The sequence below is a fragment of the Salvelinus fontinalis genome, chromosome 1 (assembly GCF_029448725.1).
Source record: "Salvelinus fontinalis isolate EN_2023a chromosome 1, ASM2944872v1, whole genome shotgun sequence".
NCBI lineage: Eukaryota > Metazoa > Chordata > Actinopteri > Salmoniformes > Salmonidae > Salvelinus > Salvelinus fontinalis.
Genome location: NC_074665.1, coordinates 29,804,921 through 29,949,099, shown reverse-complemented (window position 1 = coordinate 29,949,099; position 144,179 = coordinate 29,804,921). Strand labels below are relative to the sequence as shown.

The window sequence follows — 144,179 nt, the reverse complement described above, 5'->3', positions numbered from 1 at the left end:
GCAGATGGAAGCAGCAGCATTATGCACAAAATAACTTACAAACAATGCGAAAAAAACACATAAAAACGCCCATTTGGTTAGGAGCCTGAAAAATGGCAGCCATCCCCTCCGTTTTAAACTCCTCCACCCTCGTATCACAGCAATAATTATCAGGCCATTTACCTTAATTAATGGTTTTACGCAAGCTAATGTAGGCTGGGTTAATTCTCTCATCTACATATGCTTGATTGTGCCCAGGGCTGGCCCATCCACTCACATGAAAAGATACTACTGGATAACTACCAGGCTACACCGATGTTGTGCTTACTTTGTTATGGTACATAGGACTTACTAATGGCAAAGCACGTGGTTGCAGAGAGGTTGTGTGTTTTCACACAGGCAGCAGGTGTAACTAAACACAGCGCTACAACTGACTCCTACTGCTTTTCTCATTCCACGCCTCTCTGACTTGTGGAAATATTGTATTCTTTCCAGCCCCAAGCTCCAGTGGATTATGCTCTGTCAAGCCATTCTTAGAATGATGCACCTGGAGCCTATACGCAGACCACGCACTGCGCGTAGGGCCCGGCAGCTGCTAGGTTGCCCTGGGGACATAGCCTTTGAGTTATAAAAGTAGAGATTTGGTAGTGCCTCAGCAGTTTTCCACTTGTTATGTTAGTAACTGACAGTCACTCAATTAGCCCATGTCAGCAAACATTTTTAGAATGCTAGGTGAGGTAGTCTAGCCAGCTAATTAAACCTTAAATAGCCCTCACTAGCCGGCCTCCATCCAGTACCCTGCCTTGAACTTAATCACTGTCACTAGCCGGATACCACTCGGTTACTCAACTCTGCACCTTAGAGACTGCTGCCCTGTGTACATAGACATGGAATCGCTGGTCACTTTAGTAATGGAACACTGGTCACTTTAATAATGTTTACATACTGTTTTACTAATTTCATATGTATATACTGTTGTGAATTGCTAGATACTACTGCACTGTTGGAGCTAGGAACATAAGCATTTCGCTACACTCACAATAACATCTGCTAAATATGTGTATGCGACCAATAAAATTTGATTTGATAATAATGGCCAAAATACTGACCAGGCACGCAGGGCTAGAGGCCGTAAACTACAGCTCCGAACATCGCAGTTTCAATCTTAATGGAAGTCACACATTTATGACTAGTTTCAAGAAACTAGGTGTATGTCGCACGCAGGGGCGAAAATCTGATATCAACTTTGGAGTGGACAATTACATGACATTTTCTCAAGAGCAATTCCTGAGGGGGACACCAAAAGTAGTTCTGTAACACATAGCCTACGTTGTAATATGTTAAATGTATATTGAGGAAACATAATCACTACTACTGGATAATTGATAGGTACAGTAGTTAACTGAATGGTTGTCCCAACTTGTTCAAATGTTTAAATCATTATAATACTACTAATAATAACAGTTATAGAAGTGTTCCTTATCAGTCCAGTATGTATGCAGGTATTTGTATTTACAACCAGCAATACCAAGAAAGGCCAGTAGGTGACAATGGTACTGTACACTGTATGGGTGCAGTTTTCGTAAATAAAATGAACATGGTGTGATCTCGTCTAAAATAATCTCCATTGAGAACCATCACAAAGTTGCTCTCCGTATTGAATTGACCTTTTAATTTGACGTTTTCTGAGACATTAATATAGTCATGAAATATGTGCCACTGGCCTGAGTCTACTACAATAGCTTACAAGACCAAAAAGATACAAATAAGTACAGTTCTAAATGCAAAATAACTACTTCAATGAATAACCCAAATAAACCAACCAAAATATCCTTCAGTCAGTGTCTCAACTCTTCAAACAGCAGCTATGGACAAGTATGTCACACAAAGTATGCAATTTTAAATCAAATAACATTAAATAAATAATTAGTAAGTGTACTGTCATGTACTAAAAACTGAAAACTACTAAACAAAAGAACAAATATCATACTATACATCAGGGGTTCTCAAACAGGGGTCTATGGACCCCTAGAGGTCCCTGGTGTAATTGCAAGGGGTCCGTGAAATAAGAAAGTGTAATGAACGTATTCAGTAGCACAAGGTTTCTAGTAACGTTACATATAATATAGAGTGGGTGGAGGTCCCTGAGGACCGCTCAAAACCTTGCCTGCCTTGCCTCAAAATATGCAGGGGTTCCAGTACACCAAAAAAGGTTGAGAACAACTGCTATACACACTACTGAACAAAAGAACCGAACATATGTTTGCGGGTTTCAATGGATCCAACAAATTGCTGGCAGATATTTTCCCTCTTGAGACTGTCCAGCCTGTCTTTATGTACATTACAGACAACTACGCCGTTCAGTCTCTCTTGGCCCATGCTGGCCCGTAGCCAAGTCTTTAACCTGCGGAGTGCACTGAAACTCCTCTCAGCCTCACATGAAGACACTGGCACCACAAACAAAATTCTGATCAGCACCTCAACTTGGTCAAACAACCCCCGCACCTCCACTGGAAGCATCCTGAGGACCTCTGCTGCCTCTCCACTGCTGCTACAGGGGTATTTGTTGTGAAAGAGAGGGATCTACACTGAAAGAGAATCTATGTTCACCCCTGGGTACTGATCTAGAGACTCATCCTACTCCCCCGTGAGAAACGCTCTTTCCAACTTTTGCAGGACGTTTAGACTGTCCTGGTCAAAACAGTCGCCAAACTGACCTCCACATCATCCAACACTTAAAAAAATTCTGCCCTATAGTGATCCACTGCTTTGCCAGCAAATCATCTTGAGTGCGTCTCAATGGATTCAATAGAGTCAATCAATGTTGTTGCTTTCTCATACAGTCAAAGGTAGCTTTCGTCATTTCTCTTGCCCCTAAGAGATGACCGCACACACTCGACTGCAGCCTGCATACCAGAGGCAGTCTGAGTTTTCTTCTGCAGTGAAATGTTTAGACATTCAAGCTCTCCAAGAACAGCAGAGGCAAGTGTGAGGCCCAACACAATCTTCTTTTTGCTGAAGTGCTCGAATAAGCCACTGGCAGTTGAAGCTGTCTTGGATGCCGTTTTTTTTGCAGACTCGCACGTCACTACTTCACAGGAGAGGCATTTGAACGTAAACATGCATTTTTATTTAAAAAATTGTTTTTTATTGCAGTAATGCTTTCTGGAACATGTGAAATTTCATGTGCCTCAATAACACATTTGCATGCCATCTGTAAATTATAATACAATTGCTAAATTACGAGTCTAGTTGGTTTAGCCTCGGAAAGCTCAGAACCTTCCCGCTAGGCATGATTGGCTGAGACTATGGATGGGCTGGACAAGCTAAGAGATGAGTTCAGATTGGTCTGCAATGTAGTATGCTTCTGTTTATAACATGAGCTGCTCAGTATGTGTAGGTAATTATTTCTAACGCAACTTTTTTTTGAAAGATATCACAAAGAATTACAAAAGTGTTTTTAATGCTCTCCACTTTCTGGAGAACGATCCTGCCATGCTGACTCTCTCTGACTCTGAAAATGAATCAGACAATGAGGAAATCTCAGATTTAGGTAAAAACATTTTAATTGAATCAGACATTGTAGAGTCTTCTGGAATGACGATCAACAGTGTTGTAGTCACAGAAGTTGTTGACCGATTTTGAAATCAGTGGAATGCCTGGTGGAAGCAGAGTATGATAGTTAATGAGATGGTGAAAATTCTGAAGATTGAATGCAAATATGCAGAGGGAGTCGAAAAGAGAACTCACTGAAGGTTGTTGTATAAAACGCATGTCTCTGGATTCCATGTTCAAACTAAGAGCAACCATGACAGAGAAGGATGAGTGTTCCTCCATGTATAAGGGTAGAGAGTCTAGCTAGCTACATTTTCAGATATTATATGTTTATATTTTTCATTGCAAGTTAAAGCGTACTGTTAGCTAGCTAGCTAATGTTACGTGTATGATCTGTGTGGTAATATTATTCGTATCTCAGAAAGCTATTTGCATTACTAGTTAAAGCCTAATGTTAGCTAGCTAGCTAACATTGAACCTAGTCGGTTAGCTTTATGTACCTGCAGATTAATGCATTGTATTAACATTATGAGTTGGGATTATTGTTCATTGTTTATCTAGCTAGCTAGCTAGCTACATGTCTAAACAAATTATTCCACTATGCAAGTAACCATTTTAATACACTGTTTACACCTTCTGTATCCAGTGCATGTGGCAAATAAACTTTATTTTTATTTGATATAGTGTGTTAAATTAGGGTTGGACTGAAAACCCACAGGACGGTAGATCTCCAGGAAGAGGGTTAGGCAGCCCTGATATAGTGTGTGTTTACCAGAGACAGTAATGTAAAGAACAACATGACCTGCACCAAAGTCAAATTAGGATATATTGTTCGGCCAGTGATACAGTGTCCAAGTTCTAAAATTCTCCGGAAATGTCCTTGCTTTTAAACTAGAAACGAACCATAACATAGGTTAGAGAGGTGCTTTTAGTTACCTGGTTTGTTAGATTGATATACAGTACCAGTCAAAGTTTGGACACACCTACTCACTCAATGGTTTTTCTTTATTTTTTACTATTTTCTACATTGTAGAATAATAGAAGACATCAACACTATTAAATTATACATATGGAATCATGTTGAGCTTCTGGTCAGCGGGGTGGTGGCACCGGGATCCTCATCTCTCCCAAGTGGTCATTCTCTCTTTCTCCCCTTACCCATCTGTCTATCGCCTCCTTTGAATTCCATGCTGTCACAGTTACCAGCCCTTTCAAGCTTAACATCCTTATCATTTATCGCCCTCCAGGTTCCCTTGGAGAGTTCATCAATGAGCTTGATGCCTTGATAAGCTCCTTTCCTGAGGACGGCTCACCTCTCACAGTTCTGGGTGACTTTAACCTCCCCATGTCTACCTTTGACTCATTCCTCTCTGCCTCCTTCTTTCCACTCCTCTCCTCTTTTGACCTCACCCTCTCACCTTCCCCCCCTACTCACAAGGCAGGCAATACGCTTGACCTCATCTTTACTAGATGCTGTTCTTCCACTAACCTCATTGCAACTCCCCTCCAAGTCTCCGACCACTACCTTGTATCCTTTTCCCTCTCGCTCTCGTCCAACACTTCCCACACTGCCCCTACTCGGATGGTATCGCGCCGTCCCAACCTTCGCTCTCTCTCCCCCGCTACTCTCTCCTCTTCCATCCTATCATCTCTTCCCTCTGCCCAAACCTTCTCCAACCTATCTCCTGATTCTGCCTCCTCAACCCTCCTCTCCTCCCTTTCTGCATCCTTTGACTCTCTATGTCCCCTATCCTCCAGGCCGGCTCGGTCCTCCCCTCCCGCTCCGTGGCTCGACGACTCATTGCGAGCTCACAGAACAGGGCTCCGGGCAGCCGAGCGGAAATGGAGGAAAACTCGCCTCCCTGCGGACCTGGCATCCTTTCACTCCCTCCTCTCTACATTTTCCTCTTCTGTCTCTGCTGCTAAAGCCACTTTCTACCACTCTAAATTCCAAGCATCTGCCTCTAACCCTAGGAAGCTCTTTGCCACCTTCTCCTCCCTCCTGAATCCTCCTCCCCCTCCCCCCCCCCTCCTCCCTCTCTGCAGACGACTTCGTCAACCATTTTGAAAAGAAGGTCGACGACATCCGATCCTCGTTTGCTAAGTCAAACGACACCGCTGGTTCTGCTCACACTGCCCTACCCTGTGCTTTGACCTCTTTCTCTCCCCTCTCTCCAGATGAAATCTCGCGTCTTGTGACGGCCGGCCGCCCAACAACCTGCCCGCTTGACCCTATCCCCTCCTCTCTTCTCCAGACCATTTCCGGAGACCTTCTCCCTTACCTCACCTCGCTCATCAACTCATCCCTGACCGCTGGCTACGTCCCTTCCGTCTTCAAGAGAGCGAGAGTTGCACCCCTTCTGAAAAAACCTACACTCGATCCCTCCGATGTCAACAACTACAGACCAGTATCCCTTCTTTCTTTTCTCTCCAAAACTCTTGAACGTGCCGTCCTTGGCCAGCTCTCCTGCTATCTCTCTCAGAATGACCTTCTTGATCCAAATCAGTCAGGTTTCAAGACTAGTCACTCAACTGAGACTGCTCTTCTCTGTATCACGGAGGCGCTCCGCACTGCTAAAGCTAACTCTCTTTCCTCTGCTCTCATCCTTCTAGACCTATCGGCTGCCTTCGATACTGTGAACCATCAGATCCTCCTCTCCACCCTCTCCGAGTTGGGCATCTCCGGCGCGGCCCACGCTTGGATTGCGTCCTACCTGACAGGTCGCTCCTACCAGGTGGCGTGGCGAGAATCTGTCTCCTCACCACGCGCTCTCACCACTGGTGTCCCCCAGGGCTCTGTTCTAGGCCCTCTCCTATTCTCGCTATACACCAAGTCACTTGGCTCTGTCATAACCTCACATGGTCTCTCCTATCATTGCTATGCAGACGACACACAACTAATCTTCTCCTTTCCCCCTTCTGATGACCAGGTGGCGAATCGCATCTCTGCATGTCTGGCAGACATATCAGTGTGGATGACGGATCACCACCTCAAGCTGAACCTCGGCAAGACGGAGCTGCTCTTCCTCCCGGGGAAGGACTGCCCGTTCCATGATCTCGCCATCACGGTTGACAACTCCATTGTGTCCTCCTCCCAGAGCGCTAAGAACCTTGGCGTGATCCTGGACAACACCCTGTCGTTCTCAACTAACATCAAGGCGGTGGCCCGTTCCTGTAGGTTCATGCTCTACAACATCCGCAGAGTACGACCCTGCCTCACACAGGAAGCGGCGCAGGTCCTAATCCAGGCACTTGTCATCTCCCGTCTGGATTACTGCAACTCGCTGTTGGCTGGGCTCCCTGCCTGTGCCATCAAACCCCTACAACTCATCCAGAACGCCGCAGCCCGTCTGGTGTTCAACCTTCCCAAGTTCTCTCACGTCACCCCGCTCCTCCGCTCTCTCCACTGGCTTCCAGTTGAAGCTCGCATCCGCTACAAGACCATGGTGCTTGCCTACGGAGCTGTGAGGGGAACGGCACCTCAGTACCTTCAGGCTCTGATCAGGCCCTACACCCAAACAAGGGCACTGCGTTCATCCACCTCTGGCCTGCTCGCCTCCCTACCACTGAGGAAGTACAGTTCCCGCTCAGCCCAATCAAAACTGTTCGCTGCTCTGGCACCCCAATGGTGGAACAAACTCCCTCACGACGCCAGGACAGCGGAGTCAATCACCACCTTCCGGAGACACCTGAAACCCCACCTCTTCAAGGAATACCTAGGATAGGATAAAGCAATCCTTCTGCCCCCCCCCCCCCCCCTTAAAAGATGTAGATGCACTATTGTAAAGTGGCTGTTCCACTGGATGTCATTAGGTGAATGCACCAATTTGTAAGTCGCTCTGGATAAGAGCGTCTGCTAAATGACTTAAATGTAAATGTAATGTTGTAACCAAAAAAGTGTTAAGCAAATCTAAATATATTTCATATTTGAAATTCTTCCAAGTAGCCACACTTTGCCTTGTTGACAGCTTTGCACACTCTTGGCATTCTCTCAACCAGCTTCACCTGGAATTTCCCACATACACTGAGCACTTGTTGGCTGCTTTTCCTTCACTCTGCGGTCCAACTCATCCCAACCATCTCAATTGGGTTGAGGTCGGGTGATTGTGGCGGCCAGATAATCTGATGCAGCACTCCATCACTCTCCTTCTTGGTCAAATAGCCCTTACACAGCCTGGAAGTGTGTTGGGTCATTGTCCAGTTGAAAAACAAATGGTAGTCCCACTAAACGCAAAGCAGATGGGATGACGTATTGCTGCAGAAGGCTGTGGTAGCCATGTTGGTTAAGTGTGCCTTGAATTCTAGATAAATCACAGACAGTATCACCAGCAAAGCACCCCCACACCATCACACCTCCTCCTCCATGATTCATGGTGGGAACCACACATGCGGAGATCATCCGTTCACCTACTCTGTGTCTCACAAAGACAGGGCGGTTGGAACCAAAAATCTCAAATTTGGACTCATCAGACCAAAGGACAGATTTCCACCGGTCTAATGTCCATTGCTCGTGTTGGCCCAAGCAAGTCTCTTTTTATTATTGGTATCCTTTAGTAGTGGTTTCTTTGCAGCAATTTGACCATGAAGGCCTGATTCACGCGGTCTCCTCTGAACAGTTGATGTTGAGATGTTACTTGAACTTTGTGAAGCATTTATTTGGCCTGCAATTTCTGAGACTGGGAACTCTAATGAACTTATCCTCTGCAGCAGAGGTAACTCTGGGTCTTCATTTCCTGTGGCAGTCCTTATGAGAGCCAGTTTCATCATAGCGCTTGATGGTTTTTGCAACTGCACTTGCAACTGCACTTCAAAGTTCTTGAAATTTTCCAATTGACTGACCTCCATGTCTGAAAGTAATGATGGACTGTCTTTTACCAAATATTGCTGTCTTCTGTATGCCACCCCTACCTTGTCACAACACAAGTGATTGGCTCAAACACATTAAGAAGGAAATTAATTCCACAAAACTTTTAACAAGGTACACCTGTTAATTCACATGCATTCCAGGTCACTACCTCATGAAGGATGTTGAGAGAATGCCAAGAGTTTGCAAAGCAGTCATCAAAGCAAAGGGTGGCTACTTTGAAGAATCTCAAATATAAAGTATAGTTTTATTTGTTTAAGACTTTTTTGGTTAGAACGTTATTTCATATGTTTGATGTCTTCACTACTATTCTACAATGTAGAAAATAGTAAAAATAATGAAAAACCATTGAATGAGTAGGTGTTTCCAAACTTTTGACTGTTACTGTATGTGTGTAATTAAAGTAAAATGTCATCCACAGCCTGCACTTGAATAGCGAATGGAGCAAGTGCTTCCCTTGGTTAAGATGTTAAATATGTGCTTAATTTTAAGAATGTAACTAAATGTAATCGAAAATGTAATCTATGTAATCCCCAAAAGTAATAATTTATTAAACAATAACTAGTAATGCTGCATACTCCAAGAAAGGTTCAAATCTCACCTTTCTGGTAAAAAATGTGTATAAATTGATGATGTGTAGTCACTCAAGTACACAGTACAAATATGTTAAAAAATATGAAAATATGAAATTTTATATGATGTATTTCCTATAGAATGAATGAGGCTTGAAATTACTTGTATGTTTTCTAAATATATTATAGTGAAAATATAAAATGACTAACTATAAGATTTCACCTTCCTTATAGCTGTAAAACACATATTTGTATGTTTGGTGTTATCGAAAATGTGCATATTTTCTAAAGGTCTCTCTTGATCAAAAAATCTGCCCCAATCACTGTGAACATCTCACAGAGGTCCTGAACTCATTAGGAACTCGCCTTTCATCTCATATTAATGTTCTCATTCTATGACAAACAGAAACCGTTTTTTGTTTAAAAATCTATTAATTATTTTCGATGAATGGCTACACATCTATCTCTGAATGTGCTACAGTGATGAAACCACTCTCTCCTGCTGCGCTACTGTGTACGGATTGCAGGAATGTGCTTTCAGTGGCTGTGAAGTAGGGCTCAGCCAAGAGTTGATGGACTGAAGGAAGAGCGAATTAAATGGTTGGAGAGACATCCAAATCAAATCAAATGTTATTGGTCAAATACACATGGTTAGCAGACTTTAATGCGAGCGTAGCGAAATGCTTGTGCTTCTATTTCCGACAGTGCAGTAAAATCTAACAAGTAATCTAACAATTCCCCCACAACTACCTAATACACACAAATCTAAAGGGAAGAAGAAGAATATGTACATATAAATAGATGGAAGAGCGGCATCGGTATGGTGTAACAAATGGTATAAGGTAGAGTAGATTCATATGAGATGAGTAATGTAAGATATGTTAACATTATTAAAGTGGCATAATTTAAAGTGACTAGTGATCCATTTATTAAAGTGGCCAGTGATATGAGTCTATGTAGGCAGCAGCCTCTCTGAGTTAGTGATTGCTGTTTAGCAGTCTGATGGACTTGAGATAGAAGATGTTTTTCAGTCTCTCGGTCCCAGCTTTGATGCACTTGTACTGACCTCACTTTCTGGATGGTAGCGGGGTGAACAGGCAGTAAATCGGGTGGTTGTTGTCCTCGATGATCTTTTTGGCCTTCCTGTGACATCGGGTGCTGTAGGTGTCATGGAGGGCAGGTAGTTTGCCCATGGTGATGCATTGTGCAGACCGCACCACCCTCTGGAGAGCCTTGCAGTTTAGGGGGGTGCAGTTGTCATACCAGGCCGTGATACAGCCCGACAGGATGCTCTCGATTGTGCATCTGTAAAAGGTTGTCAGGGACTTAGGTGACAAACCAAATTTCTTCAACCTCCTGAGGTTGAGGCTCCTGAGGCTCCTCGCTGTTGCGCCTTCTTCACCACACTGTCTGTGTGGGTGGACCATTTCAGTTTGTCCGTGATGTGTATGCCGAGGAACTCCACCTTCTCCACTACTGTCCCTTTGATGTGGATAGAGGGGTGCTCCCTCTGCTGTTTCCTGAAGTCCACAATCATCTCCTTTGTTTTGTTGACACTGAGTGAGAGGTTGTTTTCCTGACACCACACTCTGAGTGCCTTCATCTCCTCCCTGTAGGCTGTCTTGTCGTTGACAGTAATCCAGCCCACTACTGTTGTGTCATCTGCAAACTTGATGAATGAGCTGGAGGCATGCATTGCCACGCAGTCAATGTGGGGCCCCAGTGTTGAGGGTCAGCAAAGTGGAGATGTTGTTTCCTAACTTCACCACCTGGGGTGGCCCATCAGAAAGCCCAGGACCTAATTGCACAGGGTGGGGTTGAGACCCAGGGCCTAAAGCTTAATGATGAGCTTGGAGGGTACTATGGTGTTGAATGCTGAGCTGTAGTCAATTAACAGCATTCTTACATACAGTTGAAGTCAGAAGTTAACATACACTTAGCTTGGAGTCATTAAAACTAATTTTTCAACCACTCCACAAATGTCTTGTTAACAAACAATAGTATTGGCAAGTTGGTTAGGACATCTACTTTGGAGGTGTACCTGTGGATGTGCGAAAAGTGCAAATCAATCCCAGAACAACAACAACTGCACATGTTTGCAACTGCACATGGGGACAAAGATTGTAGTTTTTGGAGATATGTCCTCTGGTTTGATGAAACAAAAATAGAACTGTTTGGTCATCATGACCATCGTTATGTTTGGAGGAAAAAGGGAGAGGCTTGCAAGCCGAAGAACACCCTTCCAACCGTGAAGCACAGGAGTAGCAGCATCATGTTGTGGGGTGCTTTGCTGCAGGAGGGACTGGTGCACTTCACAAAATAGATGGCATCATGAGGGAGGAAAATTATCTGGATATATTGGAGCAACATCTCAAGACATCTGAAGACATCCCCAGGATGTTCTTGGGATGTTGTGTCATTGTCCCCTGGAGGTTTTGTCTAGTTCCTGGTTTGTCCCAGGGATGTTTTTAGGACTTTCTTGGGATGTTGTGTCATGGTCCCCTTAATGTTCTTGGGAAGTTGTATCATTGTCTTCCAGAAGTTTTATTTCATTTTTCATTTTTTTGTTACTTTTACCACTTTCTCTCCCCAATTGGTAGTTGCAGTCTTGTCTCATCACTGCAACTCCCTTACGGACTCGGGAGAGGTGAAGGTCGAGAGCCGTGCGTCCTCTGAAACACAACAACCAAGCCGCACTGCTTCTTGACACAATGCCCACTTAACCCGGAAGCCAGCCGCACCAATGTGTCGGAGGAAACACCGTGCGCTGCACCCACCACAGTAGTCGCTAGTGCGTGATGGGACAAGGACATCCCTGCCGGTCAAATCCTCCCCTAACCCGGAGGATGCTGGGCCAAATGTGCGCTGCCCCATGTGTCTCCCGGTCGTGGCCGGCTGCAACAGAGCCTGGACTTGAACCCAGAATCTACATTTTGATTGGATCTTACATTTCAAGAACCTTCCCCCAACATGCCTGTAGAAGGGGTGCTGTGTGTTATGTTTGTCCTTGTCGAGGAAGGCGTCACCACGAACACAGTGTACAGTGGGGTCCGAAATTATTGACACCCTTAAATCAGTTAAAATCTTAAATTCCTGTTAATCTAACTGCACTGTCCGATTTACAATAGGCTTTACAGCGAAAGCATGACATGCCATTGTTTGAGGACGGCGCCCCACATCAAAATATTTTTCCACCAGCACAGGTTTCATAAATTCACAAATAGCGATTAAATATTCACTTACTTTTTGAAAATCTTCCTCTGATTTGTCATCCAAAGGGTCCCAGCTACAACATGTAGTGTCGTTTTGTTAGATAAATTCCTTCTTTTTAATCGCAAAAGTCCATTTAGTTGGCGCCATCGATTTGAGTAATCCACTCGTTCATAATTCTTCCTCGTTTGGGAAGAAACAAGCCTGAAACCTTGAACAAAGACTACTGACATCCAGTGGAAGCCATAGGAATTGCATACTGGGAGCTGGATTAAATTTTTTCCCTATACGTTCTAATGGACGAGCATGGGCTCTCAAAAAAAAAGAATCCGGTTGGTTTTTCATTGGATTTTCTCCTACCATATCTATTGTGTTATAGTCTCCTACATTATTTTAACATTTCTAGAAACTTCAGAGTGTTTCCTTTCCAAATGTACCAATTATATGCATATCCTGGCTTCAGGGCCTGAGCAACAGGCAGTTTACTTTGGCCATGTCAGTCAGGCGGAAATGGAGAGAAATAGACCATAGCCTGTATAAGATTTATAACATCTCTCTTCACTTATTCCCTCCCGCTCCCTCTCTCTTTTTCTGTCTCTATTTATCTCTCTTACATCCACGCTCTCCTCCTCTTCCTCACTCTTTCTCCATCTTGCTTTTCTCCTGACAGATTCTGAAGGTCCCTTGTACAAGTGTCCAATTGATAAATGGATGGCATAGTCTCATGTTTTCAAGCAGACACATTTATTAATGCATGTGCTAAAGATCCCATGACACATGTTGCTAGAAAAGGAGTGTAAGGAAGCCCAAGGCAGACCACAGTCCTACATACCTACAGGTTATGAAAAAGTTGCTCTTTGTGTATTTCTCCAGTAGGATTCCTCAAGGAGAAAGTCTCCACTTCTATGTCAAAGATAATATAAACAAAAACACAGTAGTAAAGTAAATACTACGGTAATCTCTGCAAAACCACTACAGTAAATACTACAGTCTATTACAATAAACAAATACACTACATTAATTAATATTGTATATGCTACAGTTTTATTTTAGTACAGCAATAGTTAACTGTAAATAATACAGTATACTACAGTAAATACTACAATATTGTCTGCAAAACACTAAAATTAATACTGTAGCTTTCATACCATAGTATACTACAGTATGTTTCATGTGGGAGATAATGGGATTCTGTACTATGCATATCAACTCATGCAGTCCAGAGTAAGTGTAAATCCCCTGAACTTCTTCTACTTTTTCTACCTCATTGTCACGGCTGTTGCATGAAGTAGACCAAGGTGCAGCTTATTTTATTTAAGTGAATACGCTGACAAAACAATAAACACTACAAAACAAACCGTGAAGCTAAAGGCTATGTGCCATAAACAAAGTCAACTTCCCACAAAGACAGGTGGGAAAAAGGGCTACCTAAGTATGGTTCTCAATCAGAGACAACGGTAGACAGCTGTCCCTGATTGAGAACCTTACCCGGTCAAAACATAGAAATACAAATAATAGAACAGAATACCCACCCCAAATCACACCCTGACCAAACCAAATAGAGACATAAAAAGAATCTCTAAGGTCAGGGCGTGACACTCATCTTCCAAATGGACAACTACAGTATTCCTGCTGTTAGGCAGCAGCTGTTTACCGCCAGTTCAATACAGAGGTTCAACAAGTACCAGTGTCAACCATTCTGAAACACTTCAAGGCCAAAATCAATCAATATAAAAAATAACAGAACTCAAGTTTATTATCCATGAATTTAATTACTTTAACCTGGGTTATACTCCCACAGAAGTCATGAAGCAGTGTTTTTGCAGACTGTAGTATAATAGTGGTTTATCTTAAGGGTTTCTCCTTGAGTAAACCTATTAGAGAAATACTAAAAGAGCAAATTCCCATTACATGTAGAACTGGAGTCTGAACAGAAACTGTAGTTCAGCACTCAGCTTTTTTCTATAACAGGAATGGAACATAATATGGTATATACTTGGCATGTAGGTTTCTAACTCATGGGTGGCACAAATTGGGATATGGGGGAGGGGAATAGGCAGGATATATGCAAATTGAATAGTGTAGTATTTACTATAGTGTTTTTTTGCAGATAATCATTAAGTATTTATTATAGTATTCTACAGCATTCTATAGTAGGTACTATTTTATTTTTTATTTAAACTTTACTTAACTAAGCAAGTCAGTTAGGAACAAATTCTTATTTACAATGACAGCCTACCCCAGCCAAACCCGGACGACGCTGGGCCAATTGTGCGCCGCCCTATGGGACTCCCAATCAAGGCCGGATGTGATACAGCCTGGAATAAACCAGGGACTGTAGTGACGCCTCTTGCACTCAGATGCAGTGTGTTAGACTGCTGCGCCACTCGGGAGTCCACACGTGATCGAGAGATACCACAGTGTGTAGTAAAATATTCTATAGTATACTACAGTTTACCACAGCATTCTATAATCATTGCTATAGTATTCTATAGTAACTATAGTATTTTTTCATGTGGGATATTTATTCTCTCTCTCTCTGTGTGTTTCTAGTTTTATGTAGTCTGGTGGTAAAAGCACCTAGCTGTATTCGTTTACTGTTGATGTTTGCAGATTTGTAATTGGGTGTTGGTGGCTAAGTACTGCTTGTTACGTCCAGTTACTGTCGGACCACGTTGTGGAGTTGAACAATATATCTAAAGTGAGAATTACAATTCAAATGGAATGTTTATTTATAGTGATCTTCAGTTTTGACGGTAACTATTATCATTGCTGTGATCATGACATTCATGGTGTATATTGTTTTCCTTATGTTAGAGGGGAGAACGTGATGTTGACCTGTCCAACGTGTGCATCTGTAGGAGCACATGGACAGTGTTGTAATCGTTAACCTGTTTAAAGACGAGATGTATTCTTTCACTTCATGCAAGAATGTCACTTTGACAAGGTTATTGTGAACTACTAACAAGGCTAACTTAGTTTGTGGTTTGTTTTGTTTTCTTGTTGTACAGAAATAGGCCTCTACCATTTTTTATGCACTTTGGCTAGATACACTTTGTTTAGTGATTGGATTCACGGATAAAGAAGAAGGTCCAGAGTTTATTCGACTCATTGCACTTTCGTTTCTGATAATTCAAACATATTCAGTAAGCAGGTTAGCTTAGACGTTAAAGTCATTCCTTATTATTGTAGTCTGTTTAAAACTGATTCAAATAACTTTCCAATGGATTCCGTTTCCATAACCAGGGACAGTTTTCAGAATAAACAACCCCAAAGATATTTCTGTGTCCTGTGCTGGGTTTACTTTTGCCAGGCTACACTTGTCACCATCATTTTGAGGGCTCTGTTTTTGGCTGGCATTAAGCAGGAGCTCAGCCTAAGGAAACGGCATATGAAAGGCGACAGTCTAGCGAATCCATCAGTTGTGGTTTCATCTCGCTGTGATATTCTCAGCCCGATTTCGAGATCTCAACATGAAAAAATAGGAAATGATTTCATAGAATTGAAACAAGACCATTGTTCTCTTGCTCACATATGGATGAAATCCCCGTGTGCTTAAAGCTGAAGTTGTAACGAGTCCGCAGACATTTGAATGGTGTCTTTGCGCCGCTCAGTGGATGTTTAGGAGAAAAGTATCGGTCGCAAGTTATATGAAATGGTGCCAATATTGTACTGTCGCTAAGTATGATCATATGTACTATACAGCCATGAGAAAGGTGAAATCTTATAGTTATAATTCGATTTGTACTATATTTAGAAATCATTTGTAATTTCAAGCTCTATTGCCCACTTTTTGAAATTGTCATAATATTTGTACATATGTACCTGAGCTTGTGTCCTCAAAAGTGAGTACACCCTGGCAATTTATAACTATTTTTTACCAGAAAGGTGAGTTCCAGACCTTTCGAGAACTTTCCCGCAGTATGTTTATGGCCATTTCATGAAAAATAATAACATTTTGGTTATGTCTATTTCGGCAGCAATCTAAATCATTCAAGTGGTTTTTAAAAATGTGTGCTAAAGCGTCAATAGAAAGCCTGCCTCTTTACACTAACGCCAGGAGCGCATCCAGCAGAACACAACATTTTGGAACGTTCAGATAGTAGAACAAACCTGCCTCTCCGACATGCGGAACAAGGAATCATGGCGGCTCTATTCATGGCGTTTCTATCGGCGACGTTTGACAACTGAACGCAACTGAACCCCTAGACCAACCCAGGCCACGGAGACGTACTTCTTATCGTGACAAACACCTGTTTCTTACTGCTACAGACACACTTTATTTGTCTGAAGCTTTCTAACTGTGTAACGTGGGAACTGATCCTTCTATGAACTCTACTGTATGTACTGTATCAAAACCAACAACTGATAGAGCAACAGCCATGCATCAAAGCATTACTCTTCGTTTCCAGTGGCCAGTTCTGCTCCACTTCATGGCTCTCAACCCTGGCAACTGTGGATGATACATAGCCCAGTCTTGGCTAATCTTAAAGCTTTTCAATAAAATATGACCTCATATTTCACTGTGAATTATTCATGGACGCTGTTCATAAGATCCGGGGGTTTGCGGTTCGGGCGTGAGCTGCTATTGAAATTCTCTCCATTGTTTTTCTCTCTTTTCCCCCAGACGTTGGAAAGGTCCATCTATTAGTGAGTGTCCTGCCCAGCCTCTCACCCATGGCCACAATTCATTTCAACATGTTAATAAACTTCCAGCTAGATTCACAGGCTGAGAAAGAAAACAAGCCTTTCACTTAATGCCAGTTCTATTACTGGGCTGCTGAGTGTATTAAATATTATACATTGGGCTAATATTCGATTGAAATGCTGGCTGTGCATGTCCACAGCACAGTGGCAAAGTGCCAGGGATCTGGGTCTGGATCCAAATGTATTATTATTATCAAACTATTCTTTATTGCTTTGTAAATGTGGGTTTTTTCTTGTGTGTGTGTGTGTTGGAATGGGTTCAGTATGATGGGAAAAGCACAGTGTACACAGCATTTGGTTGGTAGGTTTGCTTAGTGATGGATCGCTAGTGGGGATATCTGACAGAGGGGTTGTGTATCCGTTGGCCCTCGGAGATAAGTGGGTTCTAATGGTTGGTATGGCTGCAGTCCTTCAAAGAACAGGGTCAGGAACTGAGATCGGTAGCAGTCTAATTGTGTCGTGACACCTCAAACCCAGTGTCTCAGTGGAATCTTTTACAGTAATGTAGCCTGCATCCAATGAGAACATAAAGCACCAGCTTTATAATGTATTTACAATGTATTCATCCAGTCATTCATGTAGCCTCTCCCATCACCTAACATAAAGTACAAAGCATTCCAGAAGAACATATCGGACTCAGATTCTCATTATTGCTCCAGCAGTGAAAACTTATGAACAATAACATTAAACTCTGAAACCGAGGGGATTCAAAGCATCAACACAAACGTAATACATGTAATTGAAATGCATTGCTTTGAAGACAGCTGGTTGTGCCAATACATAACTGCAAATGAACTCAACTAAGCAGTTATGGTTTCAAACGTGAGTGGGGGACATGACATGAGCAACTCAGTAGATACCCCCAAACGGCATGTGTTAGCTTGTCAAGGGCAGACATGTGTCAATGATTCAGAGGAGAAACAGAGCAAACATTTGAAAGACCACGTACAGTAGCAGTTCTCCCCCTTAAACTCTCCACGAGTCCTCCCTCTTGGTGGTTTAGTACTGAGACTGCCCAGTGTGGCCAGGAGATCTATTCACTGTTCCCCATCTCTCCCACATGAGCAATGTTTCTGTCTCCTGCCTACCGTATGGAAGAAAGCTCCACTCCATCATTCTCCACTCCATTTTTCATCATTTTCCCCCAGACCCACACGTCAGCTAAAACACAGAGGCACACACTTTCACAACGGCATGTACACACACACACACACACACACACACACACACACACACACACACACACACACACACACACACACACACACACACACACACACACACACACACACACACACACACACACACACACACACACACACACACACACACACACACACACACACACACACACACACAGCGTTTGCTGGTTGTAGCTTAACTTTGTAGCAGTGCTGCTAACAGTGTATTTCAGATTGATTGTTTCTACGTTGACAGGTGTTGATTAATGAGCTGGAGCATATGGTGTGACGATATCAGGTGCTGGGACTACTGCAGTGGAGGCCATCACACAGTACACACCAGTATTAGGCTGTATCAGGTTGGGCTTTACATCACTCCTCAGTCAGTAGTGCTGACATCACGATATCAGAGAGAGCGAGCGAGAGAGATACACTCCCCTACGGATTGTTAGGTTCTAAACAAACAGAGTAAAAACTAAAATGGATGAATAGGAAAAAGTATGTTTATTCACCCACTGGGTCAAACAGGTGCAAAGACAAAGACATGTTTACACAAGCACATGTATTTATACCCTCCTACTAGGCGGAGTCAACTCCTTGCCCATCTAGACAGCCAATATGTCTCTGTTGCTAAGTCAGGAACTTAATTGGTTTCCTATTACTGGTGGTCATGGCCCTGCCTCAGGCTAGAACCTTCGTGGGTGTGGAAATGTGTGTGGGATAGAACTGTTCCTTCTCACTTCATCTGACCTGACCTCGGGCTGAATTCCTCGCTCCTCCCTAATCCACGGCTGCCCTACTTTATCAGTGACTGAAACCAGACTGTTGCCCTTTGCCTCCCTCCATAGGATCCATGAGATTTAACAGTAACAAATACTCCCTGCCTCCCCCCATTGTCTCACTCAGTTACTTTCCATACACATAGTTATTATCCACCCTCCATTGACACCAACATATACTTTCATTATACATGTAAAGTAAACAATACGTTCTAGTATGGCAACATGAATAAGTATATTTCAAGCTAGAATCCAACAGTATGTACGTGTGAGGTGACAGTACAGAAAGTCACTTTATTTGAGGGCATTTTCATACGGTACATATTTGATTTACCATTTAGAAATGAAAGCACTTTATACATCTAGTCCCCCCATTTGAAGATGTCATAATTATTTGGACAAATGTCACTTTTAGTGTATGAATAAAGTAGTCGAAGTAGTATTTGGTCCCATATTCCTGCAATGACAAGCGTGTGACTCTACAAACTCGCTGAATGCATTTGCAATTTGTTTTGGTTGTGTGTTGGGTTCCAACAGGAACTGAACGGTGAGTGATGACTGGAGTAATGGTCTTTCTACGTGAGTAGATAAGATGCTTCTGAACATTTCTAAATAAATCCAGATAATGCAATGGTTAAGACAAATCGCAAATGATTCATGAATAAGGATGAGTGAGAATGTTACAGAGGCTACAAAAAGGCCTGCTAACCTCTCACCACGACCAATAATGGGGGAGATTAGGGGGGCTGGGTGGGGGAAAGATCTTTGTCCGTCTGTAACTTTCTCACTCGTCATCAATTCATGATTCACTCATGATTATCATGGTAACATCCACATTCATGTAAAAGTGTTCACAAACATCTTCTATTCTTACAATTAAAAGTGAGTCCAAAACAACACATTATTCACCATTCACTTATTATTGGACAAAACATAATCTGAAACACAACCAAATCAAGCTGTAAATGCATCCAACACGTTTGTAGAGTCACACGATTGATGTAGTCATTGTGTGCAAGGAATATGGGACTTTTGACTACTTTAATACACTATAAGTGAAATGTGTCCAAAAACCTATGACATCTACAAATGGGGGGGGGGGGGGGGCTAGATATATAAAGCGTTAATTTCTAAACGGTAAATCATATACGTATGAAACTACCCTAAAATAAAAGTTTTATACTGTCACCTCATATGAACATTTTTATCTCAAATTCCAACACCTAGTCAGTCATTTCGTGTTTCACAAGTCCTCGCTCAGTCTCTCACTCAACGGGATGTGGGATTTATAGAAGACCTCCGTCCTATTGCAGCCACCTCCATCACTTATGATGAACCACAGGCTTCACTATATCAGGCCCCTTACAGAAGTGCAGCCTTGTTCACTACTGAGGGCTGTTATTAGGGAATAGTACTCCTGTGATGGGGAACGCAGAGAAAGAGAAGAGAACAAAGGAAAGAGAGGGAGAGTAGACGAGAGCGGGCGGGTAGGGGGGAATAATGAGGCCTTGAGCTGTGTCACATTGCAGAATTCACACTTAGTTGAGAGAGAGTTGCGTGATCTTTTTCAGACTTTAAACGAGGCCAGAACATACTCTGTGGTCTTAGACTCATCAATGTGTCGGTCTGATCGTCCACTGTATCAAGATATTGTCCGTTTAATGCCTACTCCATTCTCCTGTGTCCCAAAACAGGATTCTATAAGTATCTCAGTTGGAACTATTTATGCCAAATGATCTGAAGAGAAGTGATGAACCTCACCCTAATAGATCCCTAATACTACCAAAGAGGAACTTAAATGACCATTCCAGTGGTAGTGGAATCAACAGACACAGAGTTTGACGAACGCCTTCGTTTCTGGAGCAGTTGGGGAAAGAGAAATTACTCAAGGGTGGAATGGAACATTTGGGTATAATTAGGGATCAGTGGCAGAGAAGGGGAAATAAGAATTTTGGCTGAGATAAAGAAAAATGAGTAGTTGGAAGACGGACAGAGGACGAAAGAGCCTGTGATAGATTGCATCAGAAACGTTTAGGTATCCTATTTAAAAGAAATATGTGACTAGACACAGTATTTTGTAAAAAAGTTTATATGATTACATGCTCTCTTGTCTGCCTAGAGCTGTGCCCTAAAAAGTAGCATGGGATTTCATCTGCCAAATAATCAATATTAACTTAATAGCCTCTTAAATACAGGTAACTGCCAAAATAATGGAAACTTAAATGAGGGATACAAAGAATATTGAAAGCAGGTGCTTCCACACAAGTGTGGTCCCTGAGTTAATTAAGCAATTAACATCCCATCATGCTAAGGGTAATGTATAAAAATGTTGAGCAGGCCATTATTTTGGCTACCATGACTATGCCCCCCATAGGATGACAATGCCCCCATCCACAAGGCACGAGTGGTCACTGAGTAGTTTGATGAGGATGAAAACGATGTAAAACATACGCAATGGACCTCACAGTCACCCAATTGAACACTTATGGGAGAGTCTAGAGCGGTGCCTGAGACAGTGTTTTTCACCACCGTCAACAAAACACCAAATGATTGAATTTCTCATGGAAGAATGGTGTCGCATCCCTCCGATAGAGTTCCAGAAACTTGTAGAATCTGTTCTGGCTCGTGGTGGCCCAATGCCCTATTAAGACACTTTCTATTGGTGTTTCCTTTATTTTGGCAGTTACCTGTATGAGCCCCAGTCATCATCCCTTGTGATTGACTACAATACAGCAACCATGTAGCAGTCCTTTACCACCCCGGTTTGATAGCTTTCACAACTGAATGTCAGCTACACCAAGTTATATCTATTTAGATCTATTTATACTTTTTGAAGTAATGTTATGGCACCTTGGTATTGCTTGTACACTATGGACAATGTCAGTGTCAGTTGGTATCTCTGTGAGCCAACCCGTATGTTTTTTTTAATTTTTAATTTTTTTATTTTATTTCACCTTTATTTAACCAGGTAGGCTAGTTGAGAACAAGTTCTCATTTGCAACTGCGACCTGGCCAAGATAAAGCATAGCAGTGTGAACAGACAACAACACAGAGTTACACATGGAGTAAACAATAAACAAGTATGTAAAGAGTATGCAAGCATGACTGAAGTCGCTTTGGATAAAAGCGTCTGCTAAATGGCTTACAATGTATTACAGTGGAAGAAAATGATAAACGCAACATGAAAAGTGTTGGTCCCATGTTTCATGAGCTGAAATAAAAGATCCCAGAAATGCTCCATACGCACAAAAGGCATATTTCACTCAAACATTGTGCAGAAATGTGTTTACATCCCTGTAAGTGAGCATTTCTTCTTTGACAAGATAATCCATCCACCTGACAGGTGTGGCATATCAAGAAGCTAATTAAACAGTATGATCATTACACAGGTGCACCTTGTGTTGGGGACAATAAAAGGCCACATTAAAATGTGCAGTTTTGTCACACAACACAATGCCACAGATGTGTCAAGTTTTGAGGGAGCGTGCAATTGGCATGCTCACTGCAGGAATGTCCACCCGAGCTGTTGCCGGAAAATTGAACATCCATTTCTCTACGATAAACTGCCATTCTAGGCCCACCCATGGCTGCACCCCTGTCCAGTCATGTGAAATCCATAGATTAGGGCCTAATGAATTTATTTCAATTGACTGATTTCCTTATATGAACTGTAACTCTGTAAACATTTTGAAATTGTTGCATATCGTGTTTATATTTTTGCTCAGTATATGCAGTATATGTAATAGTCACCAGCTGAACATGTGAAGCTACTTTGAGCCTGACGCACCGTCAGGTGCTATGTAATGTTGGGTTGCAGTTCAGTTGGAGCTGGGTTGACGAAATTCTTTAACTGGTTCTTACTCTCAAAATTCATGTAACTTATAACCAATCACAACAGACCAGAATCACCTCTTAGAGTATGAGCTTTTTGAAGTTGATTTGACAATGTATCAGACTGGCAATTATGGCTGAGGCTGTTAGCACAAACATTTCAAATCAGTGCCAATCAGTAATTATTTTGACACGTCTCATAACGTAAGTCCTAAAACCTTATTTTCATCAAACGTTCCTGCAAAACTACATCTAAAACCGCAGTGTACTTTGTATCTTTTATATATGACAGCTTGGCTGTTTCTGTTGGGTTTTTGTTGTTGAAAGACTGATACAACAACATGTGCCAAAGGAATTACTTAATTGCTCTGTCCTGGAATGAACCAGATAAGCTGGATAAACTTTGATCACAGGTAGGGCCTTAATGGTATTTGATAGCATTATAAACCTAACTTCCCTGTAGTGGGTTGGTGAAAAGGAATAGAAAGGGATAAAGGACACGGTTGTAATGACACATGTACACATGTACAGTCGCTATTTCATACTGTATTCTGAAGAGAATGGCCTTTACCTAACTTCATCTGAGGAAGAGGATGACCCAGCAGGGACCTACAGCAGCTATGGAGGGTAAGCTCAGCTGTCCCATCTGCTTTGAGTTCTTCCAGGACCCAGTGAGTCTGAAATGTCAACACAGCTTCTGCCGCAGCTGCCTGGAAACACCAGCATGGATTCAACAAAAGGAGCGCGAGTGCCCAGTCTGCAGGGGAAGGAATTCCATAGACAATATCCAGCCCGCAATGTCTAATATGAAACTGAGGAACATAGTGGAGGCCTACCTGCAGAGAGAAGAGAAGAAGGGGAGTGGGGGGAGAGAAGTGGGTCTTGTGGTGTGCGCCAGACATAATAAGAAGCTCGGGTTCTTCTGTGAGGAATGTGAGGAACTTGTTTGTGATGTGTGTGTGGAGACCGAGCGGCATGCCAAGCATAAACACCAGCCAGTGAAGGAGGAAGCGCAATGGCGTAAGGTACTGTGCTATAGCTGGAAGACAGATCTACTTGCAGTCTTTTCCTCTTGCTAACCGAATTGCATTTGGTATTAGATAAAAGTAGCAGTACAGAATAGCTGAGAAACCACCAAATCTAAAGTATTTTTTACTTCGATCCATCCTTTTTCTACTGTTACCCCTCCCTACTTCTCCACCACTATCCCCACTCTTTTCCATGATCTACCCAGAGGGAAATCACTTCATTGCTCTACAATCTTCCTGAGAAACTGGAACTGGACATAAAGCAAGCGAGAGCCTCAAGAAAGCGTGCAGCACAATACATCAAGGTATGTTGCTAGCTAAATTACACAATATTACAAAGACATGCGTACTACAAAGATATTACATAGACATGTACCTATGTAATATCTGTCTTGCTGTACTGTTCCATCTTCCAGACTCAGGCCCAAACCACAGCAGGACAGATCAAGAGTGAGTTTGCGAACCTCCACCAGTTCCTGAGAGTTGAGGAGGAGGCCAGACTGGCAGCTTTGAAACAGGAGGAAGGGGTGAAGACAGGGTTACTGACCGAGAGGATCACCCGTCTTTCCAGCAACATGGCCTCACTCTCCGGGAGGATCTCAGACATACAGACCAAGATGAAGACAGATGACATCTCGTTTCTACAGGTCACACTTTATTTTGCATGTCACAACTGCTCAATGTACTGAGGCTTTCTCAATCAAAGATATTATTCTGCACTGAGGCGTTCTCAAACAAATGTACTATTCTGTACTGAGGTCCACACGTGTTCTTGTTTCAGATGTACAAGGACTTGAAAGACAGGTACGCAACATTACAATGATCATCAATAGTCAAGTATCTGATCAGTCACCAACACTATTATCATAAAATGTCTGTACTGTCTGTCATTTCAGGGCCAAGTATACATTGCAGGATCCAGAGCCTGTATCGGGGGCACTGATAGACGTGGCCCAACACTTGGGAAACCTGAGGTTCAATGTCTGGAAGAAGATGCAAGAGATGGTGCAATACAGTGAGTACAAAGTTTTATAAGCAACAACCCACGTATTTGAGGTCATTGACTTGCTTCAATGACGCAGCAAAATGATCAGTCACTAAACATTATAGTACAATATCCAGGCTCCAGTGTCAGTCATTCATGCTATGAATCACGACTGAAGTAACAATAAAATGAGCTAGTCTGATTACTGACAATAAAACTGATGAATGTTCTGATTCCTGAATGACAAACTACTGACTCACGTTCTGTTCATACAGCCAGAAATACAGTAAACTAACATCCATGTATCTGACCTGGTGTCCAACTAACCTGTCCACTCCCTCTGTCCCAGCCCCTGTGACCCTGGATGTGAATTCAGCCCACCCTGATCTACTGATCTCTAGGGTCCTCCTGGAGGTGAGTGACAGACGATCGTCCCAGCCTGTGCCTGATAACGCGGAGCGATTCGACAGCTCAGTGAGCGTGCTGGGCTCTGAAGGCTTCTACTCAGGCATTCACAGCTGGGAGGTGGAGGTGGGGCCTAAGAAGGCCTGGACCCTGGGAGTGGCCAAAGAGGGTGTGGCCAGGAAGGGAAATGTGATGGTCAGCCCAGAGGGTGGGATCTGGGCGATGGGGCTGTGGAATGGGGAGGAGTATAGCGCTGGAACCGCTCCCCTGGGTACCCCTTTGGTCCTGAGTAGGAAACCCCAGAACGTCAGGGTCAAGTTGGACTATGAGAAAGGAGAGCTGTCCTTCTATGACTCCAGTGACATGTCACTCATCTATATGTTCGAGCAGAGGTTCACAGAGAGACTGTTCCCCTACTTCTCTCCCTGTCTTAACTCCGATGGCACTAACCCTGGAGTCCTGAGTATCTGCCCTGAGAAGGTGTTTGTGACTGTGACACCTGCTTACTAAGGATATTATCTGGTGAGACTGCTTTACGATCACTCACCGAAGTGTCTGTCTTGGTAAAGTCTGTCACAGTGACTCTAGTGGTGACAGTGATGTCTGTGACACAAATGTGTATTCCGAAACTTTGTCTGGGGCACTTTCCTGTTAATTAATTTATTGAGAGAAAGTGTCATGAATTCTCTACTTTTTTTAGTGTTTTGTTCAATAAAATTACACTTAGAAAAAAAGAGTTCCAAAAGGGTTACCTTTTCGGTTCCATGTAGAACCTTCTGTGGAAAGGGTTCTAGATTAAATCTAAAAGGGTTGTACCTGGAACCAAAAGAGGTTATTCAAAGGGTTTTCCTATGGGGACAGCTGAAGAACCCTTTTTGGTTCTAGATAACACCTTTTTTCGAAGAATGTACACTCGTGGCCAAAAGTTTAGAGAATGACACAAATATACATTTCCACAAAGTTTGCTGCTTCAGTGTCTTTAAATATTTTTGTCAGATGTTACTATGGAATACTGAAGTATACTTACAAGCATTTCATAAGTGTCAAACATGAAGTTGATGCAAGGAGTCAATATTTGCAGTGTTGACCCTTCTTTTTCAAGACCTCTGCAATCCGCCCTGGCATGCTGTCAATTAACTTCTGGGCCACATCCTGACTGATGGCAGCACATTCTTGCATAATCAATGCTTGGAGTTTGTCAGAATTTGTGGGTTTTTGTTTGTCCACCCGCCTCTTGAGGATTGACCACAAGTTCTCAATGGGATTAAGGTCTGGGGAGTTTCCTGGCCATGGACCCAAAATATCGATGTTTTGTTCCCCGAGCCACTTAGTTATCACTTTTGCCTTATGGCAAGGTGCTCCATCATCCTGGAAAAGGCATTGTTCATCACCAAACTGTTCCTGGATGGTTGGGAGAAGTTGCTCTCGGAGGATATGTTGGTACCATTCTTTTTTCATGGCTGTGTTCTTAATTGCTAGCAGGGCAGAGATTTGACAAACTGAGTTGTTGGAAAGGTGGCATCCTATGACGGTGCCACATTGAAAGTCACTGAGATCTTCAGTAAGGCCATTCTACTGCCAATGTTTGTCTATGGAGATTGCATGCTCGATTTTATACAGCTGTCAGTAACGGGTGTGGCTGAAATAGACAAATTCACTAAGTTGAAGGGGTGTCCACATACTTTTGTATCTATATTGTATGTATCGTTTTTTGAACTGAAAACGTTTTGAAGTTAGAATAAAAGCAAAAAATAGAAAACTATAAACACATTTCCACAAAAGTTCAATTTCAAATGGGAGATATTTGGATATGCCAATGCTCTTGGACCGTTAGAGCTACAAACGCCAAACCAATGTTGACACACAAACTGACTCAACTTAGCTTGTAAAAAGATTGTTGATAGCGTTTGTACTTTTGGAACTCTAACCATTTTCAAAATAAGGAGTATGAACAAGAACGCGCTCAGTTTAAACGTGCAGTGAAGTTCTCTATAGCAACAGCAGCTGTCCATAATGCTGTGGATGGTCAAAAAACCGATTAGTCTGTTTTTAGGATCCATCCAACTACATCAATATCTGTCAGGTGTGTGTAACTATACAATCTTTCTGTTCAATCAGGAGTCCTTAAACAGTACACTCGCACAACTTGTTCGACAGGCCATGAACCCCGCCAGCAGAGCAGCTGTCTATACCGAGGCTCATGATAGCATCTGAAGATATACTTTATGGTATAGGGCATAGAGAAGACCCATCATAACGGCAAAGGCGTTGGGGACGTCCCGCAGCTCATGGAGGACGATGTGCTCTTCTAAGATCACCACAACGTAGATGATTTCCTTGAAGAACGCATCTTCTCCACCATTTTCAGTCACGATTAGTATTCTGAGGTTCACCCCCTTTGTGGTCTGCTCTTCTGGATCAGTGGGCTACAGGACAACACAAAACAACCAATTACTAATGTACACATAGCCCAGAGTAGATTAGTCACAACACTTAACGTGTTGTTAGAATACGCTAAATGACTTACCAATGTGGAGGAAGCTTATTCACTTATGAATTACCTTACGCATTGGACAGCTAGCAAGGAGTATGAGATTGCAAAATCAGGGCTGTGGATGCCCAAAGAGAAAACCAAGGACTTATAGAAGTTCCTCCCTCAGGAAGTGTGGGAGGCCAAGTAAAACAGCAGCTCTTCTATTCTGGTTGGAGTTCCGCAATAATGAGAGAGAGGGTGTTGGTGAGAGAATGGGTGTTAGTGAGAGAGGGTGTTAGTGGGAGAGACAGCATGAGAGAGAGAGAAAGTGTGTGTGTATTAGCGAGAGAGATAGAGTGTGCGAGAGAGAGAGAGGGGTTGGGGGTAGAGAGACACTTACGTTATGATCAAGAGAATGTATAAGACTATGATGTTCGGCCATTGTTGGAGCCCATGCTCTGCACAACCAGGAAATCTGGGCTTGTCCAGCGAGGAAGGATTTATTGAGGTCAGTGGAGACAAGGTGGTTGAATTCTGCATTGACATTTACAGAGCAAAATATGATGAAATGGTTATCATACTACATATGCAACAAACTGTAGAAATTGTTGGGAAGGGATTGTAACGCCACAGCCAGTTTGAAAAGGGGGACACTAGCCTACCTTTCTCTCTGTAAACAAAGCTGGCCATCTGGTTTTCACATCAGACACAAGTGGCTCATCCTGAATGATGTCCTTTCTCAGTAGGGCAAACGTTTTTCCCATCAGCAGTTCATCCGCTTTTTATTTTTCTCCTCTAGCAAACTGTTTCTCTCCTCTTTGTTTGTTGTTTTTGCTTGAGGAGTATCTGGCAAGAAATTCACCTCTGATTGCTTGTTTATTTTTTTAAACTTTCTTTTGTCTCTGCCATCAACCCTTGACCTCTTGTTACAATTCACCATAAGCTCAGGGCATCCTGTTATGTGCAACTTCTGACGATAGTTCCCATATTGAAAGTTCAAGCTGAATTTCCAGGCAGACCATCCGCATAATGGTCCTGGCTTTTTCAGGCATGGGTGTTTCTCCACCAGAGCTTTGGCAACACCTTCGACTTGTTTTTGTGATGGGTATGGCTTGACGTCAAACATAACACCTGCTACTTTTTCAAGAATTTCTGTCTTCATATTCTTGGAGACTGGCAAAAGGGGTCCATTCCATAATCCTAATTTCCATGTCTGAGCTTCAATTCAACGTCATAGTTAAAGGTGGGGAAGAGACATGGCTCAGGCCACTGCTGTGCACGGGAGGAAGGTGAGAGAGAGTCTGATATCAACTAAATACTGCCAGTGTCCAAAGTGCCGCTGTCTGAACGCTCAGAGTCAGGTGGTGTCTTAAGCATTACCTTCAGGGTTGCTAATTTTCAAATAATGGATCTTTGAATTGAAGTACGACGTCACCTTCCAAATCGAGCTTGCTCTTCAGTGTTGACTGCAGTTCTTCCACAGTCTCTGGCAGACTTTCAATGGTAACTCTCCTGATGCCATCAATCGCACGTTTGACTCGAAGCAACATGATTGACTTCAAAATATAATTAATTCGTGTAATCACATTATAACAGAAAGACACAGAAATGGAATGAAAGAGAGAGGGTTAGGGTTAGAGAGAGAGAGACTGGGAGTGTGATAGGGAGTGAGAGAAACAGATACAGATTACACACTTGACAGGTCATGAATAAATTGGATGGATCCTGCGCCAGGAAGTGTGGACGGCCGAGTGAAACAGCAGCTCTTCTATTCTGGTTAGAAGTGAGAAAGACGGAGAGAGAGAGAGAGCGAGGATGAGAGAGATAGTGTGTATTAGTGCGAGAGAGTGACTGTGTGAGAGAGTGTGTGTGTGTTTGAGGAGAGAGGGAAAGAGTGAGAGAAGCACTTACATTCTGATCAAAAGCGCATCTCCTCCACCATCTGCAACGATGAGAGAGAGCGAGAGATGGTCCAGCAAGAAAGGATTTCAGGAGGTCAGCGGAGACGAGACGGTTGAATTCTGCATTGGCCTTTATAGACCAGAGATAGATATGCCATTTTGTTCTATGTCTTCCGCATCTGTGGCGGAAGGTGGCCGAGCTATAGCGGTGTTTGTCAGACCATGAGACATCCCGAAAACCTCTGTAGCGTCTGAACGGTGTGACCTAGAAACTAATATGACCGCTCTATGGAAATATGAGACTCTCACGAACACGATGGTGTTCTCTACACAAGTGTCACGTGACTCATCTAAAGGTAACCCATACAAATGAATGGAAGTATGTAGGTAGTTTTGTGCCAACAAAAAAAGGGGGTAAATATGCACCGAAAGCTTTCTACTAGTCCTTGTGAATAAATGATATGTTTGTGTTATACCTGGCCTGTTTGTTCCCATGCCCCACTTTTAAAGAACCTGTGTGGGTTTTAGATTAGTCCCGAGGACCTCACCTCACGTATAAAAAAGGTGGCGCAGTATCGGCTATAGGAAAGGTTATTTATGTCCACGTTATAATTGCTCAAGGGCCAATTGTACAGGATCCAAAGCCTGTATTAGGGGCACTGATAGACGTGGCCCAACACCTGGGAAACCTGAGGTTCAAGATATGAGAGAAGCTGAAATACAGTGAGTACTAGACCAGAGCAAATTTATCGTTAACAGATCAGTAGACGTTTTCGAGTACCACACGTTAAAATGTCAATTGTATAGCACACCTGTTTGTGTTTCCATCCAGCCCCTGTGACTCTGAGCCTCAACACTGCGTCCCCATGGCTCTCTCTCTCAAATGGGTTCTGGCTCCATGGCCCTGAGGGATGGGGGCCAGTACAGCACCTGTACCATGCCCTGGACCCGCCTCACTCTGAATAGGACACCCAGGAGGGGGAGCGTGTGTCTGGACTATGACGTGGGAGAGGTGACCTTCTACGACCCCATCAAATCTATACATTCAGTGACATATTTAAAGAGCCATTGTTGCCCTATTTCTATCCCTGTGTGAGTGAGAGGTCACAATACTGAGCTGCTGAAGATATGCCCCACCAAAGGGTCAGTGGAAGGGAAAACCAAGTCAGTTGCACATCTGAATGGATTCAACTGAAATGTGTCTTCCGCATTTAATCCAACCCCTCTGAATCAGAGGTGCCCCGGGAGCAGGTGTTGTTGGGGGTTAACTGCCTTGCTCAAGGGCAGAGCGGGCAGATTTTTTCACCTTGCTGGCTCTGGGATTCGAACCAGCGACCTTTCGGTTACTGGCCGAACACTCTTAACCCGCTAGGCTACCTGCCTCCCCTTAGTCAATGCTGTGGGTGATGCATTTTCTATTTCAACATATTTGCTAATGTATTACTAATATCCATACAGTATGTACTACAATGTGTTATCAACATTTATAAATAGTTATATTCATGATCTATACGTAGTTAATGTTAGTTCATTAAAGTTATTAATAAAGTGTTGCTTGTCAACAATGAGCTAGGCCAACCAAAGGCGTGAAGTCTTATTATAGTGCTCCAAGAGCCTCCAACGGATAATGCAACAGTCATGTGATGAAATAAGATACCGTGTCCTTACATGGAACACATTTTAGACACCATTCTTTAATCCTGCAATCCACCCGCCTTATCCAACCCTTGACGTACAATGTGTGTACGCCGCATCTGTTTGAGTGCATGTGACCGCGTGGGTGCATGTGTTCCTGTCGGAGCACACGATACAGTATACAAGCAGAGGTGCTCTCAACCTGTCGTAGACTTTCAACCTCAGACTCCTCCATTGCTAAGAGAACTCCTCTGATGAGAGCAACAATGAGAGCCTACCTGGTCCTGCTTCTGCTGCTCCCTCTGTCCACAGGTAAGTCACACTTACTTCACGCTTTTAAGTTCCTTGCTGAACATAGGTCATTGCCGAACTGCTTCCTTCTGTCCTGTGCCAGTTGTTATTGTTGCCATATCAGTCGCTCAGTCCTTCATTTCTTGCTCTGTGAAGATGCAGGTGGAGATGAAAGTGGTCATGGGCCTTTCTCTCTTGCGTTTAACTTGTGGGCTAAAGGTAAGAGTCTAGTTTGGTGATGCACGTGATGCACGTTTCTTCTTAGTGTGACCTAACCAGTGTGGCCTAACCAGCACCACATCCTCCTCTTCGTTTGTGCTTCAATAGGTACTTGTTTTGGGATCTCCCACAGTCAGATGTTTCTGATGGTATATGTCCAATGACTTCCAAGTAAGCGTCTGAGACATCGGTTGTTGAGTGTTTGTACTTTTTAACAGAGCTGCTGGTGGTTCACCATGTCTTAGACCCGTCAAGGAAGATGGGCCTCACATTGGTTAGAAATCTCAGTCTTTGGTTTAGGTTTTATGCCGTTCTGGCTTTACCGATTCCTGCTTTCACATTCTTCATCGGTTGATGTTGATTTGAAGTCCGATCGAAGCTGATGTTGCTTGCAAGAGGCGAGACGTGTCCTGCATTTTTTGTGTGTTTGTGAGAGAGTGGAGCAAGGTCATCCGCAAAGTCCAGATCTTCCGGTTCACTGTGTGCCTGTTGTATTTTGGGTTTGCTTCTTGAATGATCCGGTAAGCATGCCTGTCGGACCTACAGTTCCTTCAGAAAGTATTCGTACCTTTTGAATTATTTCCCGTTTTGTTGTGTTACAGCCTGAATTCAAAATGGATTATATATATTTTTCACACATCTACACAATACCCCATAATGACAAAGTACTCAAAAATAATTTGGGGGCATATTTACTGAAAATGAAATACAGAAATGTCTCATTTACATACATTTTGACACCCCTGAGTCAATACATGTTAAAATGCCTTTGTCAGCGATTACAGCTGTGAGATCTGGATTGTACATTATTTGCATTATTCATTTAAAAATTCTTCAAACTCTGGTCAAGTTGGCTGTTGATCATTGCTAGACGGCCATTTTCAAGTCTTGCCATAGATTTTCAAGACGATTTAAGTTAAAACTGTAACTACGTCACTCAGAAACCTTTGGTCTCATGGTGAAATCCCTGAGCGGTTCCCTTCCTCTCCGGCAACTGAGTTAGGAAGGACTCCTGTATCTTTGTTGTGACTGAGTGTAATTAATAACTTATTTAAACCTTTTATTTCACACAATGCTCAAAGAGATATTCAATGTCTACTTTATTTTAGGTGCCCTTCTTTGCTAGGCATTGGAAAACCTCCCTGACCATTGTGGTTGAATCTGTGTTTCAAATTCACTGCTCGGCTGAGGGATCTTACAGACAATTGTATATGTGGGGTACAGAGAGAAGGTAGTCTTTCAAAAATCATGTTAAACTCTATTATTGCACACAGAGTGAGTCCATACAATTGTATTATGTGACTCGTTAAAGACATGTCTTACTCCTGAACTTATATAGGAGGATGTGATTGAACACTTTCCCTGGTGTTGACCAACATCCTGAGGTAGATTTTACACTCCCTTAGATCTCCTTTCTTGGGTATTTTGAGGTCAAACACATGACCCAAAAACTCACGTACACACAGCAGCTCACACACACACATGTAAGTACAGACATGCGCACGCACACTCACATGACTGAATTCCTGCTCTGTATCATTCATAACAATGCTGGCAGGAGATTGTAGTCATTTCTCAGATCAAATTCAAGTCCTTATGTAGGTTGTGAGGTAACCATGTCTCTTGTGATCTTTGAACCCGCCTAAACATACTGTATTCGCTAATGAGAACGAACTCTGAACCTCTCTCCCTTCCCATAGCCGACTACAACATTGAGTGCTACGGCGAGGACTTCCTGATGCTGAGGAACCAGCTCCTACAGTGCTCAAGCAAAACACAGCAGGCCTGCTACACCCGGAGTGAGTATCACCACCGTAGTCCTTCGTTTGGCCCCGCAATACCAGGGCCGTGTCTGAAAATGTTACTAGCTGTCAAACCTTCATCTTTGTTTGCTCAATTCCTCATCTCTCTCTCCCATAAGCTCATTGGAGTTTTTGAGAGGGAGGCAAGGAATTGAGGAAACAAGGACAGGGGAAACGAGGATTTGACAGCTAGTGACGTTTCAGAAACAGCCCAGGATTGAGCAATATTACTTGTTAGAGGCAAGGCTGGCTCTTTTGATCAATTGATGACAATAAGTAAGATATGCCCATCATGCCATTGGCCTGCATAATACAGAGTAAATACAACATTTTGACCTCCACCTGACCAAAATCACATAGAAATGTTCTTTGTGAGCTATTTATATGCTTCCCGTTCTTAAGTTTCGTTTTTGCGTCTTTTACTTACTTTCGGTTTTGTCCACTAGCTTCAAACAGCTGAAAGAAAATACTTTTTTTATTATGGAAAATATATTTCACAGCAGTTTGAATGGTACAATGATTATCTACACTATACTTGCTTGTTTTGTCACAAACTAAAATTAGGTTGAACTATTAGAATTTTAGCAACCAGGAAATGGGGGAGCGATTTCTGCATAGTGCACCTTTAACCTAGCATTAAGTCTTATTGAATCAAACTGTCTTTGTGATAATAAAGTCCTTGATCCTACTACATCTTCTGATTAAAAGGTCCAATTCTGTCACAGTCGTGTGTATAGGTGGCAGGGAAGTCAGGCACAGGAAAATCAAAACTTGGGGAAATGGAGTAGTTTAATAACTTAAAACACATAACTCCAAAAACCATGTAATAATATGAAACAAAATGGGTACGAGGACCCGTCGCGCACCAAATTCAAAAACACGTATACTGAACATAAAACAATCTCTGACAAAGACATGAGTGGAAACAGAGGGTTAAATACACAACAGGTAATGAAATTGGATTGAAACCAGGTGTGTAGGAAGACAAGACAAAACCAATGGAAAATGAAAAATGGATCAATGATTACTAGAAGACCGGTGACGTCGACCGCAGAGCACCGCCCGAACAAGGAGAGGCTTCGACTTCGGTAGAAGTCGTGACAAATGCAGCCGTTTTTATCTCAATGTCAAATTAGTTCTGGGTATCAATTAACTGATTTAAATTAAAATGGTCAAAAATAAACAAAAATAGCTTCTTACCAAAGAGCAATTTCTCAAGCAAGATTTTGCTAGTACTGTCTGGGAGAGAGAGAGATCTGAGTAGGGAGGGAGAAACTAAAAAATAACTTTTAATGGCAGGGAGGGTTTGGTCTATTAACTAATTTACTGCCTGATGATGACACCAGGCAAGCCAAAACGCCATCCAACCAAAACAGGCTGAAATTTCTGCCGGTCTTTTCAAACAGCTCTTACACTAAAAGGGCATTATCACAGTATTATTCCAACCTCAGTGTGGAAATATGCAGTATATAAAGCACAGGAGGAAAATCACATTTTTGACTGCACTGGGCCTTTAAGGCCATGATCCTGCTGCATATTCTGATAAAATCCTTGATCCTACTGCATCTTTTCATTTACTGTGTCTCCTCTACAGGTTCTGGGGAGAAGGGCTGTGCTAGGCTTGAGTTCTGCTCTCGACTGGGCTGGACGTGTTGCTATCAGGACCGCTGCAATGCCTAGAACTGACTCCAGGGGCCAATAACTCCACGGCAGGCAGAGGAAGGAGAGCAAGACAGACGGAGAAAGTATCTGTGAAATCAGCCAACAGTAACTTGAGGGCTTGTGGTCCGATCTGCTGTTTAGCATTTGGTGATTCATTGTGTTCGTAAAGTGCAATATACACAACTTCGATGATGTAAAGTCACATGAAATAAAGTCATAGGACAGTTTTTATCCATTAATCTTGGGTCTCAAATGCGGTTATGAAAGGAGTCATTTCATCAGTGTTATATTATGTAGGCACGCACAGTCACTTTATTCATGAGGTTTCATGCTAAGCCATTCTTGCAAATGTGTTGTTCTGAATCAAGATGCTAAAAATGGGACATCCTTCCCTCCACTGCGGTAGACACGCAGTCTTTGCTTCTCTGTGTGGGCTGCCTGGCAGTCTGTGGGTCTGTTTATCTGTCATCAAGAACCTCCTGACATGTTAAATCAGCATGGCTCTAGTCCTTGGTTTACCCACACAGTCTAATCCCACGGCCAGAGACCTCTGTTCACTGTACGGACCAAACTATAGACAGACACATCCAGAATCGACTAGGGAAGACAGTGAGATGAATAACCTCTTCACTATATAGACATAAACACACGGATACGCATGCATGTGCACACACACATACACCAGGATAGGTATCATAGGGTTCAGATTGATACAGAACACCAGACAAGCTCAGGGACGGAGAGATGTTTGAGGAAGGATTCAACTTGAACTTTGTCAAACTCAGATGAAAGTGACTAAATTTAACGAGTAAACTGGAATAATTTACTGTTAGTTACCCCTTTTATAACACAAAACATTCAGACCAAGATCAACATAGAAATCAGTGTAATTTGAGTGGAGAAAATACTCAAACATAAAAGATAAAAGCTTTTCTTTAAATGTTTATTTTCATTTTTTTTTTTTTTTTATCTTCAGTATTTTTCTGTCTATTGACAGGAATGCATGAGAGACAGATTGGCTCAAATATTGTCATGTGAAACATTTTTGTCAGTCACATCTTACCAACATATCATTTCAACATTGTCATCATCAGTATCACCATCTTCATGGATGGTGATGACCGTTTATTCTGAATATCACAAAAAGTTGCACCTGTCTTTGCCCTCCCCCCAACCCAAAGACTTGATAATCACAGAGTGGGCACACATATATGCCCACTCAATGCTCCCTTGGATTGTTGGCATGGGTGTGCCAGCCGTTTTCCAGGACACTTAGGCATACATTCACAGGGATGAGGCTTCAGACCAGTCAAGGAGTCTTGTGTTTAAACTCACTTCTCTGCTTCCCTTTGTGTGTTTTGGATACTAGCCCATCGAACTTGAAAACATGATTCTGTACAAGCCCTTCAGAAAAATTCCCCTCAAAAGATGGATGGTTGAATAGACATAAATGGACCGCTCTGTCTCTCAAAAATATCAGATCCTTGTCAGGGCCCAGTACATAGGATGCCCTGGTGTTCATATCTCCCACACCTTACTAACCCTCCCTACCTTAAAAGAAAATATTTCCCTCCCCTTAACCAACATAGGCAAAACCCACCTCACCCCCCAACCCCCTCATTATGGCAAGGCAATTCGTCAGAGCAACATTCAAAGGACATATCTGATGTAGGACTCTGATTGGCAGACCGCTACCGAGCCTAAATGGGGTGAGCTGAGTTGGCCATGAATATCCTGGAATAACAAGAGGAGCGACATCCCCAGATAGACTGCGGGCGGAGGCACTCTCAAAGCCAGTTCACTGTCCCACCATAACACCTGCCATGGGAAGAAGAACACATTTGGGACCATGGTTTATGAGGACTCAAAGAGCCATTATTCCACACCGTACTGCATGTATGTACATGCTTGGCCTATGGGTGAGCTGCAGTGCCTCCTAGTGTTGAAAGAAAGCACTGAGTAATGGTTCAGTGGATATGCAGGTAACTGCCAAAATAATGGAAACACTTGAGTAAATGAGGGATACAAAGTATATTGAAAGCAGGTACTTCCACACAGGTGTGTTTACTGAGTTAATTAAGCAATTAACATATACTTAGGGTAACGTATAAAAATGATGGTCAGGACATTATTTTGGCTACCATGGCTATGCCACCATAGGATGACAATGCCCCCATCCACAGGGCACGAGTGGTCACTGAATGGTTTGATGAGCATGAAAATGATGTAAACCATATACCATGGCTGTCTCAGTCACCAGATCTCAACCCAATTGAACACTGATGGGAGATTCTGGAGCGGCGCCTGAGACAGCTGTTTCCACCATGAACAAAACACCAAATGATGGCAATTCTCGTGGAAGAAGGGTGTCGCATCCCTCCAGTAGAGATCCAGACACTTGTAGAATGGATGCCAAAGTGCATAGAAGCGGTTCTGGCTCGTGGTGACCCAAAACCCTAATAAGACACTTTATGCTGGCGTTTCCTTTATTTTGGCAGTTACCTGTATATCTCAAGATGAATGAACCAGACACATACACACAGGCATACCACTATATACATAAAGTAGCCACACCTGCATGTACAAAATGGATGAGTATTGGGTGGGAAGATCTAGCAAGACCACATGGCGCCCTGAAAACAGGTGTGTTAGCGTTCTGGAGAGACTCCAGACATCCTTGGGCACGTGTCAAACTCCTTCCACTGAGAGCCGAGTGTGTGGGTTTTAGCTCCGCCCTTTTACTTGATTGGTGAATTAAGGTCAGATTACCTGGTTTCCTAGGTCATAGTTGAAAGGAAAAAACAGAAACCAGCAGACACTAGGCCCTCCATGGAATGAGTTATACACCCCTGTCCTAGGGTATGAGTTATACATTGACACCTGTCATTGTAGGAGACGTATTCTGAGGTCATGAGATATTGTACGGGGTTAACCAAGTGTGTTCACGTTCTATGCAGTCAAGAAGCAGAGCATTCCGGGAAGGCAATCCCATGTTCACTACAACTACAGAACCACAGGACAAAAAAACGACAGGACAAACTACGGACAAAATCTACCTACATTAAATCGACCTACATTAAAGCATTCCCAGTTGCACAAGCTGTTGATTTGCGAAAAACACAACAACCACAAAAAAACTGAAAATTATATTATAAAAAGAGGTTCTTTGTGGACCAAGTGGAAGTCTACATCTTTGAGGACAACGTTAGAAAACATTCGTATAACATTGATACAACCATGCCCTCATGCAGTCTTTCACTAGGATTACCAATGTCTTTAGCTCTTCCTTACAATCCCGTCAATTCCACCTACCAACCTTACCACACCGTCCCTGACATGCACTTTACTTACAGTCCCTCGCTAATCTCTCTCTCTGACAGAGAGGATATAAAACAAAAATATGAATCTACACCATGTGCCTTTTACACAGTCCTCGCTCTTCTTTCTGATAATAACAAACCTGGAAAAATACTTCCATCATTCAATCCTGTATAACTAGCTAAACTTTTACCTGTGCATTGCAACACATACAGTATGCCTTAGTACGTTAGTACATATCTCTTCCACCTTTCTTCAGTCGTCCTTGTCATAGAAAACCCTTGGACTCTCTCCCTAGTCATAGACAGGCATTTAAAAAAAAAAACATTCTCTCTCCTCCATTCCCAGCTGAAAAACAGAAGAGCCTTTCTCTCCCTCTCTCTCCCCTATGCCACCTCTGTGGAAATGTACCAGCGCATTCCCACTGAGGGGATAAAGATAAGACTGTGTAGAAGAGAAGAGTCTCTCTCGCTCTCTCTTTCTCTCTCTGCTGGCTGTGTATTCCTGTGAGCGGGATCCCGTCCTGAGTTGCTGCAGAATGGGGGGGGGGGGGGGGGGGGAAGCTGGGCACACCCTCCTCCGGAATGACACAATTTGTAAACGGCGGCTCGCACACACTTAAGACTTAAAAAAAAAATAATAATAATAATTTTTTCTTAAAAACATCTCAGTCCATAGAGCAGAGAAGGAACACTCCCCAGAATGAGTTTTTTAAAAGGTCTAAATCCTAAATGAAAATGAAAAGAAACGCAAAAAAAAAAATGGTAGCACGTTAAGGTAGGGCGAGCAGGCGAGAGAGTCACCTGGGTACGTGTGTCACTGGTGGTTCAGTGTGGTCGTAATGTCCATGGCCACAGGATATCCTATGGACCATTATTCATCAGAGTCCTTTTTTGCCTTTACAGCGAGGCTGGATGGATGAGCTTCCTGCAGGGACTCTACCAGAGAGAACAGCTTATTGCCCTGAAGCAGTCTGCAGGCGTGCGCACACACACACACACACCTGATTGAAAGTCCAGAGTGATGGAGTGTGTGTGCCTTTAGCTGCATGTGTAAAACTGGTTGTGTGTGGTCACACAGTACGCTATGGTGTGTTGTTGCATTATTGAGCTAGGATTAGGTTTAAGTTTCTATGGTAACATAGCCTAGAGACTATATGATGAGTATTGACAAAGGGCTGGAGTGGGGAGTGAGCATTAGCCAGGGGTACCTGCCTGGCATTAGCTAGGCTCAGGGAAGAGGCACTAGGCTCTTGTAGCATAATATACTTGTGTATAACGACATAAGTAATACATGGTATCAAGTACTATACGAGTATCTATGATAGCAACATTACCGTGATATTTGAACTGTGTAAATGATCCTGCATTTGTTTGTCTGATCAAGGAGTGATGTTGGAGTGTGATTTTGTGTGTCTTTGTGTATTGGTGCTAGTGTTTGCACGTCTGTGTGCTTGTGTGTCACTCTCTCACAGAGCTTTCATCTGCAGACTTGACTTAACCGTATGACCCAGAACAGCCACGACATTCTCTCCTCACACAAGGCGGAGCGACAGCGTAAAGAAAAAAAACATCAGCCACTAATATCACTGCTTGTCTCACTTACACCATCCATTCTTATCCAATTAACACAGACTTCAAAACAAAACAAAAAGAAGAGCATGAAAATAAACTAAAAAGAAAAACAAAGGAAACCTGAACAGCAAATATTGAACCCTGCTGCGCTTCTCCTGAGAGACGCAGTGACATCGAGGTGCCTCCAGGGGGGAGTGCTGAGCAGGAGAGCGCACTAGGCTGCATCACAAGTGACGCTCTTTACGAGGGTGGGGTGAAAGGGCGGCCCTCGTCGCTAGGAGTGGCCGTGTCATCGCTGGGGTCCAGGCTGTCCTTGGGGCTCAGCGTGCTGTGGGAGGGGGGTGGGGTAGAATCTGAGCGGGGTGGGGTCAGCCCGGGGGGGGGAGGTGTTTCAGGGGAGCTCTCCTGCCGTCCATTGGTCGTGGGCTCGGTGGGTGGTGTGACGATGGCCGTACCACCGCAGGGCACCGCTGGGTGGTCAGAGGTCAGGTCGAGAACGGAGGGCGGAGTTGGGGTTGCGATTGGCGTCACGGCTGGCTCGGTGGGGGTGGGCGTCAGGGGCACCGCTGGGATGGTGGCGCGGGGGTTGGAGTTATGCAGGAGCCCCTCCCCCAGAGAGAGGGAAGAGTCGCTGGGGACCAATGAGGGGGTCTTCTCCACCAGACGCCACTGCATGACACTGGTATCCTTCCCGCCCGTGGACACCAAGTGACTGTCGTTGTACATGAAGGTCACATTAGTCACGTGACTGCTGTGGGCGCTATATTTGTGGCTCGGTGCCTGCGGAGGAAGGAGACACATGTCAGCACATAATATTATGATTTGAAGCTAATATTACAGTATGTTATACTATATACATTCTACGCTTAGTACAGGGATCGTAGCACTGAGCAGTGTTCAGTAAGGGGCTGGTGCTCAGGGGCAGGGCTGGCTTACCTTGGGTCTGGCGCAGGGGTACTGGAAGAGGTGCACTTTGCAGAAGTCATCAGCCAGAGCGATCACCTTCCTGTTGTGGGATCTGATCAGGGCGTTGATGTCTGTGCCATCGGAACCCTCAGGCCACACTCCTGGAAGACACAAATACACACATATTGGTGGTTTTGCCCCACTATCACAAATTAAATATGGAGACTGAGCAGTGAACCTGTGTGTGCTTTCCATATGTGCGCGTACATGAAGTCATGTCAAAAGCATACCACCAGGGGGCAAACCAACACTATAAGAGAGACTTCATACACCTCTCTATGCACACTAACATGCTCAATACACTCCCTATCCTACTTTCCCTCTCTCACGGATCTGTACAAAAACATATGCATGCACATACAGAAATAGGGATCACTTCACACACATATGCAATCTCTATTCTCAGGGGTCCTATCAGTTACAGCCTGTGGCGTCAGTTCAGCTAAACCTAGGGTATGGCAAAGTGGGGTGTGTGGAAATACCCCACCCCCCAAAGCAGGTGGAGAGAAACGCTGTTCACACTTCCCAATCAAAAACCAAGATAAAAAGAAAGATGAAGGTAGAAAAAAATTGCTTACAATAACTTTGCAGACAATAATGACTTTATAGACATTAATTCATTATTATTGGACAAAAATAAGTGATAAATGTACAGTATACTCAAAATGTGTTGCAAGTAAGAAAAAGCTATAATTTATTAAACTAATGGGATATGTATGTGTGAGATATTCAGTAATTATACACTACCGGTCAAAAGTTTTGGAACACCTACTCCTTCAAGGGTTTTTCTTTATTTTTTACATTTTTTTTTAAAAAATTGTAGAATTATAGTGTAGACATATGGAATCATCCAGTAACCAAAAGTGTTAATCAATCAAAATATATTTTATATTTGAGATTCTTCAAATAGCCACTCTTTGCCATAATGACAGCTTTTCACACTCTTGGCATTCTCTCAACCAGCTTCATCTGCAATGTTTTCTAACAGTGTTGAAGGAGTTCCCACATATGCTGAGCACTTGTCTGATTTTCCTTCACTCTGCGGTCCGACTCATCCCAAAACATCGCAATTTGGTTGAGGTTGGGGGATTGTGCAGGCTAGGTCATCTGATGCAGCACTCCATCACTCTAATTCTTGGTAAAATAGCCATTACACAGCCTGGAGGTGTGTTGGGTCATTGTCCAGTTGAAAAACAAATGATAGTCCCACTAAGCTCAAACCAGATGGGATGGTGTATCACTGCAGAATGCTTCGGTAGCCATGCTGGTAAAGTGTGTCTTGATTTCTAAATAAATCACAGACAGTGTCATCAGCAAAGCACCCCCACACCACAACATCTCCTCCATGCTTTACAGTGGGAAATACACATGCAGAGATCATCCGTTCACCCACACCGCATTGACTGACCTTCATGTCACTGTCTTTTCTCTTTGCTTATTTGAGCTGTTCTTGCCATAATATGGACTTGTTTTTTTTAACCAAATAGGGCTATCTTCTGTATACCATCGCTACCTTGTCACAACACAACTGATTGGCTCAAATGCATTAAGGAAAGAAATTCCACAAATTAACTTTTAACAAGGCACACTTGTTAACTGAAATGCATTCCAGGTGACTACCTCATGAAGCTGGTTGAGAGAATGCCAAGAGTGTGCAAAGCTGTCATCAAGGCAAAGGGAGGCTATTTGAAGAATCTCAAATATTAAATATATTTGGATTTGTTTAACACTCTTTTTGGTTACTACATGATTCCATATGTGTTATTTAATTTCTACAATGTAGAAAATAGTCAAAAGAAAAACTCTTGAATGAGTAGGTGTTCTAAAACTTTTGACCGGTAGTGTATGTGGGGATTTTAATACGGTGACGGAACCTAATCATCGAGTATCAGACAATTTAAATATTAACTGGAACAGTCTCTTGAACAAAACTTTTTATGAAGTGATATCTGATTAATTATACGGTGGTGAACCTGACCCGTGCAGAAACGAAACACCTTATTAAAAAAAAATCTACTCTGTGCACAACTGTCAGAAAGAGTGCGTACTGTAGTAAAGTGGATTTTTTTTGTCAAAAGTAAAATGTGTCCTATGCCTAATTGTCATGAAGAGAGTTTAGAACCCCTTTCAGTGAAATACTACAGAACTAAAGAAATATCGGGATTGATGTCCTGTCTTCAGAAAGTATTCACACCCCTTTACTTTTTCCACTTGTGTTAAAGTGGGATGAAACATTTTTTTGTCAACGATCTACACAAAATACTTTGTAATGCCAAATTGGAAGAAAAATTTGAACATTTGTAAAAGTAAGTAAGTATATAAATAAAACACTAAAATATCTCGATTAGATAAGTATTCAACCCCCTGAGTCAATACATGTTAGAATGGCCTTTGGCAGCAATTACAGCTGTGAGTCTTTCTGGGTAAGTCTATGAGCTTTGCACACCTGGATAAAAAAATATTGGCACATTATTATTTTTTAAACTCATCAAGCGCTGTCAAGCTGGTTGTTGAGCATTGCTAAATATCCATTTCCAAGTTTTGCCATAGATGTAAGCCAATTTAAGTCAAATCTGTAAGTGGGCCACTCAGGAACATTCAATGTCGTTTTGGTAAGCAACTCCAGTGTAAATTTGGCCTTGTGTTTTAGGCTATTGTCCTGCTGAAAGGTGAATTTGTCTCCCAGTGTCTATTGGAATGCAGACTGAACTAGGTTTTCCTCTAGGATTTTACCTGTGCTTAGCTCTATTTTGCTAGTTTTTTTGTCCTAAAAAACTCCCTAGGTCTTGCAGATGAAAGCATACCCATAACATGATGCAGCCACCACCATGATTGAAAATATGAAGAGTGATACTCACTGATGTGCTGGATTTGCCACAAATGTAACACTTTGTATTCAGGACATAAAGGTTATATATTTGCCACATTCTTTGCAGTTGTATTTTAGTGCCTAACTGTAAACAGGATGCATGTTTTGGAATATTATTTTTTATTATGTACAGGCTTCTTTCTTTTCCACTCTGTCAATTAGGTTAGTATTGTGGAGTAAATGCAATGTTGTTGTATATCTTCTATCACAGCCATCAAACTGTTTTGAAGTCACCATTAACCCCATGGTGAAATTCCTGAGCAGTTTCCTTCCTTTCCGGCAACTGAGTTAGGAAGGAAGCCTGTATCCTTTCAGTGACTGGGTGTATTGATACACTATATAAAGTGTAATTAATAAATTCACAATGCTCAAAAGGGATATTCAATGTCTGCTTTAGTTTTTACCCATCTACCAATAGGTGCCCTTCTTTGCGGGGCATTGGAAAACCTCCCTGGTCTTTGCGGTTGAATCTGTGTTTCAAATTCACGCTCAACTCAACCTTACAGATAATTGTACACTATATATACACGTGTATGTGAACACTCTTTCAAATTAGTGTGTCAGCCCTATGTTACTGACAGGCTATTTCTGCCACATGTTGCTGACAGGTGTATAAAATTGAGCACACAGCCATGCAATTTCCAAAGACAAACAATGGCGGTAGAATGGTCTTACTGAAGAGCTCAGTAACTTTCAACGTGGCACCATTTAGGATGCCACCTTTCCAACATCTCCGTTCATCACATTTCTGCCCTGCTAGAGCTGCTCCGGGCAACTAAGTGCTGTTATTGTGAAGTGGAAACGTCTAGGAGCAACAACGGCTCAGCCGTGAAGTGGTAGGCCACACAAGCTCACAGAACGGGACCGCCAAGTGATGAAGCACATAGCACATAAAAATTGTCTGTCCTCGGTTGGAACACTCACTACCGTGTTCCAAACTGCCTCTTGACGAAACGTCAGCACAAGAACTGTCTGTCTGGAGCGTCATGAAATGGGTTTCCATGGCTGAGCAGCCACACACAAGCCTAAGATCACCATGAGCAATGTCATGCGTTAGTTGGAGTGGTGTAAAGCTTGCCATCACTGGACTCTGGGGCAGTGGAAACGCGTTCTCTGGAGTGAGGAATCACGCTTCACCATTTGACAGTCCAACGGAAGAATCTGGGTTTGGCCGATGCCAGGAGAACGCTACCTGCCCCAATGCATAGTGCCAACTGTAAAGTTTGGTGGATGAGGAATAATGTTCTGGGGCTGTTTTTCATGGTTCGGGCTAGGCACCTTAGTTCCAGTGAAGGGAAATCTTTACGCTACAGCATACAATTACATCCTAGACAATTCTGTGCTTCCAACTTTGTGGCAACAGTTTGGGGAAGACCCTTTCCTGTTTCAGCATAACAATGCCCCTATGCACAGAGCGAGGTCCATACAGAAATGGTTTGTCGAGATCGGTGTAGAACCCCATCAAAAACATATGGGATGAATTGGAATGCGAGCCAGGCCTGATAGCCCAACATCAGTGCCCGACCTCACTAACGCTTTTTGACTGAATGGAAGAAAGTCTCCGCAACAATGTTCCAACAATTTTTTTCTCCAGAGGACACTATTAAATCTGTAAATATTGGTTATGTAATTATGAACTCAAATGTATTGATGTGCAAGTTGATTTATATTCATGTAAATTATTTATAAAATTAAAAAATAATTAAATTCAATAAAGATTATAATATATATTTTTTAAAGCAAAGTGGGTTCTGAAGGAATACTCCCACCACCAACCCCCGTAATTTTAGTAAATTAAGCTAATAACTAAAAACTCTAAAATGCTATTTGGAGAACAAAAATTACCCCAGCCATTAATTATCACAGCAATATTTGGTTATAATGTCTGTGGGACGGCATGTATAATGTCAACCACAACTCAACCTCGTAAATGTAGTAATTTACTTGTGGAATATCCCATACAGTGCAACATGAAAACATATAAATAATACACGCCATCAGGTCACAACAAAGCCGACACCAATGTAAAAGTAACCGGAGCATAAAACAGCTGACCACGAATGCAAACTTTGCCAGATAAATCCTACATATGCATTGAAATAAAAAGGCATACATCAAAGGACTTACTTAGGATTACAATCGACAAGGACGCATGAAGACAAAAAAAAATGACCATAGAATGGACAGCGCCTCGATACAACACGTAGGCATAGCGGAGCACTGTGGCATGGTGCTGAATGGACAGCGCCTCGGTACAACACGTAGGCATAGTGGAGCACCATGGCATGGTGCTGAATGGACAGCGCCTCGGTACAACACGTAGGCATAGCGGAGCACCGTGGCATGGTGCTGAATGGACAGCGCCTCGATACAACACGTAGGCATAGTGGAGAACCGTGGCATGGTGCTGAATGGATAGCGCCTCTGTCTAGTAGCCAGCTAAAATGATTCCGTTTTTGGGCAGTTAGATATTTTTTGGGCACAGTTAGGAAGCCTACAATGCTTATATGAAGCTCATAACTGGCACTCAGATCTTTAGAAATGGAAGGAACAATTCTGTGCCATTTAAGATTAGGGAGAACAATTTTTTTTTTTCATGAACATGGCCTTATTTCTGTACAGAATATTGTATGACTGTCATTCATATTCCTTTCACCCAGCTCAATGTTACATCGATAGATTATAGCTATTACATGATACTCGACATTTCCCCTATACCCATCATGAAGTTGCTACAACCTAGCCTACAAATGAAAGTTTACAATGTAGGTGCACAGGTCCAGAGAAAAATGTTGTAATCAAGCTGACAAACAGTGAAGCATTCAATAGCGCCATTCAATATATTGACAGGTTTAGGCTACTACATGACATTCAAATTGTCCTTAAACCCATCATGATGAATAGCCTATGAATGAAAGTTTACAACGTAGGTGCACAGATCAAAATAAAACATTTTGTAATCAAGGTGACAGACATTGACAGATTCAATACCACCTTGCAAACTCTTGCCTGCATTTAGCTGATCTAGGGTGGAATCATTAGTCCAAACAGTTGCAAACAAGAGTTTCTATTGGACAAATTCAGATATGTTTGTTCCCGTTTAGTTTTGTTAGCATCCATTTAAAAAATGTTTTAACAGAATCGGCTGAATAACTACACCCTTGATCACCCCCAAACACCGTTAACTTACACAGCAACCACATACAAACAGCATGATCTCTTTGCTCGTTGTTAAATTCCTTCTCACATCTATGCTCTATTCAGTGACCAAGTAAAAAAAATCAATAATCCAAGCCAAACCTTCATATCATAACTGCTACATACAGCCTACATAGTTGTCACCATATTAGCTAACATCATTGTCAACATGGCTACCAGAACTAACGCGTTAGTAAACCCACTACAATCATGCAGTAGTGTACAGCAAGCAGTTTAGCATTTACACCGACGGGCCCCGGTGACAACAAATTAATAAAACCGAAAGCTTACCTTGACTTGGAAGTGTTCCAGTGTTGGATAGCCATAGCCAGCTAGCTAACATAGCATCCCTCTCTGTTTGAGCCGGGTGTTTGAGTAGGCTAAAATTGCTAGCAGCATTTGCTAGCTAGCTGCAATATGTAACTTTTTATGTGATATATATGTGAATTTGGTTATATGTTGTGTGTGCAAGTCTAAATTGAGGTAGATCTGTTCTATCTGCGCTATTTCTATGCTTCCTGTTCTTATGTTTATTTTTTTTGCGTCTATTACTTTCAGTTTTGTACACCGTCTTCAAACAGCTGAAAATGAAATATTTTTGGTTATGGAAAATATATTTCACAGCTGTTTAGATGGTACAATGACTACACTATACTGGCTTGTTTTGTCAAACTGAAATTAAGCAAACTATTCTAATTTTAGCAAGAAGGAAATGGCAGAGTGATTTCTACATAGTGCATCTAAGTGAACGTTCTTAAAAAATAAAATGAAATATAGCTAGCTCTCACTCCCTCTCTTGCTTCTCCTTCATTTAAGAAATTAATTTTCTCAAAACTGTTAAACTATTGTCTTTCTCTGAGTTAACTAATCACCAGATTTTATGCACTGCAGTGCTAGCTAGCTGTAGCTTATGTTTTCAGTACTAGATTCATTGTCTGATCCTTTGATTGGGTGGACAAGATGTCAGTTAATGCTGCAAGAGCTCTGATAGGTTGGAGGATGTCCTCCGGAAGTTGTCATAATTCCTGTGTTAGTCTACGAAAGGGGGTGAGAAACATAAGCCTCCTAGATTTTGTATTGAAGTCAATGTACCCAGACGAGGACGGAAACTAGCTGTCCTCCGGCTACAGCATGGTACTGCTAAGGCTACTGAAGACCTTCATTACAAAACAGTGTATTTTAATCAGTTATTTGGTGATATGAATATATCTAGTATAGTTTGATCTAAAAAGGATAACTATAATATTTTACTATTTATATGAAATTTATTGAGGAGAATGGTCCTCCCCTTCCTCTGAGGGGCCTCCAATGGATCAATTGTAAATTGGCACTCCGCATGAAAAAGGTTGCCGACCCCCTGCTATAGGCTATTTAAAGCCACCTTTGTTGAATGGCGCATACAGTGTATTATGAGTGTCATCGTCTCGTGCCCTTCCAACCCCCCTTGTCTCGTTGCGATGCATTCAGAGATGTTCCTCATAATGTGTGTGCCCAGCTCATTTTCGCATTTGCCTTTCTGCATTATTATTGCAACATAGTAGCCAGCTTGTCTCTGTCTGATTATTGTGTTACCTACGCAGCAGTTGCACCATTTGGGTGCCTGTTCATTATTATTTTTTTAAACATTAAAATTCACATTTGCTATAGCCTACAATTGTTATTGGCTTTGAAGCCAAAAACAGGACATGTAAAGAGCAAGTTGTTCAGTTGTGTTTATTTTCTTTTGGTTTCGAATGGTCAGCAAAAAGGAGGGCTCCCCACCTCCCAATTCAATTAACCCCTGGCTATCAGATTACAACAAGGCACGTTGCCTACTTTAATTTTGGGGCCTAATCATTACACCTCTGGTTGCAGCCTCAGACAATCTACTGGCTGAGAACTGTGAAATCTGAAAGTCAAGAGTTAACTATATTTCTAGCCTCATAAAGAACTGAAATATGTGGAATGGGGGGCTAATGTGGGGCTATTATTCTGGGCCTGAGTCCCTCCGATAGAAAGAAAAAACGGGAGGGGTTAGTGAGTGAGTGAGTCAGTGAGTCAGTGAGTGAGGGAGAGAGAGAGAGAGAACGAGATAGACAGTGAAAAAGTGATGGACAGAGGAGACAAAAAAAAGAGGGAGAGAAATAAAGAACGAGAGATCGAGAGAGATACCACATTACACACCATGCTGCAGTGGAACAAAGCCAGTAGTGAAAGCACCTCAGGGACAAGTCTGGTAGCAGAACCAGAGTTGGATTGGAAGGACATTAAATTCCTGTTATTCAAACTAGAGCTCTCGATTTCCTTTCACTGCTAAAAACTTGGGTAGGACATCTAAAACAAAATGGTGTAAGAAAGAGTAGAGAAAGAGAGGATGAATGAAGGAAGAGAAAATAAAACGGGGGCAATAGGCAGAACGTCTAAGAGTGCGTGCGACAAGTCGCTGATGTGCAAACTCCCAAACCCACACTCTGTTCAGTAGTAGGACTCATAGAAACACAAATTGCAGCCACACAAAACCACAGAAGCTTATAAACCCACATCAGTGAAAATAAAAAAAAACACAAACACAGACACAGAAATCTAGCATGGCACGGCCAAGAACAGTGACAACGTGTTTGAGGATGAATCACGCCGAAAAGAAGAACCAATCCCACCATATCCATATAACCCAGGTACTGACCGAAGACATGGTAGCCCAGCACACAGGTGTAGGTGGCCCAGTCAATGTCCTTACACTCAGAGCGGTTACGGATATACTTGCAGCCATTTGGAATGTCCCCTGCAAAGAGGATAGAACCAAGTCAGGGCATAGTTGAAGGGGATACTACACAACAAAAGTGTAATGCAAAAGGTATGACTTTCATGAGCTATACTGTACGTTGGTTAAGCCCGATTATTTTTGGGGGGATAAAAATTCCTTCATGGATCAGTAACATAGCATGAGGTTCCATCAACGAAGCTGTAGTCTCACTTAAGCATGACAAATCATTTGAAGGTGTGTCTACTCACAGTAGAGGATCTCATAGTCTCCTGAGTTGGACATGATGAACTTGTTGTCGGGGGACCAGTCAAGATGTGTGATGTAGCTGGAATGTCCCTGTTAACCACAGAGTGAGAAAGTTTGATAAATGATTTAGAGAGCTGAAACAGTTAAATGGTCTATTTACTGGTTGTTGTATTTTACCCCCTTTATCGCCCCAATTTCATGACATCCAATTGCGACCCAATTTCAAACTTGTCTCATCACTGCAACTCCCCAACAGGCTCGAGAGGCGAAGGTCGAGTCGCGCGTCCTCCAAAACATGACCCGCCTAACCGCGCTCCTTAACACCTGCCCGCTTAACCCGGAAGCCAGCCGCACCAATGTGTCGGAGGAAACACTGTTCAACTGACGACCGAAGTCAGCCCGCAGGCGCCCGGCCCACCACAAGGAGTCACTAGAGCACAATGAGTCAAGTCAACCCTCCCCTAACCTGGACGAAGCTGGGCCAATTATGCGCCGACCCTGTCACGGCCAGTTGTGACACAGCCTGGGATCGAACCCAGGTCTGTAGTGACGCCTCAAGCACAGCAATGTAGTGCCTTAGACCGCTGTGCCACTCGGGAGGCCCTAGTTAATGGTATTTTAATGGAGCTAGGGACATATACAGCATGTATAGTACAGCTAACTTAGTTTTGCACATCATTTCATGTGAGATTTTGTCCTTTAGAAAAGTTCACTATCTAGGGAGCTCTATCCACCTCAGCCCATAGGAGGAGCCACTTTGTGTGTGTGTGTGTGTGTGTGTGTGTGTGTGTGTGTGTGTACATGTCTGTCTGTCCTCCCCCTCACTCAGGGTCAGGGAGGGAATCTCTGTTAGCCTATCTTGGCACTTGGTTTGATTTCCTTCAAGTCTGCAGGCTTCCCTCCAACACAAAGACCCATACACACATGCAATCATACACATGCATGCAAACGCGCACACTTTTACACACAGGAATGTCACTGACATCCTGCCAAGCTAGACACTCCACAGCTGCTGACCTCACTTTCTCACACAAACATATACACATCTGAATTCCATACTGAACGGCACACACACAAAGTTGATGTATTTCTCGGTTTATGCATTTCCCTATTTATACGCAGAACCCTGTAGTTATTTATTTGAAGAACAGGACATACATATTTATGTGTCACTAAAAATCCCCATAAACAGTTATACACAGAAAGTACAAAACATTAGGACCAGGTGAATCGAGGTGAAAGCTATGATCCCTTATTGATGTCACTTGTTAAATCCACTTCAAATCAGTGTAGATGAAGGGGAGGAGGCAGGTTAAAGGAAGATTTTTAAGCCATCAGACAATTGAGACATGGATTGTGTATGTCTGCCATTCTGAGGGTGAATGGGCAAGACAAAATATTTAAGTGCCTTTGAACGGGGTATGGTAGTAGGTGCCGGGCACACCGTTTTGTGTCAAGAACTGCAACGCTGCTGGGTTTTCCCACACTAAACAGTTTCCCGTGTGTATCAGAATGGTCTACCACCCAAAGGACATCCAGCCAACTTGACATAACTGTGAGAAGCATTGGAGTCAACATGGGCCAGCATCGCTGTGGAACGCTTTTGACACCTTGTAGAGTCCATGACCCGACTAACTGAGGCTGTTCTGAAGGCGAAAACATTAGGAAGGTGGTCTTAATGTTTTGCACACTCAGTTTATATCAGTGTGTCTCGCTGCTTTACAGTGGAGCTGTGCTCACAGACAGGGGCCCAGTCATCTGCCAACGCCTATAAAACCTCAAACCAACCTTCCCACAATGTCTTTCTTCCCTCTGGAGCCAAGGGGTCTTTTTACATTTACCAACACGTCAAATGAGAACCTTGCTTTAATACTCTCTCATGCAATCCCAAGCTTATTATTCAGCAATCTAAAACGTGACAGCTATGCACTTAGTCTGTGATCTGGTATTGAAAAAACCCCACACAAAGCACTATACCACACGCACTGCTGTGGCTGCAAGGCTATGTACGGTAGGTTGCCTGGGGGCTTAACCTTTGACCAAGACCATAGTGGTCAAGCAGCAGAAGCAATGACCGTGACCACAACCCGAGCCGCATGGTCCTGACTATTGGCATCCATCACACAGACGACCAGTAGCCCACAGGAATGGAGGGTAGAGCGAGAGAAAGCGGGTGCGGTGTGTGAAAAGAGACGACATGAATGAGGGACACGAAAGAGAGGGAGAAGAGGGGAAAACAAGGGAGAAGGGAAAAGGGAGGACCAATGTGTGCGAGACAGAGCGACGTACATACGGAGTGAGAGAGTGAGAGAGAGAGAGAGAGTGAGAGGAGAGAGAACACGGGATATAAAAGAGAAATAGAGACAGCAGACTGAGCAGCAGCCAAGCGGAGGCCAGAGAAGGTTTAAAACAACAGTGGAGTGATTCACACTGGCCCTGTGCGGTTCTGACCACTGTAGCGTAGGCAGTATATACAGTATTTTATGATATACCGGTATTGATGCAGGGACCGGTTTGGGTTTTTACTTTACCTTCTATACCGGTATTTGAATGTTTGGTTTGTTAAATGTGATACGCCATGTGTAATGTCATTTTTTTTTAAATAATCGTTTACTTCGCTACTTGAGTCATCTCTCTCTCTGCTCTTTCTCTCTGTGCCACCTTCCACACAGACCTAGCACGCACCCTGTCACAACCATGAGACACTTGCGTTCAGTCTGCATGGTCAATGCAGCACATGCAACAGTGTTGCATGTTGCTTCTTAATATAAATCCACTAGCATTCTATATTAGTTTGTGTTTCCTACATCTGCAAACAGCTAGTTTGTCTTTTCTTAGAAAGTTGCCCTAAATCTTGTGACACTAATTGTTAGCCACTAATGCTATATCTAGCTAGCAAATACATTTACTGAGTAATAAATGTTGCAAAGCAAGAATATGTTAGCTACATGAAGTAGCTAGAGAAAAAACACAATGTAGTCAAATCTTATAGGGTCCCCTAGGAAACACTTATCACCACTTTGGTTCCTACCCTGTCACAATAACTCCTCCCTGGCATTTTAATTCGTTGTCATCTCAAACACTGTATTCAAAGTTCCCACTATTATATTCTAACTATAGAATTAGAAGAGTCATTATATTTCCATGATTCCAACAGTTTTGCTCTAATTCGCAAGTCAAATCGCAATTGCAACATTTGGTTAAAAATAAGTCCGAGATTATTTGCCCATATCGTGCAGCCCTACGTGGCAGTGTGGCAATTATCACAATTGAGCAGTGGTGTAAAGTACTTAAGTAAAAATACTTTCACGTACTACTTACGTCACTTTTTTTGGTATCAGTACTTTGCTATTTTTTGGGGGGGGCAACTTTTACTTCACCACATTCCTAAAGACAATACTGTACTTTTTACTCCATACATTTTCCCTGACACCTGCTGGTCATGATCTGTATACCTTCACCTCTACCCTGCTGGATTTAAACCCATCACTATACGTATATACAGGTAACTGCCAAAATAAAGGAAACACCAACATAAAGAGTCTTAGTAGGATGTTGGGCCATCACGAGCCAGAACAGCTTCAATGTACCTTGGCATAGATTCTACAAGTGTCTGGAACTCTATTGGAGGGATGAGACACCATTCTCCATGAGAAATTCTATAATTGTGGGTTTTGTTGATGGTGGTGGAAAACACTGTCTCAGGCGCCACTCCAGAATCTCCCATAAGTGTTTAAATGGGTTGAGATCTGGTGACTGAGACGGCCATGGCATATGGTTTACATCATTGTCATGCTCATCATACCACTCAGTGAACACTCTGGATGTGGATGGGGGGGTAGGGATTGTTGACCTATGGGGGCATTGCCATGGTAGCTAAAATAATGGCATGCCCAGCATTGTTATATGACTCTAAGCATGATGGGATGTTAATTGCTTAATTAACTCAGGAACCACACTTGTGTGGAAGCACCTGCGTTCAATATACTTTGTATCCCTCATTTACTCAAGTGTTTCCATTATTTTGGCAGTTACCCAACAGTCCCCATCTGAACTGATTTTCTCTCTCTCTCTCACGCTCGGTCTCCTGTTACTTCTTCTGTGATTACCATACAGTGAAAGCACTGATCCTTTCCATCTCTCCAGCTGCAGGGAGACGTCACTCCCTAGGGCCCCACACACACACACACACACACACACGCACACACACTAATCACTTCAAACACACGAACTAATGGTCATGTACTCACAATGCACTTCCCGTATCTGGCGTACTTGCGCCCTTTGTCCGACACGGTGTAGAGGTAAATGAAGTTGTCATGTGATCCCACTGCCAGCAGGGTGCCATCTGAAGGATGGAACAGGATTGTGGGTCAATTATCCACCATGTTTCATTCTCCTCCCTAACCGTTTATTGGTTTAACAATTCTCCCATCAAAATCCAAGTCTACGGATAGGATAGGGTGTAAGACCAGCTCCACCCACCTACGGAGAAGCGTATGACTGACAGCTGCTCATTGCCGTCTGTATGAATGGCCACCAGGTCTCTGGTCTCCGCATCCAGAGCGTACCACCTGGAACACGGGAGGGGGGGGGGGGGAGAACATCATCGAGAATTTAGAAGAATGGACTATTCCCATGCAGGCGTAAGCGATAAGAGATGGGATTAATAGCCACTGATGGGCTTCAGAGTTCGAGTTAGGGTTAAGCTCAACTTACTTTCCTGAGTGAGTACCAATGGCCACAACAGCACCACTAGGGTGGAAGTCTGCACAGTGGCCATGCTCCTGAGAGAAAGAAACAGCAAGAGGGAAGGGAGAGATGCAATTCAAACATACATAAGTCATTTTGTGTAAGGCCTGAATCCTAACTTAGGATGTGTTTGCATGCCTTGATCTCAATAAAGAAAACTTGCAGCAACATTTCAATTACGTCTGTGAATAAAAAAGAATTTAAAAAAAGGGCAGTGAATGAGCGTGTATTCTTAATCTGCAGTATAGAATAGTTCTGAAAGGGAGGTATTAGTTCTTACATCCAGCAGCCTGGTCCATTCCAAGCAATGGTCCACAGAGTTCCACAGGCACACTTGCCTGTCCTGGGCACAGGTGAGGAACAGGTCCTTGAAGGGGTGAGAGGCCAGCCCCCACAGCTCGTCTGTGTGACCCTAGGGGCGATAGGTCAGAGGTTGGAAAATAATGAGGATGTGTAGGCACTTTGTCCAACGTGGCTCCACACTTGAGCAGTTAACACGACTTGCAGAGTAGTTGACACATACTCTGTCTATTCTGTATGTCGCCCATGTTACTGTATGTGAGAATCAAAATCCACAGTATCATGTTCCAACCAACTAAGCCAATGGAAACACACCACCACTAACACTCTAATGCCCTCCTTCACACGGGAGTAGCGTGCCTCAAAGGAGGTGGCAGACGAGGGGAGAAGGGGGTGGGCTCAGTTGGGTGCCCTCAAAAGAGGGGATAAATATCTCTGCCAGCCTGTTTATACAGAGTTCAAATCACTGGAAAATGTATACCAAGTTTTACCACGCAGCTCTCTGGAAAATAGCAGCGTCTCCATCGCTCTGCTCTTCCTCACAGAGAAGAAACGATTGGGAAAGCAGCTAGTGAGGGGGCCGACACTGGCATCCCTACAACAGAGCTGCCGTAGCAGGGCCCTGCAGTCCTCTATTGGCTTTAGTTCTCACACCCTGGACGTTTTACACACCTGGAATATGTAGTGCTGGCAGTCAGCTAGTCAGCAGTGAGAGAGAGAGACAGAGAAATAGAAACCTCTCTCACCTGGACTTCCACCTGGAAGCCGTCATTAAACGTCCCCCTCAGGACGAAGTTACGCGAAGTGCCCACCAAAAGCTGCTCGCCCTTGCCCTCAGCCACAGCACGAATGGTTCCATATTGATCCGGGACCTGGAGCGGAAACAGATACACTGAGATGTAGTCATAGTCATCATATTGAACATGTGACATATGTTTGCGCATAAACCACGGCGCATTGGTGTGGAATGTGTCTGGGTTGTATTCCATATGGCTGAGACGGCACCTCTATGTCCCTCTCTGGGTTGAGGCCGTGGTCCCACAGGATGATCTTGTGGTCCTTGCCCCCTCCGGTCAGCAGGGTCCCATTCCTCATCTGACACAGAGTGAAAACACTGCCATCATGGGCCTTGATCTGACGACTGATCTGGTACGCACCTACGTGGGGGGGGGGGGGGGGGGGGGGGGGGGGGGGCGGACAGAGAGGGAGAAGTAAAATTGCCCAGAAGGAAAGAGGAGGGAGAGGAATGAGAGAGGCTTGTAAAACAGCTAGCAGCAGAGATTTCTGGGAATAGGATACCACAAATACTTGACATTCGTTAATGTGGTTTATACACCACGCTGCAGGCCAGCTCTTGTTGTTTTCTCAGGGGACCATTTGAGGGGGGAAGTGAATGAGAGGGTGTGCGTGTGCGTGTGCGCAGAAGATAGCTGTGGAAGGCAAGTTCGAATGAGTGCGAACATGCACGTCTGTGCGCGCGCACGGTCTAGGTTTGATGTGTCTGCATTCGCCACATTCTGATGATCACTCCTCCTGTTACAATACATTCTCTGCTGATAACACAGACAGATACACAGCGAGGCAGGCCCATTCCTCAAGGCTAGTTACACTGAACCTGAGGCAGGGGAATTCTCAATGGGGGTAATATTGAGTGGCAGAGGGAGGGTGTGTGAAGAATTAATGTGCATCAGATAGTGTTTCTGTCGGTTTCTGTATCGCTTCTGCTCCCCCTCATTGGCATGACCTTCATCCCTGCAGCACTCAGACAGATGTGGACCCACACGCGCAGTCAAGCGTTCCCAAACGCAACCTCAAGCATGTGCGCACACACACATACTGTACACGCATCACAGGAGGCTGCTGAGGGGAGAACGGCTCATAACAATGGCCGGAACAGAGCAGATGGAAAGGGATCAAACACCTGGAAACCATGCGTTTTGATCTATTTGATACCGTTCCACTGATTGCGCTCCAGCCGTTACCACGAGCCCGTCCTCCCCAATTAAGGTGCCACCAACCTCCTGTGAGACACATGCATTCCCACCGTCTAACCACAGGGACGCGCAGGTAAACAAAAAGAGATGAACAGTTTTTAATCCACGGCGCCTGCCCCTAGCCCTGCTCATCCAGTTCCTCTGTACGCCACAACCAAAACTATTACTGCTCAAATCCCCAACACCCTCCGTCCCCCGGGCACTCCTGGCCTGCCAACACTCCCCCCCCCCCCCCCTTCTCTTTTCCCTTCCATGTCTGTTCCAAGTGGCTGTTCCACTGGATGTCATAAGGTGAATGCACCAATTTGTAAGTCGCACTGGATAAGAGCGTCTGCTAAATGACTTAAATGTAAATGTAAATGTCTCTCCTTCAAAAGGCTGTTTTCTTTTCGTCAGTCTCAAACCACCTCTTCCAGTTGCTCTCCTCTGTGGCTGAGACTCTCGGTAGGTTACCTACTTGTGTTACTCATGTGGGCATGTGTGATAAATGGTCAGAGTTTTACCAAAGTGACTAAAGTTTAAAACAAATATTCAGTAAGCTTTACATGGCTTGCGAGGGAATCAAACCCGCAATGCTGGTGTTGCAAAGCACCATGCTCCAACCAACCGTGCCATCAGTACTGCAGCACTATACGGCTGCCTGCGAGGTTTAAAGTACAGTGTAAGGTATATGAGGTATCATGTGATAGTGTACCTTTGGGGCCTTTCCCTGGGGCCGGCTCCACTGTGCTCCGGCTCCAAATCAACATGACGCCTCCAGAGTCTCCAGTCAGGATGTCCCCGTTGTTGAGGAAGGCCAGACACTGAACAAACTTGGGCTTCTCGTATTTCTGAAAACGGGAAAGGGAGAGACGGGAGAATGAAATGTCTGTGTAATAATTGCTGTCTGTGTGTTTAGGGCAGACTAGAGAAAGAGACTGTATTCATGTATGGGTAAAAGTATACTATGAAAGGGATACATTACATTCTAGCATCGCATTATTATTTAAGTTTTTCACTTTTGGTGACACGTAGGGGTGAGGCGAGTACTCGGACAAAACAAGTATCATAGCGAATGGGGAATTTTCCCGAATACGATTATGATACGATTTTTTTGTTGTTGTAACTATCCGTGTTCTGAAAAAATTAATGGTCAGCTCCCAGCACAATTGTGTACAACTGCAGGCCACAATTCGAGGCGGTTCTGCGTGTGCTCATTCGGGCCCTGAATTGTGGGCTGCCGTTCCACCCTTTTCTCCCAGCACGCATCTCTGTCACAGTGTGAAGGGCTGTGCGCGCTAAATAACTAGATTGGCCAGTTCGGCTGTCTGTAAAGAAACGGGCAGGGCGTAGGTTGAACCTGCTGCCAGGATTGGATTATAACAAGCCCAGCTCCCCATCCTTCCCACCCTCCCTCCCACCTCCCACCCTCCGTTTTCACTCGTCTCATGGCCCAACTCCCCTTCTCTCTACAAACATATTGTGTGAATCAGAATCCGTAATTAGCTAGTCATGGTTGTTCTAGCTATCAATCTAGTTAGTTATATTTTCTGTCGACGCCGCTGAGGACATATCGTTGATTTTGCCTGTCTATGTGGCGTTGTAGTAGTCTCCTTTGTCTGTCCGTCAATATTCCATTGCTGGCGTCGTCTTTGTCGTTATGCTGTGAGCTAAGCACATGTGTTTGCTTGCTATTATTTTTATTCTCGCCCAGGCATTTTTACAGAGCGACAGATCAGCTTGGCTCAAGCGGATCTTTTTTAAGTCATTGAAGTCGTTTTTAAGAACTGGACAAGTGAAAAATGTCCTCACCCCGAAGATGCCCTGCTTGCGTGCCAGCGAGGTGCCAGCCCAGGTCCAAAAGAAGATGTGTGACTTGCCGCAGGTTACTATGGTGTTGGCATCAGTAGGGTGGAACTCCACCGCAAGCACCACCTCATTTGTAGACTGGAGGAGGTGAAAACAGTCAAAAATAAAACCTTTTGCAGAACCAATCATCAAATGCTTTACGTATTTTAGGCAGAATTGCACAGCATAAAAACACCCCAGGTTTCCCTGACCTTGATTTCAGCTATTTTGGATTTCTTCTGCCAGTCCCAGACAGTCAACATGTGGTCGTTACAATCGTCAATCACCGCCAGGTGTGTACCGGAGTCCTGTAGGAGGAAGACAGGGCATGTCATGTCAGCAAAGCTTGTATGAAACACAGATCCGATTGTCTGCGATTCAGTTAACATGGCATAACATAATAATACACTGCTCAAAAAAATAAAGGGAACACTTAAACAACACAATGTAACTCCAAGTCAATCACACTTCTGTGAAATCAAACTGTCCACTTAGGAAGCAACACTGATTGACAATAAATTTCACATACTGTGCAAATGGAATAGACAAAAGGTGGAAATTATAGGCAATTAGCAAGACACACCCAATAAAGGAGTGGTTCTGCAGGTGGTGACCACAGACCACTTCTCAGTTCCTATGCTTCCTGGCTGATGTTTTGGTCACTTTTGAATGCTGGCGGTGCTTTCACTCTAGCGGTAGCATGAGACGGAGTCTACAACCCACACAAGTGGCACAGGTAGTGCAGCTCATCCAGGATGGCACATCAATGCGAGCTGTGGCAAGAAGGTTTGCTGTGTCTGTCAGCGTAGTGTCCAGAGCATGGAGGCGCTACCAGGAGACAGGCCAGTACATCAGGAGACGTGGAGGAGGCCGTAGGAGGGCAACAACCCAGCAGCAGGACAGCTACCTCCGCCTTTGTGCAAGGAGGAGCAGGAGGAGCACTGCCAGAGCCCTGCAAAATGACCTCCAGCAGGCCACAAATGTGCATGTGTCTGCTCAAACGGTCAGAAACAGACTCCATGAGGGTGGTATGAGGGCCCGACGTCCACAGGTGGGGGTTGTGCTTACAGCCCAACACCGTGCAGGACGTTTGGCATTTGCCAGAGAACACCAAGATTGGCAAATTCGCCACTGGCGCCCTGTGCTCTTCACAGATGAAAGCAGGTTCACACTGAGCACATGTGACAGACGTGACAGAGTCTGGAGACGCCGTGGAGAACGTTCTGCTGCCTGCAACATCCTCCAGCAACATCCTCCAGCATGACCGGTTTGGCGGTGGGTCAGTCATGGTGTGGGGTGGCATTTCTTTGTGGGGCCGCACAGCCCTCCATGTGCTCGCCAGAGGTAGCCTGACTGCCATTAGGTACCGAGATGAGATCCTCAGACCCCTTGTGAGACCATATACTGGTGCGGTTGGCCCTGGGTTCCTCCTAATGCTAGACCTCATGTGGCTGGAGTGTGTCAGCAGTTCCTGCAAGAGGAAGGCATTGATGCTATGGACTGGCCCGCCCGTTCCCCAGACCTGAATCCAATTGAGCACATCTGGGACATCATGTCTCGCTCCATCCACCAACGCCACGTTGCATCACAGACTGTCCAGGAGTTGGAGGATGCTTTAGTCCAGGTCTGGGAGGAGATCCCTCAGGAGACCATCCGCCACATCAAGAGCATGCCCAGGTGTTGTAGGGAGGTCATACAGGCACGTGGAGGCCACACACACTACTGAGCCTCATTTTGACTTGTTTTAAGGACATTACATCAAAGTTGGATCAGCCTGTAGTATGGTTTTCCACTTTAATTTTGAGTGTGACTTCAAATCCAGACCTCCATGGGTTGATACATTTGATTTCCATTGATCATTTTTGTGTGATTTTGTTATCAGCACATTCAACTATGTAAAGAAAAAAGTATTTAATAAGAATATTTTATTCATTCAGATCTAGGATGTGTTATTTTAGTGTTCCCTTTATTTTTTGAGCAGTGTATAATTCCAGTTTAGGCCTACATATTCACAGATACATACTGTATGTAGGCGAGAGGGCACGGAAATCTAAAGAGGAATCCACATGTTGCAAAATGGCCATAAAGCAGGCAGGACTAAACAATACTCTTCTAAGTGGTTAGCCATTGAGTAGATTTGGCATAATGATATCAACAACAGCATAAGATAACCTTCTTTCAAGCTTTACCATTATTTGATAGGGAAAATCCACTGCTTAGTTAGACCTTTGATCACATAAGGGGATAATGAATCACTTAGAATGTGTGCTTGTGTGGGAGCGTATTTGTGTTTGTTCGTATGGAAAATGGGTCACGGTGTGTTTTTGTCGGTTTGCGTCTGAAGGGAGCCAGACATTAAAAGCTGTGTTCCGGAATGTGCTAACTGAGGACAGAGAGAGAAGAGGAACCTTAAACTACTACTGATTAGAGAACCTATGATGTATTCAAGACCGCAATAACACCAGTCTGACCCACTAGCAAAGGGCTCATTCCAGAAACACACAGCACCTAGAACCCCAGAACTGAGTAGAACCTCTCATCTAGATCCACTGGCTGTGATGTGAGTGTGATCTATCAGATACGTGTGATATGGACCCTTCCAGAATGGGGTTTCATTTAATGTACTCCACCAGTTCCCACAATTCTCATAATGACTAACACTTCCTGGATTATACCATTAGAGGTGCTACGGGTACCCACCGCCTTAGAGAAGGCCAGGGAGCCCACCCCTCTCTCAAAGGTGCCCAGGCCGATGACCTGCAGGGTGGACAGGCTCACCGAGTCCCACACCCTCACGTGGGGCTGCAGCGGCTAAAGAGGGAGAAGAGGAGATACACATGATTTAACAAGCCATCGCTGTAGCCAAACTCAGACACCACGGCTGCATTTGCAGTATACTTTTTCCACAGCATCCTTTCCTTGTTTCCTTCCCTTCACAATCACTGGTAGATGAGGAGGAGATGAGAACACAAACATCATTTTTTGTAGATAAAAGGACTGGACAGATTTCCACCTCAATTGCTTTTCATCTATCATATCCTCTAAGATCAGTGGTCATGAAGGAATGGGGGAAGGAGGTGAGGAAAGGAAGCCATTTTAAAGACTTGAGAAAGCCTTTATTAACAAGTAGTCAGTGAGTGAGTGGTGCAGGATCAGGCGGGCTGACAGGTAAGATACTCTTCCAAAGAGACGTTCCAGGAAGGTTTGAGTCAGTTTGGCATGTTTAGACCCAGAGAGCTTAAAATATAATTAGTTGCATGAGCGCACTGACTGTTGGTGTGGTTGAGTAAATATGGAGCACCTGTGTCTGGGTCTGCCTGTCAGGGACGTGAGGGAGCCTGATTGTGCAACGCGATCAGAAATACTATCACCGTACACAAGAAGAGACCTAGTGCAAACAAGGATTATGCTGTTAAACATAACCACAGGTGTCTCTCTGTATTCAGCGGAATGGAATAAGACTACTAAACTCACTTGGAAAAACCCATGGCGTTACATAGGTGACATTTGAGCCCTGTGACTTGCCCAGTGTGTGTGTGTGTGTGTGTGTGTGTGTGTGTGTGTGTGTGTGAATGATAGGCAAGAAAACAGCATCTGTGCTCCTAAATCCGGATGAACAAACATGAAAATGTACATGAACAAAGAAATATCACACATACGAACATATCATTAAAGGATTTAGCGAGCAGGAAGGCAGGGGGTTAGTAATGGGTGAGGTGGTGGGAGTGTGACTCACCCGGCCGTCCTTGTCCACTCCCGCAATCTGTCCCGTGGCAATGCGGATCTTATCGGGGTGAACGGCAAGGCTAGTGAGTTAAGCAGAGAGCGAGACAGAGAGCAAGAGAAAATCATAGACAGATAGAATGAGAGACAAAACATGGATAGATAAAAAATAAATAAAAATTATTGGTTTGACAATGTCGGAAACTACCTCCCTGTTGAAAACCATTACAGTCAGAAACAATCCGTCGTAATGAGAGGAGTATGTCAGGTCTAAAATTAAGTTGAGAGGGAGCTGCTAGACTGAGCTGACCCGTTTGCCTGTCTGGCCTACAGCCTGATGGGAGGAAGTGAGGCTTTTCATTTCAAACAAAGACAGTTTTGAGTCAGACTTCTGCCATCACAAGGACTAATTTGTCTCTTCCACTTCTCTACCACCCGGGCAGAAGACATTTATATCTCATTTGCTTAGTCTTTATCTTAAGAGGCCTCTGAGAGGATGGAACCTGGAGACAGTTAAGCTGAACCATTGCGTCTGTGACAACTATTTGCTTAATCCACATTAAAAGGTTTCGTAATGAAGTGTTTGTACATTACTCAGACCCTGAGGGACACGTTGTTGTATCATCTGAATCTAGTGTATCTACTGTATGCAGAATACACAGCCCATGATGGTGTGTAAGCTACTGCAGAAATCTATTACCTGATACTACACAACCAAGGCTGACCAATACTCCCAGACTGACAAAAAACAACAACATCAAATCGGAGAACAGGATACCAGCTCACCATTTGACACAGTCAGTGTGGCCAAGGTAGTGGCGCTGTGTTCTCTCCTCGTAGTTGAAGAGCACGACCACGGAGGCTATGAAGTATACACTCTCCCCTGTAGGGAGCAGGTACACGTTGGCTCTGCAGTCTCTCCCCCTGTAGCCATACCTGACATAAAAGGACTCAAGGAACCACGACACTATTCCCCTTTTCCATCATCTGCAACGTGAAAACAACTGGACAGGTGAAAGTGGAGACCTATAAAAGGCCTCCACCTTTTTGCTTTGACATCTGTCTGAGCCCAGAGACCCACAGACAGACGAGAGGGCGAGACCGAGGTCAGGGGGACACGCGGAGTAACAGAGTGTTTGGGACCAGGCACCGCTAAGAAGAAAGGATACACCCACTCAAGTTTGAGTTTCCACGGAGGCAGCTCTGTGCGCACGTCCTCATAGTTCTCCACGTCCGCCGGGATGAACATGGTGATGGGGCGACCTCGCATGAACATCTTGATGTAGTCTCCCTCTGCGAAGGAGACGGACAAAGTATATATTTTTTTAGCTAGCTATATCACGATCGCCATTTTGACTTGCTACACAGAGAGGAATTCTGGTAACACTAAACCCATGCTTTTGCAAACACATTCAACATACAGTATTAGCACAGGTATAAGTACTTTCAAATACTATTTGAAAGTATTCAGGCAGGCTAGAGCAAACACTCAAAGAAGCAGGCCTGAGTAGTGGCGGTTCATGTTTTACATTAACAGAAAACCCTGTTACGGTAAAGCATTAAAAATGACTGTGGGTCAGACAAATACCTCGTTTAATGAAGGTTAATAGAGAGTCATGAGTCAGATAGCGTAAGTGAGAGTGCATGACGTGACTTTAGTCCACGAACCCAAAGATATCTGCAGCGTGACTGCTCAACACTCTCCGCACCGTCACACACAACCACTTAGTGACAACATTTTTTTTTTTTTTTTTTTTTTACACGTAAAAACCTACAAAAAGCCTTGAAAACCCTAATGAGCTCAGTTAGTGTGCTGCACGTGCTTTCCACTCATCCAGGGATGAGATACTGCATAGACCGAGATAGATATACAGATAGACGGCCAGTCAGACAGAGAGAAGCGTCGGGTGCCGTGCAGTGGCGCAAAGCAGTGAGTCAGCAACCCCAAACTCAGCTGAAATAAGAAAACGTGATGGGGGGATAGAAAAAAGAAAAGATGGGGAAAAGAGAGCAAAAAAGAGGGGGGGGGGGGGTAGATGTGGTAGACGGGGATCAGTGGAATGTGTGTGTTTCTACTCTCCTAGTGAGAGAGGACGAAAGGGAGATGGGTTGGACGGAGGCCAAACTTCACCATTGCTCATGAGCGAGGGCTTTCTTCCAGCTTTCCCAGATTGAGGAGGAGCATACAGTAGACTCAAACTAAAGGGCCAGAATTCATCCCAGGACCTACCTAGTTATTACTAGTTTGAATGTACTGCTCCCACTAAAGGCCAACACACTGCCTTGGACACTGTAATACTTTTAGCCATTGTCTGCAGTATTCTTCCTAACTAATCCTTTCCCCCACTGCACAGTGCATTCGGAAAGTAATCAGACCCCTTCATTTTTTCCACGTTACAGCCTTACTCTAAAATGTATTAAATTGTCGTCCCCCCCCCCCCCCCCTCAATCTACACTCAATACCCCATAATGACAAAGAAAAAAAACAGGTTTTCAAGACCCTTTACTTTGTTGAAGCACCTTTGGCAGCGATTACAGCCTCGAGTCTACTTGGGTATGACGCTACCAGCTTGGCACACCTGTATTTAGGGAGTTTCTCCCATTCTTCGCTGCAAATCCTATCAAGCTCTGTCAGGTTGGATGGGGAGCGTCACTGATCAGCTATTTTCATGTGTCTCCAGAGATGTTCGATCGGTTTCAAGTCCGGGCTCTGGCTGGGCCACTCAAGGACATTCAGAGACTTGTCCCGAAGCCACACCTGCATTGCCACTACCGTCGCTCCAGTCTGAGGTCCTGAGCAGGTTTTCATCAATGATCTCTCTGTACTTTGCTCCGTTCATCTTTGCCACTGAAAAACATCCCCACAGAATGATGCTGCCACCACCATGTTTCACCATAGGGATGGTGCCAGGTTTCCTCCAGACGTGACACTTTGCATTCAGGCCAAAGAGTTCAATCTTGGTTTCATCAGATCAGAGAATCTTGTTTCTCATGGTCTGAGAGTCTTTAGGTGCCTTTTTGGCAAACTGCAAGCAGACTGTCGTGTGCTTTTTACTGAAGAGTGGTTTCCGTCTGGCCACTCTACCATAATGGCCTGATTTGTGGAGTGCTGCAAAGATGGTTGTCCTTCTGGAAGGTTCTCCCATCCCCACAGAGGAGCCCTGTCAGAGTGACCATCGGGTTCATGGTCACCTGCCTGACCAAGGCCTTTCTCTCCCGATTGCGCAGTTTGGCCGGGCTGCTAGCTCTAGGAAGAGTCTTGGGGGATTTAAACCTCTTCCATTTAAGAATGATGGCCACTGTGTTCTTGGGGACCTTCAATACTGCAGAAATATTTTGGTACCCTTCCCCAGATCTGTGCCCCAACACAGTCCTGTCTGGGAGCTCTACAGCCAATTCATTCGACCTCGTGTCTCGGTTTTTGATCTGACATGCACTGTCACCTGTGGACCCTTATATAGACAGGTGTGTGGCTTTCCAAATCATGTCCAATGAACTGAATTTACCACAGAAGGACTCCAATCAAGTTGTAGAAACGTCAAGGATGATGAATGGAAACAGGATGCACCTGAGCTCAATTTCAAGTCTCATAGCAAAGGGTCTGAATACTTGTGAAAATAAGATAAGAAAAAATGTAAAAACTGTTTTCAGCTTTGTCATTTTGGGGTATTGTGTGTAGAATGATGAGGAAAATGTTTATTTAATCAATTTCAGAATAAGGCTGTAACGTTACATAATGGGGGAATAAAAGGGGTCGAATTGCTCTCCGAATGTACTGTATCTGTGGCCAATAATGCCGGGAAAAGGCTGAATTCGTTGAATGAGCTGAATTCCAGTCCAAAGTGTGTCTGTGGAGGTAAATGAGCACCCCAGCCAGCAGACTCAGGACCAACCACCTTCCTCACATGACCAGAGGCAACCTGCCTGAGCCAAGAGTGGGACGCTTTTAACCAGACGACACTCCGCTAAGTGGCCAGGGCATACTGGCACATCTATGCCCTTTATTTAGGTCGGGCATCGGCCTGATGACAATAAATGGAGGAGGGTGAGAAAGTAGAGGGAGGGAGTGAGAGCGAGAGAGAGAAAGAGCGCAGAGGGAAACAAGAGATTCTGTCTGTGTTTGACATGATAAAGGGAATGTCAGAGATAGATAGACAAGCCAAAAAGCAGAGAGGGTGGGGCAAGCGCTCGTCCCAAGGCTGGCAGCTCTCCTCGCTATCTGACAACTTACCTGCTTGGCTGTTTTTCTCGCGGGTTGACATTTTGGCTGGTCATGAGACAGAAACAATGTCACTCACACAATGATAGTACACAGGGGAGAAGAGCTAGAATGACCTGAAGACAGCAACGATGACTTGTTGGGACTACACAATAGGATGAAGGACTATGTTGAAGGAAAGGAGACATGTTTGGAAGGAACAACAAGACGCTAGGCTTTGAAACACAGCTCTTCTCTTACCTAAAAAGGTACTCTCAAACCTACATAGCACAGCACAGCGTTTCATAAGCCCAACGAGAGCACACTTTAGGTTACATTGCATCCTATTGTACAGCTTCATTAATAAACGATCTGGTTGTAAACAGATGTGCCAATGGTGTCGGTATACCGCAGTACATCGCTCTAGCGGTTCCATTACGCGGTGGTGGATGACTAACTTAGAAGAGAGAGTATATTCACCTTGGCTGATCACTGGGTCTTTATGCCTGGAAGAGAATGGAGAAATAACAATAAGGTCAGACTGTGACTTGAGACTCCAAAACAAGTAAATGTTATCTGACAGCTGGGCCAATTTAACAGCGTTCTCTATTAGGGAGGGACTTTGGATGAACACAATATAGGGAATTAAGGGGCAATTCTTGGATGATAGTGTAAGATCTGAAAAAGGTACTCTCAAGCTAATGAATACCCCATAAACGAAAGCAGGCCAGTCTCACCTCTTAGTACAAAACATAGACCGGAATTCAATTATTGTGCATCACCGTATTTGCATTACACTTCCACACATATGTTTACATCAGATTTGTGACGCGTGTCCCATCAGCCACTCACTTGTCTGCGTTCTTCGCCACCTTGGCCAGCAGTTTGGAGGTGGAAGCAGCCTTCACCAGCTTGTTCCTGCTCTCCTCGCCACTCTCCCAGGTACTACTCTGTGAACGCTCCATTCCCGTGCCCCGCTTCGCACTGTGACCCCTACACACACACACACACACACACAGAGGGACGTACAGGGTGCACACAAAAAAAATAAACAGATCGTTTTATACCACAGACGGGTAGAGAGGGGAAGAGAGAAGGACAGTTGGCTAGACAGAAAGAAAGCTGGAGCATGGATGAGTGCCATGGTGATAATGAGGATTTGTTTGAATTTGTTCAATTAGTTGAACTGTAAAAAGTGCATTCAAGTGTGCAACTGTGAACTACATTATTTTTTGGCAGTTTTATGCCATATACATTAAAAGTACAGCCCAGAGCTTGAACCTGACCAGGCCACCAAGTGACCTGACAAGGGAAAAAAACCTCTGTACCTTTAATGCACTTAATTCAAATAGAATTATTTCACTCATGGTACGCCTCTTTTTAGGGTTAATCTGGACCTGAAACAGACGCGCACAAATGCAGAGATACAGTGCCTCAGAGGTACCCAGGTGAGTAGCAGGCAACCCTCAGGGGTAGAATCGATACCCGCTGCTGTAGCCGGGCACACAGGGGAAAGCCCACCCCAGTCACAGGTTAGTACACACGGGCTGGCTGAACAAGTCAACCCCCCCCCCCCCCCCAGGCTTCAGCAGACAGAGGAGGACAGTGAGTTTGGCTGTAAGAATCACACTGCTAGTAAAGTGAAGAATGGAAAGTTTGGAGAATGGCTAGAGCAGAGAGAGAACAGCGCGCGAGAGAGAGAGAGAGAGAGGGGATTGTGAGAGAAAGAGCACGAGCGTGAAGAACTCCACTCCTCATGCGAAGCTGCGAGAAGGACGGGGGTTTAAACTGCGAGACGTAATGTTTTTTTTGGGGGGGGGGGGATCACTTCTGCATGGTGTTTTTTTCTACCTCCAGGGGGCCATAGTGACACTGAGGGGGCAGATAGGACTGGGGCTGAATGTTGGGGGAGCGGTGGTGGCTCAACGACGTTACACTGCTACATTTACAGAGTCTGTACTCTCTCCTTATCTACTGTACGGTGAGGGAGACAGGGACAGGAAGGGAAAGACATCCAGACGTCCTCTGCTTATTCTAACTGCCTGCATGGAATTTGGCGGGAAAACAACAACCTAGCCCGAAAAGAATTTCTCCATAACCCTACTACACGCACGCACGCAGTACTGGTACAGTATCATTGCTCTACAGCAGATATATAACGTACACTGACTGTACAAAACATTAGGAACTCTTTCCATGACATAGACGGACCAGGTGAAAGCTATGATCTCTTATTGATGTCACTTGTTAAATCCACTTCAGATCAGTGTAGATGAAGGGCAGGGGACAGGTTCAAGAAAGATATTTAAGCCTTAAGACAATTGAGACATGGGTTGTGTACGTTCGTAAGTCTTACCCACAAACGGGGTATGATACCAGGAGCCAGGCACACCAGTTTGAGTGTGTGAAGATCTGCAATGCTGCTGGGTTTTTCCACACTCAACCGTTTCGCGCGTGTATCAAGAGGGGCTGCAACTCAATATTAGGAAAGGTGTTCTTAATGTTTTGCACATTCTGTGTCTGTTGGTTAAAAGCCCTGAATGGTACACTCACATCTTCAAAAATAGCAACAGAAGCCCACTTGATACTTCCAATCCAACCAGAGGATTGAATAGCATGGAAAAGGGCCATTTAAGAGGTAAAAGCCACCCTATAATACTCATCCCCAGAAAGAGCCCCGACTGTGCACTACGCTGCTTAGAAGCCTGGCCCATTTCAGATTGGGTGGACACACACACACACACACACACACACAATTGCCAGCGGATGAGTTTTCCGGGCTAACGTTCTTGGCACGGCAGCGGCGCTGACTAATAACCTGTCACTTGCCCAGTCTAATAGGCAGGGATGGGTTCCCGGGTGCTCTTTGTGAAACTTAATTGGTTCTCAATGTTCCTGAGAATAATTTATATTGATCTGTGTTATGGGTAATGAGTGCGAAGGCAGTGCTTTGATTAGTGAGAGCAGTCGGTCTGGGGCTGGAGCGCGTGTGTGTTGGCGTGTGTGTGGGAGTCTAGGGCTGGTGTGTGTGTGCATCCGAGTGTGTATCCTGAATGGTACGAAGCACAGCTAGTGCATGACAGATAGGGCCTCTCCTATTCCTAGTGGAGAGAGGGCTCAAACTGTTACAGATGAGTGCAGAAGGGTCATATGCAAACCATTCCTCTACTCTATTTTCCTCATCTCTGAATGAAAGGGCTTTGCTACAAGCGGGGCTACAACTAGTCTAAAAGATAAGTGATGGAGTTTGAGAAGCTAAGGTCTGCAGTGGCTGAGTCTACAGGGAACGATAGCTGAAAGTACAGGTGAGAGACAGAGAAGGGAGAGAACAGGTTAATAACCAAAATGGGTTCAAAAATGAAAGCGATCTAAAGAAGCATGCCAACCAGTCAAAGGTAAGAGCTAAAGTCATGAGCATTCAGAGTGTCGGAGGGCATTGCGTTGGTAAGGTGTGGGGGGGGGGGGGGGGGGGGGGGGGGCAATCGACAATCAAAGTGGGCATCTTAGGAACCTTTTGGCTGGGGAGGTGCCCTTGCTCTCCGGGGCCTGCCTTTGGGACTGAGGGGGGTGGGGTGAGGAGGGGTGGCTGGAGGCGGAGGGGGACGGAGAGGGCTGTACGGGGCTGGCAGGGGAGGGTTTATCGTTAGCCTGGTTGGGCTGGGAGGGCCCCTCCTCCTTCTCCTTGATGCCCTCCATCTGAGGCTTGTCCTTTTTCCTCTCCGCTGTCTGACCGCTGTGGAGACAACCAGGGGGTCAACCAGAGGATAACCAAACAGCGGAACACCACCAGTGGCGACATGGGTACAAGGGGACACAACCAGTGGCGACATGGGTACAAGGGGACACAACCAGTGGAGACATGGGTACAAGGGGACACAAACAGATGGAACATATATGACGACGACAAAAAAGTGACAAATAACAAAACACAGGGGTATACCAGGACACCGTTGATGGTAAAATGATCCTAGATCTGGGCAACTTCTACCCTCAGCCTTCACTACTGAGAGACCTGCAAAGCCTCAACTTCCTGCAAAGGCAGTGAATTGCTGAGGTCAGTATATTTGATTCATATCTAGTTAGTCATCGAGGACATGCTCAGCAATGCTTAGCCATAGGCTTAGCTACATGCTGTGACAGGTACTCCGTCACTACGTCATTGTCCTGAAAGAACCAGGGAAGTGTATAGGCTTTATTCTGCTGAATCACTGCAAGCTGCAAGGGAGAAAGTTAAACCCGTGATCAACACTCAACAGTTTCTTTTCTGGGAGGAATTAATGTGGCGTTTCAAGGCAAAAGAATATCAATACAGACTCTGCATCAATGGCTGCCCATCTGATACATGCAGGTCTAGAGTTGTGCAGTGACTGTTTTTGAATGGTGTGTGTGTGTGTGTGTGTGTGTGTGTGTGTGTGTGTGTGTGTGTGTGTGTGTGTGTGTGTGTGTGTGTGTGTGTGTGTGTGTGTAACTTTGTGTGTGTAGCGTATGTAACTTTGTGAGTGTGTGTGTGTGTGTGTGTAGCGTATGTAACTTTGTGTGTGTGTGTGTGTGTGTAGCGTATGCAACTTTATGTGTTTGTGTGTGTAGTACAGTACCTCTTGGCAGCTGAGGAGAAGGTATCCTTCCTGGTGACGGAAACTGTGGAGCTGTCTCGGTCTCTGTGGCTGGGCTTCCGGCTGCTGGAGCTGCCGTTGGCGATGCAGGACATAGAGTAGGCCTCGCGCAGGGGAGTCTGGCCTACAATGGGCAGGAGAGAGCATAGTAAGAGGCGACAGTAAAACCCACGCAGTATATACAAGTAACTGCCAAAACACTTGAGCAAATGAGGGACACAAAGTATATTGGAAGCAGGTGCTTCCACACAGGTGTGGTTCCTGAGATAATTAACCTTGCATCATGCTTAGGGTCATGTATAAAAATGCCCAGTTGCCGAATGTTTTGGCTACCGAGGCTAGAAGAGCTCTGTGACCTTGAAAGAGGGGTCTCAAAGGAGCATAGGGGGTTTAAATGGTGTGTGTGTGTGTGTGTGTGTGTGTGTGTGTGTGTGTGTGTGTGTGTGTGTGTGTGTGTGTGTGTGTGTGTGTGTGTGTGTGTGTGTGTGTGTGTGTGTGTGTGTGTGTGTGTGTCTCTCCCTCCTTCACCAGATCTCAACCCAATTGAAGACTTACGGGAGATACTGGATAGGCGCCCGAGACAGTGTTTTCCACCACCATCAACAAAACACCAAATTATGGAATTTCTTGTGGAAGAATGGTGTCACATCCCTCCAATAGAGTTCCAGACCCTTGTAGAATCTATGCCAAAGTGCGTTGGCCCAACGTCCTATTAAGACACCATGTTGGTGTTTCCTTTATTTTGGCTGTTACCTGTACATCAGGATAGAATGGGAGGAAAGTTTATGTATGTATGCGAGTGAGATGTGAGAGAACTGTGAGAGAACTGTGAAAGAGCTGTGAGAGAAAGAAGGAGACAATGTCTACTAAGGCTGACCCCAATTAGTCAACTGGTCGATAGGCTGTTGGTCGAACAAGATTTATTTTAGTCGAGCAGTAGCAAATATATATATTTTTTTTAATGGCACACGAGGCACCTGTCTGAGTCACACCCATGTCAGTGAACTAATCCATTGCAGAGGCTGAGACTAATCCATTGCGGAGCCGCGTGGATGGCACAGTCCAAGAAGAAGGGGAGTGTGGCTAAAATGCACAATGCACGTCTCTCTCCAGAACGTTCTCTCTCCCCCGCCAATTTGTGCACATTCATTGTTTCATAACTTCATTGTGTGAATTGTTTGCCTTGATTGTTAGTGTATATCAAGTCCCCATTACATACATCACCTGTAGTAGCCTACATTTACCGTTCATTCTTAGAATTTCTAATCTACAATGTTTGTTTGGTTATGGTCACTTCTGTTCATCCATTCACTATATTATTATTTCAGTATTTTTACCGTTCTCATTGGCAGAGTGGACATCGTTGTTTGCAGAATGCACAACCTATGCTAAATTTAGATTTATTTTCGTTCCATTTACGAGTTGTCAATTTAGTCAGTCTTCTGTTTGGAACACTACTGTCAATGTTGATGAAGGACATGCACCTGATTACGCATAGACATCGGCCTATAGGCTACCTGGCCTGCGCACAAATGTAGGCATATTATAGCCTAAACGTGCACATTTGGGGATCTGATAGTATTTCTAATTGGCTTAACGTACCACCACTAATGAGCTGTGGAGCTTCTCAAAGTAATGTTTTCTTCACCTCAAACAGTAAGCAAACAAAGTCTGTTTTTACAGCCGTTGAGAATGACAATAGTTCCTCAATTGTATTTGGAAAATATTTCTAGCCCTCTCCCTTTTCAATAACCACTCAGCGTGAAAGGGAAAAATGTCATGCTCTGATCCAGTGGAAACGTCATAAAATGAGTCTACCTGATGAGCTCTTATCCCTTGCGCTATATTTTATACAACGTTGCAAGTTTGCTAGTGTGAACTTCTCTGGACCAAAGTTGATAGTTGATACAATGTTTCAAATTCGTTGCAGACAGGCCATGCGTAGCCAATACGATTAATAGGATATTTTCTACCTGCAGACTGCAATGTTTTTATTTGTTGTTGGCTATTCTTACATAGTTGGCAATAGAAGTTACTTCTTTAGGTTTGCCTCATTTTCATTTAGCTAGAATTTTGATTACCCACCTGACAATGATTTTGAGTTACGAAGACAAGACGAAAATGTTCATATGAAAACCATAACAGGCACGCAGATTGGTCGAAATTGTAAGACAAATCGGCATTCCGCACGAGAAAGGTTGCCGACTCCTCGTGTAACCTATTACCGGAAACTTCAGGAGAGAAACTCTCTACAGCAGTATATAGGGATTAAAAGGGAGGGGGAGTGGTTGAACAACGGAGTATGAGATTATGACTGCTCAACAGACATGGTTTATGAGCCTAATCCGTGGGAGAACAAAGGAAGGATTAGGGAAGGCAGATGTAAAAAGCATAACAAACATCCTTCCTCCCAATGAAGCTTCTATGACACTTCTGTAAAGCCGCAGACACAACGGTAGCGTTTGCCAGCCGAGAACACTTAGCACCTCTGAACAGAGTGGCGGACGTAATTTGCAAGCCAATTCTACATGTAGAAACTACCAAAAATGTCAGCAGTCAGACGCCCGCCGACGTGTGGTCCCCAAAACACACCGCATCGAAGGAACGGCAGACAAACAGCTGACCGTCACTCTTTGAGAAATGTTTCCTCTCTACGATGTGTGGGGGGCAGGGTTATGTTTGGGGGCACGTGAAGTCCCAGTTGAAGCCTGATTCCGTGTCAGTGACACAAGGCCCAGTTTCACGGCCCATTAACCCCCAAGCGCGCGCGCACGCACACACACGCACAGCATGGTGGAGGAGGCGGCCTCCCTACCCCATCCACCAGCCCCCCTACCCCATCCACCAGCCCCCACCACCTCCCTCCTCATCTCACCAGTCTCCTCCCCTCCCCCTCAGCATCAAGACAAAAGACAGCCTGAGTGGGTTTGGGGGAAAGACTGGAAATGCTGGTACACAAGGCCAGAGGGAGAGTCTAATGAGTGGTCAAGCAAAATCAATCCCATTCTAGAGACTTCAGAAAGTATTCAAGCTCCTTTCTAAAACCATGTTTTCACTTTGTTATTATGGGGTATTGTGTGACAAATCATCTATTTAATCCATTTTTAATTCAGGCTGTAACACAACAAAAACGTGGAATAAGTCAAAGGGGTGTGAATTACAGGTCGACCAATTATGATTTTTCAACGCCGATACCGATTAAATCGGCCGATTTGTATTTATTTATTTTATTTGTAATAATGACAATTACGACAATACTGAATGAACACTTTTTCTTTAACTTAATATAATACATCAATAAAATCAATTTAGCCTCAAATAAATAACGAAACATGTTCAATTTGGTTTAAATAATGCAAAAACAAAGTGTTGGAGAAGAAAGTAAAAGTGCAATATGTGCCATGTAAGAAAGCTAACGTTTAAGTTCCTTGCTCAGAACATGAGAACATATGAAAGCTGGTGTTTCCTTTTAACAAGAGTCTTCAATATTCCCATGTAAGAAGTTTTAGGTTTTAGTTATTATAGGAATTATAGGACTATTTCTTTCTATACCATTTGTATTTAATATACCTTCGACTATTGGATGTTCTTATAGGCACTTTAGTATTGCCAGTCTAACAGTATAGCTTCCGTCCCTCTCCTCGCCCCTACCTGGGCTCGAACCAGGAACACATTGAAAACAGCCACCCTCGAAGCATCGTTATCCATTGCTCCACAAAAGCCGCGGCCCTTGCAGAGCAAGGGGAACAACTACTTCAAGGTCTCAGAGCGAATGCCATCACCGATTGAAACGCTATCCGCGCGCACCCCGCATTTCACATCGGTTACACCAGCCTAATCTCGGGAGTTGACAGGCTTGAAGTCATAAACAGCTCAATGCTTGAAGCACAGGGAAGAGCTGCTGGCAAAATGCATGAAAGTGCTGTTTGAATGAATGCTTACGAGCCTGCTGCTGCCTACCACCCTGCAGTCAGACTGCTCTATCAAATATCAAATCATAGACTTAATTATAACATAATAACACACAGAAATACGAGCCTTAGGTCATTAATATGGTCAAATCCAGAAACTATCATTTAGAAAACAAAACGTTTATTCTTTCAGTGAAATACGGAACCGTTCCGTATTTTATCTAACGGGTGGCATCCCTAAGTCTAAATATTGCTGTTACATTGTACAAGCTTCAATGTTATGTCATAATTATGTACAATTCTGGCAAATTAATTACGGTCTTTGTTAGGAATAAATTGTCTTCACACAGTTCGCAACGAGCCAGGTGGCCCGAACTGCTGCATATACCCTGACTGCTTGCACGGAACGCAAGAGAAGTGACACACTTTCCCTAGTTAAAAGAAAGTCATGTTAGCAGGCAATATTAACTAAATATACAGGTTTAAAAATATATACTTGTGTATTGATTTTAAAGAAAGTCATTGGGGTTTATGGTTAGGTACACATTGGTGCAACGACACGGCTTTTTTCACAAATGCGCTTGTTAAATCATCACCCGTTTGGAGAAGTAGGCTCTGATTTGATGAGAAATGAACAGACACCGCATCGATTATATGCAACGCAGGACACGCTAGATAAACTAGTAATATCATCAACCATGTGTAGTTAACTAGTGATTATGTGAAGGTTGATAGTTTTATATAAGATAAGTTTAATGCTAGCTAGCAACTTACCTTGACTTCTTGCTGCACTCGCGTAACACGCAGTGCACACGCACGCAGGCTCCTCGTGGAGTGCAATGTAAAGGCAGGTGGTTAGAGTGTTGGACTAGTAACCGGAAGGTTGCAAGTTCGAATTCCTGAGCTGACAAGGTATAAATCTGTTGTTCTGCCCCTGAACAAGGCAGTTAACCCACTGTTCCTAGGCCGTCATTGAAAATAAGAATGTGTTCTTTAACTGACTTGCCTAGTTAAATAAAGGTAAAAAAAAACCATCCACAATCGGTGTCTAAAAATGCAGATTACCGATTGTTATGAAAACTTGAAATCGGCCCTAATTAAATCGGCCATTCCGATGAATCGGTCGACCTCTAGTGTGAATGCATTCTGAAGGCACTGCATATCAATAATGACTGATGCCTTGCAAGAGGGAGGGTCTTCATCCATCAACCTGGCTTCCTGATCTCATAAACCTGTTTCTCTCACCCATCGAAGCCATGTGATTGACAGGTGTGTGTGTGTGTGTGTGTGTGTGTGTGTGTGTGTGTGTGTGTGTGTGTGTGTGTGTGTGTGTGTGTGTGTCTGCAGTGTTCATAGTGTCACACTAAGAAAACCTTCGTATGCCTTGGCTTCCTCGTTCATGATAATACATTATTTGGAAAAGAGAAAGATTTTGGAGAAAGGGTGGAAAGACTGAGGGCTGGAAAGATAAAGAACGAGGGCTGGAAAGAAAGATAGGGGGTTGGAAAAAGAGAAGTTTGCAAAAATGAGAATGAGAGAAAGGGATACAGTGCTGGCCAATAATGCAAGTGATAGAGGGGAAAGAAAGACTGAACGAGAGAGGAAGATATTTCTGGGTCTTGAATAAGTTAACAAGAGCAGGAAGGGGCCATGTGTGTGCCATCGTGCTCTGTGTGTGTGTGTGTGTATGTGGGGCAGTGTTGGTTTGCATTCTCTGAAGAGTTGGCTTTGAAGTCAAAGCATGGGTGTCTGCAGAGAAACTAAACTGAACCATGTGATTTCCTTTGCTTCCTGTCTGCTTCAGTCCCAGATTACTGCCCACGCACCGAGAGAGCAGCACAACAGAGTTAAAGTACAGAAAGCTCTTCCACTGTATGTGCCAAACTGCCAATGCCGTAACACATCAACTCAATAACCCCTAAATAACACCAGTCAATGTCAACGTGCCAGGAATACTAACTAACTCACTAGAGTAGTACGGACACAAAGCACACTTACTGTACGGACAGTAAGCACACGCAGCAAGGGGTTGCCAGGGGTCGTCGGTATGGCGATGGACGATATTAAGTAGGAGAGTGACGTCATAATGAGATTTAAAAAAAAAGGTGACCAGCGGAATGGAGAGCTGATCGGAACGAGGGATCAAAGGGGTGCTGGAGGGAGGAGTGAGAGATGACGGACGGAGGGATAGGGGTGTAGAGGGAGGTGGCACGAAAGAGCCTAGCAAGGGTGACACCGGGTGAGGGCTGTCACACAATACAGTAACTCCTATCGTGCCGTTCATATGCAGTAAGGGTCCTGTTCCAATACCTTTCAAGTGCAGCCTTATTTCCTTGGGAGGAATTCTAATCTGATATGACTGGATAAGTGACAGCATTGAAATGGAAACCTTGCTCTATACAGTTGGATCAGTGGTTACCTCAGGAAAAGGAAGGAAGGATGCTTTTTTTTTTTAAGTACCGTAACGGGGCCAGGATCCCTCTTTATCTAGGACCCATGCGTGGTTTCCCAGCCAAGACACTACCCAGAGAGACACTTCCACATGATCATATACAGTAATTGGCTCCATTAGAGAAAGTAAAATATCAGGACAAGGCTGCAGAGTCGCCATACACACAGATATTGTTCCACTATCCACAATTATGCCCCCCTGCTGACACACACACACACACGAGACAGAGGGTCTTATTGTGTGCAGATAGCCTGGCTAACTAACTTCAGTCCTGTCTATAGGTGAGTGAGTGGTGGTTATTACTGAAGCCCGATTACAGAGCCCAGATGCTCCCCAATGACCATGGGCACGACACACATTTTCTGTCTGTGTCGCTCTCTCTGTGTCTCTCTCTGTGTCTCAGCCTCTCTCTCTCTCTGCGTCTCAGCCTCTCTCTCTCTCTGCGTCTCAGCCTCTCTCTCTCTCTGCGTCTCAGCCTCTCTCTCTCTCTGCGTCTCAGCCTCTCTCTCTCTCTGCGTCTCAGCCTCTCTCTCTCTCTGCGCCTCTCTCTCTCTCTGCGCCTCTCTCTCTCTCTGCGCCTCTCTCTCTCTCTGCGTCTCTCTCTCTCTCTGCGTCTCTCTCTCTCTCTGCGTCTCTCTCTCTCTCTGCGTCTCTCTCTCTCTCTGCGTCTCTCTCTCTCTCTGCGTCTCTCTCTCTCTCTGCGTCTCTCTCTCTCTCTGCGTCTCTCTCTCTCTCTGCGTCTCTCTCTCTCTCTGCGTCTCTCTCTCTCTCTGCGTCTCTCTCTCTCTCTGCGTCTCTCTCTCTCTCTGCGTCTCTCTCTCTCTCTGCGTCTCTCTCTCTCTCTGCGTCTCTCTCTCTCTCTGCGTCTCTCTCTCTCTCTGCGTCTCTCTCTCTCTCTGCGTCTCTCTCTCTCTCTGCGTCTCTCTCTCTCTCTGCGTCTCTCTCTCTCTCTGCGTCTCTCTCTCTCTCTGCGTCTCTCTCTCTCTCTGCGTCTCTCTCTCTCTCTGCGTCTCTCTCTCTCTCTGCGTCTCTCTCTCTCTCTGCGTCTCTCTCTCTCTCTGCGTCTCTCTCTCTCTCTGCGTCTCTCTCTCTCTCTGCGTCTCTCTCTCTCTCTGCGTCTCTCTCTCTCTCTGCGTCTCTCTCTCTCTCTGCGTCTCTCTCTCTCTCTGCGTCTCTCTCTCTCTCTGCGTCTCTCTCTCTCTCTGCGTCTCTCTCTCTCTCTGCGTCTCTCTCTCTCTCTGCGTCTCTCTCTCTCTCTGCGTCTCTCTCTCTCTCTGCGTCTCTCTCTCTCTCTGCGTCTCTCTCTCTGCGTCTCTCTCTCTGCGTCTCTCTCTCTGCGTCTCTCTCTCTGCGTCTCTCTCTCTGCGTCGCTCTCTCTGCGTCGCTCTCTCTGCGTCGCTCTCTCTGCGTCTCTCTCTCTGCGTCGCTCTCTGCGTCTCTCTCTGCGTCTCTCTCTGCGTCTCTCTCTGCGTCTCTCTCTGCGTCTCTCTCTGCGTCTCAGCCTCTCTCTCGCAATGCAATATCCTTCTCTCCCTTTCTGTCTCTCTAAAACAGAGCTCAATCACCTTCTTCCTCGCTCTCTTTCCCTCTTTGAGAGCTGGGAATGAAATTCCCTTCCCCTCCTCTCTGTCGTACTGCTGGCTGGGTAATTCAGCCTCCACTTTATCACTGAGCTCAGAGAGAGGAATGGCTATGGCACAGTGTTCATGTGTCAACCAGAGGTTGGGTTATCGTGTGAGAGAAAATGGAGCAGAGTACATTTGTCATTGAGAATAAAGTGTTAGATTGGGATTATATGGGATGTGTAATCATGTGTTGCTGTGTGTAGGTGTGAGAGGGTAATAAAAGCCAGGGGTCAAGGTCGGAGTGGAACTGTTAACAGATCCAGGTTATGGCTCCATCCTGAACGTAAACAAGTGGAGGAATACAGGATAACGCTCTCTTCCACAACTACGACCTGGTGAAGAAATGCAAGGGAGAGGAGAGGGGTTGAACGAGCCATTGGGAAAGTGGAGATGAATGGAATTTCCATTGCTGGAAGGAAGTTATGGTAAATGGTACAGAAGCTAGTGCAGATGGATTTGACGGTGCATGATCAGCTTATGGTGGGGAGAAGGTGCTTGTAAAACTGTCCTTTGCAGGTTTTGAGATCCTACCCATGGAGATTTCTGAGGGTTTACAAAAACCTGCAGATTGCAGGTATAGTCATGAGAGTAGCTCAGATGGTGACAGTGACAGTTCAGGGGTCAGGGTTCAGGGGTGACTGACTACCTTTGGTGCTAGTCTGTTTCTTGGCGGTGGTGGCCGTGTCCTCGGAGAGCGCCAGGCGTCGCAGCACGTCGGCCAGCGCCGCCTTCATCACGGTGATCTCGTCCTCTTGCTGCTGGACACGCAGCTCCAAAGACGACAGACGATCCTGCACGTCAGACGCACTCGCCGCCGAGATACTGTCATCTACAGAGAGGAGACGGGGTTAGATACGGTAGACAACACACGTTTAGACATCCACCCACCAAAGAGACCCACACAAACATTTTGGCCTTACCCGGGTCTCCTTTAACGTGTACAATCACATGTTTGTGATCATTGTTGAATGGCCCCTGCAGCGTACCATCGCAAATATGTGATTGGAACGGTAGCAACAGAACGTGTGATGCAACAAACGCATCTAAACAAAGTTTTGTACTGATGTAAAAACTCCCTCATCCCAGAATTTCATTCCCTATAAAACAAAACAAAAACAGTCAAAGTCAAAGATGGCTGCGCCCATTGCCCGAAAAATATGAACTTAGTTTGTACATCTTCAGTGTACGTGTGACAGTGTATACAAGAACAGGAGCACATGGCGTGACAAGTCATTTACAGTTTTTGACAAATCACAAAGCAAATAAAATATGTTATCACCTCACAGATCATCACCCCAAATACAAGCCTACTGCCTAGTCTAGCCATAAAAGCTAAACAGGGTTGCCAGATTCGGGTGACCCCATTTTAGGGGGGGGGGGGGGGGGTTGTGGGAGGGGTTAATTTCATTTGTGGGGGATTTCAAGTCTATGGGGGGTAGAAAAGGGGGAAGGTATCATTGGGGTATATGATACAGTAAATATTACTATGATGGGGGATTTATCAATACATGGGGGGCAAACACAGGATAAGTTTACAAGCTAAATAAAAACAAAAGGGCGTCTGAGCTGGCAACCCTGAGTAACGATAGTTTCAATCTAAGTCAGTCGAGTGAACCATCCCTTCACCTCGTTTTGTTATAACATCTTTGGTCTGACAGACGTTTACGTTACAACCAGAATGCATTGTATGATGTCAACAAACATGGCGTCACACATATCTGGCATTTAACTTAGCATTAGCTCATCATAATCAGTACAACCATCCAAAAAGTATTTTACACACATCATACGTGTCCATTTCAATATATGCAAGAATCAGAATGCATTATTTGTTACCAGTACTTGAAAACATGAGAATAAAACAGTAAATACTTATGCTCCATAATATAAAAATAACGTAATAAGGCACTTACTTTGATAGTAATAATAACTTTGGACACTGGGGAAGTGCTTAGGCTCTAGTTGAAAAGAGAAGTGTGTCCTTCTCAGTAAAGCCTCATGTATTGTCCGCAACTGTGAAATGGGCTACTTCTATGTGAATTAATGAGGAAGCGGAACACACCTCAATTCAAACTGTTGTTAGAAAATAAAACGTGTAAAAAATATATTTGAAATTGACAAGCTGAAACAGTCTATAGATAATTAGCAGGCAGCGTGGCCTGGTTTGAGGGCAGCGTGGGTTAACTGTCCTGCTGCATAACAATCACATTTTGAAACCGTGAGTGCATAATTATTATATGTTTTTTTATCAACCATGTTTCATCTGTAGGTGCTACAATGCAAACAATTGTGTCATATGAAGTTAACGCTTGCTCTAAAAGGAGTAGTTTATGAATATTGAAAATATAATAAAACATTTGATTTGCAAAATTGTTCAATATATTATTGAACATAATATACTCTACGGGCATATCATAGTTCCAGAGTTGGATTTCTGCTTGTCTGTAAAGGCGTACTTGTCGCATCTGGTGACTTCCCTAAGGCCACACTGTGAAAAAAATATGGGAAGTGAAAAAGAGTGGAAAACACAGGCATGAGGGCTTGAAAGCTACTAAGGATGATAACTGACTCTATAGCCACTCCTATCCATCATATATTTAATCTGAGCATAAAGAAAAGTGTTTGTGCAGGGAAGCCAGTCATTCCGCTACCAAAGAGTGGTAACGTGGCCTTTACTGGTTCTAACAGCAGCCGCATCAGCTTGCTGCCAGCTCTTAGCAAACAGTTGTAAAAAAAATTGTGTTTGACTAAATACAATCCTATTTCTTTGTAAACAAATTAACAACAGACTTCCGGCATGCTTATAGAGAAGGGCACTCAACATGTACTGTACTGACACAAACGACTAAGACATTGTTAATACGATGATTGTGGGAGCAGTACTGTTAGATTTCAGTGCAGCCTTTGATATTATTGACCATAAGCCGTTGTTGAGAAAAATTATGTTTTATGGCTTTTCAACCACTGCCATTTCATGGAATCAGAGCCCTCTCTAAAATAACTCAGAGAGTTTTCTTTAATGGAAGCTTCTCTAATGTCAAACATGTAAAGTGTGGTGTACCGCAGGGCAGCCCTCTAGGCCCGCTTCGCTTTTCTATTTTTACCAAGGACCTGCCAAGGGCATGTATGCTGATGATTCAACCATTTACGCGTCAGCAACCACAGCTAATGAAGTCACTGAAACCCTTAAGAGTTGCAGTCAGTTTTGGAATGGGTGGCCAGTAGTAAACTGGTCCTGAATATCTCTAAAACTAAGAGCATTGATTTTGGTACAAATCATTCCCTAAGTTCTAGACCTTAGCTGAATCAGGTAATGAATGGTGTGGCTGTTGAGCAATTTTAGGAGACTAAATTACTTGGTGTAACTTTAGATTGTAAACTGTCATGGTCAAAACAAAGATCCAATGGTTGTAAAGATGGGGAGTAAAGAGATGCTCTACTTTTTTGACACCACAATCTTTTTAAAAAACTATTCCTGCAGGCTCTAGTTTGATCTTATCTTGATTATTGTCCAGTCATGTGGTCAAGTGCTGCAAAGAAAGACCTAGTTAAGCTGCAACTGGCCCAGAACAGACCAGCACGTCTTGCTCTTCATTGTAATCAGAGAGCTAATATTAGCTTAAGTGCTAGATCAAGCTTGGTAACAGCAGTAGAGACAATCCCTTCCTGAATTAAGATCCCTGCGGTCTACTATTTGTTTCGTGCATATTGCAAACTGTGTTTTGAGATACTTGCATTACTGTATGAGCTGGGTTTTCTGTCTTCGTAGCATTTGACGCATTCTGACGTTTTACGTTTGAACAACAACAACAAAAAGTATACCTTGTGTGCACTGCTGGTAATACCGTATATCCCAGGATGGCATGAAGGTATTCCATGCCTCTACAATATAAATACAGGGAAAATTCAACTGCGCAGTATTTGTGAGAAGTGGGTTTCAGGCTCAGGGCTGCTGCCGAGCCTAGCTGTGGTTTAGGTCCTGATTGCTGGATGGAATTGGGGTAATTTGCAGTGAAGACAGTGAGAGGGCCACATCGCTAAGGTGTGCCTGTTAAAGGGGTGCTGATGAGCCCTCCTCTACTCAGAAGGAATTTGAACTCCCTCCCCGACACACAAAACAAAAAATGTGCAGACACAGTCACAATTTAAAAGTGCTAAAAAGAAAACATCTACAGTCATACAAGTCTAGAGCAAAGTATTAACAAGTTAAACAATGAGAACACTTAACCCCGAACTCAAAAAGTGGATTCAACGATGGTAAAAAATAAAAGCTCATCCAAAAGCCAAACCATTTTTACAATGTTGGTGATGCTAACAGTTCAAGCTAACCTTTACTATAAGCTCAAAGAGCAGTTTCTGGCCAATAAAGCTAATTAAAAAAAGGTTTAAGAATGTGCACAGAATGCTAGTAATATGGCACACACACACACACCTGCACACGCACGTACACACGAATGCGCGCAGACCGAGTGAGCAGAGGTAGTGGGCAGTTACTGTGCCCTAAATGGCTGGGCAGCAGTAGACCACAGTGGCAGAGAGAAAGAGAGAGAAAGAAAGAGAGAGTGATAGAGTGAGTAAGAGTGTATTTATACTGTACATTTGCTCATTTAGCTATTTTCTATATTGTATTTAATGTATGTATGTAAAATTGTGTCAATGTACTTGGCGAATAAACATGATTCTGAAAAAAAGAGATAGTGAGTTATAGAACCCATTGCCCTTTATGGTTGTGAGGTCTGGGGTCCGCTCACGAACCAAGAATTCACAAAATGGGACAAACACCAAATTGAGACTCTGCATGCAGAATTCCGCTAAAATATCCTTTGTGTACAACGTAAAAGACCAAATAATGCATGCAGAGCAGAATTAGGTCGATACCCGCTAATTATCAAAATCCAGAAAAGAGCAGTTCAATTATACAACCACCTAAAAGGAAGCGATTCCCAAACCTTCCATAACAAAACCATCACCTACAGAGAGATTAACCTGGAGAAGAGTCCCCTAAACAAGCTGGTCCTTAAATCCAACCAAATCATGAAAAAATAGATAATAGATAATTATTTCCAATGTGTCAAGTAATTAACAAAACTAGAATTCTACTTGGCCCTAAACAGAGAGTACACAGTGGCAGAATACCTGACCACTGACTGACCCAAACTTAAGGAAAGCCTTGACTACGTACAGACTCAGTGAGCATAGCCTTGCTATTCAGAAAGGCCGCCTTAGGCAGACCTGGCTCTCAAGAGTATACACAGCCATACAACAATCTACTCTTACATGGAATGTAAATCAAACACATAGCCATCAAACAGACTAAGACAAAGCCAGGGAAAAATAGCTTTAGCCTCAGTACAAAGCTATCAACCAGACCACTCTCACAGAGACACTGAGACCAGCAGGGAGCCGAGGCACTCAATCCGAAACAGAGACCAATCAAATCAAATCGTTAGTACCGTAGTCACATGCGTCATAAAACAACAGGTGTAAACTAACAGTAAAAATGCGTACTCAGTGAGAGGAGAGCCGAGAGGGGCTGAGAGAGCTAAGGTGCTGAGACTACTCATCTTGTCTGATAGGGAGACCACAGACACGCACGGCGCCCACAGACTCCCGCACACAGCTGTGATAAGAGCTCAGTGGGTGAATCCCGGGCACGGAGGAGCAGTCTTTCTCCATCTTTTTCTTCCTTGCTCTCTCCGTCAGTCTATATTGTCCTGTACTGTTAAAACATGTGCCCCCTCTCCTTGCAGGGTGAAAGGCTTTGACCTCATTATTGGACATAATTCGTCTATCCAGAGTAACTGAATCCCTGCTTAGATGTGATATCAAGCAGCCAGAGGGTGTGAAATTCCGTGGGAGTGTAGGATACAGTGTAAACTCACTGAAGACTCCATTCTCTAGCCTTCCTTTGATACTGACTTTGATGTGAAACAATAGCATGTATTACAGCACTGAGCTGGTGGCACACAACACACACACATGGACAGGGAACAACGCCCCCCACACACACACACACACACACACAACTCTCCACACACACCAATCAAATATATATGCTTACCGAGACTCTGCTGTCCATCACTGCCATCTTGTTAATAACAAAACACCACAGTTACAACAATATTTTTACTACATATCTTTATAGATCAGAGATTAAATACACTGAAATGCAAAATGTTAAAGTGTCGACTGCAAGTATTTACTTAATAGCTAAAAATATTCAGGAATGTCCACCAGAGATGTTGCCAGAGAATTTAATGTTCATTTCTCTACCATAAGCTGCCTCCCAACGTCGTTTTAGAGAATTTGGCAGTACGTTCAACCGGCCTCACAACCGCAGACCACGTGTAACCACGCCAGACCAGGACCTCCACATCCGGCTTCTTCACCTGCGGAATCGTCTGAGACCAGCCACGTGGACAGCTGATGAAACTGAGGAGTATTTCGGTCTGTAATAAAGCCCTTTAGACCTGAAAAAAATATCTGATTGGCTGGGCCTGGCTCCCCAGAGAATGGGCCTGGCTCCCCAGTGGGTGGGCCCATGTCCTCCCCTGCCCACCCATGGCTGCGCCCCTGCTCAGTCATGTGAAATCCATAGATTAGGGCCTAATGAATTTATTTCAATCGACTGATTTACTGTATCTCAGTAAAATCATTGAAATTGTTGCATGTTACGTTTATATTTTTGTTCAGTAGTTTTTATTTCGGAAAAAAATCTGTTAGCCGTCCGGTACCCTTCACATGTGTAGCTTGTTGTTTATGTTGGCCAATCAAAGCGGCAAAGAGGTTCAATGTGTAGCAAGTGGAGGGAGATTTCAAAAACTTGCGAAATGAGTAGGCTACAAATGAGCAACCGACAGGTAGGCTGTTGTTTTATCTGAATGGGGTTGGGTAGAGGGCGCAGCGTGTAGCTGTTTAGCTTAGCTACAGCTAGCTTGGCTACTCCAGTCAAGACAGGCACTGTTTTATGGGATGATAAATAACATTGTGGCCGCTACAAGTTAGCTAGTCTTGGCTGTAGCCGAGTTGCCTTGGCTAACGTTACTGTGAGCGGTCCCTACGTCTGCTCAGTCCCATCTCACACTAGCCTCTCTCCCTCGCGTAGCAGTGCTCAGGTTAAAAACGTACATTGAAAATAGAAAACGCATGTATTAAGAACATCCAGATATCCGATAAAAATTCATGACACTTTTGACGTTTACATACTGTAGGTTTTAATGAAGGAGGGAGAGCCATGCTGGATTTACATATTCAACATGTCATTCGTTGTGCTTCTGTCCCCTGAGGTATATCTCCATGTATAGACACACACACACACACACAGTATGCTAGACAGTGTCAGAGATCACCCGGGACTCAGTATCTGTTTTAACCATGCCTTCAGGTCATCTCATTGGACACGCTGGGACGGAGTCTGCATTGGGACAGGGTTTGAGAAACCACGCTGCTCAACGTGTTAAAATACACACACGTGCTCTCTTTCTCACACAAACAAACACACACACACACACACAGAGGGAGAGATTAAGGAGATTAAGGAGGGGCAGTAGGAGAACGTGGGAAAGCAGTGTGCACCTGTGTGCTGATTCATGATCCCAGCCTCAGGCAATAGATAGTATTACAGTAAGCTAAAAAAAAAGCAAGACATATGCACAAACACAGACAAGCTACCACGGCGCACACACACACACACACACACACACACACACACACACACACACACACACACACACACACACACACACACACACACACACACTTCAGTCTGAGTCTTTAGCTTTCATAATGACATGTGGGAACACAGCCATGCATTGACAAGGTCAATCATCACTCTCCTCATCTTACTCTCTCGCACCATCACTCTGCATCCCTCTCTTTATTGGAATCTGTCCTTCTTTCCTTCTTTAAACCTTGCCACATGCTCTCTCATACGTCTGCTGCTCGGAGGGAATCCATTGACATGCACTCAGTGGACAGTTTATTAGGTACACCACCCGGTTCATGAAAATGGTTCGCTCCTACAGACAGTGAGTCACGTGGTCCTCGTCACGGATGGGCTATTGCAGCAGATGACCACACAGCTAAAAACAAGAAGCGGCTTGAATGGAAGTGCAAGCGCTCCGGTACCGCTTGCTGTGCGGTAGCAGAGAAAACAGTCTGTAACTAGAGTGACTGGCGTCTCTGATAATTTTATGGCCTTTCCTCTGACACCGCCTATTATATAGGTCATGGATGGCAGGAGGCTTGGCCCCAGTGATGAACAGGGCCATTCTCACAACCCTCTGTAGCGCCTTACGGTCAGATGCCAAGCAGTTGCCATACCAGGTGGGGATGCAACCGGTCAGGATGCTCTCGATGGTGCAGCTGTAGAACCTTTTGAGGATCTGGGGGCCAATGTCAAATCTTTTCAGTCTCCTGAGGAGGAAAAGGTTTTGTCGTGCCCTCTTCACGACTGTCTTGGTGTGTTTGGACCATGATAGTTCGTTGGTGATGTGGACACCAAGGAACTTGAAACTCTCGACCCGCTCCACTACAGCCCCGTCGATGTTAAATGGGGGCCTGTTCGGCCTGCCTTTTCCTGTAGTCCACGATCAGCTCCTTTGTCTTGCTCACATTGAGGGAGAGGTTGTTGTCCTGGCACCACACTGCCAGGACAGGACTCTGACCTCCTCCAATCACGGTCAACTAATAATCCCCAGTTTACAATTGGCTCTTTCATTCCCCAGGTCGTTACCAGACTTCGTAGCCACCTGTCTACGGCACAATTTGCACCGAACACTGCTCTGCTCTTTGTCGGACTTCAAAAAGCCAAACCACTTCCAAATTACTGAAACAGTTGAACCCTTTTTAGCAATAATTTATTTGTTGGAAGCTGCTCCTTCTCCATGGCTATCACTGCCACTGTTTTCTCCTACATCAATCATTTTTCGTGGTTAATAGTGGCTACTCCATCAATCGAGGTGCTACGTGGTTTTTAGTGGGCGTATACCTCTCCACGTGCATATTGTCACTTCTCCACACGTTCCTGCTGCGTGTGAAATGGACTGCTGTACCTAATGACTCTATACCGACATTATCAAAAATGAATCTAAACGTTTTGATATCGTTATTGAGGGAAGTAATTACCTCAATTATTGATATATCGACCAGCCCTACCGAACGGTCTGTTTAAACTACTAGCACACAACACGGACACCCGCAAGACACCCACAAGACATGTCACCAGGTCTTTTCACAATCCCCAAGTCTAGTACAGACTATGGGAGGCGCACAGTACTACAAAGAGCCATGACTACATGGAACTCTATTCCACATCAGGTAATTGATGCAAGCAGTAGAATCAGATTTTCTTTTAAAACAGATAAAAATACACCTTATGGAACAGCGGGACTGTGAAGAGAGACACAGGTACAGACACGTGCACATTGTAATATCGTTGTATTACATTTCGTATTGTAGATATGTAGTGGTGTAATAATGTTATATGATGTACTGTTTATCTTTTGTTTTGTGTGTGATATAAGTGCCTTAATGTGTTTGGACCCCAGGAAGAGTAGCTGCTGCCTTGGTAGCAGCTAACGGGGATCCTTGATAAACACAAATACACTCAATCCATCCACCTCTCTCGCTGATACACATCCTCCCTGCTATAAAGACGGACATCTAGACAGCTTTACTGTCCCAGTCCTCTCCTCAGACCAATCAGCAGCAGTCTCACTGGGGTGGAGCTCTCTGAATGAACAGTGAATGGCTTGGAGAAAAATGGTCATAACGATTCACACACAGACAATAAAAAGAGTGCAGAGGTAATTGTGTGGGCCAGAGTCTATGGGTAACAAAAGTAAATGAGCAGCCACACACAGACACACATTACACAACACACACGTTCACTACGTCTATAGTTCTGACTACAGACCCGCCACAGTATATGACCAACGCACGCTTAGAAAGTCATTAAATGTATTCTACGTTAGAACCACATGCCTGCCATTTCTGGTAAACCACACCAGACACTATTGTATTGCAGAAGACAGATTCTGGAGCTAACGCCACCTCAAGTGCGTAGCTGGGGGGAAACCCCATAGAGCACACACACGCGTCAACGAACCTCCACATGGAGCTAGCTCTCCACTAACCTCCAAACGTTGATTCCTTTACTCTGTCTGGGAACAGTAACAAAAGCAATACTACAGCAAAGCATGGCGATGAAGGCTATTGTAGTACGGTTACAGAACAGTAGATTACCGGCGCAGTGGTTGTTTAGCAACGCGTTGGTGGTTGTGGAGTTGCATGCTGGGGCCACAGACACCGAGCCCTCCATTCTCCTCTCGCTGCACACACACACACCTCTTTGGCAAGATCCAGGCAGCTTCCTCCCTTTTTTACTGTCTGAGAGTGGGAGTGAGTATGCTGGCTTCACCGATACAAGTCTGCTGTGTGTGTGACTGTATATATATACACACACACGTGAGTGAGTGATAGAATATTCCTCTCGTCTTAGGCAGTCCAGTTTTTCCTCGCTCTCTCTTTGAGTCTATTTCCTTTGTTACTTTTTTTTCTATCCGGTACTAGTCTTCCTCGACAGCAGAGAGAATGCTTTTGGTCTCCCCCTTATTCTCTCTTGTCTGGGTCTGCTCTCTCCGACATGCGCTAACACACAGTGCCACCGATGCTGCGCGCTCACACAAAGCCCAGAGTGAATGAGCAAGAGAGTGAGGCAGGAGGAGGAGGAGATAAAGATTTTAAAAAGAAAATCTTGGCTGGCTCAGGGAGTGGCTAAAGCCGAGCTGCTGCTGTTGGCGCACAGATTTTTAACCTCTGGAGTGCTGACAGCAAAACAGCTCCTGAAAAATAGAGAAAGAGAGATCGAGGGAGAACTACAGGGAGGAGGGTTGACCATATAGTGGTGTCAAATTCCCACTCCCCCAGGAGCCTTGCAGGGGTCCCTATACCCTACTCCCTTCCCCCTCTCATTCTCCCTCTTCCTGCTTACCTATCGTCTCACAGACTACTTTCACACACCTCTCACTATCACAGCAGTCACCTTACAGGACTGACAGTCTTATACCGTCATCATACCCACTTAACCTACCTTACGTCTGACAAGAACCGTACCACCATAATCACTATGCCACCTATAGAACTTAGCAATTCAATAAATCAATTCCTAGATCTTATTTGCGTCAAGGTTATAACATCACTCTAGAATTACAATGATATGATGTGAATGTTCCTTGAGATAGGAGCAAAGCCAAACTACGGGGTCTGAGTGGGAAGCAGCGAGCACTATGATAGAAACCCATTCAGTGTGTTCCTGTCTATTTTTCACTAAGAATGTATCAAAGTTTGGGTGGAACAGAGTGCATCATATATATATATATATATATATATATATATATATATATATATATATATATATATATATATATATATATATATATATATATATATATATATATATATATATATATATATATATATATATATATATATATATATATATAGGTATTCTGAAGAACCTTCATTACCACGTTCGCGTGTATGCGGGTCTTTGTAGCCTAACTCCTGCTAGCTACGTAGAACACAGTTGAAACCGAACCTCAGCCCTGTGCCTTAGTGGGCCAGCATTCAAAAACAACACAGGCAGGGTTTTGTGAATTTGAGGCTCGGAGGGAGAGCGGATCCCAGCCGATGGCGGGTTTCAAACCAGAGTGCACCATTTAACTCTCCACTGTCTGTGAATGGGGCACTGTCGCAGGGCACAGCCAGAAAGGGACAGAGTGAGGACAGAGAGAACAGAAAGAGGAAGATAAAGAGAGAAAAAGGGAGTGAGAGAGAAAGAGAGAGACAGCACTCTGACAAGTTGGAAGGAGGGAAAAAAAAAAAAAAAAAAGGACTGGTGACTAGCCTGGAGGATAAGGAGAAACAGAAAATGGAAGCCATTCCCACAATATATTTCTATAAATGGGCTCTGCAATGACTTATGGTATGGACAGGGATGAGGTTCTCTCACAAGATGGATGCATAGAACAGGTGAAAGGAGGAGGGGCCAGTATCAGCGGTGTAAAAGGTGAGGTAGCCAGCTGACACTGCAGTTGTCCTCCAGAGAAGTAATGAGCTTTTAAAACTTGACAGTAGGGTTGGGCCGTATTCAGATTTTCATATCCATCATAACCTCCTTCTCTCACCCCTGAATTTACGGTATTGCCGGTTTAGTACACAAATGGGCGCAACAAAAATATTTTTTTAAACCCATTGGGCATCTATTACCAGAATGCTAACAAAATTAGCACAAGTAATAGCAAATGTGCATGGAGGCTGAAGGCTAAATACGCTAACGAGCGCAAATGAAAATAAAAAAAATTGCAAAGGCGGGCAATCCAGCTCATGAAGTCATATAGGTAGGCGCTACTGAATGTCATTTTTGGTGAGTTTGTACATTTACAAGTGAACGCGAACAAAAGACACTTAGCAAATGAACAATGTTTTGACGCATGCAGTACTGGCTCTCCAGTACCTGTCTACACACTGTATCTGTGTGGAGTCTGGAGTTGCTAGGGCAACGATCCTGCCTGCTCTAAGGAGGGAGGAGCAGAGAAAAAACACAAGGAAATCAAGATAGCACTGGCAGCTGTGCAAATAACTCATCCAAAGAGCTTTGCCTACTCAAACGCAGAAGAAATGTAACAATATGATGCCCCATCACCTTATTAATTCAGCAACTTAGATAGAAAGTTAAACTAGGAGTTGTGTTAACGCATAATTTTCAGACAGGAAGAAAATATAAAAACAATAAATATCTTGCTGCGTTTCGTAAAAACAGATTTAAAATTCTTATTTAGGTAATTTCTGCTCAGCGTCAGACTAATTTTGTGCTTCAGTTGTACTTCTAAACTCAGATGAGAATTCAGGATTGGGCATTCTATCAGCAGACAGTGTTGCAACTGATTTTTAGGTTCTTTTCTCTGGTACTTTTTTTGGTGTAGCCATTTTTCTCCAATAAAATGCAAGACCAACTTTAAGCAAGACATTAGGAAATGTAGCTGGCTAAATTCTTTCTATGATAGGCCTAAACATTTGAAATGATGACCGTGCGTCATTTTTGCAAAAAAATACCGCTTTTTCATTGTAAACTCATTTACTAGCCAAATAGTGCTTTGTCATCTGATGAAAATTTAAAATGCACCCCCTGTCAATACACAGCTACGCTCACCTGCTCACGCTTTCTCTTGTTGTGCTATTTAGAAACGGGACTGGCTCAACTGTGCTGGGGAAGTAAGGTTTATAATGTAAAATAATGTGACAGTTGAAATAAGAACGGGATAAGATTATTAAAAAATAGCAACAAATATTAAAAATGTACTGGGAAAACTTCAAAATAAGTAGTTTAAACAGTATTGATGCTATTGAAAAACCATCCCGTGGCTATTTCCAAATACCCCAGTAGACACGGTATACCACCCAAGCCTAAGTGACAGACAGGTGAACTGTTGTGAGGTCAAAAGCCAGCACACAGAGTTCTCGGGAAGGGACGGTTTATCCCATACCCACAGTCAAGTCAGGTCAGCCCCCATGGCCCCTCAGACATGTGACACAACAACTCCCAGCATGCTTTGGTAGCTAGGCGAGGAGTTGTGACCATGTTTGCAATCATTCCCAAAATACTTTTCCAAAACTATTTGCTGAAAATGTGCTGTATATCAATGCTCTCTACTCTCTACTTAAAACGTCTGGCGTTAGCTCAAGCTTTTACTGACATCTGAAGGAAGATCAAACCTAAATGTGGAGCGGAACTGCAGTACAGTCACCAAAATAGAGCTGACAGGAAAGAGTAAAGGTGGCAGGATAGCAGAGCAGGGCCTTGTTTACACATGACAGGAACACGCACACTTCAAACCGATAAAACTGTAATCAGAACACTTGTACACCTTTCAAACCTAGTGTTGCACAATATACCAAAACTTCGGGTACTTTTCCATAGTAAAACTGTTCGGTACTAGAATTTGTTGTTACTTTCGCTATTTCTGTCAAATGTGTCTCGCATCATCAAGTCTGTCTGTTATAAGGGGACATCGGCTGCGCTAACGCGAGAGCACCTTGCCTGCTCCACTTATTCATTGCTAGCTCTAGCCTGAACTGTGGAACCAACCACTGCATTCACTGGGAGTCTGGGCTGCATCACCACTAATACCCTGACTACACTGCTCGCGTGTGCGAGCGTTGCAAAATAAATTTAGAAATCTGTTATTCAATTATTGCACCCACACTCCTCGCGAGCGTCTGCGTTGCCAAGGGCTAAAATAGAAGTCCTTTCTATTTCTGTGGCAGATCACGCTGCAAGGCCTGCCTCTCCCATCTCCTCATTGGTTTATAGAAGCAGGTACCTATGTGCCATTTCCTCATTGGTTATACCCACGTGGGTGATTCAAAGACGAACTGTGTTGCCGGTCGTCGTGGTAATACTATGAAAGTGTAGATGCCAATCACCATATAAGTTCAAAGATGAAAACGCATGGAAGGAGGAAACATGACTAGAAACGATTCGGTTGACCGTTTTGTGTGTGGATTAATTGTCGGAGTAGAGGTCCTTGTGCATTTCAGGTAAAATAACAACTCAATGTTTATATCCCAGGACAAATTAGCTAGCAACAGCAAGCTAGCTAAATAGGACAATTTAGCTAGCAAGTGCAAGCTAACTAGCTAAATTGCCATAAATGTTTAATGTTTTTCGACCTGTCACCAAATTCATGTAATTGGTTCAGAGTTTGATTTGATATTTTAACCTGCATGTCGTGATCGCGTTTGGTGTAGGGGGACAAAATAAATGTACGCACGATGGTTTGGGTTCTGTGTTGTGTCACGTAAGTTAACACACTTGAATAATGCTACACGGCCTGTAGAAATGTTGAAAATGTACTGTTCACAAAACAATATCCATTACAGGTTAGAACACTTTACAACGCAAGAAGTTACCAGTAACTTCCAGCTTTATAGGCTAAATTTCCTCGCTAGCTTACAGCTGAAGTGAACATAAATTCACTACCCTAGTACATTGTTTATGACGATACGCAAACCATAACACAAAATTTGCTGATTTCAAAGCGGATTGTCACCAAAAACGTTTCACTTAGTCTCCCCCGCCTCACATCTCTCCCAGTCAAGACCATCTTTGCATGAGACTGGAACTGACTGTGTGTGAATGACATCCTGGGTCTTAAAGAGACAGCACACACTTGTATAAAAGAAGAGATTGCTTCTTCTATGCAAATGTTGATCAGCACAATAAAATGATTTCCAAAATAAATGGAAGGGCAACTAAAATCCCCATGAAATCATCCAAAACAAGTGCATACTCAATAACTGCTATTATCTTTTAAAAAATGCAAAATTATCCCTGAAACCCATAAAAAAAAAATGGGTAGAATTGCAGGAAATAAGCTTTAAACTTGCACAATTTTCTTTCCACCAACAAGAGGGGTGTGTTCACAATGCTGGAAAGGGGGCCTGAGTGAAAAAGTTCGGGAACCCCTGAACTAGACGATCATTTCAGCACAGTTTTGATTCGGGACAGTGCCATCACACTGCTTTCAGTCTTGATAAAGCAATCGATGTCAGATTTTATTTTTTAACTGAATCTTCAATTGGATATAGGCCACTAGTAGGCTGGGGGCAAGGTTAGCTTAGTTGAAGTGTGTGCTGCTCATGATCATCTTGTCTAGTTGGCTCATTTATTAGTACTGATCAGAACATTTTGACAGCGTGTTATGTAGCGTAGCCCTTTCCACTCGTACCCGTATATGGGTTGAAAATGGCAGATTTGGACATTGACAAGTACCTAAATTGGAACGCGGTGTCTTTACGGCAAGATTCTATACGATGACGTCAGAGCTCAGGGTCTCCGCTTCACAGCTCTGTATGGGTTGACTGACAGCCGTCCCGAACTTGAGTACCACATGCGACAAGAAGTTGCCCCCGTCCCTCCTGCTAATTGGTCAACTTTTGCACCCCAAAAATCATCTAAATGAGGGAAATGCTGTAAATGAGGACTCCATGCATGTATTTTGAAAGATGAGACATTGAAGATTATAATAAATACCGCTTTGACGTCATACAAGCAAGCCAAACACCCAAATGTGCACTTCACATTTCCATTTTATAATTTAGCTAGTCGTGTTGGCAAAAGAACAAGCTTTCAAATTATGCCCACCTGACACACATTGTGATTCATATAATGGACTGTTTTTGAATTGCGGGAACAAAAACAGTAATTGTGTAAAGGAGGAGATGCAGGGCTGTGTTCCGAATCAAACAACTACAAGTGTACTTGCGCTAGTTTCTCAACAGCACAGCTAGGAGAGCTCAAAAATATTCTTATCATATTACTGAACGTATCCAGAGTATTTTCAGATTTCGTTATCAACAAATGTGGGCGATAAGTACAGTAAATGTCAAATGCACATAAAATCAACAGTGCAATGTTTGGATTCAGACTCGAGAACTGTTGTGTCCTCACTATTGGTCTAATCATTTTCCCATAATCTCCAAACTTAACTGCTACCATGGTTATACATTCCATATTTCTTCCGTGCGCAACTTTTCAATTTAGTCCCTTCCATAGGCCAATTCCCATGAGTGTAAGGGATTGGATTATTTTGCTCATTACTCAGTCGCATAGGCCTCCTCTTGATCAAAAGCCTGCGACTTGTCTGATCAACCAATGTGATTTTGTTCCACTGAATCTCCGTATATTTGGTTAATTGGTCTCTTGCTGGGAACATAAGGGGAGGCAACAAAAAAAAAGAAACGCCCCTTTTCAGGTCCCTGTCTTTCAAAAATAGTTCGTAAAAATCCAAATAACTTCACAGATCTTCATTGTAAAGGGTTTAAACACTGTTTCCCATGCTTGTTCGATGAACCATAAACAATTAATGAACATGCACCTGTGGAACAGACGGTAAGCAATTAAGGTTACAGTTATAAAAACTTAGGCCACTAAAGAGTCCTTTCTACAGACTCTGAAAAACACCAAAAGAAAGATGCCCAGGGTCCCTGCTCATCTGCGTGAACGTGACTTAGGCATGCTGCAAGGAAGCATGAGGACTGCAGATGTCCTCATCCAGGGCAATAAATTGCAATGTCCGTACTGTGAGATGCCTAAGACAGCGCTACAGGGAGACAGTACGGACAGCTGATCGCCCTCGCAGTGGCAGACCACATGTAACAACACCTGCACAGGATCGCTACATCTGAACATCACACCTGCGGGACAGGTACAGGATGGAAACAACTGCCCGAGGAACCAGGAACGCATAATTCCTCCATCAGTGCTCAGACTGTCTGCAATAGGCTGAGAGAGGCTAGACTGAGGGCTTGTATGCCTGTTGTAAGGCAGGTCCTCACCAGACATAACCGGCAACAACGTCGCCTATGGGCACAAACCCACCATCTCTGGACCAGTGCATGATTTCCTGCAAGACAGGAATGTCAGTGTTCTGCCATGGCCAGCAAAGAGCCCGGATCTGAATCCCATTGAGCACGTCTGGGACCTGTTGGATCGGAGGGTGAGGGCTAGGGCCATTCCCCCCAGAAATGTCCAGAAACTTGCAGGTGCCTTGGTGGAAGAGTGGGATAAAATCTCACAGCAAGAACTGGCAAATCTGGTGCAGTCCATGAGGAGATGCACTGCAGTACTTAAATGCAGCTGGTGGCCACAACAGATACTGACTGTTCCTTTTGATTTTGAACCCCCCCTTTGTTCAAGGACACATTATTCCATTTATTTTAGTCACATGTCTGTGGAACCTATTCAGTTTATGTCTCAGTTGTTGAATCATGTAAATACAAATGTTTGCTGAAAATAAACGCAGTTGACAGTGAGAGGACGTTTCGATTACTATTATTTTCCATCGGTATCATAATGTAGATACTCTCAATGTAAGACCCTACGCCTGCTCCCTAACAAAGCGGAGTGAGGGAAGGAAAGAGATGAAATGTGGATTTAAAAAAAACATGGGCTTGTGCTGTTTCAAAATTTGGGGGGGGGGGGGGGGTTGCATGGAGACAGATTGACTGAATATATTATGTAATATTAAACTATGTACTTCTTGCAGTTTTTTTTCTTATTTTGATTGGCAGCCTACGGGTACAGGTTTTATAAACGTATAATATGAAATAGATTATGTACATGTAACCCCATTTTTTTATATAAAATATATATGTGTGTTGACTAAATAAACTATTGATTTCATTTGCATGGCAAAGCCATGTAGGCTTACAGCCTGCACAGACCAGTAGTATAAATAAACTTAAAATATGCTATTCTAATCTTTTGAAAATACACTGTATTAGTCTTATAACGCTTCTTAGGACATGCCTAAACAAATGAATAATGGATTTCTTTGTGATGGTGTATATTCAATGGATTTATTAAAATAGTCTGTCATCGGCCCACGACTACTTCCACTCTTAAACTTACTGGCCTGTGCACGAGAGGTAAAAAAGGCTTATCCTGGCAAGAATGTGGTGCAAATGGGACTGTATGAATGAGGTTACAGGGGAAAAGGTCCCATATATACTGTACCAGTGAAACGTTATGACACACCTAGTCATTCAAGGGTTATATATATATATATATATATATATATATATATATATATATATATATATATATAGTTTACAATTGGCTCATTCATCCCCCTCCTCTCCCCTGTAACTATTCCCCAGGTCGTTGCTGCAAATGAGAACGTGTTCTCAGTCAACTTACCTGGTAAAATAACGGTAAAATAAATAAAATAAAAATATATATATATAACACATTCCAGGTGACTAACTCACGAAGCTGGTTAAGAGGCTGCCAAGAGTGTGCAAATCTGTCATCAAGGCAAACAGTGGCTACTTTCAAGAATCTCAAATATATTTTGATTTGTTTAATACTTTTTTGGTTACTACATGACTCCATATTTGTTATTTCATAGTGTTGATGTCTTCACTATTATTCTACAATGTAGAAAATAGTAAAAATAAAGAAATACCCTAGAATGAGTAGGTGTGCCCAAACTTTTGTTTTGATACAGGTGCATGATAAATGGTCCATTCTCAATCAAAACATGTCACACAAACATGTCACACATACAGTACCAGCTAAACGTTTGGACACACCTACTCATTCAAGGGATTCTTTAAATTTGACTATGTTCTACATTGTAGAATAATAGTGAAGACATCAAAATTATGAAATAACACATATGGAATCAGGTAGTAACCAAAAAAAGTCTTAACTCAATATATTTTAGATTCTTCAAAGTAGCCACCATCTGCCTTGACAACTTTGCACACTCCTGGCATTCTCTCAACCAGCTTCACATGCAATGCTTTTCCAACAGTCTTGAAGGAGTTCCCACATTTGCTAAGCACTTCTTGGCTGCTTTTCCTTCACTCTGTGGTCAACTCATCCTAAACCATCTCAATTGGGTTGAGGTCGGGTGATTGTGGAGGCCAGGTCATCTGATGCAGCACTCCATCCCTCTCCTTATAGCCCTTAGAGCCTGGAGGTGTGTTGGGTCATTGTCCTGTTGAAAAACAAATGATAGTGGGACTAAGCGCAAACCAGATGAGATGGTGTATCGCTGCAGAATGCTGGGGTTTCCATGCTGGTTAAGAGTTCTTTGAATTCTAAATGAGTCACTGACAGTGTCACCAGCAAAGCACCCCCACACCTCCTCTTCCATGCTTCACATTGGGAACCACACATACGGAGATCATCCATTCACCTTCGTTGCGCCTCACAAAGACAAGGTAGGAACCAAAAGTCTCAAATTTGCACTCATCAGACCAAAGGACAGATTTCCACAGGTCTAATGTCAATTGCTCGTGTTTCTTGGGTTTAGCAAGTGTCTTCTTATTATTGATGTCCTTTAGTAGTGGTTTCTGTGCAGCAATTCGACCATGAAGGACTGATTCACACAGTCTCCTCTGAACGGTTGATGTTGAGATGTGTCTGTTACTTAAACTCTGTGAAGCATTTATTTGGGCTGCAATCTGAGGTGCAGTTATCTCTGAATGAATTCAACCTCTGCAGCAGAGGTAACTCTGGGTCTTCCTTTCCTGTGGCGGTCCTCATGAGAGACAGTTTCATCATAGCGCTTGATGGTTTTTGCAACTGCACTTGAAGAAACTTTCAAAGTCCTAGACATTAAAAATCAAAACATATAGCCCAACGTTTGTAGAACGACTCAAGTTACATTAATAACTAAATTAAGCATTTTGGAGTACCAATTTCTTTGTTAACCGCTCAACACCGAATAGCAGCATGTGCGCACTCCCTCAAATCGTTAAAAGAAAATATTTATAGTTTATTCAGCTTTGTTCAATTGTATTCTTCATACTATAAAATAATGCCACGGAATTATAAGCAAATCTCGTCTGCTAAAGGAACTAGTGTAGCCCACAGGAAAACTCAGTATGCTATTCTGTTCTTCTGACAGACTACATTTTCTTCATATCATGCTTCTTAAAACCCCTCTAAAATAAATAATGGATTTATTGTGAAGGTGTTGGCTAAATTACATGGATTTCATACTTTAAAAAAATGGCTTGTAGGCTGTGTGTGGAAGCCAGGAGACGCTAAATGTGTTTACGTTAATTACCTTCAAATACCGTGAGACCGACAGTTATTTGCTTGACAATAACCAGCTGACGGAATTGTGACCGCCACCAGGGCGGTCCTAGTGGTGCCAGTTTCCCCATCTCTCACCCACGCTGCATTATAAGCTACGAGGCCAGAGCACAGGGCCTTGGTTCAATGAAGTGTCAAGGCGCCCTTTCCAGTAAAACACTCAAGCCCAGAGGAAGGCCCTGGCATGGAGTCATGACACTAACGTCTTTCCACTACCCCATGGATAAGGACCTGTATACTACCATCTGTGTGTGTGTGAGAGTGAACCCGTTTCTTGTTGGTGTTTGTCAGCAGCCCATTTGCATACACATGTGCTTGTTTCAGAGACAGTAACTGTACAGCACTGAAATGAAGTGGAAATCACATACTAGACCGTGTGAGAGGGGGGGGGGAAAAGGAGCGAATGATATGAAGAGCTTATGAGACACAGACAAAGAGACAGACCGGGGGGGGAGTCGGGGGCGGATACATGACGGGTTCCCTAGGGAAAGTAACGTGTCAGAGGTTAGAGGTCGCACCCTTCGATTGGGGAATGCCTGCATGAGGATCTGGAAGGAAGGTTGAAGGGAATGGAGGAGTGGGAAGAGAGGGGGAGGGGAGTAATGTGTGTCGGCAACCATAGGGGGATGTGTTGGACAGACTGGGACATGTTCTTAGGAGGCCCGCTACACGTGTCTGTCTGTCTCCCAGAGCGCCTCACAATGACAGACAAGTAAAGCAAGCATAGCATTGTAAATTACACACACAGTCGAAGCGCTATACAACACAGCACAAAATGCCGCAGCACTGAGATAGGGCAGTTTCACTACACAATAGGGTTGGGCAGTATCCAGATTTCCATATCGATATACCATCCTTCTCTCATACCGGGATATACGGTATTACTGTCTTAGTACACAAGGGTGGGCCAACCCCCCCCCCCCCCCACGCAAAAAAAAAACCCATTGTGCGTCTATTACCAGAATATTACTAGTAGAGAATTTCCATGGAGGCTGTAGCTAAATATGCTAATGAGCGCAAACTAAACTAATTGCAAAGAGGCACTCCAGCTCATAAAGTTATACATATATTAGGTAGGCGCTACCGAATGTCATTTTTGGTGAGTTTGGACATTTACAAGCGAATGTGAGCGAGAGCGACATTGTGCAAATTAACAAAGTTTTGACGCATGCTTGTCTGAAGGAAGAACAGTACTGGCTCTGGAGCAGCATATGTAGACTACACACTGTGTTTGTGTGGAGTCTGGAGTCACTAGGGCAACGGGCCCGCCTGCTCTGCTCGGAGAAGATGGGCCAAGAACAGAGAAGAAGAAAAAAAACGCAGAGAAATCAGGATAGTGGCAGCTGTATAAATAACTCACGCAATGCTCTTTGACTTCTCAAACATGGCAGAAAGCTAACACAATATGATGCCCCATCACTTTATTAATTCATCCACTTACTTTGATTAACTAGCGAGTTAAACTTATGGGTAAGGTTACCTCAGAATTCTAAAAGCAGAAAAATAACTTGCTGCGTTTTGTAAATGCAGATGTAAAATACTTCTTACTGAAATATCTGCTTGGCATCAGACTAATTTTGTGCTTCAGTTGCATTTGTCCATGAGAATTCCCGATCAGGCATTCTATCAGCAGACAGGTGTAGCTACTTTTCTCGGTGTAGCCAGCCAACTTTTATGTGGTAAAATGCAAGATTAACTTTAAGAAAAACATTATGAAATGTAGCTGGCTACATTCTTTCTATGATAAACAGTATAAATATGATGGCACCAGTTGACTGCAGGTATTTTAAAAAGTAGCTACAAATATTAAAATGTACTGGAAAAACTTCCAATAAAAATGTGGCTATTTCCAAAAACCCTGGTGTACCCTATATACGATAAGCCTACTACACAAACACACACGCACGCACGCAACCAGTGCCTGCAATTCATGGCACAATTCCACGCACACATGATTGGACACACACACACACACATACTGATATACTCTCTCTGTTAGTGTGTGTAAATCAAAGACACGGCAATGTAATCGTAGTAAGCAGAAATAAATGTAAACCGTGTGTAAGACTGAGGGAGGTCTTTATCAAATCCATTTCTATACCAGTTTTGTTCTGAATCGGAGCCTTATTTCAGTCACAGTATAGTTTTAGACCACCCTGCAATTTGCTGACACACACACACACACACACACGTCAGTATGCATTAATATATGCACATACGTACATGAGCAGGTGTGTGTGAGGAAGTAAGACATTGGGTGTGTACAAATTGTTGTGTGTATGTGCTTGCAGGGGTTTGTTTGTGTGTGTTTCTGGAGGGCCCTGTATTACAGCCTTCTAAAAGCAGCAGGAGCCTGGATCCAGGGCTGTGGTACAACTGAAGGGCTGTGGTACAAGCCGACACTTGTCAGTCTGACTGCAGCACACAGACACCAGCTTTTTCACCTAGTTTAACCGCCGGCATCTCGGTCCTTTGTGCCTTTCCAACGCAAGTCATAAAAAAATAAAAACAAAGGAGAAAAATAACAATTACCCTCAAAACTTGGGCAGAGAACGGAAGAGAGAAGCAGGAATCTGGAAGCGGTGTGTTCCTGCTTGCCTCCAATTCCAGGAAAAGCAGCATGGACCTTGGGAACTGGGGGAGGGAGGGAAGGAAGGAGGGAGAGGGGTGGTCGAGGTTGCACGGACGACCGTACATCAGAAAAAACTGCCGACGACCAGGGCTCCGTCAGAGAGAAAGAGCTCTCTCCCACCTAGCCAAAATAGTTTTTTTTTTTTTTTTTAAGAATATCTGCAAAAAGCTTCAAAACATAATTTAAACGTAATGTAAAAAAGCTATTTCACCTTGCCTATGAACACAACACCGCTGTGTCACTATATTTTGGTTGAACAGAGACCAGGGCACAGGCATTGTATTTTTTCAAGATCCAAGCTGTAGTATGTTTATGAAATTTTAAAGCATACTCACCACTGCAAGGATTTGATATAATACCAGACTGTACTCTAAAATCTATTTATTCACTTTAAAATTCATATCATGGGTTATCAGTTCAAGGTCACTTCAAATCTAAATCAAAGTTTATTGGCTCACTTCATGGGACAAAGAGATCAGAATGCTAAGAATGAGGTAGACTGGAGCCCTCAAAATCAGCTCTCTATCATTAACGTTAGCACCTTGTATCTCAACCTCTACAAAAATATGTTGAGACAAGCTGTCAGTCAGTCGGACAGCACCCCCCTATCTGCCAACCAAGGACACTCCACCATCTGCACTCAGCAGGGCTAGGCCAAAAAAAACTCCACTGTGGTTGGATGGGTGACAAGGACACACCTCCCCCTTCCTCCACACTGGTCACCTGGTCATAATGTAAATACCTCTCGTCCGCCTTCCAGTTGCCATGGAAAAGTACAAGAGGAAAGTTGGACTGACTGCAGCACAGGACTCCCCCTCCTCTCCCCGTCTCTGAAATATTCCCCATTCTGATTCAGCATCGCTGCACTGAGCGGGAAGACAGAACCGGGTCATCACCGCGGGACAGAATGAGGTCATCACCCTGCACCACTCGACCGCAGGGCACCGCCACATGGGGTTCTAACACAGCAAAATCAGTTGTACCAGTGGTGTACTTTGTCCCTGTATCTAGTAGACTGAGACGACTGTGTATCCACTTATAGTCCGTTAGTGTTATAGTCACAGACATCGTTGAGGTATCCCCTAAAATGATGGACACTCAGTGTCTTTTGGACATAGGCTGTACGCAACAAGGGTGGTCAGCTAGGAAGCTACAGTGTTTGCAGAGCTGTGAGGGGGGGAGGTGTGGTGGTGAGTAGGCAGGAGGCAGCAACAGTAAAGGTTAGCTGCTCAGGAGCAGAGTGGGGGCTAGGCAGTAGAGGGAAATGCACTACGCAGCACATTCATGATTTGTAGGTGACAAACAGCTAAATATAAGTGTCTGCAGCACAGAGCAGTCACAGAAACAGGACAGGCAACATTATACTGGGGCACATTGCAACACAGACCTACATACTGAAAATCAAACATATCTAATGAATATACACATGGAGGAATATTTACACACTCGTACCAATTCATGCATTATAGCCCTACTAACAAACATGAATTAATTCAGTATATATGTTTCATGGTAATGAACAAACACATCTACACCCCCCCTCACACACACAGTTGGTGTTAATGCACACAAATACCTTCCCCAAAAACTGTTGCCACAAAGTTTGAAGCACAGAATCATCTAGGAAGTCAATGTATGGTGTAGCGTTAAGATTTCTCTTCACGGGAAGTAAGGGGCCAAGCCCGAACCATGAAAAAACACCCCCGGACCATTATTCACCCTCCACCAAACTTTACAGTTGGCACTATGGATTGGGGCAGGTAGCGTTCTCCTGGCACCCGCCAAACCCAGATTCGTCCGTCGGACTGCCAGAAGGTGAAGCGTGATTCGTCACTCCAGAGAACGCATTTCCACTGGTTCAGAATCCAATGGCGGCGAACTTTACACCACTCCAGCCGACAATTGGCATTGCGCATGGTGATCTTAGGCTTGTGTGCAGCTGCTCAGGCCACGGAAACCCATTTCATGAAGCTCCCAACTGTCAGTTCTTGTGCTGACGTTGCTTCCAGAGGCAGTTTGGAACTGGGTAGTGAGTATTGCAACTGAGACGATTTTAAACACGCTTCAGCACTCAGCAGTCACGTTTTGTGAGCTTGTATGGCCTACCACGTCGCGGTTGAGCCGCTGTTGCTCCTCGACGGTTCCACTTCACAATAACAGCTCTAGCAGGGCAGAAATTTGCCGAACTGACCTGTTGGAAAGGTGGCAACCTATGATGGTGCCACGTTGAAAGTCACTGAGCTCTTCAGTACGGGCCATTCTACTGGAGATTGCATGGCTGTGCGCTCGATTTTACACCTGTCAGCAACGGATGTGGCTGAAATAGCCGAATCCACTAATTTGAAGAGGTGTCTCCATACTTTTGGCCATGTAGTATACCTTACACCACACACTGTTAATCATGCTCTAACCGTCAGTCACGCACCCAGGCCACCGCGTGGTGCCAGAATGCTCTCTGGTCCATAAAGTGTTGTCAAATCCTGGACAAACGGCATTTAGGAGGGCCCTGCTTTGTTTGGTTACACAGTATTACTGATGGGTGGTTCCATGTCATTTCAGCAAGCCATGAAACCCATCATCTCAGATTCTTCTGAAATCATTGATGTAGTTAGAAACAGATAAGATTAGCATTCTTGCAACATTATGAGAACATCATCATGAGAATTTAAGCAAAATAATATCCAATAAAAATAGTACCCAACATCCGATTTGTTACAACTTTTTTGTAACAATGAGTAACACATGAGGAATCCAAAGAAATGGTTAAAAGCCACACATGGACCCCTGACCAAACCCACCCCAACAACCAGTATACAGTATCAGTTCTCTATGTCTGACAAGTAGTATGGAGCTGTGATGTATTCTCAGTGAATTTGGTGTTGTCTTTTATCCAGTAAAGAGAAATGAGCCATTAAAGTTGTTGGGTTTATGTCCAATTCTACATCCTGCTATTACCAGGATCTTAACACTAGATGGTGCTGTTCCTACTAGTAGGTTATTTGTTTTCAAGAATCCCTCCGACTCAATATTAAAGGGATAGTTCACACAGATGATTAAAAACGGCAATTTTAAAAAATGTATTAAAGTTCTGGGGGGGTAGATCAGTTTTAAAATTACATTCTAGCCAGAAGTCCAGCACGCTATCGACTGTGCCCAAATGTATTAATTATGGTTGGGGCAGATTGTGGCTAAAAACACTTTATCAATTGGAATCTTTAACATGTGGAAAGGGGGAAAAGTATTATTATTAGTTTCTCACAAGCATTGCAGGATGGGATTTTAGCTTAACAATAGACTATTCAACCTTTACTAAAGAATTGTCTAATAGTCGAGCTAGGTGTGAACCTCCCCCAACAAATCATTTTCAGGACTATCTCGAAAAAGCAGCAGAGATGCACAATAGCTTTCTAAGAAGAGGCTATTCTCCACAATGTGTGGATGAAGCTCTTAAATTTGGCAGCGGGGAAAACACGAGATGAACTGCTACAAAAAAGACCCGCTAAACCTAAATAACACTCTGTAATGTTCATAACCACATACTTTGAACTCGAAAAGTGGGAGCTGCGGTCAAGAAACAATGGCATGTTTTTATCATCGGACCCAGCTTGCCTGCTGAAGTTAAGAATCCACCACTTATTGTATATAGGAGAGGTCGCAATTTACACAATAAATTGGTCCATGCCAGCTGCCAGCCACAAAAGTAAAATCAGCCAGGCTCTTTTACGCCCTCTTCCAAATGGTAGCTATAAATGCAGAGGCTGCACACAGTGCAACAATATGATGAAGTGTGAATATTTCTGCCACCCACATACAGGAAAACGGTTCCAAATAAATGACATTATTACGTGCTCCACCACCCATGTCATCTACATTATTAAATGTCCATGTGGGCTGTGCTATGTAGGTAAAACCTCTCGTTCTCTAAAACAGAGAATCCGTGAACATAAAACAGAAACGACAGGGATAATTATCCAGTCACAGTACCTTTTAATGACCTAAAACATGACATTTCTACCGTTAGATTTGGTGGCATAGAGAAAGTTAAGATATCAGACAGGGGAGGTGATATAAATAATACTCTGAGTAAAAGAGAATGTTTTGGGATTTTCACCCTCCAGACATTATTCCCTAAATGTCTTAATGATGAAATGCCTATGTATGTTATGTTGTAAATATGAACATGAATTATGCTCCTATTTCAGATTACTCTTGACGTTTTTCTTACCCTGTACCCAATGATTTATGAAAACTTGCTTGGTAGGTCGATGTCCTCATTGTGGTTTTACAGACGTGTTTAATACGTTTTATGTACACACTTTATTTGAATATTTATGAAATGCATATTGTTATATTCGGTAGCCCTTATTTGTTTTTCCTTCGGCTCCAACCCCTTTCGATGCGTGGAACAGATGTGGGTGTGGCTAGGTCTACATAATGGTGCTAATTAAATAAATAAATAAACTCACAAAAGCTCAGACGAAGGCTGTGAGGCCGATACGTGAAACTTATTAAAGATCGGTGAGACAATCAAGAGCAGTGTGCGGGTTCCCTCTTTTTCCTCATCTTATCCGGCTGTTGCCATGCACCTGTAAAAAAGATAGCTCAGGTGTGCGAGTGCCTTTTGAATTTGACTTTACAAACAAGATGGCTTAATTGGAGTCTTCTTCGGAGCCTAGACCCATTTAAAATAACTTCACTGGCTGAGGTAGGCTATGAGGCTTAACAGCCTAATAGAAGTAGAAGTCGTTTTTTTATTAGGCCTACTTACAATTGCAACTGGTCAAAAATGTAGCATCCTACATAAAACAATAATAAACAATTAAAAACCTGCACGTTCAAACTAAAACAACGTAACTAAAAAGAAAGCGCAATTGTAATTGCCAAACTCTAAAAGTAATTGGAAAGGTAGATACAAATTGTGTGTGACATTGTGGTTACAATAAAGAATGTAGCCCATCATGCAAACGTTTCCTATTAGCTGGACAATGCACTTTTTATAGCCCGTCTACTGTTGTGAAAATCCCTCAACTTGCAATGTATTCGATGCTTAAGTACTCTAATGTGTTACATTTCTAAAGCAAAACAGCATTTCTGCATCAACATCATGTTTTCCTTAATCTTCTTGATCTTCCTTTTTTTCTGTGGCAATTTTGAGCAAGTTGCAAGATTAATTAGGGCCGATTTCAAGTTTTCATAACAAATCGGTAATCGGCATTTTCGGACACCGATTACATTGCATTCCACGAGGAAACTGTGTGGCAGGCTGACCACCTGTTACGCGAGTGCAGCAAGGAGCCAAGGTAAGTTGCTAGCTAGCATTAAACGTATCTTATTTCTTAAAATCAATACACAGAAGTATATATTTTTAAACCTGCATATTTAGTTAAAAGAAATTCATGTTAGCAGGCAATATTAACTAGGGAAATGTCACTTCTCTTGCGTTCATTGAATGCAGAGTATTTACAAGAGTTTGGGCCGCCTGGCTCATTGCGAACTAATTTGCCAGAAATTTACATAATTATGACATAGCATTGAATGCTGTGCAATGCAACAGCAATATTTAGACTTAGGGTTGCCACCCGGTTCCGTATTTCACTGAACGAATAAACGTTTTGTTTTTGAAATGATAGTTTCCGGATTTGACCATATTAATGACCAATGGCTCATATTTCTGTGTTTATTCTATTATAATTAAGTCTATGATTTGACATTTGATAGAGTAGTCTGACTGAGCGGTGGTAGGCAGCAGCAGGCTCGTAAGCATTCATTCAAACTTTACTCTTCATTCAAACTTTACTCCGTTTGCCAGCAGCTCTTAGCAATGCTGGATTACCAGCGCTGTTTATGACTTCAAGCCTATCAACTCCTGAGATTAGGCTGGCAATACTAAAGTGCCTATTAGAACATCCCATAGTCAAAGGTACTTGAAATACAAAAATGGTAGAGAGAAAATAGTCGACGCGTCATAATTCCTTTAACTACAACTTCTTAACTGGGAATATCGAACCACCAGCTTTCATATGTTCTGAGCAAGGAATTTAAACGTTAGCTTTTTTACATGGCACATATTGCACTTTTACTTTCTTCTCCAACACTGTGTTTTTGCATTATTTAAACCAAATTGATCATGTTTCATTATTTATTTGAGACTAAATAGATTTTATGTATTATATTAAAATAAAAGTGTTCATTCAGTATTGTTGTAATTGTCATTATTACAAATACATATAAAAAAGGCAGATTAAAATCGGTATCAGCTTTTTTTGGTCCTCCAATAATCAGTATCGGCGTTGAAAAAAAATCATAAATTAGTTGACCTCTATTATATATGTTCTGCTATTCCAAGAATGTGTAACCGAAGAGAGATACCAAGTGTGGGCACAGAATACATAGCGTTCCCGCTGTGGCCGTCTATTTCAGCAACGTTTTGCTCTGAGACAAGCATGGAGAAATGAACATTTTCAAATATTCCATGACATTCTTAAGATATGGTTTGACTGCATATAAGCAAGTGATTACTGCTAAATAATCAAGTTAGGTTTCTCCAGAAATAATTCTAAATTATTGGCTTTACTTGAAAATGTTCAAAAATTGCCTTTTTCCTTTCCTAGGTTTAATGAAAACGAAATCTCCAAAATATTCATACTTTTTAAACAAGCAATTATTAATTTAGAATTATATAAAAGCCCCTTAGATATTCTCACAGATACTAACGGAAAATGCCCATTAGATATTAGAGTCCTCCAATTCTCTAAATGTAATTATTGGTAGAGTCACGTCATTGAAAAACATATTTTCCAATATACTGTAGGCCTACCATAGGCAAAATGAGTCTCAGTAGTGTTGAGTAATGTTCTGTTAAAAATGGTGTAGGTCTTATTTATTTAAAGAGCATATAAAAGTTAGAAGCAAAAGCCTACAACTATTTTAGCACCATTTCGTGCTGCTAAGAGGCAAGCATGGGGACTGGTCTTAATAAATCAATGAGATTTTTATTTTCACTTAATCTCCATTTGGGTATTGGTTAGACAAGAATTAGAAAATTAGGGTGCAGAAATGTTATGCTCTTAGTGTAACCTTTATTTAACTAGGCAAGTCAGTTAAAACTTCTTCGGGATCGGTGTCCCTTCCATGGGACGGTTGAGCTAATGTAGGCTAATGCGATTAGCATGAGGTTGTAAGTAACAAGAACATTTCCCAGGTCATAGACATATCTGATATGGGCAGAAAACAAGAATTTAAGCTAACTTCTTATGGCTGGGGGCAGTATTGAGTAGCTTGGATGAATAAGGTGCCCAGAGTAAACTGCCTGCTACTCAGTCCCAGAAGCTAAGATATTAATATTATTAGTAGATTCGGGTAGAAAACACTCTGAAGTTTCTAAAACTGTTTGAATGATGTCTGTGAGTGAGTATAACAGAACTCATATGGCAGGCAAAAACCTGAGAAAAAATCCAACCAGGAAGTGGGAAATATGAGGTTTGTCTATCCAATATACAGTGTCTATGGGGTCATATTGCACTTCCTAAGGCTTCCACTAGATGTCAACAGTCTTTGGAACCTTGTTTGATGCTTCTACTGTGAAGGAGGGGGAATGGGAGCTGTTTGAGTCAGGGCTCTGGCAGAGTGCCACGATCTCACTCAGGCGCGCCCCGTGAGAGTTAGCTGCGTTCCATCGCATTTCTACAAACAAAGGAATTCTCCGGTTGAAACATTATTGAAGATTTATGTAAAAAACATCCTAAAGATTGATTCTATACATCTTTTGACATGTTTCTACGAACTGTAACGGAACTGTTTGACTTTTCGTCTGGCCTGCGTGTCATCAATTTGGATTTTGGAACTAAACGCGCAAACAAAAAGGAGGTATTTGGACATAAATTACAGACGTTATCGAACAAAACATTTATTGTGGAACTGGGATTCCTGGGAGTGCATTCTGATGATCATCAAAGGTAAGTGAATATTTATAATACTTTTTCTAACTTCTGTTGACTCCACAACATGGTGGATATCTGTATGGCTTGTTTCGGTCTCTGAGCGCTGTACTCCGATTATAGCATGGTGTGCTTTTTCCGTAACGTTTTTTTAAAATCTGACACAGCGGTTGCATTAAGGAGAAGTTTATCTAAAGTTCCATGTATAACACTTGTATCTTTTATCAATGTTTATTATGAGTATTTCTATAAATTGATGTGGCTCTCTGCAAAATCATCGGATGTTTTGGAGGCAAAACATTACTGAACATAAACGCGCCAATGTAAACTAAGATTTTTGGATATAAATATGAACTTTATCGAACAAAACATACACGTATTGTGTAACATGAAGTCCTATGAGTGTCATCTGATGAAGATCAAAGGTTAGTGATTAACCCTTTCATGCGTGAGTACCAAATATCTCTAACGGTCGCCCCAGCGTGAGTTTTTTTATGCACGTGATGTTAGAACGTTCTCTCCATTCCAGAATGTGATTGTTATGTAACAGTACATTTAATCCGCGCTGCCCTCAAACCAAAGCACGCAGCCTGTTTTTATTTGACAATTATTTTCAAACAAGTTTTTTATTTTCTAATAAGAGTTTGAAATGAGGTGTGTTCCGCCTCATTCATTCACATAAAAGTAGTCATTTTTACATTTTGCGGACCAATTCATTTTTTTGACATTTCTGACCCGGACAAAATTCCCCAAACACTTCTGAATTGTTTGTGCAGTTCAAGTCTGCAGATATTTACTCATCTGCCGTCCTGCATACACGTGTTCATATTTTCCACCTGCATCGCAATCAAAGTTGTTTTCGTTACCAATAAGAACTTTGGAAATGTGTGCATTTCTATGAAAGTGCCTTATTACGTTATAATACTTTCTGTATGTCGTGTTATGTCATTTCTATTGTAGCATCATGTTTGTGTATATTCCTTATAACCGCGGAAACGAGATGTAATGTTACTCATTTCATAACATTTATGGTGTTATACTCAATGCTTAGGTAGCTAGCTACATTCTTCTATTAGCTCTGGAAAACAATGCTAATTGCGTCAGGGAAGTATTAGCATGTGTTGTATTTTGAAGCTACCCTGGCCTTATGACTCCCAAGTGGCACAGCGTCTCAGTGCCCATCTTCAAATCCAGACTGTCTTTCTATCAAAGTAAGTGCCTAATTACGTTATAATAGTTTGTGTCGTGTTATACCGTTTCTACTGTAGCTCACTGTGTGTATGGAGCATAATATATGTGTATATTCCTTATAACCGCGGACACGCTAGGTAACGTTACTCATGTTACTCACCTTTTATGGGGTTATATTAAATCGTGCTTATGTAGCTAGTTACATTCTTCTATTCGCTCCGTAAAACAATGCTAAATGCGTCAGAAGCATTGGCATGTTGGATTTTGACGCTAACCTGGAAAAATAGAAAAATATCTTATACCACTTGGTCGTTTTCTAAGTGCATTCCACAAAGCTGTTTATCATGTCGGCCTTATCCACTGCTTCCATTTTGAGGTTATAGTCAAGCACGCAGTCTGGTTTCATGTTTCTCTGTCTGGTTTGATGTTTCTCTCTCCCGTCAGGTGGTCCACCTTCCCTGTGGCCGACATGGTTGCTGTATGGACAGTGGAGAGGACATAGACGTCTCGTTTGTCATGCCACTTTACTGCCAGCTGTTGACATTTCTTATTTTGTATAACGGGTCATTTAGGATGGCAGTAGCGTTGTTGATGAAATTCAGTCATAGCTGCAGAACTAGAAAGTAGTCTTGGGAAAATAGGGTGGCAAAGAAGGGAGTTGCAAACATAGGATCTGTGCTCCAGTATTCTCTTAGGGAGTTCTTCTTTACTATCCCCATGAGAAGGACTGTCACCAGGAAGGTATACATTTCACTAATTGTGGTTGTCCCCCCGCTCCTGGCTCTCTCTTATCCTGTAGCTCCTAGGCATAGCGATTGGTCTCTACTATGTCTCCCACCAGCTCCTCTGTCAGAAACAACTTGAAGCACTCTGCCTCAGTTGTAAATGGCAAGGGGCGTTGCACTCGAAACGGGGACTCGTCAACACAATCAGCAGGGCCAGGAGGGGTGAAATGACTGGCAGCCTTCCAGCTACCACAGAACTCCTGTACTTCATCCACTGTCAGTATGCCACCATCACCACCAGCATCTTCTAATGGAACTGGGACTTTGTCAGTGGACAAGGGATCCTCAGATTCAGGGTTCTCAATGGCTGGGGGGCAGCTCCTCACTCTCACTGTCAGAATCTGATTCCTGACTTTCAGACTCAGACTCATTGTCCGAATTTTTTTTTAAATCCAGAATTTCCACATTTGTGAGTTGTCTCCTTTTGAAAGACATTGCTAATGCTACAGCTTAGCTCACTAGCTACAGTGGGGCAAACAAGTATTTAGTCAGCCACCAATTGTGCAAGTTCTCCCACTTAAAAAGATGAGAGAGGCCTGTAATTTTCAACATAGGTACACTTCAACTATGACAGACAAAATGAGAAAGAAAAAAAATCAGAAAATCACATTGTAGGATTTTTAATTAAATTATTTGCAAATTATGGTGGAAAATAAGTATTGGACAGCCTTTTTGAAATCGGACACTGTGGTGGGATTAACAACAAGTTTATCTTTAAAATGGTGTGAAATACTTGTATGTTTGAAGAATTTTAATCATGAGATTTCTGTTGTTTGAATTTGGCACCCTGCACTTTCACTGGCTATTGTCAAATCGATCCCGTTAACGGGATCTTAGCCCGTCTCAGCTATAAGAGGTTTTAATCTAACTGCACTGTCCAATTTATTTTAGCTATTACAGTGAAGGAATACCATTATATTTTTTGAGGAGAGTGCACAATTTTGAACATGAAAAGTTACTAATAAACAAATCAGGCACATTTGGCCAGTCTTGACACAAAATTTTGAGCCGAAATGCAATGGTTTATTGGATCAGGCAAAAATTGTGAACATAGACTGCTGCCATCTAGTGGCGAAAATCTAAACTACACCTGGGTTGGAATAATAAACTGTGGCCTCTCTTGAATTTCAGAGATGATGGTACAAATAAATTCAAAAGAACGGTTGGTTTTGTCCTTGTACTATCATTTACCAGATCTATTGTGTTATATTGTCAAACATTCCTTTCACATTTCCACAAACTTCAAAGTGTTTCCTTTCAAAATGGTACCAAGAATATGCATATCCTTGCTCCAGGGCCTGAGCTACAGGCAGTTAGATTTGGGTATGTCATTTTAGGCGAAAATTGAAAAAAAGGGGTGGATCCTTAAGAAGTTTAAAGAACAAATTCTTATTTACAAGGAGAGCCTACTCCTTCCTCGTAAATAGCCCAGTACTGTACTGCGGACCGACATTTTCCATTCCATTCCATTTTCCATGTTAAGAACAAATTCCTATTTACAAGGACAACCTACTCCTTCCTCCCCAACAGGGATTTGAACCCTGGTCTCCCTTCCCCCGCATTCTGTAGTACAGACATGGCCTCTCACTTTTGAAAGGAATTAGGCACTTTCTCGTGTTTACTACAGAATGTATTATAGACTGCACAGCAGCCTAATAAACACATTTCATTAATAAAATAATGATAAAAAAAACTGCAGATATAGATTTAGTTATGGATACATAATGAATTACTATGGGAATAAATACCACTGATTTACAGAAGGCAAACAATTCAGAATCCTCCAAGCCTGTAGCCTACTCCCAACCGTCACGTTGTACAGCGCCATATTTTCCATTCCATCATAACGGAAACCCTGAGGGTTTCATTTTTCATGGAATAGAAACACCGTCATATTATTCAATTTAATTAAGCATGTACCAGTCAAAAGTTCAGACACACATAATCATTCCAGGATTTTTCTATATTTTTACTATTTTCTACACTGTAGAATAATAGTGAACACATCAAAACTATGAAATAACACATGGAATCATGTAGTAACCAAAACAGTGTTAAACAAATCAAAATATATTTTATATTTAAGATTCTTCAAAAAGTAGCCACCCTTTGCCTTGACAGCTTTTCACACTCTAGGCATTCTCTCACCAGCTTCATGAGGTAGTCACCTGGAATGCATTTCAATTAACAGCTGTGCCTTGTAAAAGGTTAATTTGTGGAGTTTCTTTCCTTCTTAATGTGTTTGAGCCAATCAGTTGTGTTGTGACAATGTAGGGGGTATACAAAGGATAGACCTATTTGGTAAAAGACCAAGTCCATATTATGGCAAGAACACCTCAAATAAAACAAAGAGAAACGCCAGTTCATAATTATTTTATGACATGAAGGTCAGTCAGTACGGAACATTTCAAGAACTGTGAAAGTTTCTTCAAGTGCAGTCACCAAAACCATCAAGTGCTGTGATGAAACTCGCTCTCATGAGGACCGGCACAGGAATGGAAGACCCAGAGTTACCTCTGCTGCAGAGGAGAAGATCATTAGATTTACCGGCCTCAGAAATTGCAGCCCAAATAAATGCTTCAGTGTACAAGTAACAGACATATCTCAACATCAACCATTCAGAGGAGACTGTGTGAATCAAGCCTTCATGGTCGAATTGTTGCAAAGAAACGACTACTAAAGGACACCAATACGAGCAATGGACATTAGGCCGGTGGAAATCTGTCTTTTGGTCTGATGAGTCCAAATTTGAGATGTTGGGTTCCAACCGCCGTGTCTTTGTGAGACACAGTAGGTGACCGGATGATCTCCTCATGTGTGGTTCCCACCTTGAAGCACGGAGGTGGTGGTGTGATGGTGCTTTGCTGGTGACACGGTCAATGATTTATGTAGAATTCAAGGCACACTTAACCAGCATGGCTGCCACAGCATTCTGCAGTGAGACACCATCCCATCTGGTTTGCAATAAGTGTAACTATCATTTGTTTTTCAACAGGACAATGACCCAACACATCTCCAGGCTGTGTAACAGCTATTTGACCAAGAAGGAGAGTGATGGAGTACTGTATAAGATGACTTGGCCTCCACAATCACCCAACCCAGTTGAGATGGTTTGGTTGAGTCTGACCAAATAGTGAAGAAAAAGCAGCCAACAAGTTCTCAGCAAATGTTGGAACTCCTTCAAGACTGTTGGAAAAGCATTGCAGGTGAAGCTGGTTGAGAGAATACCAAGAGTGTGCAAAGCTGTCATCAAGGCAAAGTAGAAAATAGTAAAAATAAGGAAAAACCCTTGAATGAGTAGGTGTTAACTTTTGACCAGTAGTGTAAGTATTCAGACCCTTTACTCTTGAAGCACCTTTGGCAGCGATTACAGCATTGAGTCTTCTTGGGTATGACGCTACAAGCTTGGCACACCTGTATTTGGGGAGGTTCTCTCATTCTTCTCTGCAGATCCTCTCAATCGCTGTCAGGTTGGATGGGGAGCGTCGCTTCACATCTATTTTCAGGTCTCTCCAGAGATGTTCCATCGGTCCGGGCTCTGGCTGGGCCACTCAAGAACATACAGAGAATTGTCCCAAAGCCACTATTGCGTTGTCTTGGCTGTGTGCTTGGGGTCGTTACCCTGTTGGAAGGTGAACCTTCGGCCCTGTCTGAGGTCCTGAGTGCTCTGGAGAACGTTTTAATCAAGGATCTCTGTACTTTCCTCCGTCATCTTCTCCTCGATCCTGACTAGTCTCCCAGTCCCTGCCGCTGAAAAACATCCCCACAGCATGATGACGCCACCACGCTTCACCGTAGGGATGGTTCCAGGTTTCCTCCAGAAGTGACGCTTGGCATTCTTTATTTTATTTAACTAGGCAAGTCAGTTAAGAACAAATTCTTATTTTACAATTACGGCCCTCCCTTAACCCGGACGAAGCTGGGCCAATTGTGCACCCCCCTATGGGACTCCCGATCACGGCCGGTTGCGATACAGCCCGGGATCGAACCAGGGTCTGTAGTGACTCCTCTAGCACTGAGACTGTGCCTTAGACCACTGCGCCACTCGGGAGCCCTTCAGGCCAAATAGTTAAATCGTGGTTTCAGACAGATGAGAAATCGTTGTTTCTCATGGTCTGAGAGTATTTACGTGCCTTTTGGCAAACTCCAAGTGGGCTGTCATGTGCCTTTTACTGAGGAGTGGATTCCGTCTGGCAACTCCACCATAAAGGCCTGATTGGTGGAGTGCTGCAGAGATGGTAGTCCTTCTGGAAGGTTCGCCCATCTCCACAGAGGAACTCTAGAGCTCTGTCAGAGTGACCATTGGGTTCTTGCTCACCTCCCTGACCAAGGCCCTTCTCCTCCAATTGCTCAGTTTGGCCAGGCGGCCAGCTCTAGGAAGAGTCTTGATGGTTCCAAACCATTTAAGAATGATGGAGGCCACTGTGTTCTTGGGACCTTCAATGCTGCAGATATTTGTTGGTATCCTTCCCCAAATCTGTGCCTTGACACAATCCTTTCTCGGAGCTCTACAGACAATTCCTTCGACATCATGGCCTGATTTTTGCTCTGACATGCACTGTCAACTGTGGGACCTTATATAGACAGGTGTGCGCCTTTCCAAATCATGTCCAATCAATAGAATTTACCACAGGTGGACTCCAATCAAGTTGTAGAAACATCTCAAGGATGATCAATGGAAACAGGATGCACCTGAGCTCAATTGAGTCTCATAGCAAAGGGTCTGAATAGTTAAGTAAAATAAATAAATAAATAATTTTATTTATGTGCAAACATTTATAAAAACTTGTTTTCCCTTTGTCATCATGGGGTATTGTGTGTAGATTGATGAGATTTGTATTTTATTTAATCAATTTAAAATAAGGCTGTAAACATAACAAAATGTGTATTTAAAAGGATCCACCTTTGTTGTGCATCCGTTTGAACAGTTCGCACATTCCGTCATATGTCAGCCCAAAAACAGAAAGAAAAGAATCACTTCTTGTCTTATCAGGTGAAATGATAAATGGCAAGAAGAAGAAATCAGCATTTTAAAATTAATAGATTTGAAAACAAATGTATTCGCAGCTGCTCATTCCAGTGAGTGTAATTGAGCAAATTACACGCACCGGTGCCAATGTTAAGAGTTGAGAATGTTGATATCATTTCAAATAAGATACTCTTGTAGTGTGTGGTCAGTAATTCAACATGTATTATTATGGTTGTTGCTTGCGGTATTGATGTAAACATTATTTATCCCATATATATTTTCGCGATCCACGGTTGAATAACCCTTCTCTAATCCTAGCACTCTGTGATCTACACAGACACACTCCCCTCAGCATCACATCCCTGCCTAATCCTGATTAGAGACACCCCGCAGAGCCACTATGCACCCCGCAAACACGCAACCTGCCTGCACCTCTCCACCCCGCCGCCATCCCTACCATCCTCTTTCCCGTCAACTCCCCCACCTTCCAGTTGGCCTTGCCAGTAACTGAGGGGATCGAAACATCAAGGCTGCATAAACATTTTTTTTTAAATGTAATAAAAAAAAAATGGGGGACTGGGGAGAGGCATATCCTACCATTAATTTAATCTTAAGGCTTTTTCCAACTGCCTCAGCAACTGCTAGGACTGGGGAGGAAATATGGGGGCTCTTAAAGAGCCAGCTGTCACCTCAGACAGTTCTACCAGGTAGGGGCCTTAGTCTTCTACCTATTGGGATAGCCATGGCAGGTACAAGAAGGGATCCCAGAGCCAGACACATAGTGGGACTATGATAATTGGGATGAATAGTGTAGCATGTGTGTGTGTGTGTGTGCATGCGCACTCCCCTGAACTGTGGGCAGAAAACCACCACCAGACACTAGTGGGATTTAAAAAAAAATGTTTTTATTAAAATTGCTATACTTCCTGGTTCTACATAGCGATCACTGGAGGATATGCAGTACCACTAATGAGAAATCGCACACACACACCCTTTAGTAGAAAGAAGAAACAGCCTGCAGTCGGGCTCTGGGAAGAGCTCCAAGCCACCCCACCCCACGTCATGCCTCCATCATCTGTTCATAGTAAGAGTGGAGACATGCTGAAAGACAGGCAGAATCCTAGGCTGTGCAGGCCTTCCATTCATCTGTTTACAAACACCCAAGCACATGACCATGACGCACGCACGCACAAACACACAACCGCTCTCACAGACAGGATCTTCAAAATATGCCCTGCAGATGCATAAACCAATAGAATACGCACACAATCAAGTTAGAAAATCCCACAAAAACATCCCCCTAAACCATGATGTGGTAGAAGCTCTGTCTTTTTGTAGTGCAGTATTGTCAACGGGTCTGGGGCAACTGGCTGACTGACTGTCTCGCTCTCTCTCTCTCTCTCTGTCCATCTGTCTGTCCACACTACTCTCGGTCTCATATAACCACTCCATGCTCAGAATAGGACAGTCCTATTTATTTTCATTCCGGCGGTAATGTAATACATTGTTATGGAGAGGTGGAAAAAAAAAAGAAAAGAAGTGGGACGTGACATTCCGCATCTGGAACCGCTCTGGAGCACGTGCGTGGCTCTCCAGATCTCTGCACTCCCTCTCCGTTTTCACCAGGAAGGAATCCTGTAACCTGATCCTCTAGTTGTCTTTAGTGCACTGACCAGCCTCACAGGGCCCGGTGGCACACACACACACACGGATTCAGTGAGCCCTGACCCACACTCACTCAGAGGGAAAATATCAACATCACACGTGTAAACTAGACGTTCAAAACACCACACAGACAAGCTTCAAACACATATCCCACAAGTTAAGCAAAGTCAAAAACACACAAGCTGCCCTGATTTTGTCCCAAGCTATGGTCTCAACATTCATTTAATAGCATTACCCCAAACACAACACACTAGTTAACACGTGAATGGGACAGGGGGGCAAGGGCGGTGAACACTAGCAGCTGGCTCCTGTGAGTTCTATATTTAAATCTCATTTGACAGTTGAAGTGCTGATTGGATGCAGAAGGGGATCAGAGGGGCGGCAAGGGCATTCTGAAGCCATCCCAGTGGCCTTTTACAGCCATGCCTACAGGTGCCCCGTTAACTGCCCTGGCCTGGCCCAGTGGAACTGCCATCCACTCACACCCTGCACATACACATGAATCAACCAACTAACACATCTACTGACTGATGTTCACTACCGAAGTACATTTATGATGCTGGTCACATATATCAATGACTAAGTCCTCTGACTGTATGAGTGTACCGCAAAGGTTATCAACTAAAGTTTGATCCTATTTTGCAGAGGTGTGAATCTCTCATTCATTTGAACAACAATATGGCACGCTATCGATACCCAGGGCAACGAGACGATACCGCTATCGCGATACTCTGTAGTATCGTGGCAAGTAAACAGGACATGAAGCTGATTTAAACTTCTTTAGGGAAACAGCCCTAATGTTGGAAACAAACATCATTATGTTGAGTCACATTTATTTATTTTCAAAGCTATAGGACACTATATTGTACATACACTGCCAAAACAGTACTCCGAACCCTTGACTTTTTCTACATTGTTAGCCTTAATCTAAAATGGATTAAATAAAAATCTTCAATCTACACACAATACCCCACAATGACAAAGCGAAAACAGGTTTTTAGAAATGTTTGTAAATTTATTAAAAAACAAATACATATTTACATAAGTGTTCAGACCCTTTGCTATGTGACTCGAAATTGAGCTCAGGTGCATCCTGTTTCCGTCGATCAACCTTGAGATGTTTCAACAACTTGATTAGAGACAACCTGTGATAAATTAAATTGATTGGATATGATTTGGAAAGGCAAACACCTGTCTATATAAAGGTCCCACAGTTGACAGTGCATGTCAGAGCAAAAACCAGAACATGAGGTCAAAGAAATTGTCCGTAGAGCTCCGAGACAGGATTGTGTCGAGGCACAGATCTGGTGAAGGGTACCAAAACACTTCTGCAGCATTGAAGGTCCCCAAGAACAGTGTCCATCATTCTTAAATTGAAGAAGTTTGGAACCACCAAGACTCTTCCTAGAGCTGGCCGCCCGGCCAAACTGAGCAATCGTGGGAGATGGTCACTCTGAAAGAGCTCCAGAGTTCCTCTGTGGAGATGGGAGAACCTTCCAGTAGGACAACCATCTCAGCAGCACTCCACCAATCAGGCCTGTATGGTAGTGGCCAGACAGAAGCCACTCCTCAGTAAAAGGCACATGACAGCCTACTTGGAGTTTGACAAAAGGCACCTAAGGACTCTCAGACCATGAGAAACAAGATCCTCTGGCCTGATCAAACCAAGATTGAACTCTTTTGCCTGAATGCCAAGTGTCATGTCTGGACGAAACCTGGTACCATTCCTAAGATGAAGCAAGGTGGTGGCAGCATTATGCTGTGGGGGTGTGTTTCAGCGGCAGGGACTGGGAGACTAGTCAGGATCGAGGCAAAAATGACAGAAAAGTAGAGAGAGATCCTCTAATGAAAACCAGATCCAGAGTGCAATGGACCCCAGACAGGGGCGAAGGTTCACTTTCCAACAGGATAACAACCCTAAGCACACAGCCAGGACAAAGCAGGAGTGGCTTTGGGACAAGGATCTGAATGTCCTTGAGTTGCCCAGCCAGAGCCCGGACTTGAACCCAATCGAACATCTCTGGAAAGACCTGAAAATAGATTTGCAGTGACGCTCTCCATCCAACCTGACAGAGCTTGAGAGGATCTGCAGAGAAGAATGGGAGAAACTCCCCAAATAAATGTGCCAAGCTTGTAGCGTCATACCCAAGAAGACTCAAGGCTGTAATCGCTACTTCAAAAAAGTACTGAGTAAAGAGTCTGAATACTTACGCAAATGTATATTTTTTTATAAAAAAAAATTGTTTTAGAAATTTGCAAAAATGTCTATAAAACCAGCTTTTTGCTTTGTCATTATGGGTAGTGTGTGTAGTTTGATGAGGGAAAATAACAATTTAATCGATTTTAGAATAAAGCTGTAATGTAACAAAATGTGGGAAAAGTCAAGGGGTCTGAATACTTTCCAAATGCACTGTACAGCAGGTTTTTAAAGTACCAAAGACTTTGTTCTGCTTCGCAGTTTCATTTTTGCTAAATTCTGGTATCGCCACAGCCAAAGCAACGATACAGCTGCGCCAATATCTATCACTGCAAAGCCCCAGCCCTAAAGTTCAGTAGATACCAAACCTGATGCTCTTGTCACTTTAAAAATGTCACTGTACATTTGTGTAATAAAGACCCTTCCTAGGCAGGCAAAAAAAAAAAAAATCCCATAAAGTAGCATTGCATAGAATGTTTGAAAGGGTAAAGCAGATACAAGTTCCTTTACACCGTGACTGTATATGGCATATGGTGTTCTGTTGCTTATGCCCAGACGGCAGTGTGTTTCGGAAAATATTAAGAATGTTTTTCTACTATGAATGTATGATAAGCGATTGCATAATGTGTATATGTAAAGCAATGTGGCCTTACTCAGAGTGAGATAAGGAGAAAGAGACCACAGCACTCGTTTTTCCTTCTGTACTAGGTCCTGCTCTGCCCAAGACCCTGGTGGGTAGTGGACACATAAAACTGGTAGCATTGTGTGTGTGAGAGAGAGAGAAAATCAGCACAGTAAGTGTTGAGGACAGGCTGGCACAGCATGCGGGCACTGCAGAGCAGTTATGACTGGGCATGTAATGCCTCAGCGTGCTATGCACCAGAAGCCTCATACGCTGTGCGGGCACTCTCTCACATACCCTCCACCACCTCCTCTGTCGTGCTCTAGGCTAACGTCCTCTAACTTCACTGGACTGCATGAGTGCATTCAAACATGAAGGACAATAAGGAGGGAGAGAATGAGATTCCGCTCACACCACATTCAAATGGGAAGGACAAAGACAGAATGACACTACCACCACTCGATCTATACTTTACTGCACACACACACACACACACACACACACACACACACGATGACTCCCACTGCAATAATTTCCTGTGGCATCGCCAAGCAACTCAATAAAATAAAATAAGATATGCATGCGTAGCCAATCAACAGCAAGAATTTAACTGATATTGAGAGCAATTGATGCCATGCATGTTCCATCATCGCTGTAATCAAAAATGAACCCTGTCAGAAGTCACCTGCAGGAAACTCTGAGAGGTGTTTTGTGGATCATCTGTGATTATCTTGCCTATGGGGTGTGCCATTTACAGAATTTACAGTATTCTGTAGGGTATTGCATTATTGTTTACATATACAGTACTGCGTCTGAGATTCGTAAAAACGTGATAACAAGGAAGTTGAGCACACACAGTATTTGTGCGTATTCTAATCATTTACAGTCCTGGGAGATCGCCACCTACCTGGTATCTAATGAGGAAGTTGAATTCCTTTTGTTAGAACGTCGGTCAGTTAAATTGTATTGTGTAACGGTTACATTAGTATCTTTGGAAGATCTCCCTCCTCTCTTGGAGTGCCACTTATCTGACACGTCCCCTCTTCACATACACGCACACTCTGCGCGCGTCAAATACGCGGCGCTGGCAATGCTCTCGCACACGACCCTACGCGCACCCGCATTGGCAGACTGACTGGATAAATAAATGATTTCTTGACGAATCTATTCTTCAACCCACACGTCTTTCAAAAGGCTCTCTGCCATAGCAATAACAGGCAATGGACGTAGAAAAAAAAAAACAGTAACGCACAACCCAGTGCGTATGAGAGAATAGCACAGGATCAGATGCATTGTTACAATAGCCCATTGCATGCAGTGGGGTATGTAAAGTGAAGCCTACTCGTGATACCCAGCACAGAAAAACAGAGCTCATAAAATGTGATGCACTTTGACACATTGGAGCCAACCTGGTGTCAAGGTGATATGTTACAATGTTGACTCGATTGGTTTAATAAATGAGCTAGAACACTGACACGTGTAGGCCTATACATGAAGACACAATACGTTCCAGGCTACTATATGAATTGCGATGCTTTTCGCATTGACCACGTCCACCAGTTAGACAGACACAATAATAGACTAGTATTCGTCTGTAACTTACCCAAACTGCCGGCGAAACCGTCCATTTCTGGGAGAAATAGCCAAGCAGACACCAAAAATATTCCTGTTATGACGGGTCCTATTCAGGGAACAGTGGGAGAATGTCGGACTCTATACGGGCTATCCAGACTGGCAGGCAAGGCGGAAATTTCTCAAGCCAACTGTTCTCGCAGTGGTCACGACCGTATCGTTGTAAACTGGGGATCTGTCGAGTCGCAGTGGATTCTCAGTCCGGAGTAACGCCGTGGTTCTCAGGGCCAGTTGATCACACGCTCTTGCTTGACTCCACGATAGTACACCTCCGCCGGGGGAGGTAGGACAGACAGAGCTCGGCTTTCGCATTTCCGACTCCGCCCGCTTTGGCACGACTTGCTTCCCTGGAGTGGCTAGTCTGAGCGCGTCTCAATTTGACACAGTTGAGGATCTCTATGTGCTGGCCAATATATACACTACCGTTCAACAGTTTGGGGTCACTTAGAAATGGCCTTGTTTTTTAAAGAAAAGCAATTTTGTTGTCAATAAAATAACATCAAATTGTTCAGAAATACAGTGTAGACATTGTTTATGTTGTAAATGACTATTGTAGCTGGAAAGTGTTTTTTAATGGACTATCTACATAAGCTTACAGAAGCCCTTTATCAGCAACCATCACTTAAGTGTTCCAATGGCACATTGTGTTAGCTAATCCAAGTGTAGCATTTTAAAAGGCTAACTGATCATAGAAAACCCTTCTGCAATTATGTTTGCACAGCTGAAAACTGTTCTTCTGATTAAAGAAGCAATACAACTGGCCTTCTTTAGACTAGTTGAGTATACGGGGCATCAGAATTTGTGGCTTCGATTACGGGCTCAACATGACCAGAAACAAAGGACATTCTTCTGAAACTCGTCAGTCTATTCTTGTTCTGAGAAATGAAGGCTATTCCATGTGGGAAACTGCCAAGAAACTGAAGATCTCGTACAACTCTGTGTACTGAAATTGCAGTCCACCTGAAGTAAATACAATTGATTGGACATGATTGTCCATATAGGGTCCCACAGTTGACAGTGCATGTCAGAGCAAAAACCAAGGCATGAGGTTGAAGGAATTGTCCGTAAAGCTCCGAGACAGGATTGTGTCGAGGCACAGATCTGGTGAAGGCTACCAAAACACTTCTGCAGCATTGAAGGTCCCCAAGAACACTGTGGCCTCCATCATTCTTAAATGGAAGAAGTTTGGAACCACCAAGACTCTCCCTAGAGCTGGCCGCCTGGCCAAACTGAGCAATCGGGGGAGAAGGGTCTTGGTCAGGGAGGTGACCAAGAACCCGATGGTCACTCTGACAGAGCTCCAGAGGTCCTCTATGGCTCATTCATCCCTACCTCCAGTAGGGAAATACTTCCAAAGGCCTGGGACAAGTTGCCACTCTCCTTGTCTGCTAGGGTGGCTTGGTTAGATATGAGGGTCTGTCTTTTGATTGAAGTGCCGCAGTTAGAGTGCCATTCTCTTTCAAGGTGTCTGCTAGCTCTTTCAGTGATGTAAACTCATGTATCTAGAGGAAAAGTGCAGCGTCTAGGCGTTTAAACATTCCCGTGCCATTGTTAATGGTGAAGGGTCGATTATCAGGCTCCTGTTCATCAAATACCAAGATCTGTCGACCATTAGTGATTCCTCTGTTTGTGACATGGCTAAAGTGCCTACATGCTGCATAATAGCAAGCAGCAGTATGCTCTGTATAGAAGAGCAGGTCAGCGGTTGTATTCCTGTCTCCAATTAGGGTATAATCAGCAACAATGTCTCTGGATTTTCCCTCAGCAGCCTTTGTTTGTGATGCTGTTTCGAACGTTCAGAGTTATTTTCCTGCTGGTAGATCAATGGTATGGGCCAAGATCCTGCTGCTGTAGCCATTGTTGAATTTGAGTATTGATGCATGCAACTTTTTAAACGATGCACTTATTATAATGAGAATATAAAGCTATTCAACGTGTAATTTAGTGTAACACTGTACACGTCAATTACAATGTCTAGACAATCCTACCTCACCTGTATGTGATTTGTTTGTTTCCTTTGTCAATGCCTTGCATTGTCTTTCCTATCAAGATCAACCAAATCTCCTGAAAGGAAAAACAAACATAGCTACATAAAGGTGTAAGTCCCCACCTGTGTGGACACCCACCTGCTTTGAAGACGGTTAAATGAATGCAACTGTCCATTGGCAGTGCATTTATTGTGCCCATTGGCATATTTATTATGTTCTCGTTCAGAGGAAGTGTTGACGGAGACAGCACTTATTTTAGCCGACAAAAAGAGTTCCAGTTCCAAGTGAGGAATATTTGCAGTGCAGGACAACCAAAACAAATCAGCACCTACCCTAAGTGTTAATTACTCTTACAGGGCACCAGATTAACATTTCACCCGGTGTCACTGGTATCACTAACCTTTCCAGTTGGTTGGTAGCACCAGCGCATAATTTGGTCGGTGAGTTGTCATTTTACAAAGTAATTAAAAATGCTTTATTAACCCAGTGAGTCCCACCGTAATGCAGGCGTGATTTAGGACTTCTAACCCGTTTTATACATTGTGTGTTAGAGCTAAAGACTACTGGGTTGCACCATAAGATTAGTCTATTCTTCTGCATCTGTAGATACCATTAGTCTGTGTTATTAATGGGGGCTGAGCTACACAAAAGTCGTTAGAAGGTAAGAGGTTCTTCTCCATGGAAGATCATAGGAAATCCCAGGACAGTGTCTATAATACGGTAATAAGGTCACATAGTTGCTGTCACAAACTCCAAACTCCACACAGTTGTCACTGACTCGTTGGATATTTATTTCCCACTTGAGCAAACAATTTCTGTACTTACACCATTCATACAAATTCATTTTTATCATGTTTTTACTTTGGCTGACGTTCTTTTTTCTAATTGACATATGTCACGAGCGCAACTGTTTATGTCAAATGATTTTGTGTTTTACGTGTAGCCCTGATTTTCCTGAAAATAAAATGTTAAATCCCTTCACTGTGAGGCTAAATATAAGGGCTGGACATGCAGATAAGTGAAAGTCAGATAAAAGGAAAGTAGATGTTTTTGCTGATTTTCTCAGGACTGATAGGGATCAAACGTATAACAAATAGACTACTGAATTATTCAAGACAAGTTGTTTCCTCTAACACAACCATCCAAGCAGGAATGCGTGATTCAATACATTTTTGATGGGCATCCTAATTCAGTGATTGTCATGAATTGTGGGTTGACAATTAGACTATAGTTGGTATTTTACAGTCAAAAATAGGATTCCAGAATTCTTGTTATATTTTTTTCAATAGAGATGAATTGCATTCATCTTTAATGTACACTAACTAATATCATAGGCTAATTCATTAGGGGGAAAGTAAGTGGAAACTCAAAACACAAATAACTAGATCGCTATCTCTAAATACAATACCCACTGTTAGTAGCCATGTGTAGGCAACTTCCCATGAGACCTAGGCCTTTGCCCTCGAAATGGCTGGTGCGCAATTTGCGCCGCGCGCCTCTCCGTATCTCAAAGCCATATCAAATATATTGGTTGTAAAATAGTTGCTATTGAACTGAATATTTAGAGTTGAGAAAAACAAACAATACCTACAGAAAGCTGAGACCCTCCTCTCTTTTGACAGGAACAAGGGGACGAAGCTTCCAAAGCTGTGTCTTTCCCACAATTGCATTTGGTAATGTTATAAGATCAGAATGCATTTTTCTCTTGAGCGCATGGTGGGAGAGGAGAGTGGCTTTGTTCATCACAGCATTAGGCGCCAGCGAAATCATAGGGGCAGATAAGGGCTGGACATGAGCATAATGCACTTCACTGTTTGACCAAATCATGGTTTTAGCCGGACCAATGTTGGTGACAATGTAGATTGTGATCTTTCTGCGTTTTATAGGCACCCTTTCCATTTTTTACTATCCATGATCTTGGGTGTCTAAATGATGACAGAGTCTGACCAGGGCTCTATGCTGGTGCAACGTTTGCCTTTGAATGTGAGTTTGTGTGACTTCAGCTCAGCCTATCAGAAAACCGGGCGGCCCATCTTGCTAGGGGGCCGGCGTTGCCCACATGATTAGCTAATGGCTCATTAAAGATTAGTATAAAATAAATTGCTCCAACAAATTTCAAGTAAATATCTTAACAGGCCCATTGGCCGCCGGCCATATCACCTTTTTCATTGTTTTATTTTTATATATGAAAAAATATTTTTGTGTGTCAATTTTGACCAGCCCACCTAACAAAACAATTGTCCAGCCCACCTGGCAGTTGCCAGAATTGCCAATCTGCCCCTGTCTATAGGGTGCCGTGACACAATGCATGACAGTCTGACAAAAAAAAATCCATGTGTGGACTGACTGGACTTTTCACAATTGTCCATTTGAATACAAGATCTATGGTTAATTGGTGGTTGTCCTTTCCCAGTAGAACTCGGGTATGACATCACCACATCTCAGTCTGTACCAGAGGACACTCGTTCCATCCCACTGACCAGCTGGAAACCTCAGGAGGTAAGCCCCTCACCCTTTGACAGAGCCAGTCAACCAAATGCCAGAGTATCAATACCAGTGAGCTGTCCTTAATGGCTGGTCCCCCCTACTGTAGGGATGGGGGACAGTGTGTGTGTGTGTGAGAGAGAGAGATAGAGGTGTCATTGTGAGAAATTGAGTGGGCTAACTCTGGCAGGACAGAGGGAAGACTGTTTCCAGGAACAGAACCTTCTTCTCTCCACATGCTCTAGAGGTCGAGATAGAGGTCATGATGAGTGTGTGTGTGGTTGTATTGCTATCCTGGTGTGTACTGGAAATCTCCCAAAGTCCCCACAAGGGTAGTAAAACAAGAAAATTTCTCCCTCAGGTCCCCACAAGGACAATTTAAAAAAAAATGCTTAGTTAGGGTAGGGTTAGGTGTTAAGGTTAAGTTTAGGGTTAGTGTAAGGGTTATGGAAAATAGGATTTTGAATGGAAATAAATTGTAGGTCCCATTAAGGATAGTTAAACATACGTATTGTGTGTGTGTGTGTGTGTGTGTGTGTGTGTGTGTGTGTGTGTGTGTGTGTGTGTGTGTGTGTGTGTGTGTGTGCGCGCGCGCCAGTAAGGAATCCGGTTGTCGCCTTGTATCGCAGTGGAGTAAATTACCCTCAGCAAACACCCTTCCTCTCCCTCCCTCTACCCCCTCATCGCCTGTTTCCTGGCAGTGTGTGACCCCACTACACCAGTAAACCCCCCCACCACCGCACCCCACCCGCCTTGCTCAAACACCCCTACCACAAAGCCCCCCCCCCCCCCCCCTTTCTTCTGGTTTTATGAAGGATGGGGGGAGAGAGAGAAGAAAGGACAGGGCCAATCTTTTATCCCCCTTCACGGTCCAGAGGGGATTGAGGCTTGGGGCCTCTGCCTGTGGGTTTATCCAGCAGGGTAAATGATTTTTGAGGTAGTCGGATGATGAGTAACCACAGAGCGAACCTGGCAGGTTGCGCAACCAGCTCCTTCACTTTGGCTTGCTTGGAACTGACCGGGATTGTGTTTATTGTTTTTACGTTGACGTGAGTCACTCAATGCATTGTACTACTTTCAGCCCGGTTATTTTTGCTATCTCGTATGTTTTAGAGGCACATTCATAGTAAAAACTACACCAATGTAGGCTGAACAGTACATTATTTGAACATTTCATTTGATTGAGTCTGTAGCTGCAACTGGTAGACGTGCTGAGGCCATAGGCTACGTTTACACAGGCAGCCCAATTATTGGCAAAAGATCTGTTCTGTTTGTTCAAAAGACCAAATAGTTGAAAAAAAATCATAATTAAGCTGCCTGCTGTGTAAACACAGCCCTAGTGGAGGTTTTGAGCCAGAATGGCACATCTCTGAATGTGTCTTCTTGCTGTCGGACAGATGGGGTTCACCCTGTCTGTGCTCACAGTTTCCTGCTCAGACAGATGTTTCTGAGAGAGTGAGAGCGAGAACGAGAGAGAGACAGAGAGGAGGGGGGGGGGGGGGGGGGGGGGGGGGGGGCACGGTAGGTGGCTCTACTCTGCTCCACACGCTATTGTTTTTGGTAATGAGTCAGTAAGTCAATGCAAGTAAGAAAATTAAAGTATATTCGTAATATATGTTGAATATTGTCTATCTGTGTATTATGTGTATGAAAAAGTTGTTTTAATGTATATTGGTTAATAAAGCATGACAAGAAGATTTCAACGCAATTTATTTAGTACTGTTGAGATGTTCTGATCAACTTTTACTTGAATAGTGGCGCACTCTAGTGGTTGTACATGATCATTGCACCTAATGCACTTCCAGCGCTCACAAATATTAGGTTGCTTCCTGCGCAGGCTCCTTTAGGCAGAAGGGTTGCTTCCCACATTAACAAATGCTGTTGCTCTATGTCTGGGATTACCGATAATACTTACTGTGTGATTTTTTTTACACCAGCGATTCTAATCCAGCAGGTCTATTGCATATGATCTCAGATTTATCTTTTATATATGATTTTCACACTTAGCTTTAACCAAATATATGATTTCATATCATAAGCTCCCCATTACCGACTACTATTCGACTACAAGAGTCTTCTTCAGGGAGTGTAGGAATTCATTTAGTGAACCCTCAAAAAAGAAACTCATTCCTGCAACATTCCAATCTCATACCTCCCTATACTTACATACCCAGTCCTGGTATATACAATACTTCATTCTATGAGAAAACCAATCTCATACCATGCTATGACCATGCTACAGTTAATGTACTGTTACCACGGGACAGTTTATTTTTTTATTTTTTTTATTTCACCTTTATTTAACCAGGTAGGCAAGTTGAGAACAAGTTTTCATTTACAATTGAGACCTGGCCAAGATAAAGCAAAGCAGTTCGACACATACAACAATACAGAGTTACACATGGAGTAAAACAAACATACAGTCAATAATACAATAGAAAAATAAGTCTATATACAATGTGAGCAAATGAGGTGAGATAAGGGAGGTAAAGGCAAAAAAAAGGTAATGGTGGTGAAGTAAATACAATATAGCAAGTAAAACACTGGAATGGTAGATTTGCAGTGGAAGAATGTGCAAAGTAGAAATAGAAATAATGGGGTGCAAAGGAGCAAAATAAATAAATACAGTAGGGGAAGAGTTAGTTGTTTGGGCTAAATTATAGATGGGCTATGTACAGGTGCAGTAATCAGTGAGCTGTTCTCACAGCTGGTGCTTAAAGCTAGTGAGGAAGATAAGTGTTTCCAGTTTCAGAGATTTTTGTAGTTCGTTCCAGTCATTGGCAGCAGAGAACTGGAAGGAGAGGCGGCCAAAGGAGGAATTGGCTTTGGGGGTGACCAGAGAGATATACCTGCTGGAGCGCGTGCTACAGGTGGGTGCTGCTATGGTGACCAGCGAGCTGAGATAAGGGGGGACTTTACCTAGCAGGGTCTTGTAGATGACCTGGAGCCAGTGGGTTTGGCGACGAGTATGAAGCGAGGGCCAGCCAACGAGAGCGTACAGGTCACAGTGGTGTGTAGTATATGGGGCTTTGGTGACAAAATGGATGGCACTGTGATAGACTGCATCCAATTTATTGAGTAGGGTATTGGAGGCTATTTTGTAAATGACATCGCCAAAGTCGAGGATCGGTAGGATGGTCAGTTTTACGAGGGTATGTTTGGCAGCATGAGTGAAGGATGATTTGTTGCGAAATAGGAAGCCAAGTCTAGATTTAACTTTGGAGTGGAGATGTTTGATGTGAGTCTGGAAGGAGAGTATACAGTCTAACCAGACACCTAGGTATTTGTAGTTGTCCACATATTCTAAGTCAGAACCGTCCAGAGTAGTGATGCTGGACGGGCGGGCAGGTGCAGGCAGCGATCGGTTGAAGAGCATGCATTTAGTTTTACTTGTATTTAAGACCAGTTGGAGGCCACGGAAGGAGAGTTGTATGGCATTGAAGCTCGTCTGGAGGGTTGTTAACACAGTGTCCAAAGAAGGGCCAGAAGTATACAGAATGGTGTCGTCTGCGTAGAGGTGGATCAGAGACTCACCAGCAGCAAGAGCGACATCATTGATGTATACAGAGAAGAGACTCGGCCCAAGAATTGAACCCTGTGGCACCCCCATAGAGACTGCCAGAGGCCCGGAAAACAGGACCTCCGATTTACTGAACTCTATCAGAGAAGTAGTTGGTGAACCAGGCGAGGCAATCATTTGAGAAACCAAGGCTATTGAGTCTGCCGATGAGGATGTGTTGATTGACAGAGTCGAAAACCTTAGCCAGCTCAATGAATACGGATTAATGCTTTACCATATTAATAACATCAATTAGGATGATAATGATGATTACCGTGGACATGGCAGCCAGCTGTTGCAATATGCTGAAGGCCTGTTTATGCGTTGGGCCCCTCATTAGCCATGTTTTCATAGCCTTATTGTAACGGCATATTTCTTATGCTGTTTGCCCTGGAGTTGGGTTGCTGAGAGATCGTGATAATTTTCCATTCTGCCATAACTCCATGGTGTGTGGGAATGTACAGTAGAGGAGGTACATACAGCACAGCAGGCATGGGACGGGACGGGAGGAGGTGGAAGGCGGTGAAGGGACTTTCCTTCTATCCCAATAGAGCTCTTGTAAATATGTTTTTTTTCTCTCTGGCTCAGGCTCCACCCAGCTAGCACAAAACGTTCTGAGAACCATGTGTTTCTTAGAGCTTGGTGAGAGTGTGGTTTTCCTATGGTTATTTTGCATACAACCTTCCCACAACTTTCTGGGACTGGTGCAGGATAGTTGCTCGGCTTTGGAACATTCTCAGCACATTTAAGGAACTTGACAAAAAAACTTATTTCATTACGTGAACAAAACTTTTTCTAAAAGTCTAAACATGGTTACATTTGATTTAAATTTCTAGGAACGTTCTCCGACTGGTTTGACATTGGAAATGTTCTCAAATAGTTCAGAGAACATTAAGAAACAACTCTCGTCTGTGGGAATTTCCGTACTTCACAATAACTTGTCCTACAGGTTTCCTCTGGTTCTTTTAAAATCACGTTCCATAAAAAGCACAAGAAAACTAGAGTAACATTCAGAGAACGTTCCAAGAATATTATTTAAACGCAGTTGCATTCCGTTCTCAGCATCAACAATACTCTCTCCATCCTCTTTCTTGTTAAGTGTGTTCAGGTGTGTTGACCGCTCCCACTAATTGGCCACACCTAATGAGTGCTTGTTTTCTTTCAAATAGGGTCTGTTTGAATAGACTAAAATGAACAGCTTTGTATGAGTTTTTAAAAAAACATGACACGCTGGCGCCATCCTGGTGGTGCAGTTGACTAATCCCATTGATAGAGAACAGAAGATCATCGGTTTGAATCTCAATGATGCCGTGCCACAATAAAAAAACACATGTGTTTGCATGATTAATGCCTAAGCAAACAAATGTCCTATTTTGCTAAAATGCATAGCACGTGTATGCTATACTCTACATTTAACATCGTTTACAAAGCTCAGGTATTTAGTGTCATAAAAGTCAGTGTTATTAAACGTCTTCTTGAAACATTCTCAGAACATTATTAAATAACCTAGAATTTCCGATCTCAGAAAGTTAATAAAATCTCCCAGGAAAACTTTCAGGGAACCATAGTAAAATGTTCTCAGAACCTCCCTGCAACCTAAAAATGTATGTTCCCTGAACAGGCTATATTTTCACTTCCATTCTCAGTGCATTCCATTTTGTCTCCAGTAAACACATGGCTTCATTGCAAGAACTAAAGGGAAACTAAAAACGACGTTCCCACAACTTTCAAGGAACCGAATGTGGTGTCTGGGATATTTACACTATCTAAACATCTAGTGTTGAATCCGCACTGACTTTCGCTGGAGCTGGTTTTGTAGATTTAAGTAGATGACAGTTGCCACTGATTGTTGTTATGTGGACTTTCTTCGGTTATTGACTACTGGGTCTATTGTATGGTAACTTACAGGTAAATGCTCTTTTAGGTTTGAGTGTTGGTACAGTATGAGCTCAGTATTGGGGTTAGACTTGAGGCTAGCATGGTGTACCCTTCAACTTCACACAGAGAGCCCAGGCCCCTGTTAGGAGAGCTGGGAGACCACTGGCCGGGTTTCCTGCTTTCATCACTCTTTTTTCCCACTTTCCACCTCCTCAACTTTCTCCTCAACTAAATAGCCCCATAGTCCCTTTAACCCCGACCCCCCCCAATGGTTCACCCATCCTAGACCCCATGGTCTCCCTGAGCCAAAGTAGCCCCAGTGACCCCCACTCTCCACCAACACCCCCATCTTTATTCTCCCCTCTGTCAGAGAGTGCAGCGAAGGGAAATGCCGGCGTTAAGTCCAACAGAGAGAGCAAAGCGCAACCACTCTCCCAAGTCTCTGTTATTTCACTTTCCCCACAGCCCTCTCTTTCCCTCTTCCTCCTCCTCCTCCTCCTCCTCCTCTCCTCCCTCCTCCCTCGCTCGAAGACATTGTTAAGCGAGCTACATTAGCGAGACGAGAGATGTACTGTAGATAAACACAAGCCGGCAGAATGGAGGAGAGGAGAAGAGGCAAGAGCCAGGGGCCTCATTCACAGCTTTTTATTCTTCGGTCCAATTCTGTTTATGTAAACACTTCACAAGGCTTTTACCACTGCGGGACCATGATGTAAATGAACGAAGAAGTGCCTGTCTCTGTGCGCCCTGTGCTCTCAATTTCAAGAAATAACAGCAACATTGAAATGTTCAGTTACTGCTCTTCACTCACGAGTCCAAGAACATGGCAGACTTTCTGAGGCCCTCCGGGCCTTAAGAGGGGCTACAGGAGAGTATGTTCACTCACGCTCACTATACAGTTGAAGACAGAAGTTTACATACACTTAGGTTGGAGTCATTAAAACTTGTTTTTTAACCAATCCACAAATGTCTTGTTAACAAACTATAGTTTTGGCAAGTCGGTTAGGACATCTACTTTGTGCATGACACAAGTCATTTTTCCAACAATTGTTTACAGACAGATGATTTCACTTATAATTCACTGTATCACAATTCCAGTGGGTCAGAAGTTTACATACACTAATTTGACTGTGCCTTTAAACAGCTTGGAAAATTCCAGAAAATGATGTCATGGCTTTAGAAGCTTCTGATAGGCTAATTGATCTCATTTGAGTCAATTTGAGGTGTACCTGTGGATGTATTTCAAGGCCTACCTTCAAACTCAATGCCCTTTTGCACTAAGAAAAGGAAATCAGCCAAGACCTCAGAAAAAAATTGTAGAACTCCACAAGTCTGGTTCATCCTTGGGAGCAATTTTCAAATGCCTGAAGGTACCACGTTCATCTGTACAAACAATAGTACGCAAGTATAAACACCATGGGACCACGTAGCCTTCATACCGCTCAGGAAGGAGACGCGTTCTGTCTCCTAGAGATGATCGTACTTTGGCGCGAAAAAGTGCAAATCAATCCCAGAACAACAGCAAAGGACCTTGTGAAGATGATGGAGGAAACAGGTACAAAAGTATTTATATCCACAGTAAAACAAGCCCTATATCGACATAACCTGAGAGGCCGCTCAGCAAGGAAGAAGCAACTACTCCAAAATCGCCATAAAAACGCCAGACTACAGTTTGCAACTGCACATGGGGACAAAGATTGTACTTTTTGGAGAAATGTCCTCTGGTCTGATGAAGCAAAAATAGAACTGTTTGGCCATAATTACCATTGTTATGTTTGGAGGAAAAAGGTGGAGGCTTACAAGCCGAAGAACACTATCCCAACCGTGAAGCACGGGGGTGGCAGCATCATGTTGTGGGGGTGCTTTGCTGCAGGAGGGACTGGTAGATGGCATCATGAGGCAGGAAAATTATGTAGATATATTGAATCAACATCTCAAGAGATCAGTCAGGAAGTTAAAGCTTGGTCGCAAATGTGTCTTCCAAATGAACAATGACATCAAGCATACTTCCAAAGTTATGGCTTAAGGACAACAAAGTCAAGGTATTGGAGTTGGCCATCACAAAGCCCTGACCTCAATCCCATAGAAAATTTGTGGGCAGAACTGAAAAAGCGTGTACGAGCAAGGAGGTCTACAAACCTGACTCAGTTACACGAGCTCTGTCAGGAGAAATGGGCCAAAATTCACCCAACTTATTGTGGGAAGCTTGTGGAAGGCTACCTGAAACATTTGCCACAAGTTAAGCAATTTAAAGGCAACGCTACCAAATACTAATTGAGTGTATGTAAACTTCTGACCCACTGGGAATGTGATGAAAGAAATATAAGCTGAAATAAATCTTTCTCTCTACTATTATTCTGACATTTCAGCTTCTTAATAACTGACCGAAGACAGGGACTTTTTACAAGGATTAAATGTCAGGAATTGTGAAAAACTGAGTTGAAATGTATTTGGCTAAAGTCTATGTAAACTTCTGATTTCAACTGTCCGTATACTATACACATGTTCACCTATGAGAATAAAACGATAAGAGGTCAGTGAGGGAGCACACAGTGGATTACTCTATCAACGGGCATGGATTTTAGGTAATTGATTGAAGGAATTTTGTGCCAGGCAGTGTAGATGTTCCTGTTATCAAGACCACAGCGAGTCAGCAATTTGGATGAACTGAATCACCGAGGCATTGGCGAGCAATGCAACTATTCTGCGGCACACCCTGCCATGTGCGCACATGGCCCTCTCCCTCTTCCTGCCAGCCTGTCTGTCTGACTGACTTTGAGACATTGTCAACCCTCTGGATTACAGCAGAGACCACAGTAAACTGGAAGTGCTCCGCTTCCCTCTCCATCTGAACAAACACACAGGGTGGGAGAGTGGAGAAGGCAAATCCGCACACACACACACAGGTTTATGCACACACGCGTGCTCACGAGCGTATAACACGCACACACACGCTCCACAGCTCCTTACTCCTATATATACATTATTCACATAAACATTTATTAAACGCATGTAATGGAACATACCAAAGCTAGGAACCCTTTTTTTTCTCCTCTCCCACTTGATGTGAAAATAACCAGTCCCAGGAGTGGTGTAGCACAAAGTGTCTCCACTAGGTGGCGAGAGGGGGCTGTATAGTTAGCCATTGCAGGGTGTGTGTGTGTGTGTGTGTGTGTGCGTGCGTGTGTGTGTGTGTGTGTTGGCTGTACAAGAGGCTCAGTTCTTTGTCTATGTTGTGTTTTGGGTTCTGCTACTCTGTATTCTGTTAAGTCCTAATTTCCTCTTAGTGCTGACATACCACTACCATCCCAGACCTCTACTCACACCATCTGGCACAGAGCAACTAGCCAACCATACCTCCACCACCCCCTCTCCCACTCTCCATCCAATACCAGCTCCCTCTCTCCCTCTCTGTCAACCTCTCTCAAACATTCATTCTCTCTTCTCTTTCTCTCTATTCCCACATGACAAATACTACCGTTTGCTGTAGAATACTGCACTACTTACTATAGAATTCTATCGTAAACTGTAGTATACCGTAGAATACTATACTACACACTGTAGTATCCCTCCATAGAGTACCACAGTGTGACTCATCCTACCCATAAAACCTAGTGGTCAAACAGGGAAAATTTTAGAAACACTGAAAATAAGGGCTGTGTTTCATGTAGGCTTACCCTGGCGTGATGTTTTGATTATTGTGTAAATCTCTCCAGGACAAGGTGGCTTTTATCAATATATTCGCCTGTATTCACACCCCAAAAATGAAATGCTGATTAGCTGCTAATGTGGCTATCATAAATGCCATGATGATCTGGACGAGACTGCTGAATCGAGGTAGAAGTAAGAATCTCTATATTAACTATCTAATGTTAGCTAATGTCTAATGTTAGTAATTCATAAATTGCTTACGTTTATTTCAATGGACAATTATGTGAACTGTCTTGCACAAGTTTAAATTTAACACAATACCTGTTCGCAAAGGTATCAGCTCGAGATTAACCTCATGATTAACGAGACGTGGTGTGACCATCATAACAACACTCAGGAACTAAAGTCATTCTGTTCACCTGATCTAGAACTCCTCACAATCAAATGTAGACCGCATTATCTACCAAGGGAATTCACTTCGGTCATAATCACAGCCGTATATATTCCCCCCCAAGCAGACACATCGATGGCCCTGAACGAACTCTATCTGACTCTCTGTAAACTGGAAACCACACACCCTGAGGCTGCATTCATCGTAGCTGGGGATTTTAACAAGGCTAATCTAAAAACAAAACTCCCTAAATTCTATCAGCACATCGATTGTCCGACCAGGGCTGGCAGAACTCTGGACCATTGTTATACTAACTTCCGCGACGCATATAAGGCCCTCCCCCGCCCTCCTTTCGGAAAAGCTGACCACGACTCCATTTTGTTGATTCCAGCCTACAAACAGAAATTAAAACTACAAGCTCCCGCGCTCAGGTCTGTTCAACGCTGGTCCGACCAATCTGAATCCACGCTTCAAGACTGCTTTGATCACGCGGATTGGAATATGTTCCGCACGGCGTCCAACAACAACAATGATGAATATGCAGATTCGGTGAGCGAGTTCATTAGGAAGTGCATTGACGATGTCGTACCCAGAGCAACGATTAAAACATTCCCAAACCAGAAACCGTGGATTAACGGCAGCATTCGCGTGAAACTGAAAGCGCGAACCACTGCTTTTAACCAGGGCAAGGTGACCGGAAACATGACCGAATACACACAGTGTAGCTATTCTCTCCGCAAGGCTATCAAACAGGCTAAGTCCCAGTACAGAGACAAAATTGAATCGCAATTCAACAGCTCAGACACAAGGGGTATGTGGCAGGGTCTACAGTCTATCACGGATTACAAAAAGAAAAGCAGCCCCGTCACGGATCAGGATGTCTTGCGCCCAGACAGGCTAAATACCTTTTTTGCCCGCTTTGAGGATAATACAGTGCCACTGACACGGCCCACTACCAAAACCTGCGGGCTCTCCTTCACTGCAGCCGAGGTGAGTAAAACATTTAAACGTGTTAACCCTCGCAAGGCTGCAGGCCCAGACGGCATTCCCACCCGCGTCCTCAGAGCATGCGCAGACCAGCTGGCTGGTGTGTTTACGGACATATTCAATCAATCCTTAGCCCAGTCTGCTGTTCCCACATGCTTCAAGAGGGCCACCATTGTTCCTGTTCCCAAGAAAGCTAAGGTAACTGAGCTAAACGACTACCGCCCCGTAGCACTCACTTCCGTCATCATGAAGTGCTTTGAGAGACTAGTCAAGGACCATATCACCTCCACCCTACCGGACACCCTAGACCCACTCCAATTTGCTTACCGACCCAATAGGTCCACAGACGACGCAATCGCAACCACACTGCACACTGCCCTAACCCATCTGGACAAGAGGAATACCTATGTGAGAATGCTGTTCATCGACTACAGCTCAGCATTTAACACCATAGTACCCTCCAAACTCGTCATCAAGCTCGAGACCCTGGGCCTCGACCCCGCCCTGTGCAACTGGGTCCTGGAATTCCTGACGGGCCGCCCCCAGGTGGTGAGGGTAGGTAACAACATCTCCACCCCGCTGATCCTCAACACTGGGGCCCCACAAGGGTGCGTTCTGAGCCCTCTCCTGTACTCCCTGTTCACCCACGACTGCGTGGCCATGCACGCCTCCAACTCAATCATCAAGTTTGCGGACGACACTACAGTGGTAGGCTTGATTACCAACAACGACGAGACGGCCTACAGGGAGGAGGTGAGGGCCCTCGGAGTGTGGTGTCAGGAAAACAACCTCACACTCAATGTCAACAAAACAAAGGAGATGATTGTGGACTTCAGGAAACAGCAGAGGGAGCTCCCCCCTATCCACATCGACGGGTCAGTAGTGGAGAAGGTGGAAAGTTTTAAGTTCCTCGGTGTACACATCACGGACAAACTGAATTGGTCCACCCACACAGACAGCGTTGTGAAGAAGGCGCAGCAGCGCCTCTTCAACCTCAGGAGGCTGAAGAAATTCGGCTTGTCACCAAAAGCACTCACAAACTTCTACAGATGCACAATCGAGAGCATCCTGTCGGGCTGTATCACCGCCTGGTACGGCAACTGCTCCGCACACAACCGTAAGGCTCTCCAGAGGGTAGTGAGGTCGGCAGAACGCATCACCCGGGGCAAACTACCTGCCCTCCAGGACACCTACACCACCCGATGTCACAGGAAGGCCATAAAGATCATCAAGGACAACAACCACCCAAGCCACTACCTGTTCACCCCGCTATCATCCAGAAGGCGAGGTCAGTACAGGTGCATCCAAGCAGGGACCGAGAGACTGAAAAACAGCTTCTATCTCAAGGCCATCAGACTGTTAAACAGCCACCACTAACATTTAGCGGCCGCTGCCAACAAACTGACTCAGCTCCAGCCACCTTAAAATTGATGGAATTGATGGAAATTATGTAAAAATGTACCACCAGCCACTTTAAACAATGCCACCTAATATAATGTTTACATACCCTACATTACACATCTCTTATGTATATGTATATACTGTACTCTATATCATCTACTGCATCTTGCCATCTTTATGTAATACATGTACCACTAGCCACTTTAAACTATGCCACTTTATGTTTACATACCCTACAGTACTCATCTCATAGGTATATACCGTACTCTATACCATCTACTGCACCTTGCCTATGCCGTCTGTACCATCACTCATTCATATATCTTTATGTACATATTCTTTATCCCTTTACACTTGCGTGTATAAGGTAGTAGTTGCGGAATTGTTAGGTTAGATTACTTGTTGTTATTACTGCATTGTCGGAACTAGAAGCACAAGCATTTCGCTACACTCGCATTAACATCTGCTAACCATGTGTATGTGACTAATAAATTTGATTTGATTTGATTTGAGATGACGTGCAGGAGCTTGCATGGATTTGTAGTACTTTGATGCTAATTAGCATTTTCGAATCTGAGAGTAAATATATATATATTGATGAAAGTCACCTTGTCCAAGAGATGTCCAAGAGATATTTACAAGGTTATCAAAACATCACGCCAGGGTAAGCCTACACGGCCCTTATTTTAAGTGTTTCCTAAATCCCCTATGGAAAAATGAATGATGGAAAAACGATTGGAACTTTTCCCCTGTTTGACCGCTAGGTTTTATGATTATTATGACACCTCCACTGTGGGGCTCTATCGTGTGTAGTACTTACTAAAGAATGTTGTTGTACACTTAAGCAATAAGGCCCGAGAAGGTGTAGTATATGGCCAATATACCACTGCTAAAAGCTTTTCTTTTTAAGCATGACGCAACGCAAAGTGCCTGGACACAGCCCTTAGCCGTGGTATATTGGCCACATATCATAACCCCTGAGGTGCCTTATTGCCATTATAAACTGGTTACCAATGTAATTAGAGCACTAAAAACAAATGTTTTGTCATACCTGTGTTATACATTCTGATATACCACGGCTGTCAGCCAATCAGCATTCAGGGCTTGACCCACCCAGTTTATAATGTAGAATACTACAGTAAATACTACAGTATTATCCACACAAAAAAAGCACTGTAGTTAATACTACAGTAATGTCCGCAAAAACACTACAGTCTGCAAAAACACTAGACTTTTTTTTATCTATAGTAAATATTACAGTATTTCATTTGCTCATTCCCCTCCCCATTTTGTAATTTATGCCACCCATAAATTAGAAACCTACATGCCAAGTATAGACCATATATTGTGTTCTTTATAGGTTATAGAAAAGAGCAGAAGCTCTGAACTATCTGTTTAGACCCCAGACATACCTACCTACCTACAGGTTATATAATTTTGGTGTTTCAGTTTTTCTCCAGTAGGTTTCCTGAAGGAGAAAGCCTCCACTTCTGTTTTAAAGATAATTAAACAAAAACACTACAGTAAATACTACAGTAATGTCAGCAAAAACACTACAGTAAATACTATAGTCCGCAAGAAGAATATGGTAAATACTACAATAGAGTACAGTCTGCAAAAACACTACAGAAAAAATACAGCATACTACAATCCACAAAAACACTACATTAATTACTATAGTATATACTATCATTTTATTTACTAAAGTATTTATGCTATGCTTAACTGTAATACTACAGTATACTACAATACTACAGTAAACACTATAGTGATAGCTGCAGTAAAGTCTGCAAAAACACTTCAGTGAATACTATAGTATTTATACTATAGTATGTTTTCATGTGGGTTTTCTCTACTTCAGTTGTCATCCCCCCTCAGCCCTCCTCTACCCTGCGCCTGCTCATTCCTCTCCTTCAGCCCCCTAACCATCAGTCAAACACGATATGCTAAAATGTGCGAACGGCCCATGCCAACTTTTTATTTTTGTGATAATCTGGAAAATGTACATTTCCACCACAAACATGTCTATATTTTTGATTGTTGTCTAACTGATCCCAGCTGTCTTGTTGAGGAGGCAGTCCGGTGCAGCACGGCGTTGACAACTGAGTGAATAGAGAAAAATGAATTAACAGGCCTGTTTATAAGTTAAAGATGTGACCCTACTAACAGAATACAGCCAGAACTCAACCGCAACTTTATATACAAAAAAATTGTAAAATGTGAAGTTTATTTGGACAGGGAGAGTGTACAATGAAAACATAAATCTCAAAAAGTGAGAAGTGATGCGTTGCACCAGATTTAGCTAACAGTTCATTTACGTCTGTAGTCCCCCGGCAGGTGAACATATAAACATGAAAACGTTATATGCAAAAGGACAACATACATAAAGTGCATTCGTAAAGTATTCAGACCGCTTCACTTTTTCCACTTTACCTTACAGCCTTATTCTAAAATGTAGAGAATAGTTTTTTTTCCTTCATCAATCTACACACTATAAATAACCAATGATGCCTAAGCAAAAACAGTTTGTTTGAAAATCAGCAAACTTGCATCGAAACGGAAAAATATTACGGAAAATAAAACGGAAATATTACATTTACATAAGCATTCAGACCCTCTCAGTACTTTGTTGAAGCACCTTTGCCAGCGATTACAGCCTCGAGTCTTTTTGGGTATGACGCTACAAACTTGGCACACCTGTATTTAGGGAGTTTTTCCCATTCTTTTTCTGCAGATCCTCTCAAGCTCTGTCAGGTTGCATTTGGGGAGCGTCGCTGCACAGCTATTTAAAGAAATCTCCAGAGATGTTTAATCGGGTTCAAGTCCAGGCTCTGGCTGGGCAACTCAAGGACATTCAGAGACTTCTCCCAAAGCCACTCCTGTGTTGTCTTGCCTGTGTGCTTAAGGTCATTGTACTGTTGGAAGGTGAACCTTCGCCCCAGTATGAGGTCCTGAGCGCTATGGAGCAAGTTTTTTTTTTATCAAGGATCTCTATGTACTTTGCTCTGTTCATCGTCCCTTGATCCTGACTAGTCTCCCAGTCCCTGCTGCTGAAAAACATACCCACAACCTGATGCTGTCACCATCATGCTTCTCCGTGGGGATGGTGCCAGGTTTCCTCCAGACGTGACGCTTGGCATTCAGGCCAATGCCAAGCGTCACCTCACTGACCAAGGCCCTTCTCCCCGGATTGCTCAGTTTGGCCGGGCGGCCTGTCCTAGGAAGTCTTGGTGGTTCCAAACTTCTTCCATTTAAGAATGATGGAGGCCACTGTGTTCTTGGGGAGCTTCAATGCTGCAGAAATGCTTTGATACCATTTCCAGATCTGTGCCTCGACACAATCCTGTCCCGGAGCTCTGCGGACAATTCTTTCGAACTCATGGCTTGGTTTTTGCTCTGACATGCACTGTCAACTGTGGGACCTTATATAGACAGGTGTGTGCCTTTCCAAATCATGTCCAATCAATTGAATTTACCACAGGTGGCCTCCAACCAAGTTGTAGAAACATCTCAAGGATGATCAATGGAAACAGGATGCAAAGGGTCTGAATACTTATGTAAATAAGGTTTTTCTGTATTTTATTTTGTATAAATTTGCAAAAAATTCCAAAAAACTGTTTTTGTTCTGTCATTATGGTATATTGTTTGTAAATTGATGAGGATTTTTATTTATTTTTTAATCCATTTTAGAATAAGTTTGTAACGTAACAAAATGTGGATGAAGTGAAGGGGTCTAAATACTTTCCGAATGCACTGTACATCAGACTTTTAGAAAGTCAGGACATACTTTGCAGACACGTTTCAAAACTGAGGTCAGTGCATTACACATACAATTCTTTGCATATATTGCTGTTGGACCTGATGAATTTGAGTTGTAAAACAAATAAGAAACACGTCGTTAAATCAAAATATTGTACAGAGCCCAGTTATTGAACCTAATGAAATTGCACATGAGTGTGTATTGCTGTGTATTCTGTTGCATATAAAGGGTCAATGTGACCTTTCAGATAAAATAAAAAAATCAATGGGAGCATGTCGGATTGGACTTCATCTGTTTTTTTCTCCTTAGACGAGAAAGCTTTGACGCTGCTATGTGCTTTCAGCAAGGAGGGGAGGCCATTCCATTTCATTTAGCTTGGCACTGGAAA

The 144,179-nt window shown here is 43.4% G+C and overlaps 2 protein-coding genes and 1 non-coding gene across 6 annotated transcripts; 1 reads left to right on the top strand and 2 right to left on the bottom strand.

The window, feature by feature from the left end:
• Positions 1 to 14,032: 14,032 nt before the first annotated feature.
• LOC129865602 (U7 small nuclear RNA) lies at positions 14,033 to 14,086 on the bottom strand. Its single transcript, XR_008761401.1, has one exon. It is a non-coding gene; the product is annotated as a U7 small nuclear RNA (small nuclear RNA).
• A 9,180-nt stretch (positions 14,087 to 23,266) lies between these two features.
• LOC129852792 (nuclear factor 7, brain-like) lies at positions 23,267 to 26,059 on the top strand. Its single transcript, XM_055918449.1, has 6 exons — positions 23,267 to 23,703; positions 23,913 to 24,011; positions 24,123 to 24,353; positions 24,488 to 24,510; positions 24,603 to 24,721; positions 25,041 to 26,059. Exons 1-6 carry the CDS (start codon positions 23,272 to 23,274, stop codon positions 25,604 to 25,606), a joined length of 1,470 nt encoding a protein of 489 aa, XP_055774424.1. The 5' UTR covers positions 23,267 to 23,271; the 3' UTR covers positions 25,607 to 26,059.
• Positions 26,060 to 38,123: 12,064 nt separating this feature from the next.
• Positions 38,124 to 124,027, bottom strand: LOC129852744 (echinoderm microtubule-associated protein-like 4). 4 transcript variants are annotated; one of them, XM_055918421.1, is made up of 24 exons: positions 123,664 to 124,027; positions 80,035 to 80,217; positions 71,383 to 71,524; positions 70,299 to 70,520; positions 67,640 to 67,780; positions 67,268 to 67,293; positions 66,821 to 66,856; positions 63,759 to 63,882; positions 63,376 to 63,525; positions 62,603 to 62,672; positions 61,567 to 61,677; positions 59,079 to 59,174; positions 58,831 to 58,965; positions 57,734 to 57,869; positions 56,051 to 56,202; positions 55,792 to 55,917; positions 55,026 to 55,157; positions 54,713 to 54,780; positions 54,479 to 54,567; positions 54,244 to 54,341; positions 49,996 to 50,083; positions 49,667 to 49,765; positions 40,908 to 41,038; positions 38,124 to 40,751 (listed from the first exon to the last, which is right to left on the bottom strand). In XM_055918421.1, the coding sequence occupies exons 1-24, from the start codon at positions 123,686 to 123,688 to the stop codon at positions 40,212 to 40,214; spliced, it is 3,120 nt and encodes a 1,039-aa protein (XP_055774396.1). In that variant the 5' UTR covers positions 123,689 to 124,027; the 3' UTR covers positions 38,124 to 40,211. The 4 variants fall into 4 exon arrangements, with proteins under 4 accessions (XP_055774396.1, XP_055774382.1, XP_055774389.1 ...); XM_055918407.1 differs by lacking the exon at positions 123,664 to 124,027 and adding an exon at positions 89,634 to 90,110; XM_055918414.1 differs by lacking the exons at positions 66,821 to 66,856; positions 123,664 to 124,027 and adding an exon at positions 89,634 to 90,110.
• Between the last annotated feature and the right edge of the window lie 20,152 nt (positions 124,028 to 144,179).

Excerpts from the sequence above, each read along its gene's own strand:
- LOC129852792 (XM_055918449.1), top strand. The coding sequence starts at position 23,272 with ATGACCCAGCAGGGACCTACAGCAGCTATGGAGGGTAAGCTCAGCTGT. Across the intron at positions 23,704-23,912 it reads AGGAAGCGCAATGGCGTAAG|AGGGAAATCACTTCATTGCT; the intron begins GTACTGTGCTAT and ends TGATCTACCCAG. Across the intron at positions 24,511-24,602 it reads TACAAGGACTTGAAAGACAG|GGCCAAGTATACATTGCAGG; the intron begins GTACGCAACATT and ends CTGTCATTTCAG.
- LOC129852744 (XM_055918407.1), bottom strand. The coding sequence starts at position 89,709 with ATGGAGGGCTCGGTGTCTGTGGCCCCAGCATGCAACTCCACAACCACC. Across the intron at positions 59,175-61,566 it reads CCCTGGCCTTCTCTAAGGCG|GACTCCGGTACACACCTGGC; the intron begins GTGGGTACCCGT and ends TTCCTCCTACAG. Across the intron at positions 41,039-49,666 it reads GCTGGGCTACCATGTCTTCG|GAGTGTGGCCTGAGGGTTCC; the intron begins GTCAGTACCTGG and ends TGTGTCTTCCAG.